Source organism: Notechis scutatus, chromosome 11 (assembly GCF_049901735.1).
Source record: "Notechis scutatus isolate UNSWTSFEM ecotype Mainland chromosome 11, rNotScu1.2, whole genome shotgun sequence".
Taxonomy (NCBI): Eukaryota; Metazoa; Chordata; class Lepidosauria; order Squamata; family Elapidae; genus Notechis; species Notechis scutatus.
In genome coordinates, this window is record NC_142019.1 from 103,288 (window position 1) to 210,000 (window position 106,713).

General features: G+C 43.3%; 7 protein-coding genes across 9 annotated transcripts; 3 read left to right on the plus strand and 4 right to left on the minus strand.

Annotated features, from left to right (window-relative positions):
- Positions 1-14,367: 14,367 nt before the first annotated feature.
- LOC113423641 (uncharacterized) lies at positions 14,368-20,553 on the minus strand. Its single transcript, XM_026685132.2, has 7 exons — positions 20,392-20,553; positions 19,143-19,484; positions 17,226-17,627; positions 16,100-16,213; positions 15,966-15,990; positions 15,851-15,879; positions 14,368-15,477 (listed from the first exon to the last, which is right to left on the minus strand). The coding sequence occupies exons 1-7, from the start codon at positions 20,459-20,461 to the stop codon at positions 15,260-15,262; spliced, it is 1,200 nt and encodes a 399-aa protein (XP_026540917.2). The 5' UTR covers positions 20,462-20,553; the 3' UTR covers positions 14,368-15,259.
- Positions 20,554-24,998: 4,445 nt separating this feature from the next.
- Positions 24,999-31,446, plus strand: SH2D7 (SH2 domain containing 7). Its single transcript, XM_087972860.1, has 6 exons — positions 24,999-25,137; positions 25,489-25,578; positions 26,919-27,084; positions 28,246-28,425; positions 29,510-30,442; positions 31,396-31,446. The coding sequence occupies exons 1-6, from the start codon at positions 25,034-25,036 to the stop codon at positions 31,444-31,446; spliced, it is 1,524 nt and encodes a 507-aa protein (XP_087828986.1). The 5' UTR covers positions 24,999-25,033.
- A 778-nt stretch (positions 31,447-32,224) lies between these two features.
- On the minus strand, positions 32,225-54,498 carry LOC113423643 (calcium and integrin-binding family member 2). The gene is made up of 6 exons (XM_087972421.1): positions 54,023-54,498; positions 48,832-48,866; positions 43,773-43,884; positions 39,831-39,978; positions 36,150-36,345; positions 32,225-33,573 (listed from the first exon to the last, which is right to left on the minus strand). The coding sequence occupies exons 1-6, from the start codon at positions 54,071-54,073 to the stop codon at positions 33,552-33,554; spliced, it is 564 nt and encodes a 187-aa protein (XP_087828547.1). The 5' UTR covers positions 54,074-54,498; the 3' UTR covers positions 32,225-33,551.
- Positions 54,499-57,633: 3,135 nt separating this feature from the next.
- On the plus strand, positions 57,634-66,175 carry IDH3A (isocitrate dehydrogenase (NAD(+)) 3 catalytic subunit alpha). The gene is made up of 11 exons (XM_026685140.2): positions 57,634-57,873; positions 59,907-59,969; positions 60,816-60,899; positions 61,088-61,202; positions 61,916-62,103; positions 62,276-62,409; positions 62,737-62,839; positions 62,932-62,996; positions 63,233-63,317; positions 63,751-63,903; positions 64,448-66,175. Exons 1-11 carry the CDS (start codon positions 57,847-57,849, stop codon positions 64,529-64,531), a joined length of 1,101 nt encoding a protein of 366 aa, XP_026540925.1. The 5' UTR covers positions 57,634-57,846; the 3' UTR covers positions 64,532-66,175.
- Positions 66,176-66,198: 23 nt separating this feature from the next.
- ACSBG1 (acyl-CoA synthetase bubblegum family member 1) lies at positions 66,199-80,017 on the minus strand. Of its 2 annotated transcripts, XM_026685139.2 has the most exons (14): positions 79,667-80,017; positions 78,947-79,008; positions 78,141-78,358; positions 77,395-77,483; positions 76,702-76,822; positions 76,420-76,500; positions 74,633-74,782; positions 72,505-72,681; positions 71,636-71,817; positions 70,367-70,597; positions 69,102-69,319; positions 68,184-68,323; positions 67,676-67,922; positions 66,199-67,058 (listed from the first exon to the last, which is right to left on the minus strand). In XM_026685139.2, exons 2-14 carry the CDS (start codon positions 78,966-78,968, stop codon positions 66,982-66,984), a joined length of 1,953 nt encoding a protein of 650 aa, XP_026540924.2. In that variant the 5' UTR covers positions 78,969-79,008; positions 79,667-80,017; the 3' UTR covers positions 66,199-66,981. The 2 variants fall into 2 exon arrangements, with proteins under 2 accessions (XP_026540924.2, XP_087828533.1); XM_087972407.1 differs by lacking the exon at positions 72,505-72,681.
- A 4,561-nt stretch (positions 80,018-84,578) lies between these two features.
- Positions 84,579-97,560, plus strand: DNAJA4 (DnaJ heat shock protein family (Hsp40) member A4). Of its 2 annotated transcripts, none has more exons than XM_026685137.2 (8): positions 84,579-84,631; positions 88,293-88,430; positions 90,664-90,844; positions 91,488-91,592; positions 93,178-93,405; positions 95,104-95,334; positions 95,427-95,527; positions 96,869-97,560. In XM_026685137.2, exons 2-8 carry the CDS (start codon positions 88,299-88,301, stop codon positions 97,082-97,084), a joined length of 1,194 nt encoding a protein of 397 aa, XP_026540922.2. In that variant the 5' UTR covers positions 84,579-84,631; positions 88,293-88,298; the 3' UTR covers positions 97,085-97,560. The 2 variants fall into 2 exon arrangements, with proteins under 2 accessions (XP_026540922.2, XP_087828543.1); XM_087972417.1 differs by lacking the exon at positions 84,579-84,631 and adding an exon at positions 87,820-88,161.
- An 812-nt stretch (positions 97,561-98,372) lies between these two features.
- SKIC8 (SKI8 subunit of superkiller complex) lies at positions 98,373-105,574 on the minus strand. Its single transcript, XM_087972420.1, has 10 exons — positions 105,479-105,574; positions 105,352-105,379; positions 104,263-104,368; positions 102,878-103,050; positions 102,121-102,269; positions 100,739-100,832; positions 100,497-100,590; positions 100,021-100,113; positions 98,740-98,818; positions 98,373-98,643 (listed from the first exon to the last, which is right to left on the minus strand). The coding sequence occupies exons 1-10, from the start codon at positions 105,488-105,490 to the stop codon at positions 98,554-98,556; spliced, it is 918 nt and encodes a 305-aa protein (XP_087828546.1). The 5' UTR covers positions 105,491-105,574; the 3' UTR covers positions 98,373-98,553.
- Between the last annotated feature and the right edge of the window lie 1,139 nt (positions 105,575-106,713).

A 106,713-nucleotide genomic window follows, 5' to 3' on the forward strand; every position in this document is an offset into this window, starting at 1 on the left:
CGCTCCTCCTCTCCTCCTGCTCCTGCTCCTTCTCTTTCTCCTCTCCCCTTCCTCTTTTCTTCCTCCTCCTCTCCCTCCTCCTCTTCCTCTCCTCCTCCTCGTCTCCTTTTCTTCCTCCTCCTCCTCCTCCTCCTCCTCTTCCTCCTCTCCCTCTTCCTCTTCCTCCTTCTCCTCCTCCCTCTCCCCTCTTCCTCTTCCTCCTCCTCCTCGTCTCCTCCTCTCCCTCCTCCTCTTTCTCCTCTCCTCTTCCTCTTTTCTTCCTCCCCTTTCTCCTTTCCTCCTCTTCCTCCTCTCGCTCCCCCTCCTCCTCTTCCTCCTGCTCCTCGTTTCCTCTTCTCCCTCCCATGAATTTGAACTTGGCCCTTTCAAAGCCATCCAAGCAGGAGATCACCTCTACTTCTGGTAGTAGTGAATTCTTCATCATGATCATGATGTAGATCAAGGGTCTTCAAACTTGGCAAGTTTAAGACTGGTGGACTTCAACTTCCAGAATTCCTGAGCTAACAGGACTGGAGGAGGAGGAGGAATTCTGGGAGCTGAAGTCCACCAGGCTTAAAGCTGTCAAGTTTGAAGACCCCCGATGTAGATGAATAATAATGCATAACAAATATGGGAAGAATACCTTATTTATCCTGGTCTGGTTTCAACTGTCAACTTGGATGTTCTAAGTTTGGGTCCGGTGGTCAAGGTGCTGGACCAGGAGCAAGGAAAGTTGAGTTCTACTTCTTCCTTGAGCACCAAAACACTTGAGTGACTTTGGGCCAGTCACTCACTCTCATCCCTAAGGAAGCCTGTATTGGGGAAAAAACTCTTCAGAAAATATAGCCAAAGCACCAGAAGTTGTGGGTACTCCAACACTGGAAGTTTTTAAAGAAGAGATTGGACAACCATTTGTCTGAAATGTTATAGGGGGTTGGACTAGAAGACCTCCAAGGTCCCTTCCAACTCTGTTATTCTATTATTTATTCTTGTCACCAGGCATCGGGATGACTCATTGACACAATAATAACAAATGCAGGTGGAATTTTTAAAAAAATGTTCAGAACTTTCTCCTTCTCTCAAGACCACGAATGGTTAACACCACTTATCATCTTCTCATTTGGGCCTTTCTATTTTGGGGCCCACAAAAGATTTTCAGGAGGGTCAGGACCGTCAAAACTTGGCTTTCTTCTTGCCCACCCGAACAAGCCGTCATCTGCCCTTCACCCTCAAAAAAGGGTCATCACCGCTGTCGTTCTGTGTCTCGAAAAAGAACATCTCCACCTCACGTCCCATTCAATAATCCAAAGAGATGGCTTCATTTATCCTTAAAATGTAGCTGGGCTTGGAGACCGTTTGGTGGGGGAGATGACTTCGGTGGGCAGGCATCAGAAAGCCTGCCGACCGACTGATTCCGAGGCATAGATCTTGCTTAAAGCAACTGTCAAGACCAGGTTGAGGAAGCGGGAGGAATCTTTTATTCATTCAAATTAGCATCTGTGGGATATTTCACAGTTCACTAAGCTGCAACATAGAGGAGAGCTATATTTCCAGCGAAACAATTAGGCTGTCATCTTTAAATCATAAATTCCAAGTAATTAGTGCTCAAAAACAAAGGGGAAAACTTGTGACTGTTGACTGAAGCTTTTCTTAAGGTGTTCGTTGGGTTAAGTAGCAGATAAAAGTCACATGGGAAAGGGAGGAAATCCATGTGCTAGCCACAGCTGGGTTCAGATTTTTGGATGTTCTTATTCTTCTCCTTCGGAGTTTCTTTGAAGCTTTCAAGAAGAGACTGGGCCTCCAGCATGAGCAGGGGGCTGGACTAGAAGACCTCCAAGGTCCCTTCCAGCTCTATTCTGTTGTAACTGATGGAAGGGAACATCTGCAGGATTGTGACTGTATGCATTGTGGCTTGTTCCCAGCTTCGAGACGGATTGATTGAGGCGCTTTGCTATCAGATGTGATGGTCACAGCTCCTTTGTCTGTGATTGGCTTAGCTGCTATGATGTCATGGAGGGATTTAAGTCTTGGGTGGAGCAACTGCCAAATTGGGACCAATGGAGCTCATTTATTAAAGCCAGACTTATAATGAAGTATTTACAGGTGTGATCTTCTCGGCAGACATAACAGATAACAGATAATCAGAGTTGGAAAGGACCTTTTAGGTCATCTAGTCCAACCCCCCACCCAAGCGGGAGACCCTACAGCATTTCTGACAGATGGCAGTCCAATCTCTTCTTGAAAGCCTCCAGTGATGGCGCTCCCACAACCCTCCGAGGGCAACTTCTGTTCCATGGGTTGATTGTTCTCACTGTCAGAAAGTTTCTCCTTATTTCCAGGTTCAATCTACATATGCAAGACAGCCTCCTAAATCTCGTCAGGATAATTTAGCCCTAGTAATTCAATGATGTTTCATGGATGCAAGTTGAGGTCATTCACACATCACCCAAACCCAAGCAGTTGGCTTAGTTTGGACTTAGTACATTGTGAGAACTTGTGTCTTTTGGTTCTAAGCCATGGTAAATTCATGCAATTTGTGAACTATGGCTTAGGACAGCAGTGGGCAATAGCACTCCATATAAAGACCTCTTAGAGCGCACATTGGCTTGTGTGGTGAGGATAATGGGTTGGAGATTCTCAATCATCCAGGTCATGGTTGTCTCAAAGGTGCTTTTTTTTTCAAGAGCCAACTGGACTTTCTTTACTTTTCCTTGCAGGTGTTTTGCCTCTCGTCCAAGAAGCTTCTTCAGTTCTGGATGAGAAGCAAAAAAGTATTCAAGGAAAAACAAAGAAAGTCCAGTTGCCTCTGGAAAAAGCACCTTTGGGACATCAATCTACATGTTAAATAAACTGTCAGTTGATGGAATCGTCAGTTTATTATGGGTTCCTCTAGTTTAGGTGGACATCTCCAAGAGGTTCTCCATTAAAGTGGTTGATCCAATTATTTCCAAGACTTCACGCACCAAGTGGAACATCTTTTCTTATAACTGGAGGAAACCAGACCTTCAGAAAAATATCTGTCCCTATCCTTCATCCAGGCCAAGAGTGATTTAAATATTAAACTTAATTTTATCTCTACTGCTCTCACAGTTGCATTTTAGATTCTATTTTAACCACCGTCTAAAAAATAAAAATGTATTATTCAGCCAAATCCTTTAGCTAAGGAGAAATCGCTCCTTCGGTGACAGCTCCAACTCTTGAAGGGCTCAAGGCTGTCACCGGATTATTTGAAAAGTGTACTGTAATTATTGTGGCCATTGCTCTGTGAGCAAAGACAGGCAGTCCTAAAATGGATAAGTAAATGAAATAAATAAAATCTGCCGAATTTTCAGGATTTGGGAATCCGTTCTCCTGTGTTTCTTTCCCCGAGTTATAGTTGGGGGGGGGTCTCTTTTTTTCTTTTCAAATCTGACTTTAGGATTTGTGCATTTTGCACAGATAGAAAAGACAGAGAGAAGAAACAGTAGAAGAATGTATACTTTGGAGCGGCAGGAAGCAAATAGTATTGTGTTGAATAATGCAGGAAAATAACTCCGACAATTTTTCCACTGTCATCTCAACTCTGAATAATAGAAAGCCGCAATGTACCTTTTAAAGGGGTATAAATTTTATACGTGGGGCTTCAGAGACATTTGTTTAAAAAAAAAAAAAGAAAGAAAGAGAAATCTAGGAGTCTATTATTAGAAGACTCAAGATTTATTAATATCGTTCAACAATCCATCGTATCTTTTTCCGCCCTCTTCTGAAAACTTCTGCCTGTTTTTCAGCTACATAATTTGAAAAAAATAATAACACTGCTTATTCACCCGTTTGCAAACAAACATACATAAAACAAAAATGAACAATTCACAACACGTGAAGGAAAAAAAAGGAGAAAAAAGCATAATGTAACAAATGAAAACATTGAAAAGATTGGGGGGGGTAAGTCTACACTTGGAAATATATTCCAAGTTCACCTGTTTAGGTAAGTTTTTAAAAAGAGAAGCTAAGCTTTCAATATTCACCAACTTGCCCAAGATTTCCCACCCCTCCCAGAAATACTGTGGCATTTTCTGATCGACAATAATTATCAAACATTCTCAAATATTGCTAAATCATACATTTAGAAAATCCAATCCTTTCTTCCTGGAATTACAGTGTTATTTGATGTGCATCATAACAAACAAAGCTTCCCCCTCACCATTGCAGCTGCCATCTTGACTTTTTTGACCCCTGTAGACACTTCAGCTTCATATTAAACCTTCAGACAGGTATCAGCTTTGAGCTAAAGATGTGTGTGAATCCAGCCAATGATCATTTCTAAATCCTCATTTTGTGACTTTGCAAGATAGGTGATTCTAGTCCATGGTAGTTTAGACAAATATACATGGCTGAAGCTAAAACTTGGATGACTTTAACTGCCTATTCATTCATTTTATTGATTATGAAATGAATATCTCCTCCTCCTCCTCCTCCTCCTCCTCCTCCTCCTCCTCCTCCTCCTCCTCCTCCTCCTCCTCCTCCTCCTCCTCCTCCTCCTCCTCCTCCTCCTCCTCCTCTTCTTCCTTCTCTCTTCTTCTTCTTCTTCTTCTTCTTCTTCTTCTTCTTCTTCTTCTTCTTCTTCTTCTTCTTCTTCTTCTTCTTCTTCTTCTTCTTCTTCTTCTTCTTCTTCTTCTTCCATATCCATCATTGGACATTGGCAATCATGTTGGCGATGCTATTTTTATTAACAGCCGCTGAGTTTTGCTCAACCGGTCCCTTAGATTTTGAAGCCATGTCACCTACACAGCTGTCCAAATGTAGCAGATCTCTAGATCATTGTAGGTTGGAGAACCTCTTTGCTTAGCCAACTTTGGGGGGGTGGGGTGTCTCATAGCCTGATCCTTGTAGCCCACCAACCTCTTCATTGCTTTGCCTTTTGTTGGGACTCTGGCATGGCTGGCAGCCTTGCTTCTGGCTCCCGTTGGGTGAAACTGGTCCCCACGATTTGCCAGTTACCATTTCTGAGCCAGCATTTGTAGTGAACACGTTCGGTTGCCGTTCTATCAACAGTATTCAACACAAATCAACCATGATTGAGTAAATAATGGATTACAATATTGTGTGAAGTTAATCCCTGTTCGTCAGACTTCCTACCTGCAGAATCAGCCTGCAGTTCTTGCTTGCAAAGCCCCCAGTCAAGCACGCTGAATCCAGTTCCCCTCACTGTTTTAGTAGCTTGGCAACTGGTTTCATTATCCAGGTGCCTGGCTCTCTGCCCAGCTCTTTCCAGACCCCAAACGAGCTCATCTTTATGCGGTTTCAATTAGGTGGTATTAATTAACTCGAGTCCTTGCCTGCAACGGAGAGAGCCCCATTCTGGCAGCCTTTATCCTCTCTGCTAATGGCCTCACCAGCTTGAACCTCCTCAATAGAAAGGAGAGAAAATGACCAAGCAGGGCAGCCTGACATGCCAAGATACAACTTTAATGTGGCAGCCACTGCCAAAGTCCCTTTTTGTCATCTCAGGGTTGCGAAACCAGCGCTAAAACCGGTGCTTCCCCAATCCCCAACCCCTCTCCGATCTTAAATACGAGATGCCATCGAGTGCACACTCAGCCAGGCGGGTGCACACCTGCATCAACATCTGCCAGGAAATGCATTAAATGTAAGCAGAGGGAGGCTAAGGGGGTCTGACAGATGAGCCAACTCCGCTCGCGATTGCGAGCAGCAACAGAAGGTTGGGAAGGTAAATCAAAAGGGCACGGTTCGGTTCGTTGGCAAGGTGGCGAAGAGAAGGCAAGGCTCACGGTCCCTGGCCTGGAGATATTTGAAAGGGTGTGTGTGTTTGTGTGGGTGTGTAAGAAATGAAAAGGCTCAGTGGAAGGGAGGAGAGTTGCAGGCAATCCTGGGTGGGTTGGAAAAAGATCTGACCCTGGAGAAAAACACTGTCATATGTTTGATGCTCCAATCTGCCTTTTGAATGACATTTCTCAGAAAGGTCTCTCCTTTTTTTTTTACAGAATAAGGAGGCTGTTCACAACACCAGCAGCCAAGAACAGATCTTCAAACAAACTAACTGAAGCACAAATGGCCAGAGTCAAATTATCCAACTTTGGGCAAGTTGTGTGAAGACTATAACTTTCTGGAGAAGGTGGAAGGAAAGAGGAGGAGGAGGAGGAGGAGGAGGAGGAGGAGGAGGAGGAGGAGGAGGAGGAGGAGGAGGAGGAGGAAGAAGAAGAAGAAGAAGAAGAAGAAGAAGAAGAAGAAGAAGAAGAAGAAGAAGAAGAAGAAGAAGAAGAAGAAGAAGAAGAAGAAGAAGAAGAAGAAGAAGAAGAAGAAGAAGAAGAAGAAGACAACCAACAGCAAGAAGGATGTCACAGTGGTTCTCAAAAGGATGTAGAGGACCAAGTTGGGAGAAGATCCCCCTGGAGAAGATCTATCTATGTGGTTGCTAAGAGTCAACAATGACTTGAAAGCAACTCATCGATCAACATGACATTGAAAAAGAGAAACCTTAACAACACAATTAAAAAATGAAAATTGGAACATAGAATATAGAATTATAGAATAGGAAGGGACTTTGGAGGTCTTCTAGTCCTTGGTTGAGCAGGAGATCCTATACATCTCAGAGAAATGGTTGTCTAGTCTCTTCTTGAAGACCGCCAGGGATGGAGCACCTGGAGGCAAGCTGTTCCACAGGTTAATTGTTCGTACCGTTAGGCAATTTCTCCCTTAGATTGGAGAACCTGTGAGTATAGAAACTCCTACAGTATGTATTCATAGCAGAGTCCAGCTAAATTCAAGCAGGAATAGTTTGACATAAATAATATATGACACAGCAAAGCACGCTACGACACTTAGAATATAGTTTGTGAAGAAAACATGATTTAAAAAAAAATTAAAATAATTTCAATAGAGATGAGTTATAATTGTAGATGCCCAAAGCATAGCATGAAAATCTTTAAGTAGCAATTAGCAATTGAAAAGAAGAGAATAAAAAAAAGAGAGAGGGGGGGATATAAGAGAACGTGTTTTTTTCTGTTATGTTCTTCCAATGTTTCTGATTTTGCCTTTGAAAAAATACATTTTTCTGCTTTGTCCCCCAGGAATTCGCTTCATCTCATCTCCAGCCCAGGAAAGAAACAAGCCAATTTTGCCTTTAGCTGAAATGATATGAAATTATTATTTTCCCCCTTATTCCAACCCAATTCAAGGAGAGTCTCAAAATTTGCCAAACTCGTTTGGCTTTGCCAGTTGGTTAGGTTGGAGGGAGATGACAGAGGGGGCAGAGACACAGGAGGGCCCATGACATGACGGTAGCATTCTTGGCCAACTCAAGGACAAAACCTTGAGACCCTTCGGTTCTGAGAAGGTCTTTTGAGCTACGGCTTGGTCAACGTGGCTTGTAAACCCCCGATGTGTGATTTATGCCGTTGCACAAACACAGCCACAAAACTCTTCTCCATTCCTCTTTGAATACCGGGGACAGCTCCTTTATTGATAGTCTATTGTTCTCATTGGAGCATGCTGCACGTTTGATCAAGGCAGCAGCCGGTCTTTTGAAGTTTGGAGGCCACATTTAATATCTTTTGCAGAGCCATATTGGGAGGGATGATGAAGAAGGCTGGCTAATCTCTTATTCCTGGGCCTTACTTTTCTTCCCTCCTTCTCAAAGGGGGGGGGCATTCGTGGCATTTTCTACAAGGGCTGAATCTGATCCAGATCCTGCGCTGTCTTTTTTGGGGTGCGTTTCTTGGGGAAGGACATTGGCCCCAAAGGGGGTCTTGTATTGGCAACATCTGGTGGCCTCTGGGGAAGGTTTGCAGAGTGGGGCAGTTGACAAGTTCCCTTTACCTTCTGGTCTGGAATGAAGACAGGTTTATGAATTGTCTCAATGCTAACTCATCTTTTTCATTTGTTGTAAGAAAAGGGGGGAATAGAGCAAACTAGAGTAGAGTAGAGTAGAGTAGAGTAGAGTAGAGTAGAGTAGAGTAGAGTAGAGTAGAATATAGAATAGAATGGAATGGAATGGAATGGAATGGAATGGAATAGAATAGAATAGAATAGAATAGAATAGAATAGAATAGAATAGAACAGAATATAGAATAGAATAGAATAGAATAGAATAGAATAGAATAGAATAGAATAGAATAGAATAGAATAGAATAGAATAGAATAGAATTCTTTTATTGGCCAAGTGTGATTGGACACACAAGGAATTTGTCTCTGGTGCACAGTGTACATAAAGAAAAAATAAAATACATTCATCAAGAATCATAAGATACAACATTTAGTGATAGTAATAGGAAGGAAGGAAAGAAAAAAACCAGGGAGGAAGGAAGGAAAGAAGGAAGAAAAGAAAGAAAACAGGGAGGGAGGGATGAAGGAAGGAAGGAAGTTCCTTAGCTCTGTTTCTTTTTCTTCTGATATCTTATCCCAAACTTACGTACTCAAACGTAAACCTAATTTTGTTCTGCAACTTCATTTAAAAAGGAAGAAGAATACTATGAAGCATAGTCTTGTGGACCAAGGAGAAAGGGTGTCTTTCACATAGAGAGCCAATACCTTTTCAAACATTTTCCCTCAAAGGGTCCACTGACAATTGCATCAGACCACATTTGTCCCGTTGGCCTGCATCCATGCCACAGAAGGAGGACAATCGGGGCTGGAGACAAGCCAGGAGTTTGGAACTACTGTGCTCTCTCCCAACTTTACCACGGCTTCGAATTTCATTGCCCACTTCGATCTCTCAGGGAAGTGTCACCCACACAGTGGCAGACTTTTCAATTAGTCTACAAGTCACAGATAACGGAGATGCTTTCCTTGTGAGTTATGGCCCCATATCTGTAATTGCCTTTTACTTCAGAACAATGTCCCTCCCCGATCAGCATTCTGCACACAAGAGTTCCAGGATGAGCTTCTGAATCTTTTGTTCTACAGCCAAGTTAGACTAGGAGCCTGAAACGTATTAACTTCTCTGCTGTCTTCCTTTGAAGTCAACGATATCCCCAGAACAATAGATGGCATCTGGAGAACCATAAATGGGAACCCTTGGAAAAACTCTCCAAAAGATTTAAGGAGTAGAAGACATCTAAACTCAAACTTGGTTGAGTTGCATTCAAATTAAGATTCATTAAAATAAAAATTATCAGATACTGTTAAATAATTAGCCACACATAATCATTTCTCCTTCTGTCCCATTAAGAGTACACTCTGGTGGCCATTTTTGGAACAGGTTGTGGGTCTCCAGGGCAGAACTATGTGGAGTTCTTTGACCCGTAGAGAAGACACCTAGGTAGTCAATGCCCCTTGAAGGATCTTGTTTATCATTGTAGGTCCTGGATGAACTGGTGGGTTTGGAAGCTAAGCAAAGCCAGACCTGGTTAATCCTTAAATGATGGTCTACTAGAAAATGGCCCATTTCTATGGAGATTCTCAGTCTTCCAGGTCATGGTTGTCCCAAAGGTGCTTTTTCAAGAGGCAACTGGACTTTCTTGGTTTTTCTTTTGAAGATGTTTCACTCCTCATCCAAGAAGCCTCTTCTTCGATGAGAAGTAAAAAGTCTTCAAAGAAAAAAACAGAAAGTCCAGCTACCTCTTGAAAAAGCATCTTTAGAGCCCACCATTTCTATACCTAGGAGTTTGAGCTTGACCTGAAGGAGAAGATATATTTTTGTGGTCAAAACTACAGCAGATAAGACATAGGCCAACCAATTCCAAACACAAAAAATGGACAATATAATCTCTTTTGGATATTTGGGACTAATCCCTGATCACCAGAGAGGCTTTCTAGACAAGAATTGTAATCCATCAACCATTCAGTTTTCTGATTTAAAATCAGGAGGAAAAGCTTCCTGATGGGTATTGTTCAATACTGGGACAAAACGTTCATCAGTGATAGGACTTTCCAGCTAAGTAGAACCTGGATATCAAATCAGAAGTTTATTATAGACCACCATATAAACTCAGTATCAAATCACATATGGGATATGAAGGAGGGCACAGTACTAGACTTCATATCACATTTCAGATCAAGGAAACACAATTGTGGATTTCTTGCATTGCTCAAGATGAACTAGGTGACCAGTCTTTCTGGTCTCCTTTGGGTTTTTACAGGAGAACGATCCTCAAGGAATATCCTTCAAATAAACATGGACAAGATTGTGCTTGTTTAATTCCTGCAAAGAATCCAGAAAGGCTTCCTGAATTCAGTGCTGCATCTATTCAATATGCAGTTAAACCCCTACAGAAAAAGGAAGCCGCTGTTGGAATGTTGGGCATAAAAATCATAGGGAATAAAGGATGAAACAATGACTGTCTCTCTGTCTCTGTGAGTTATACAGAGTTTATAGGTCATTGTATATTCTCCCCTTACTAGAGAGATTGCCAGGGAGAGCAGATCATTTGTATGTAGGCTTTCTCCTCCAGGACTCAAACCCAGCTATTACGCATGCAATGACAAAATTCTGTGTTGCTGCAATGTCTACAAGAAAATAATTGGTTACAGAATTATAGCTGTCAATTTGTGCCAATTTTTGGAGATAGAACCATCTTTGAAAAATGATATTTACACACACATTTATTGGCTCTCCACTCATATAAACCAGGGAGTGACCCTAACTGTTTGAGAACATGTATTTCTTAATAGAGATGTTTTTATCCACTATTAATGTATTATAATGTGTCAGCACTATTTTTTTATATATTGTAATAGTGATGTCTATTGCTGGTCTAAGACATTAATAAAGTTCTATTCTATTCTATTCTATTCTATTCTATTCTACTCTGTCTCTCCTCTGTGATCTACAGCCTGTTACAGCTGGCTTTTGGAGATCTCCATTTTTTTTAAAAAAATTGAAGTCCTCTCTGCTTAGTTACATATCCTTTTCATGCAGGTCCTCTCTGGTGCCTCTTGCAAGCAAACGGGGATCATGATCTCCAGAAATTTACAGCACCTTCCAAATCCAGTTCTGCTACCCCTTAATTCCTTGTGCAAAGCTCAAAATAAATTAAACGAAAGGCCAATCCTACTTAAAATTCAGGCTTCCTCCAGGGCTGCCAATTTACAAGTGAATTCAATAGTCGTTAAAACTCTAAGATAGCAAATATTAAAAGGGAATTAGCCTCCTTCGTCGAACACTTTTAGAAAAAAAAATCATTGCTAACTCCTAACTTAACAGTGTTTGACGCTGCTCTATGTTTGTTCTTCCTTAAGTCCTAAAATCATAGGCTAAGGATGTTTAACTCCAAATTCAAACGTTGTTTGTTTGGGGAAACTTGGGTGTTAGCTAGTCACTTCCTGTTCTGACAGGCCCTTTTCCGACAAATCAAACACAATCCAAAAGGAACAGAACCTTGTAATGCTTTTGCAAAATAATTAGCTGTGATAAGCACAAGCCTTGCCAAACTGTACGAGGCTTGCCAAAAGATAACAGACAAGAAATAATTTGCAATACGAGAATCTTCAAATACAAACTCAGGATACTGGAATGTCCACGAGGCTGGAGTCTCAAAACATCTTTGCCTTCTGCAAAGTACGTTTGTTTCACAGCTGGCTTTTATCTTCTTGAAGGGGGGGGCATTACCTTGCAGCCTTACTCCTGAGTCACCCACGCTGCTGTAGCTGCTCTCTTCTACGAGCAGTCCTGCGCGCATGAGCACTTGGCACAGGCTCCTTGGGAACCTCCTCATCGCTGCTGCCAGCCCCCACAATCTCTGAAGGCAGCAATCCACTCCCAAATGGTCCTGGCCCCTCATCTGAGTCCTCGCTCTCCTCAGCCATCCGCACCTGCTGCCGGCTAACCACAACACTTCCTCAAACTGCGGCCAAAGAATAAGCAGAAATTTGAAGCAACACAGTTCATGTTTCAGAAAGCAGAACTCTGCTTGATGGAAACTGCCCTCTTTTTCCTTAACCAGCACATTATTTTTATGGCCGACGCCTGAAAAATTGCTTCCCTACTAAAATTCTGTACGGCTGTACTTTATAGGAGAGACGTTTCCAGCTATCAAATTCTGAGTTCATGAACGCTTGGGCGTCTTCATGCAACATTTCAGTTGAAAAAGGGGCTATCAGACACCTGGTCTTTGACTAGGAATGATGCAGCTGAAACTAGTTGGCTTTCAATTCTTATTACTACGAGGGGTCAGGGAGCACCGGCGTGATATTTTCACATTTCAATCAAAGGGTTCTTACGAGCAAGCCTGTCCGTTGATTTCAAGTATTAAAAGTTCTTGCATGTTCTTGCACGTCAATAAACGGGTGTCTACATGTTGCAAAGGAGACTGTTTGGGGTTGCTCCTGTTTTCGTGGAGATGGTTGGTTCAATCACAATTGCAATTTTCCACATAGCAGGCTTAGCAAATTGCCATCAAAGGGTAGTAGTGGAAATTGCTGTAGATGTTTTCAGGCAAACCTTAAACGGGGATTAATTCAAGGACGAGGCTCAGCATAAATTTCAATTCAACTTTTAGTAAGGAAACGCATACAATGAGTTGCAAGCAACATGGGATTAAGGATCTCAGCTAGTTGAGAAGAGGATTAGAAGAATGGTCTTCCTGATTCCTGAGAAATTATGAAGCACACATCTGAAATTACTCTTGGAATAACAGAGTTGGAAGGGATGTTAGAAGACTTCTAGTCCAACTCCTGACTCAACAATCCTCTCAACAAATTGGCTGCAAACACTCAATACATCTAACGAAGGCAGCTTTAGCTTTTGCAACTTCCAAGAAAGAGTTCATGAGAAAGGATGCTACCAAATGCATCGAATGAGATCAACTTTATCTAACAGTAGTAATCTATCCAAATTTGCATTATCTACCTGGATTGCCTAAATTCTCCAGAAGGATTCTGGTATAGCATCCTTTCTCACTAACTCTCTCTTGGAAGTTGCAAAAGCTAAAGCTTCCTTCATTAGATGGGTTGAATGACTACACTAAAATAGGATTTACACTGGGATGAGTTGCTAAGTTAGGCATGTTCTGGATTGAATCTACATGTATTACACTCCAAGCACCTAACCTTACATTTATAAAAGCAACAATTTGTTTAGGAACACAAAATTTAAGATGTAAACCGTGAGCTCTTTCCTACAGTCAACACCCTCTCTCTTTTCCCACTCCAGTTAACTCCTAATCCTAACTCTTAGGATTTAAAGGGAATCATGGTGAGATAATTCCTCCAAAGGGTCTCTTTTTTTCAGTCCAAAAATGAAGACAGCCAATAAAATCCTAATGATTTATATGGAGCATTGAGACGGACCCTTTGGTTCAAGAATTGAACGTGACCTCAAGCAACACTCTTGACGTGCAAAATACATCTTCCTCGCCATTCTAAAAGTGAACTTGACATGGGTAATAAATCTCCTTTTTCTTCTTATTTAAGAATGACAAGTTTTGGAGATCAGGTGGAGAAAAAGCTACCTTTCTCTAGCTTGTTACAACTTCCCCCCTACCCAACCTTGGAAACCGACTCCATAAATAGCTACTGCAGATGAAGACCAACAGTGGTAATTTCAGATCTTAGTGCCTTCTGGCTAAAAGTCTGTCTCTCATAACAGACAAGGCTGCCATCTAATGGACCATCAATGAAAGGGGGAAAAAAAACACCCAACCGGCTTGCAAAGAATGTTTTAAACAGATGCTACACATGGAAATCCCATGTTTGGTTTGACTGCTTCAAAGAAGAATGAACTTGAAGATCTTAAGAGGTCTGAGTTGTCCTTGTAGGACATCGTAATACATCTTAACATATACACTGCATACTTGGGAAGCCTCCCTTAAAGGGATCCTTTCTATAACTATGTTCCTGAAAGACAATTTTGCACAAGATTCAAAAACAACAGAAACTTAAAACAGAAAAAGAGAGAGAAAGAAAAAGAAAGGAAAGAATAAAAGAAAAAGGCAAAAGAAAGATATCTAAAGAAGTGATTTTCAATCTTTTTTTTGCAGCGGTTACCAACATCAGAATTACTATCTCTACCTTCCCAAATGATATATCCTGATTGCCTTCTTCCCCTAAATGACCTCTTTTGAAGCAATGACTCCTATTCGTTTTTATCCATTGGCAGCAAAAAGTCCATAAAAGGTTTCCAATCATTCAATTATGGTTAAGACAAAAAGTCCATAAACGGTTTTCAATCATGAGGCATGAAGACCACTGGCAGTTAATGCTCCAAGCAGCAGGTGTCCCAAAGATGCTTTTGACAAAAGGCAACTGGGTTTTCTTCTTTTATTTTTCCCTTGAAAATGTTTCGCTTCTCATCCAAGAAGCTTCTTCAGTTCACCACTTGGATGAGAAGCAAAATGTTTTCAAAGAAAGAAAAACCAGAAAGTGCCTTTTGGAAAAAGCACCTTTGGGTCAACCATGAACTGGGTGATGGTGTGATGACCCGGAGTGTAACACAAACGTCACAAAATCCAAAACGTAAATAAATGTCCTTTAATGCCTCCAACTTGGCCCCACTGTTCAATAATGCTCAGCTGGAGATAAAACTTATTCAATAATAGTCTTCAAAAGAAAGCAATACAGTCTGAACTTAATGAGCAGATAGAGGCGAAATAAAAAAACACAAAACAAACTACAATGAAGGAAATGCCACAACGGACCAGGATACGGAATTACCAACTTCAAGGAGATAACAAGGCACAGTCTGTTGGAAGGACACCAACCAAGGTAACTTCAGCCCAAAATAACACACACTTTGCTTCTGGCAATGCTGTGTTGTAACCGTCTCTCTTATATACTATTCTCCCCAGCTGCAACCAATGAGGGGGATCATGGCCACTTCCTCTCTCGCAAGGTAACTTGTTTCCTTCTCCATTCCTCCCTGCATGTCCTAGGATGAAGAGGGGATGGGCCTGGTTCTTCCTCTGACTGCCCAGCCAGCCTCTGACCTTCCCCAGCCTCCTCCACAACCTCCGGAGCCACAGCTCCATTCCCTGTCAGCTGTTCCTCCTCTCCCTCAGAGTCCGACTCTAACAAGGGCATGACAGAGGGAGAATCTCCATAGACAAGCAGCAGCTGGGATTTTTAGCAATGGCACGGGTACAAAAATGAAAATGAAAATAAACAAAACATGGCCGCTCACATGGAAGTTGAAGGGAGGAGAAAAGAGCTGGGCAGATGTTCTGGAACCAGCTAATTCAAAAGTTTTTTTGGCGAAAGTCCTCTGAAGATGTTCTCCACCCGCTCAACTCCAGGAAGTTGTCCTAACATCTGCCATCCTCCAAACCATTTGACTTCACTTCCTGTTTTGGAGAATTGTCTATTTCCCCTGCTCAGTCATGCAAAGTTTTGGAAGGCAAAATCAGGCACTTCATACGCTGGAATTGGAGACCAAGGAGGGATCATTTTTATCCCTCAAAACTTTAGAATAAAGAGCTTCCACGTTTTCTCCTTGTTGCATGCTAGGAGCTGGCTTGCTCTGCTGTGAGAAACACACTGCAGAGGGGGCTTCCCCGGGACCTGTGGCTAGAGAATAAACCATGTCTTCTGCATTTAGGTCGTTGTGGCTGGAAACGGCGTACGGGGAACCTGGAAGCCAGTGGGAAGGAAGGACAAATATTTTTTCATTTTTATTTTTAATGTAAATTTGAGGCTGCAACCTGACTAGGTGAATGGAAGAACGAGCTGGTAAACCTGTATAAAACAGGTTAATGTATTTTCTGAACATTTTAATAACAAATTTTCTGAATTTGTATTAAAAGAAACCTTTTGCCTGTATGGTATTAGCCGATGCTTCAGGGAATTGTCAAAAGATAAATAGGCCTTGAATTCAGCACTGATTATATCCATTAAGTGGGCCTGTGAAATATCTCAGTATTTACATCCCAAATATTGAGGATATGATGTTCGTTTCAAAACCACCCTTTGAAATTAAATGTAATGGAAAGAAGAGTTGACTTACAATCTTCTGTTGCTACTGTAGTCTGGTCCCTAAATAAAACAGATTATTTTTAAATCATTTCAGGGTAAAGGGGGGAAAAATACAATTTCTATTCAACGGTGCGATAGGCAAATACCTTTGTTGATTTTCCAGTGGCTTTCCTGGAACGAAATATAATAAATATATATATAGTGAATTTTGTATATTTGAAATGCTTCTTCCCCAAACTGCAAGGTTTGACACCACCCTGGTCAAATCCTTCCTGGTTACCTTTTGCTTTTGTCTTGCGACACAAGAACAAAATTATCCCACCCATCAGAATCAAGGCTGCTGCGATGGCTGCTAGGCTGATTTTGAGGCCAACGTTTGAGCTTTGTAGCGATGCTTAAAAAAAAGAGAAATGAAAAATTCATACGAGATTAGTCTGAAAGGGGAAATGGACCCTTCAGGGCACGTTTTAGGAAGCATCGTTTCCAATCGCTGACATGGGAAAATATCTGAAGCAGAACGCCATAGAAGAAAAACAGTTATAACTCGGGGTTGAACTGGCGGGGTCCTTTGTGCTCTCTGAGCTTGGCTGTTTTCTTCTAGACATTTCATGACCCAACTAGGTAACATGATCAGTGCCAGAAGAGAGTGGAGCTGGTGAGGAGGAGGAGGAGGAGGGAGGAGGAGGAGGAGGAGGGAGGAGGAGGAGGAGGAGGAGGAGGAGGAGGAGGAGGAGGAGGAGGAGGAGGAGGAGGAGGAGGAGGAGGAGGAGGAGGAGGAGGAGGAGGGAGGAGGAGGAGGAGGAGGAGGAGGAGAACAACTACTGTGGGGTTCTTGCTGCTCTCTGAGCTTGGTTGTTTTCTTGCAGACATTTCATGACCCAACTAGGGAACACCATCATTGCTAGAAGGGAGTTGCAGGGGGAAGAGGAGGAGGAGGACTGTGGGGTCTTCAGTGCTCTCTGAGCTTGGTTTTGTTTGAGCTTGCAGATGTTTCATTACCCAACCAGGCAACATCACCAGTGTTAAAACGGAGTGCAATTTACTCTCACCAAAGCAAATGCAAAACACCTCCTTGCCCACAATCAATACCCAGATAAGCAGCGACCAACATCAAGGTTAAAAGTAGACCAAGAAGTCAACAACACCCCAGTGAAGGAAGTACCAACTCAGGACAACTAGCTAACAGTGAAGAAAAACATAAACAAGGAATCAGCAAGAAAACTGATACTGACAGGACAAGCCACTGTATAAAATAGAGAGCAAACCTCACTCTTTTCTAGCACTGATGATGTTACCCAGTTGGGTCATGAAATGTCTGCAAGGAAACAGCCAAGCTCAACGGAGCACCAATCAGCCCTCATAGTCAGAATTGGTGCGATGCTCAGTTCTCACCCTTTGTAACTCACCTTTCCTCACGTTCACAGATATCCTGCGTTCTATTGTCCATGTGTATCCTCGATTATAAGCGGCCACTACACAAAGGTAGTCTCCATTGTCGGCCATGGTGCTATTGGTGATTGTAACCACATAGGTCTGGTTTTGAGGTGAAATTGTGCTATTGATTCGTCGGCCTCTGAATGCATCATCAATACAGCAGTTGATATCGTAGAAGACGGTTAAGGCAGAGTAAGTGCCTTCATTTGAAGCCGAAAAGAGGCACTTGCTTGGTGTGGTTCCTTTAAACCAATACACAGCGAAAGTGGTTGTGTTCTTTCCCAGTTCAAACTCACAAGAGAGAGTAAAGTTTTGTTTTTCCTCAATGGAGACGTTTTCCTCTGCTTTCCTATGAATGTTTTCAGAACGCTGCTCTGCAGTGCAATTGACAAAAAAAAAGGTTGAGATTAGAGGCATGTTTTTGTTAAGTTATGGACCCACAACATTTTTGTCTTATTTGCTGTGGCCAGAGGTGGTATTCAGCCAGTTCTGACCGGTTCTTGAGAACCGGTAGCAGAAATTTTGGGTAATTTGGAGAACTGGCAAATACCACCTCTGACTGGCCCAGCCCCCATCTATTCTCTGCCTCCTGAATTTCAGTTGATAGGCTGGGCCTTCTTTGGTTGTCCTGCACAGGAGAACGGAGCTGGAAAGCAGGTCAGTGGGATGGGGAGCAGAGGTGGTTATTCAGCAAGTTCTGACCAATTCCGGAGAACCAGTAGTGGAAATTTTGAATAATTCGGAGAACCGGCCAATGCCACCTCTGACTGGCCCCGCCAACCCCATCTCTTCTCCGCCTCCCATTGAGTCCCAGCTGATTGGCTGGGTCTCCTTTGGTTGCCCTGCCCAGGAGAACGGAGCTGGAAAGCAGGTTAGTGGGGTGGGGAGGAAATGGGGATTTTGGAGTAACCTTCCCCTGCCACGCCCACCAAGCCACACCCACAGAACCAGTAGTAAAAAAAAATTGAATCCCACCACTGGCTGTGGCACTTTGCATCTTACCGTTGGGGTGCATTTTCTTCGATCCCAGGATCCATTTTTTTTTTCCATTGCTGTTTTGCAGGTTGGTGTAGTGCTTCGTCTTATAGCAGGGGTCCACAACCTTGGCACCTTTACGACGTGTGGACTTCAAGTCCCAGAATGCTGGCTGAGGAATTCTGGGAATTGAAGTCCACATGTTGTGGCCAAGGTGAGAGAACCTTGGTCTTATAGGATATCATTCTTCCTTTATGGTTGGCCTCTGTGTGCAAGTCTGATTTAACTTGTAAACTCTCTAGCTGTGGGGTCCTTGCTTCTCCTCTTCCTCCTCCTCCTCCTCCTCCTCCTCCTCCTCCTCCTCCTCCTCCTCCTCCTCCTCCTCCTCCCCCGTGACTTTCCTGCAAACATTCCCTGCAAATATTTCATTACCCAACTAGGAAACATCATCAGTATTGATGATTACCATCAAGGCACCTGTATATAAATAGAGAGCAAACTACACTTCCTTCTGACGATGTTCCCTAGTTGGGTAATAAAACATCTGCCTGAAAACCACGATGCCCAGAGAGCACCAAAAACTCTGCAGGTCAACCTTGAGCTACAAATTTTCTGTTAAAATCCTCTAGTTGGTTCCCAAAATGCACGCAACTAAATCTGGATCTCTAAACCAGACCTCTTCAGCAGATCTGCAGAGTCAAATAAATCAATACTTTTTAAAAAAATCCTCAGGTTTAATTTCTATTACAGCGAACATCAACACATATACCTTGCCTCCACCGTAGCTCTTCCGTCATTTCTAATTGCAACGGGGTGGGGGGGAGGCTCAGACTGAAACCTTTGAGGGTGGCTGATCTCAATCATCAAAATGACTTGGACTTCTTGCCAAAAAAAAATTTCAAAAAACTTCTCACCTTTTGGGCTCTTTATGATTGCAACAACGAAGAAATTGAAATCCGTGCAGTTCTCTTTTGAAGTAAATACAGGGTTTGCGTTTTGCGGGATCGGAGGGGTTTTGCACGCAAAAATTCCACCACGGTGGAAATTGCTCCAGGAAAGATTGTTGGGGCAGTTTTCGTGCTTATTTTTTGACGAGGAAGGACTGTGGCTCTCATTTTGATACCCGCACCACCTTTCGAATCTTTGCAGAGAGCTATTGTGCTGCCCGGCCCACCAAGCAACATCGCCTTGCCCAAAGGATGCATTGCAGTTTTGAGTCGTGGGTATAGTTTCATACTGGAGAAAGAAGGTGGCACCTGAGGGAGGAAAAACAGAGATGGACAGACAGAGCAAGCCTGAACTCCTGCCAGTCTCCAGTATATTCCCCCTTCCCCCCCCCCGCCCCTCCCTCCATGGATCAGTTCAATCACTCAGAATAGAGCTGCAAGGGACCTTAGAGGTCTTCTAGTCCAACCCCCTGCTCTAGGAGGAGACCCTATGCCATTTGAGACAGCTGGCTGTCCAGTCTCTTCTTAAAAGCCTCCAGTGATGGAGAACTTGCAACTTCTAGTTAATTGTCCTCACGGTGAGCAAGTTTCTCCTAAATTCCAGGTTGCTTCTCTCCTGGATGAGTTTCCATCTGTTGCTTCTTGTCCTGTTTTTAAGTGCTTTGGAGAATAATTTGACCCCCTTCCCCTTTCTGGCAGACCTTCAAATATTGGAAGACTGCTATCATGTCCTCCTTGGGCCTTCTTTTCTCTAGACTAGCCAGACCCAGTTCCTGCAACTGTTCTTCACATGTTTGAATCTTCAGGTCTTTAATCATCCTAGTTGCTCTTCCCTGCACTTTTTCCAAAGTCTCAACATCGTTTTTGGGGAGCGTGGTGACCAAAACTGGATGCAGCGTTCCAGGTGTGGCCTTACTAAGGCTTTATAGGGTGGTCTTAGTACCTCCCTTGATTGTATCCCTCTGTTAATGCAATTTAGGATTGCATTGGCTTTTTTGGCGGCAGCTGCACACGGCTGGCTCATTCCAAATAAAAATGCAGCAAGACCCCTTAAGGAGAGGCTGCGTCTTCCTCTTTGGCTCCAACTGCTTCCTGTAGATCCCACATCCTGAATTCCACTCCGTGACAAATTCCCAGTAGGAAAAAGAGACCTTCCCCACCCACCCACCCCACCCACCCAAGGAACCAAAGCAGGAGGTGGGATGAGAGCCCCTACCTTCAGCTTCTCTGAGCAACAACAGGAGAGGCAGGAGGCAGTGCGAGATCCTGGCTGCTAAACCAAACATCTCTTCGCTTCTCGTCTTCGTTCAGATCTCGAAAGCTTGCTTGAGTAAAGCAAGAAAAGGGGAAGTTGTGCCTTCACTGAAGGCCAGGAGGCCAAAAATAGGAGCAAAAGGAAGTGCACGAAAGCTCAAGAAACTGAAATGTTTATTCCGCTTTGAAAAAACGTCGAGGGGCTGGCATCATCACCACGCCCATGTTCTTTAGAAGAATGGAAGTCAGAACCATTGTCTGCTATGAGGAGGAGGAGGAGGAGGAGGAGGAGGAGGAGGAGGAGGAGGACTGTGGGGTCCTTAATGCTCTCTGAGCTGGATTGTTTTCTTGCAGATGTTTCATTACCCAACTAGATAACATCATCAGTGCTAGAAGGGAGTAGAGATTGCAGAGAAGAGGAGGAGGAGGAGGAAGAGGAAGAGGAGGAGAAGGAGGAGGAGGAGGAGGAGGAGGAGGAGGACTGTGGGGTCCTTATTGCTCTCTGAGCTGGATTGTTTTCTTGCAGATGTTTCATTACCCAACTAGATAACATCATCAGTGCTAGAAGGGAGTAGAGGTTGCAGAGAAGAGGAGGAGGAGGAGGAGGAGGAGGAGGAGGAGGAGGAGGAGGAGGAGGAGGAGGACTGTGGGGTCCTTAATGCTCTCTGAGCTGGATTGTTTTCTTGCAGATGTTTCATTACCCAACTAGATAACATCATCAGTGCTAGAAGGGAGTAGAGATTGCAGAGAAGAGGAGGAGGAGGAGGAGGAGGAGGAGGAGGAGGAGGAGGAGGAGGAGGAGGAGGAGGAGGAGGAGGAGGAGGAGGAGGACTGTGGGATCCTTAATGCTCTCTGAGCTGGATTGTTTTCTTGCAGATGTTTCATTACCCAACTAGATAACATCATCAATGCTAGAAGGGAGTAGAGATTGCAGAGAAGAGGAGGAGGAGGAGGAAGAGGAGGAAGAGGAGGAGGAGTCCTTAATGCTTTCCGAGCTCGTTTGTTTTCTTGCAGACATTTCATTACCCAACTAGGTAACATCATCAGTGCTAGAAAGGAGGGGATTTACCCTCTGTAGTTGGAGGGACCTTCCTGCTGGGATATAAGTTTACTTTGCAGTGTTTAGAATCCATAGAGACCAAATGCAGCTTATGACCATTCAAATGCCAAAGATGTTGCCTGGATCGGCCACTAGAGGGACACAGCAATATTTCTGCCCTTAACCTTGTAAAAGAATTTTGAGAATTGAAGTCAAGTCTTTCCATTAAATTAAGGAAATAGCAAATATTGTGTGCAGAAAATCCAGCCTGCATACAAACACCGGTTCAGAGGATTTTAAAGATTGATTTGACTGTTGAAATCAGAGGTTTTTCTTTTGGGGATTGAGGGACAAACTGCTGGAAAAAAAAAGCTACAGAATTTTCCCATTGTACATAACTGTGGAATGCATATATTGCACATTGTTTTAATGTACCAAGATGGGAACCCTGAGGGAGGAATGGTTGGTGAAGAGGATGGAACTTGCTGGAATGGCTACACTGACTTCCTCGATCAACAATAGAACAATATCTATTTTTTATCGGGACTAAGGGATTTTGGGGGGCAATATCTAATTTATGATTTATGGGGTTTTTTGTAATCAAAACTTTATTAAATTTCAAAAGACTATAAAATAGAAGACGCAAAGAAAAAGGATAACCGACAAATTAAGGAAGTGACAACAGCAACCAAAAAGCTACCAAAAAAGGGAAATTTTCTTTGATGATTTAAAAAAAAAGGTTTTAAAAAGTGAGTTGTAATCATAGAGTAAGAGATAAATTTATGCTTGTGCTTATAACTGTTGTAAAGAAGACTGAAAGCCACTTCTTGGCGCGTGTCTGTTCTTATATTTCTTTTACTTTTCCCCCCCTTTTGTTGCATTTTTAACTTTCTCTTTGATTGCTTTCTTTTCCTATATTTTCAAATAGCTTGTATCAGATATCTTTCTTTATTTAAAAAAACCTATTTAATCAAAATGAAATCCTGCCAGAGAGAAGCAGAAAAACCAACCTGCTCATTTCCTGTACCTCAGTGTCAACTGTGATGGTTTATCAGCTCGTTGTGGCTGATTTAAAAAAAAAGACATTAGGGCTTAGTGTGTTCTTGAATTTAACCCAGTATTTCTCAAGCTTGGCAACTTTAAGAGAAGAGAAAATAGAATAGAATAGAATAGAATAGAATAGAATAGAATAGAATAGAATAGAATAGAATAGAATAGAATAGGGACCTTGGAGGTCATCTAATCCAGCCTCCTGCTCAAGCAGGAGAACCTATACCATTTCAGATACGTGGACTTCTTTTTTTTTTTTTTTTGAAAATATTTTTTTATTTTATATTTTACAATAATTCCATATCATTTCAACCATGTGTCAACTGGATACCTATATCTTGTGCTTACAATTATATGAATACCTTTCTTATCCATGTAACAATAATCACATTTTCTTATAACTATTTTTAACAATCTTATCTTACTACTTTATACATTTTAATTTGTTTTATTTTCCAACCATTCATTAAATAAATCCCACACCGTATAATATTCCGTTACTTCTTTTTCTTTGATTACCAATGTTAACCTATTCATTTCTGCACATTCACGTATTTTCTCAGTTACTTTTCCCTCTATCGGTATCTTATTGCTTTTCCAATTCTGAGCAAATACAATTCTAGCTGCTGTTAATACATGTATGATTAAATATGTTTTTTTTCCTTTACTGTAACCTTTACTGTACCGTTCCTAATAATAATATTTCAGGTTTCAAATCTATGTGTTGTTTCATCATTTTTTTCCAACCATGTGTATATTTTTGGCCAGATAAGTGGACTTCAACTCCCAGAATTCCTCAACCAGTCAAGGAGTTGAAGTTTATACCTCTTAAAGTTGCCAAGCTGAAGAAACGTTGCTCTAGATCAGGGGTGTCCAACCTTGGCAACTTTAAGACTTGTGGACTTCAACTCCCAGAATTCCTCAGCCAGCAAGCTGGCTGAGGAATTCTGGGAGTTGAAGTCCACAAGTCTTAAAGTTGCCAAGGTTGGACACCCCTGATCTAGATTGTCCTAGAATTAAAAAATATTCAGTTTGAAAGCGAGTTCACAGCTCCTTCCATCTATAGGAACTGTGTGGAGTCTGCAACATTTACATATTTTCCACTTCTTTTTGTTTGACGTTTGGGTGACTTTGAATGTAAAATGATGCTGTTCACCTAACAGGCACACATTTGCATTTTCCCCTAGGACAATTCAGGCAGGAACAGGTGGGATTATTTGCATGGTTTTCCACTGCCCTGCCAGGTGAGGGAGGCGAGCAAGAGAGGGAACAAGACAGAGGGAATGAGGGGGGGGGTTCCCTTAATGAGAATTGGGATGGTTTTGATGGTAGGTGAGAATGACCTTGGAGACAGGAGGAAGAGCTGCAGACTAGGGAATGGATAGAGAAGAGGCAGCGGAGCCCACCGGAGGAAAAGGGGGTGTGGGAAGCATCTCAGAAGGGACCCTCCCTGGTTTCCCACAAAGCAAAAGGAAAAGAGAAGGAGAAATACTTGCAGAGTTGCAAGATTCGGTTAATGCAACCTGGCAATTAAGATCATTGGGCTTGGCCAGAAATTGTCAAGCATCTACTGTTGGTTCTCTTTAGCTTCCTGGTACAATGTGGAAGGGTCCAAGCCAAGCTCAAAGTGGCAATATGGTGTCCAGATGCCATACACACCTGGAGTTGACCAGGTACGTCTAGAAAAAGGAAGATGATGACCATCAGGCTGAGGATGAAGGACAGCTTAGTGCAGGATTTATCAACATTGCCTACTTGAAGATGCATGGACTTCAACTCCCAGAATTCCCCACCTTCCTCCCTCCCTCCCTCCCACCCTCCCTTCTTTCCTTCTTCCTTCCCTCCATCCTTCCTTTTCTTTTTTCTTTCTTTACTTATTTACTCCCTCCTTTCCTGCTTTCCTTCCTTCCACCCTCTTCCTCCCTCCCTCCCTCCCTTCATCCCTCTCTCCTTTCTTTTCCTTCCTTTCTTCCTCCCTCCCATCTTTCCTTCCTTCCTCCCTCCCTCCCTCCCTTTTCTTCCTTCTCCTTTTCTTTTCTTTCCCTCCTCCCTTCCTTCCCTTCTTTTCCCTTTCCAATATATCTACCTGATACATCGAACAAACCCATCCTATGGCTACCAGCCCGGGTTCTAACCAGGTTAAACCCTGTTCACGGCCATATCCATACACCCAAAGTAGAACTAACATGGTGCACAGCCTCTGATGGGGTTGGGAAAAAAGACACTTCCCTTTCTTAGAATTTGAGCTTCTCTCACCTGGTCCCAAGCCAAGTTGCCAACTCTGCAAATAAGGACATTTGAGGTGATGAACGGCTTCAGCCATCCAGAAAGGCCTCCGAAGCACAGTAAGCAAATGAGTGTTTTGGGAAGCTGTAAAAAAATAAATAAATAAATAAAAGGATATGCATATATATATTTGGCTCCCTGGGACATTCTGCATCTCTTTCGGGAAGGCCAGATGCAGAATCAGCCACTGGGAGCCCCCTCCTCAGGAAGGGAAGGGCAGCCTTCGGGGATGTTTAAAGACCTGATCCTAAGATGGTTTCTGGAAACCCAGATCGTTCTCCTGTTGCAAGATGGCAGATTGCCAGACTGGTTTCATGGATTCCTGAGCAGGCAGTAAGCTAGCAACCCTTTTCTGATCGTGAGAAAGCAGAATTTCAGTCCGTTGCATCTCTCTCTCTCCTGAAACAGGAGACGTGGCTTGGAAGCCACATCTATTTTAAGATTATGAAGGGTCTGCCCATTGTAGAATTAGTATATCATTGCCAGTCTGTCTGTCTATCTATCTATCTATCTATCTCTATCTATCTATCTATCTATCTATCTATCTATCTATCTATCTATCTATCTATCTATCTATCTATCTATCTATCTATCTATCTATCATCTATGTTGATCTTTAGAACTTCTTCATCACAGCTAGATTTAAAAAGCAAATCTTTGTCAAAATTCCTCTTTTTGTATCAGGGAAGCTGAGATGCTGCTGGAAAACGAAGAGTTTGGCTGCTTCCTCATCAGGCTGAATGAAAAAGCTTTTGGCTACATCCTTTCCTACCGGTAAGTCGCGGCATTTTTGGCTTCTCCCAGGGTGAGAAAAGCCAACATTCGTGGGTGCAAATCTCCCTGTTCCCGAATCCCTGTTGGGTCTGGTCTCTTTCTTCACATCCCGGGGCTCCGGCGACTCTGAATTCAATTCTTGAAAGGCTGTGGAGATGGACTGTTGGGCTTTCTCCAGGTCAGTCGTTCCGCCTTTGGCTCTTTGGCAAAGAATGCAAGCAAGGGTCTCAGCCAGGTGGACCTGAGGTTAAATGTGTTGAAGAAAGTAACCTGGGCTAGGCAGATTCCAGGTGATCTTTTCTAGACTGGAAGCAACAAAACTGCATGGGAATGAGGGTTTGTCTAATGGGCTGCAGGCAGGAAAGGAAAGGAGAGGAGAGGAGAGGAGAGGAGAGGAGAGGAAAGGAAAGGAAAGGAAAGGAAAGGAAAGGAAAGGAAAGGAAAGGAAAGGAAAGGAAAGGAAAGGAAAGGAAAGGAAAGGAAAGGAAAGCAAAGGAAAGCAAAGAAAGGAAAGGAAAGGAAAGGAAGGAAAGGAAAGGAAAGGAAAGGAAAGGAAGGAAAGGAAGGGAAAGGAAAGGGAAAGGAAAGGAAAGGAAAGGAAAGGAAAGGAAAGGAAAGGAAAGGAAAGGAAAGGAAAGGAAAGGAAAGGAAAGGAAAGGAAAGGAAAGGAAAGAGATTAGGGACTGATAGACAAATAAAATATTATGAGAGAGATCAAACTGCTAGTACAACTGAACAGAACCTATGATTCAAAGCAATATTTATAATAAAATACAGTATATTCCCAGTAGGAAACGTCTATTTCTGGCATCACTACATCTCTATAAGCCACAGGTTGGTGCCAAATCTAGCTTAGCGTAGCGAAAGTCAGCTTGTTTGTGTCATACTTCAGGGCAAAACCATGCAATGGCCTGAGGCTTTAAACTGTCCAGTTCAGGGGCTGAATTTGCAGGTGTGAGTTCAGGATAGCTGGGAGGGAGAGGAAAGGCAGGAGGAAGAGCCACTGGGCTGTTCTTTCTCTCTCCCTCCCCAAATATCTCCCCCCCTGAGACATCCATCCCATTCTCCTTCCTGGTCGGGCCAAATGGGGCTGGACTTGGCACCTGGGCAGGCAGGTGAGAGGCAAATGAAAGGCGGAACCTAGATAGCCCAGGTAAGAATGATAGCACCAACTGGGTGATTTGGAATCAGCTGGAAATTCAACTTGGCTTTCTTGGGAAGTCTACCTGACTTTGGTTTTTTCCCTTTGGGGGTTGGGGAGTCAAGAAGAGAACCAGGACAAGCTGCGTGTTGCCCACGGCGCCTGCTCAGGATCCCATGGCCTGCTTTTTGACTTGCAGAGGGAAAGATCGCTGCCGTCATTTTGTCATCAGCTGCCACCGCAGCGGGCAGTACGTTGTATCCGGAGACTCTCGGACGCACGCGCATTTGACTGAACTCATCAGCTACTACCAGAGGTCTGAAATCCAGCCTTTTGGAGAAAACCTCACCTCGGCCTGTCCCAAGGTGGGTTGGGCTGCTGAACCATATTGTAGCCTCTCCAACCCAATTAGGCGAACGTAAATGCTCATCCTGTGGTTTTGTTGCCTTGAAGAGCCTTGGTGGCACAGTGGTCAGAGTGCAGTACTGCAGGCGATTTCTGCTGGCTGACGGCAATTTGGCAGTTCGATTCTCACCAGGCTCCAGGTGGACTCGGCCTTCCGGCCTTCCGAGGAGGGTAAAATGAGGACCCAGACTGTTGGGGGCAAGAGGCTCACTCTGGAAACCGCTAACGGAGAGCTGTAAAAGCACTATGGAGTGGTGTAGAAGTCTAAGTGCTATTGCTATCTTCCTTCCTTCCTTCCTTCCTTCCTTCCTTCCTTCCTTCCTTCCTTCCTTCCTTCCTTCCTTCCTTGTGGTTAGAATGCAGCATGGCAGGCTAACTCACTGCCCACTGCCAGCAGTTCGATCCTGACTGGCTCAAGGTTGACTCAGCCTTCTGTCCTTCCAAGGTTGGTAAAATGAGGACCCAGATTGTTGGGGGCAAGAGGCTGACTCTGCAAACCACTTAGAGAGGGCTGGAAATCCCTATGAAATGGTATATAAGTCTAAGTATCATTGCTAGTGCTATTTAGCTAAGTGTCTGTGTCTTACCACCCAGTTGCAATCGGTAGAAGACTGTCGTTTGAGGCTTCCTAAGACAGCCAGAGATATCCTTCTTCATCCAAGAATTTCATTTTAGCGTCATGGGGTACAGTGGTACCTCAACACTTATTTTTAATTGGTTCTGGGAGACGTGATGAGCACCAAGCAATTTTTCCCATAAGGAGTAACATAGTGAGTCACAAGGCAGCCAACACAAGTTCTGTCTTGCGTGTTGAGTACCATACAAGCAATGAGTACCGGGACAAAATGTTCATGCCAAAAATGCATTGAATACCAAATTTGACGAGTTTCAAAGAAGTCGAGAACCAAAGTTCCATTTTAGTTTTCTCAGAGCTAAAATTCATACTTTTGAATTACTATTGATGTACTGTAGCTGTGGTTTTCGAGACCTTTCTTTTAAAAGTTTAGGATGGTATTTTGGGTCCATGGTCTCTGGGCTTCCCAAAGAATTTTCTATAATTCTAAATTAACGGTAATGGTCTAGCATGCTATATCTTCCTCCATGTTCTTCCATTTTCATAGCTGGAGGAGAAAAGCACATATGATGAAATATCTTCAGACAGAAGTCCCAGTGCAGATGCTCCAACGCTGAGCAGGAACCCATCAGCCGATTTGCTGGTTACCCGGAGTCATTTCACCAATCAGCCAGGACATCCAAGGATTCCACTTCAGGAAGAGCAGAAAGAACATCAAAATTCAAAGGTAGGTTTTGGAGAGTGATCTAAACCAGCTTCCTTCAACCCCATGTCCTTCAAAGTGGTGAGATCCCTGCTTTGTACACATGGAAACTGAAAGTTAGAAGGATCCGAGATCTGGATCCTAAATCTTCTTGGGCAGCTCAGTTTTGTATCATAGTTATCCTCACTATGTAACTCCTGGTGAGATCTTCAGAAGAAGCAGAGTTCTGTGGTGGCATTGATGGTTCAATGGTGGCATTTACTGTTGCAAGACGCAACGTTTTGGGGCACTGATTTAAAATATCCTCAGCCTACTTACTCCCCAGGAGCAATAGCAATTCATGGGTTGGTCTCATCTCAACAATATGGCAGCGTTGAGGAGGCTGCCAAGGGTTGGAGGAAACCATCTTCCGAAGAGGGAGGAATTGGTAACAATTAATGTTGACATCCCAGATGTTCCTCCTTGTTTGAGGAGCTTTCAAGACAGGTTGCTCGAACTCAGCAATGGGGAAAGTTTATATTCTAGAATAGAATGACAGAGTTGGAAGGGTCCTTGGAGGTCTTCTAGTCCAACCCCCTGCCTAGGCAGGAAACCCTACACCGCTTCAGACAAATGTTATCCAATATCTTTTTAAAAACTTCCAGTGTTGGAGCATTTATGACTTCTGGAGGCAAGTTGTTCCACTGATTAATTGTTCTAACTGTCAGGAAATTTCTCCTTAGTTCTAAGTTGCTTCTCACCCTGATCCGTTTCCATTTGTTGCTTCTTGTCCTACCCTTAAGTGCTTTGGAGAATAGCTTGACTCCCTCTTCTCTGGGGCAGCCCCTGAGATATTGGAAGACTGCTATCATGTCTCCCCTAGTCCTTCTTTTCATTAAACTAGACAAACCCAGTTTCTGCCACCGTTCTTCATATGTTCTAGCCTCCGGTCCCCTAATCATCTTGGTTGCTCTTCTCTGCCATCTTTCTGTTTCTTATCTTCTTTGCTCGCCTATCGTGGCAAGCAAGAGTCCACAGTCAGAAGGTACCTCTTGAGAAGTTCATCCAAAAAGGAGACGTTCTCCTCTGCAAACTGTCTATTTCCTTCCTTGCCTTTAATCAAACACAGGAGGATCCAGACGAAGCGCCACCTATACCAGACAGGTCCCTCTTGCTGGAGTCACTGTCCTTGGAGGAAGAGATGGGAGAGGAAGGAACCATTTATTCAGCCGTGAAGAAGCCTCCTTTAGATAAACGGAGCTTGGAGAAGTCAAAAGAGAGGGACAGAAATTTGGGGGGCCCTCAAGCAAAGGAACCTGTAGGGCCAGGCCAAGGTGTTTTCTTGCCTTGCCAAAGGAAGACAGGGACCATGTTTGGATTGGCCAAGCGATCAGACACACCATTCACCATAAAAGTGAATCCTGCAGAGAGATCTCAAACGATCACCATTTATCCCAGGATTGCCTTGGACCAACCCCAAAACTTTTGGATACCCGCTGAGCCCCCCAGTTACCAGTCCACCTTTCCATCGTCCAATAAACCAACCGTTCCTAATGACCCGCCTTCCAAATTATCTCCTACGCTGCCGAATAAATCCAAAGACTCAACGGCGTTCCACAACTCTCCTCTTGGGATCAAGGCGAGGTCGGTGGGCAACAAGGAACACGGCCAACTAAACCAACCCAAATCCTTGTTTGAACTCCCCAAGGAACGCATGGATGAGGAGAAGATCTTTCAGCTGAAAAACCAACCGTCTGCCTTACGGGTGGACTATACAACGAATACTCAGGAATCGTTCAGGTGGGCAAAAGGTATCTTCCATGGCTCGGAAAAGCCTCCCAAGGCTTCCTTGACCACGTCCAAAGGGACTTTCGATCAAATCTCCGCAAAGTTTGGTCATGTCTCCAAGATTCAGATCAACCCTGAGAGCCCATATGAAAAAATAACTGGTCCTTACTCTCAACGTTCCTCGGCTACAAGTCAAGCTGCATCTCTGGAGAATCCCTATGAGCAAATCCCCTACCTGCCGGGGAAAAGAATAGAAGGAAAAGTCACCCAAAAGGTACTGTCACCTTTAGTATTCACCCCACGTTAATCGGCAGGGTTTCAAAGGTGGTACGTAATAGAATAGAATAAGAGTTGGAAGGGACTTTGGAGGTCTTTTAGTCCAACCCCCTGCCTAGCCAGGAAACCCCACACCACTTCAGACAAATGGTTGTACAATCTCTCCTTAAAAACCTCCAGTGTTGGAGCATTTATAACTTCTGGTGGCAAACTGTTCCACGGATTAAATGTTCGAACAGTCAGGTAATGTCTCCTTAGTTCTAGGTTGCTTCTCTCCTTGATTAGTTTCCATCTGTTGCTTCTTTGTCCTGACGATGAGTCTTTGGTTTCAGAGAAGTCAGTGAGCAAAGCAGGGGATGGCAGGTCAATTCAAAGAAAGGGTTATCTAGGTTTAATATCCAAAATCCAGGGAGGGGAGGGGAGGATGTCGTGGAGGAAGGAAGAAAAGAAAGAAGGAAAGAAAGAGGAAAGAAGGAAGGAAGGAGAGGGAGAGAGAAGGGAAGGGAGATGGGTGAGTGGGTGGATGATAGATGGATGGATGGACCAATGGACAGAGAGATAAAATCTCCTGAATTTGAAAAAGGGAAAAAAACCGCACAGCATCCAAGCATATGGAAGAAAAGAAAGGAAGAAAAGAAAAGGAAGAAAGGAAAGAAGGAAAGAAAGAGGAAAGAAGGAAGGAAGGAGAGGGAGAGAGAAGGGAGGGGAGATGGGTGAGTGGGTGGATGATAGATGGATGGACGGACCAATGGACAGAGAGATAGAATCTCCTGAATTTGAAAAAGAAAAAAAAAACCATGCAGCATCCAAGCATACGGAGAGCCTTCCAGCCCCTCATGTTCCTGCTTTTCACCTTGCCAGGAATCTCCAGAACCGCATTTTGTGGGAAGGGTCTTTCCAAAAATGATCAACCTCTGATCAACCTCCCTCTGTTTTTTTTCCCCCCGGCAGAACGAGAAGCCCAGAAGGTTCCTCTTCACAGACAAGAAGGCTAAACCTTGAAGGAAACCGATTTGAAGGTGGCTCCCAACCCAAACTCTCTTCCCAGGGCCACCACTCAAGGACCCGAGGCAAAGTTGCGACGGAAAATAACCCGCCGGGATGTCTCAGACCCCCATTTTGGAACGAAAGCCATGCCTGGACTTTGGGTCACTTCTTCCTGCCTTCCAGGGGCTGCACACACCTTGGGGGTCTCGTTGAGCATAGATTGGGCAGAGAGGCAAAGACCGCGAAGAGGAGGATGGGTTGGATGAGGTCCCTAAGGGTTGTACAGGTGCTGTAGCTCTGGACTTACGACCACATTTCTGTGGCTGAGTGAGACATTCAGAGAGTTCTACTGTCAGGGCTCTAACCACAGGGCTCTTAAACAAATTGCTCTAGCTGTTAAGTGAATCAACTGTTCCATTAAGTGAGTCCATCTTCCCTTATTGAGTTATCAGAAGCCAGTTGGGAAGGTCACAAATCTGTCTTCATTTGATTTTTAGATCTTAACTTGGATAAACTTCTTTAAAAATTGGTTGTTCTATTGTCATTTGCTGCCTGATCCCATAAATAAATGGCAGTACCCAGAAATTTTGGGGAGACCACTGACACCCCATTTTTTTTATTTGTTTGGCCACAGATTTAGCCAATTTTGAAAAAATTGGGTGCATTGGAATGGCTGCTTTCCTTCAAAACCAAAAAAAAAGATCCCTATTGTCTTTTTTACACGGCTTGATCTGGGTTAAAAATCAGCGAATAACCATAATTACAATAATCACCACAAACAACAGGTTTTTTTCTCAGCTCCGCTTCTCTAATTTCTAACTCTTTTTAATCATGATTGTATCACCGTTTGAACCAACGATTGTCCTAATTTCTTTCCTGTTTCGACTGGCTTGCTGTACGCTGCCCGGAGTCCCTTTCCGTGTGAGACGGGCGGCCAAATAAATTGGATTAATAAAAATCAAATACAAACAACCAGAGCCTTTCATTTCAAAGGGGAGCCAAAAGAAAACCACCCAAAGGTCAGTAAAACCAGCCGACGTTTTTAATTCTGGATAATTTACAGAAGCCACACAATATGTAGCCGAGCCCTTCCAGGAAATTGTGTGAAACTTGTGGTGAGGATATGATTGTCATCATGCCTAGTCGATTAGCCAAGAACCCGAACCGAGGCTGGGGTTGGGGAGAGGGGGGAAATAAAAATAAAAATATGAAATGCAGCTGGTTTCGGAGAAAAGAGAGAAATCACGGCGGTCACGCATCCAACGAGGAAGATTGCCTCGGCTGGCTTCCCCCGGGGTTGTGCGTTGGCGAAAGGGGTAGGTTGTGTTTTGTGTTCCCTTTTGTTTTCGTCCTTGGCTTTCGCTCCTTTCGTTTATTTTTATTATTATTATTATTTTTTTGCAATCGGTCAGCTTTAATGCAATCAGGATATGAGGCAAAGCCTGAACGCCGACCCAGGTTTGTGTGTGGTTGTCTCCGTTTGGGAGAGGCATTGATTTGCTAATGCAAAATGTCTTTTGGGAGGCAGGAGAAAGGAGGAGGAAATATTTCAAGTTTCATTAAGGGGAAAAAAAACCTTCGCCCAATGTCCGGTGGATGAAGCGCCTCGGTTATGGGCACCGGCGTTTTTTATCTGCCGTGCGAATCCAGCGGGGGAGGGTCGCCTGGTTTTTAAATCAGGGGACCTCCTTCTCTTGGGAGTTCCAGTGCTTCGGTTTGATCGAGTCCTTTTTGGGGAGATTCAACATCTCCATGAAGTTGCCCTTGGGATTGTAGTCATCTTTTTGCTCTGAGGGCTAGTATAGACACGTATAAAAACGACAAGAGAGCCACATGGGACGATTCCGTGGCCCAGTTTTTAAAAAAGTAACAGTCCAGCAAGGTGGTGTCCCACGAGGTGACTGGCCCGTTGTGGGTTGTTGTTTTTATAAAAACAGAACAAAAACAAGTTAGTAATAATAATAATCCAGGGATATTCCAAAGATCTTGGGAAATAGTCCTGCATCTGCTGGGCTGGGGATTCAGCAAGTCCTTTGACTGCAGCATCCAGGAAAAAGGCGGAGAAGGAAGGCAGGAAGACGTCAGCCAGCCTGGTTTCCGGTGGCTCAGCCCCATGGGTTTTAGATTCGTATGTGGAAGGTGCTGTGAAGGAAACGGGAGGATAGGAAGGAAGCGGGAAGAGGGAGGGAGGGAAGGAGAAGGATGTCAAACAGGGAGGAAAAAAGGAAAAAGGGAGGGAGTGGAGAAAGGGAGGGAGGGAGGGAGGGAGGGAGGGGGAGGGAGGGAGTGGAGAAAGGGAGGGAGGAGGAAGGAAGGAAGGAAGGAAGGAAGGAAGGAAGGAAGGAAGGAAGGAAGGAAGGAAGGAAGGAAGGAAGGAAGGAAGGAAGGAAGGTGTCAAACAGGGAGAGAGGGAAGGAGAAGGATGTCAAACAGGGAGGAAAAAGGAAAAAGGGAGGGAGTGGAGAAAGGGATGGAGGGAGGGAGGGAGGGAGGGAGGGAGGGGGGAGGAGGGAAGGAAGGAAGGAAGGAAGGAAGGAAGATGTCAAACAGGGAGGGAGGGAGGGAAGGAGAAGGATGTCAAACAGGGAGGAAAGAAGGACAAAGGGAGTGGAGAAAGGAAGGAGAAGGAAGGAAGGAAGGAAGGAAGGAAGGAAGGAAGGAAGGAAGGAAGGAAGGAAGGAAGGAAGGAAGGAAGGAAGATGTCAAACAGGGAGGGAGGATGTCAAACAGGGAGGAAATGAAGGAAAAGGGGAGGGAGTGGAGAAAGGGAGGGAGGGAGGGAGGGAAGGAGGAAGGAAGGAAGGAAGGAAGGAAGGAAGATGTCAAACAGGGAGGGAGGGAAGGAGAAGGATGTCAAACAGGGAGGAAAGAAGGACAAAGGGAGGGAGTGGAGAAAGGAATGGAGGGAGAGGGGAGGGAGGGAGGGAGGGAGGGGAAGGAAGGAAGGAAGGAAGGAAGGAAGGAAGGAAGGAAGGAAGGAAGGAAGATGTCAAACAGGGAGGGAGGGAGGGAAGGAGAAGGATGTCAAACAGGGAGGAAAGAAGGACAAAGGGAGGGAGTGGAGAAAGGAGGGAAGGAAGGAAGGAAGGAAGGAAGGAAGGAAGGAAGGAAGGAAGGAAGGAAGGAAGGAAGGAAGGAAGGAAGGAAGATGTCAAACAGGGAGGGAGGGAGGATGTCAAACAGGGAGGAAATGAAGGAAAAGGGGAGGGAGTGGAGAAAGGGAGGGAGGGAGGGAGGGAGGGGGAGGGAGGGAGGGAGGGAAGGAAGGAAGGAAGGAAGGAAGGAAGGAAGGAAGGAAGGAAGGAAGGAAGGAAGGAAGATGTCAAACAGGAAGGGAGGGAGGGAGGAAAGAAAACAACAATATGAGAGCAAGCTAAGTTGAGATCCACACGTCTTAACGTTGCTAAAGATGAGAAACAAACCCTGGTCTGGACTGTCAAATTGCACTAAAACACAACATTTCATATCAAGCAAAGTTGGCCCCTTGCCCAAACACCGTTTCTTCAACCGACTTGAATGGGATGTGGAGTGAACTTACCTCTTTAGATGTTCCACTATCCTACAGACCTGTGTGTGTGTGTGTGTGTGTGTGTGTGTGTGTGTGTGTGTGAAAGTTTCAGCTTCCACAATGATTTATATAAAACCATTTCCTGCTAAAAGGTAGCCAGCCTTGTAGAACGGAACACTTAGCTCCTGCCAGCTGGGAGTGCTAATGGGGGCCATTAAAATGCCCAGGACTTCAAAATGATCCCTTTTTTTTAAAAAAAAAAAAAAAGAGAAACGATCCCTCAGGGATCACATTTTCAGAATCTGTAAGTGCTTCTGCCATTGCCTGGAAGTTTGGGCCTGTGAGATTTAGTACCGTTGGAAGATCGTTCGGTCAGATGTTGCTGGTTATTCTAAAAAAAAAAAAAAGTAACATTTCCTTTCCGATATCTATTTCCTTTCAAGTTGTCCTCGACTTGAGTCAAGGAAAGCTACCCAAGGAAAGGATCTCCTGGTTGGGCGCAGCTTTTCCAAGTCTACTTCTGACCATCTCTAACCTATTCAAATCTGACTGCAGACCTTTAAACCAGAGTTCTTCAACAAGATCTGTGGACTCCAAGTTCCAGAATTCCACCATCACCAACAACAACAACACTGGCTTGGGGAATTCTGGGAGTTCGGGCCCACACACTTTAAAGTTGCCAAGGTTGAGGATCCTTGATCAATGGTGGAAAGGCCCAGGTGGTATTCAGCTGGTTCTGACCAGTTCTGGAGAACCACTAGTGGAAATTTTGAATAGTTTGGAGAACCGGCCAATCCCACCTCTGACTGGCCCCGCCAACCTCATCTATTCTCTGCCTTCCATTGAGTCCCAGCTGGGTCTTCTTTGGTTGCCCTGCCCAGGAGAACGGAGCTGGAAAGCAGGTTAGTGGGGTGGGGAGGGAAGGGGGATTTTGGAGTAACCTTCCCCTGCCACGCCCACCAAGCCAAGCCACGCCCACAGAATGCCACACCTATCAAGCCACACCCACGGCTGATCAGCTGGGTCTTTTTGGGTTGCCCTGCCCAGGAGAACGGAGCTGGAAAGCAGGTTAGTGGGGTGGGGAGGGAAGGGGGATTTTGCAGTATATCCTTCTCCTGCCACGCCCACCAAACCACGCTCCACCAAGCCAGGCCCAGAGAACCGGTAGTTTAAAAAAAATTGAATCCCACCACTGTGGCAAGGCTTCTACCTGAGAAAATCTGGAGCTTTGGAAATCATGTTCTCGAAGTCTGAAAACCCCAGCTTCCCATCGCCGTCCATGTCCGCTTCTTCGATGACCTTCTCGCACACCAGGCTAACTTCCTCCTCGGTCAGCTCTTCCTTGGTCAACTTGTTCAGAGTTTGCTCCAGGTCGGATTTGCAAATGAAGTTGTCGGTGTTAAAATCTAGGCAGGCAACGACAGGAAAGAAAGGGGTGCTCAGAATGCCTCTTGGCTGCCCTCAACTGGGCTGGGACTACAGCTCCCATACCCTGCACCGTGGTCGATGGGATACGGAGTCACTTTTTTTTTTTTTTTTTTTAGGGCTTCCTATATAGCTGCACAGAAACGAATAGATGGGGTAGAATTTTTCTGCTGGGCCAAATATCCAGTATTTGAGGGGCTGCCCCAAATGAAGAGGGAGTCAAGCTATTCTCCAAAGCCCCTGAAGGCAGAAGAAGAAGCAACGGATGGAAACTCATCAAGGAGAGAAGCAACCTAGAACTAAGGAGGAATTTCCTGACAGGGAAGACAATGAACCAGTGGAAAAGCTTGATTCCAGAAGTTGTGGGTGCTTCAACCCTGGAAGTTTGAACAAACATTTGTCTAAACATTGTACAGGGTCTCTTGCTTATTTATTTATTTTATTTGGCAATTACTTACAAGATAATAGGTATAAGTATAAACATAGTTATGAATACATGGATATATATAAGAAAAATAAAAGAAATAGGACAGGGACGGTAGGCACGTTGGTGTGCTTATTCACGCCCCCTACAGGCCTCTTAGGAAAGGGGTGAGGTCAATAGTAGACAGTCTAAGGTTAAAGTTTTTGGGGTTTGGGGAAGAAACTACAGAGTCAGGTAGAGGATTCCAGACGTTGACCCCTCTGTTGCTGAAGTCGTATTTCCTGCAATCAAGTTTGGTGTGGTTTCCCTTGAGTTTGTATCAATTGTTTGCTCTTGTGTTGTTATGGTTGAAGCTGAAGTATTCATTGACAGGTAGCACATTGCAATGTATGATTTTATATACTATACTTAGATTGGACCGAAGGCGGCGTAATTCAAGGTTTAGTAGGTCTAGAATTTCAAGTCTGGTGGCATAAGGTATTCTACAACGAGTAGAGGAGTGAAATATTCTTGTGAAATATTTCTGGACTTTCTCAACTGTGCTAATATCAGATACGTAATGTGGGTTCCAGACTGATGAGCTGTATTCAAGTATTGGTCTAGCAAATGTTTTGTATGCTCTAGTTATTAGTGTAATATTACCAGAGAAAAAGCTACGTAGGATTAGGTTAACAACTCTTAACGCCTTTTTGGCTATGTAGTTGCAGTGGGCTCTAGCACTTAGGTCATTAGAGATGAGTGCTCTAAGGTCCTTGACAGAGTTTGGGTCATCAACAAGGTCTTGAGTATTCTGCTTGTATTTTATTTTCTGATTTTTTTTTGCCAATATGTAGGACAGAGCATTTATTTGTTGAGATTTGAAGTTGCCATTTGTTTGACCATTCTGATACATAGTCAAGATCTTTTTGTAGGGTAGCAGTATTGTCTGTGGTATTGAACAGCTTTACATCCTCAGCGAAGAGAACGCAGTTGCTCTTGATATGATTACAGAGGTCATTTATGTAGAGTATGAAGAGAGTTGGTCCTAGAACACTGCCTTGGGGGACACCACTGTTGACAGGTACAGAATTTGATAGGACTCTCCCAATTTTGACCATTTGTTGTCTGTTTGACAGGAATGCTTCTATCCAGTTATGCAGGTGTCCAGAGATACCATAGGATTTTATTTTTAGGAGTAGTTTGTCGTGTACCACTGAATCAAAAGCTTGAGCCAGAGGTTAGATTAAAAGAACTCCAAGGGTCCCTTCCAACTCGGTTATTCTGTTATTGATTGGTGTTTTCCAAGCTCCCAATAAATTTGATCGGTGGGGGAAAAAATGCATTGATTTATTTCACGTGGTTTGGACATCTTAAATTTCAACCAGCCCGTCAACCCTTCCGTTCCATTTCTCCTGGTTGGAATCTACCCAACATCTGGAGGTGGTGTGTGTTTCTTCCTCCACTTTCTATCTCTGAAGCTCAATCGTGAATCTACCAAGTGAACAATAGCCTGGTGATTAAAAGGCCAGCGCCCGAACATTGGTTTTATTGTGCTTCGCTCAATAAGCAGAATTACCACCGGTTCTATTTAATTACGAACCGGCAGAATGACATTTAGCAGGCTGCATATGGATGGTAAATCTGTCAAGACGGATTTATGGGGGAAAGGTCTGGCATCTGACAGGCCTTTCCTGCCAATGAAGGAAATAAATCACATCCTTCTTGTTTTTTTCTCCCCCCCTAAAGGCTTTTGGACCTGTAGCCCTCTAAGAACGGTGTGGTGAAAAGCAGATATTAAACATTAAATTGATGTTGAAGGATGGCTTTGCTGAAGGAGTTTGGCGGGAGGGTGAGTTGGTCGTACCCGGTAGCTACCAGAGACAATTAAGACAAAAAGTTTTCCACTTGTTCCATAAAATGCAAAATACTAGAGAGAGGTTCATAGAATCACCACACCTCCAAGAGGAAGACATGCACTGGGGACTGAGAATTTTTATCTGCTTATCATAAGGATGCTAGACTGAGTCTGGGGGATTCTGAGAGTTGAAGTCCATTCCTCTTGGAGTTGACCAAGTTTAAAGACCCCCTAACCTGCTATTTATTCCACTTCTTGGCATAAATCTTTAAAAGATTTTAAAGATCTTGCTGAGAATTAGCTGATTCTCATAAGGATACTGGGCCGTGTTTTAACCCAGAGTTTCCAACCTTGGCAACTTTAAAAAAGGTGGACTTCAACTCCCAGAATTCCCCAGCCAGCCTGCTTTAAGTTGGTGGACTTCAACTCCCAGAATTCCCCAGCCAGCCTGCTTTAAGTTGGTGGACTTCAACTCCCAGAATTCCCAGCCAGCCTGCTTTAAGTTGGTGGACTTCAACTCCCAGAATTCCCCAGCCAGCCTGCTTTAAGTTGGTGGACTTCAACTCCCAGAACTCTCCAGCCAGCCTGCTTTAAGTTGGTGGACTTCAACTCCCAGAATTCCCAGCCAGCCTGCTTTAAGTTGGTGGACTTCAACTCCCAGAATTCCCCAGCCAGCCTGCTTTAAGTTGGTGGACTTCAACTCCCAGAACTCCCCAGCCAGCCTGCTTTAAGTTGGTGGACTTCAACTCCCAGAATTCCCCAGCCAGCCTGCTTTAAGTTGGTGGACTTCAACTCCCAGAACTCCCCAGCCAGCCTGCTTTAAGTTGGTGGACTTCAACTCCCAGAATTCCCAGCCAGCCTGATTTAAGTTGGTGGACTTCAACTCCCAGAATTCCCAGCCAGCCTGCTTTAAGTTGGTGGACTTCAACTCCCAGAATTCCCCAGCCAGCCTGCTTTAAGTTGGTGGACTTCAACTCCCAGAACTCCCCAGCCAGCCTGCTTTAAGTTGGTGGACTTCAACTCCCAGAATTCCCCAGCCAGCCTGCTTTAAGTTGGTGGACTTCAACTCCCAGAACTCCCCAGCCAGCCTGCTTTAAGTTGGTGGACTTCAACTCCCAGAATTCCCCAGCCAGCCTGCTTTAAGTTGGTGGACTTCAACTCCCAGAACTCCCCAGCCAGCTGTTCTCCCACCCTGTTATTTTTCTTACCGTAAATCTTAAAGGCATAAATTGCTTTTAGTTCTCGGGGAGCCATTTCACTAAGTACAGAAAACATGTCGACAAAATCATTAAAGCTCAGATTTCCTTCTGGGTCTTCTGCGAAAGAATGGACAATTCTCTGCCTGAAGGGATTTTCCTGCAGAGAGAGGTAACATGTCAGCTCCCTCCATTTTTTAATTAAAAAAAAAACCTAACATAATAGAAATCAAGAGGTGTACATGCTTAAATTATTATTCAGAAGGCATTATTTAGAAGGCAAAGAAGCATGAGGCTTTTGAAAGAAGCCATGCCTGTTTTGTTTTTTAGGCTGTTGTTGCATGAAAGAAACTGAAGAAGAAATGAAGAAATGATGCGGAAATGATGCGGCTGCTTCTGAAGAAATGATGCGGCTGCTTCGATGAGTCCATTTGGGAAAGCAAATGCGTCTTTAATGTGACTCATCAAAGCAGCTGCATCGTTTTGCTCCAATATACCCAATCCTTTCCAAACGTTGCAGTGCCTTTGGTGAACAAGCACACAATCACACGTCTTTTTTTAAAAAAAAATATATTGTACGAGGGGAAACGGTGGGCTAAAATTACAAACACTTAAGAAAGGCCATTGCAAAAACAGTCCCTTAGATAGAAGGTCCCGTATCAAAAAAAAAACACCAAGCTGGGTGAATTTAAAAAAAAAAAACATAAAATAAAACAAAGTATGGGGTTAAACTAGAGAAATTCACCCAGTGCTTCCGACGGGAGGAAAGCAGGTGAATGGATTTCTGCAGACATTGTGTCTTCTCTCTGGTCATTCCCAAAGGAGAACACGAGAGAAGCGAAAGATATATCTGCCCAGACATATAACATCTCAGGAGCTGAAACAGTCTCTCCCATTTCTGGACTTCTCCAGTGCTACCCATCGGTGTCTCTTACAACAGACTGCATTACCACTGGATCCAGTTACTCGGATGGCAGTCTGCAGACGGATCCACTCAACACCTCTGGAAGCAGGGAATAGATCAAAAAGACCAAATCCCTGTGCTGGGAAAGGCAGACCCCCACAGGCATAAGCCATCTTTGGACTCAATTTGTATTGAATCTGCGACATCCTCTGTCCATTTCTAGCAGGTGGCAGTGGTAGAAATAAACTGGCCATCATGTCATCAGGAAGAGATGCGGAAGGCTTTTTCCCAAAGCTTTAGAATAGAGTAGAGTAGAGTAGAGTAGAGTAGAGTAGAGTAGAGTAGAGTAGAGTAGAGTAGAGTAGAGTAGAATAGAATAGAACAGAATGAATAGAATAGAATAGAATAGAATAGAATTAGAATAAGAATAAGAATAGAGTAGAGTAGAATAGAATGAGTAGAATAGAACAGAATGAATAGAATAGAATAGAATAGAATAGAATAGAATAGAATAGAATAGAATAAGAATAAGAATAGAGTAGAGTAGAGTAGAATAGAATGAATAGAATAGAATAGAATAGAATAGAATAGAATAGAACAGAACAGAACAGAACAGAACAGAACAGAATAGAATAGAACAGAATAGAATAGAAAATAGAATAGAATAGAATATAGAATAGAATATAGAATAGAATATAGAATAGAATAGAATAGAAAATAGAATAGAATAGAATAGAATAGAATAGAATAGAATAGAATAGAATAGAATAGAATAGAATAGAATAGAATAAAATTCTTTATTGGCCAAGTGTGATTGGCCACACAAGGAATTTTTCTTCGGTGCATAAACTCTCAGTGTACATAAAAACAATGCATTCAACAAGAAGCATAAGATACAACACAGTGATAGTTATAGGATACTAAATAAGCAATCAAATCATACTAGGAAACTAAATAAAACAATATAAATTGTACAGATACAAGCAACAAGGTTATAGTCATAAGCAGGAGAAGATAGATAATAGGAAGGATGAGAATAATAATAATTCAGGCTTAGTAAATGACTAAGTAAAGTAAATGACAGTAAATGTTTTTTTGTGATTGTGCTGCATGAAAAGTTGGTTTTCGCAACAGGAAACATTCTGGGAATCTGCTATGAATTCACTTTGTTTCCTGTTGGAGGTAAGAGTCGTTAAAATAGGGAAGATGCCTTTAATTAGCTCTGGAGAAGAATGATCTAGGGATCCAATTTGAGGTTGGCAGCTCCAGTTGGAGCTGTCCATGGCCCTACTTTAATCCTGAACTCCCCCCCCCCAGGGCTTCTCCAGAGTGGTGACCAAGCAGAGAAGGAGGCTCCCATCTTCACTAGAATTGCAAGAAGGTCCTGGGCAGGGTGGACGACTACGGCCTCTGTATGATGTGTGGAGTTCAACTCCCAGAATTCCTGAGCCAACATGGCTGGCTCAGGAATTCTGGAAGTCCAGAGGGCGTAAAGGGGCCAGTCTGAAACCCAGTCTCTCCATTAGCCCCTGGTGGTTATGGTCTCCACCCTACGTTCCAATTGGCTGAAATGAAGGCATGAAGTTTGCCAATCTGAGTTGGACTTTCAGGGATGGCTTCAAGGTGGGATGAAAACACATGACGGGGCATTCAAAACTCTGTTTTGTTTCAACGCCATCATTACGGGCCTCCTTTTTTTTCTGATAACAGCCTGGAGACACTCCTGCATTTTTCCAGGTGGAGACTCCGACTAGTGCAGTGAGCTCAATAGCTAAAACCAGCTTGTCCCAAACTTCCTATCCCTGTTGTATTCTTTTTGACTCATGGCTGGGGTCTTTCTTTTCAACGTTGGGAACTTTTAAGATGGATGGACTTCAACTCTCCTGCTGACCCGGGACTTCTCCTTCCCCTCCCCGATGTTTTCTAGAAGACATTAGTAATTACGTTAATTCTTCTGCTTTTTGAGGGCAACTCAATCCCAAGAATTGGCCTTCTGGTTTCCTGTTCCCTTCTGTTGATCTCCCTGTGAATATATGAGGTTACAAGGCTATAGATATAGTGTAAACCAATAGCCCTTCGGGTTGAAAACAGGTCAAAGTCACTAAGAAGCATGGCTGGATAGAAGCTAGGCCAAGGGCTATCTTGCACCAGGGTTCCTCCGGTGTGGAGGAAAAGAGGAAGTCAGAAAGGAGTGTCCCCAAGAGCAAAATAGTCAAATAAAGACCAATAACAACAAACAGGGAATTTGATTAGGGAAACTTTTGATGCTTTCTGAGCTTGGTTGTTTTCTTTCAGACATTTCACTACCCAACTAGGTAACATCATCTGTGCTAATGAATGTGAGGTTTGCTCCCTGTTTATATACAGTAATGTTCCCTGTCCATGCTGGTGGGATGTGGTTTTCCCCTTGGTAATTGATTAGGATACTGTTTTCTGCTCAATTATTTGTCTGGTGTTAATATCTGCTTATCTGGGCGCCGGTTACTGCAGACAATATATTCTGGCTTTCTCCCCCCCCCCCCTCCGCTTCTTAGCTGTTTTATTAGCTCTTTTCAATGGCATGTAAATGTGATTTATCTCTATGTGTTGATGGTTGATGGATCTTCTTCTATTGGGAGAATTCAATTAGCAAAAAAACAAAAACAAAAATCAATACTCTACTGAAAAAAGAGATATGCAACATTCTTGCCAGGCCATAAAAGCCAACAGTTTTTAGGGCAAAATGGTTTAGCATGAAATCTATTCATGTTTATTATTATGGTCTGTTCCCATCCGATTTGCTTTGCAAAGGCAGAGAAAGAATTTGAGCTTATCGTTACCACGGCCATCTGTATAAGAATGCTATCCATGCAGATGTTTAAGAGCCTGTCATCTCAATGCGGAAGTCTTTAACGAGAGAAACTTAAATCTTTAAAACAAGAGGCCGGACTTTTGTAGCCACATCTGTGAAATGTGCAAATTTTACAGCCTACTCTGCCTCCCACTCTCAAAGATTTTACAGGCTACGGAAAATACCAACAAAAATAAGGCTGAACTCGCCCTGCCATTACCTTTAATTCCGGCATGTTTTCTACCAGCTGCAGAGGGAGTTTAACATCTGGATTCTTGGTGTAATCCATGGGGACCATGTTTGGTGCCAGTTCGTGGTAGCGGCCATGCAACCTGTGGGGAAACAGACGCAGGTAAGGACCAAGAAGATGGTACTTAGGGAAGGTTTGGTTCCCAGCTTCAAGGAGAGGCTGATCGTTTTGCTCCTTCTGGCCACCAAAACTTTTGAGAACCGATGTGATTTCCCTCCAGGTTAACGAAGCTAAGTCTTGGATTCTTAATTTCAAATGGGAGAAGAACTTTTCTTGGAAACCAGGAAAATGAACACCAGTGGTACTGTCATGCCCCTGTCAGAGTCTGAATCCGAGGAGGAAGCTGGACAGCTGGCAGGGAATGGGAGTGTAGCTCCGTTGGCTGTGGAGAAGGCTGGGGAAGGGCAAAGTCCGGGTGGGCAGAGCAGGAGAGAGGTAGAACAAGGGAGGAGTTCAAAGGAAGACCCAGGCCCACCCTCTCTTCATCCTAGGGCACGCAGGGAGGAACAGAGAATGGAGTAACGTGAGTTGCGTGGCTTACGGGGGAGGAAAGGGCCCTGATTCCCTTCATTAGCCACAGCTGGGAAGAGTTGATAAGAAAGGCAGGCTGCGTGCAGCAGGCTGTTGGGAGCAAACGTGACTTTATCTCATGTTGTTGTGGCTTATCTGTGTTCCTGGCATCTTCCCAACCATGTGAGTTTTGCCGTACCTTCAAGTCTGAAATTCTTGCTCCTGCCCTGCCAAACTAATTACTTCAGTTTGGCTTGTTTGGACTTTAAGTTACAGTTTGTGTTGACCCTGTTTTGGACTTAATTTCCTGCAGCCAAAGGCTGCTCCTGGGAGAGTTTTTCTCCAGCCAGAAGCTAACCAGGACATTGGGGGAAAAGTTGGGAGATAATAAAGGGACTCTTATTGATTATCTGACTGTGTTGCCTTTGTGCCACGCCCCTTTGGGTCATCACAGGTACAGAAGTCACAACTCTGCCACCCCTACCCGATATGTGGGACCCTCTGTAGCTTGAGAGGCCAGAGAAAAAAGATGGCCCTACATTTGAGGGGAATTGATGACGATGAGACTTGAAGTCCAAGAAAAAAAGGAGAACGTCAGGTTGGAGACAAATCAACTCTCCTGGTGTAGGTTTCCGGTTTGTCGGCTTGAGCGGTAGGGATTCGCAAGCTGCGCGATCCCTGCCGCGCTAGCCGTTTGGGGCTTCGACCGGACGGGTGCGGAGCAAGGCTGCCCTGCAGGGGTAGCTGAAGGTAAGGGGATCCGGAGGAAGGGTTTGGGGTGTTGCAGACCCCCTCCTGGCCGGCAGAACCCCCTGTTACCAGGACGGTGCAGCGGCGGTCCGTAATGGCCGCCACAAAGAAGTTGACAGCCGGGCAAGTATGCGCAGGAGGAAGAAGAGAAAGTTATTGAAAGTAAAAGTTCTTCTTGGTCGACCCAGGGCTTTGAGATTTATTTAATTTAATTCCTGGAAAAGATGGTTTTCTGATGATTTCTTCCACAAGAGAAAAAAAAGCGGCTGTTTTGAGGTGCTGAAGGAAAGTTACTCTCCCTCCCGACGGAATTAAGCCGGAAGGGAGAGGATAAAGAAAATATATAAATTTGGATCTTGTTGGAGGAGATGCCTTGAAGACTTGAGGACAGAAATACAATCTTAATAAGGCTTTAAAATATAGACTTGGATTCTTTTTTTTTATTTGTTTGATACCACCCCTGGAAGAGGAAGGGGGAATTTTGGCTTGCTTGGATTTATTGAGGATTGTGGATTTTGGGATTGTTTTGCCTTTCTCTCGGAATATTTGGTTGGTGTAAGAAGAAAGAGGAATAAAGAAAAGAAAAGACTTATTTATAATGGCTTTCCTTTTGAAGACCTGAGGGATGAATATGAGCAAACAAAAGCAATCTGCAAAGATGGCATGGAAAAAGCTTTTCTATTTCTAGAAATGGCGCTGGTCAATTACCAACAGACAATGGAACAGATGGAAATGGAAGAAGAACAACAAGGAAGAGACGAAGACGCCATCTTCATTGAATTCCAAAACTTATCTAAGGAAGAAGGAAGGAAGAGAGCAAGGAAAATGAAGGACTTAAGATCTAAAAAAACATTTGAGAAAGAGAAAAATATGATGCAAAGTAAATATAATGATAACAAACAAGAGAAAAAGGGAATGCAACAGAGAAGGGATCCCAGCAAGGCAGAGGTTAGAAGAAGAAGGGGGTAGGAAGATTTGGTGGGGGAAGAAAGAAAGGGGAAAGGCGGAGAAAAGCCTCAAAGCTTTAAAATTGGATGGGAGAAGAGGGATTTTTTTAGAGATAAAGGATGAAATATAATTTTCTGTAAGAAAGATTCTGCTAAGGTACAGAAGATGGTATTGTAACATTTATATTTGAAATAGTAAATTAGAATGCTTTAAGATTTAATAAGAAATTAAAATGTTGAAGTTTTTATTAATGATTGATTTTTAAAATGTAATAAAATATCGAAGGAAAGGAGGATACAATGTATTTAAACATTTTTGGTGGATAGAATGTACCAAGCAGAACCAAATTGGGTATTTGTTATGTTGAATGTTAATTTTACTAACTTAGGGGAGGATAGAAAGGCATCATACTCTGATTAGTGATTTCAGGAGAAATTTTTTCTTTTATTATAAGAAGAGATAGAGGGATAAATGAATGGGCAAAAGATACAATTTAATGATTTATTAAGATGGATTAAATAAGATAGAAATGTGAAGAGTGATATGTGTTATTATTTTAGCCCATGCAAAGAGAGGTAACTGGGGCCAAGGTACTTTACTAAAAGATTTTTTTATGTTTGTTTGTGTTTGTTTGTGTTTTATGAGAATATTGGGGAAATTATTGTAGAAAAACAGGGAAAGATTCAATATGTAATGATTTGTTTGTTGTTGAAACTTTTAATAAAACTTGTTTTAAAAAAAAAAAAAAATAGGCATATGAAAAAAAAAAAATCAACTCTCCTGGTGTTGATGATTCCAAAGCTGGTCCAGGTTCAAGTTTTGACCAGGAGACATCATAAAAAAGTTGCTTTGATATGAAAAACCTGGGGAAGCATCCGCCTGCATTTCCCATCCCGCCTTCCGCTGACACATTTTGTTCTTTTTAAAAGTAACCCTCTTTGAAAGAACTCCGAGTCCTGCAGCCTTGGCTGGGCCAGAATAAATTATGGCCCTCCTCTCTGGTTTTACCTTTCAGGTACACTGCACACAGCAGGGACATCTCTGCTACGGTGAGGGGAGAGAGAGAGAAAAAAAAAACCCTCAGATTCCTAAAAAGAGGGCCTCCTCTGGACAACATGTGAGCAGAGTGTTCGTCCCACGAATTCAAATCAACACTAATGGATTACTGGCTTTGAGGTGAGGCGATGGGTTTGGAACAGGATAACGATCTTCTCAACAGAAATACAAAGAGTAGCTTCAGTTCCTTAAGGCTGGAGATTGTAGTTTTCTACCAAGTCAGACACACACACACACACACACACACACACACACAAACGACTCTAACAGATGATCAGAGTTGGAAGGGACCTTGTAGGTCATCTAGACCAACTCCCTGCCCAAGCAGGAGACCCTACACCATTTCTGACAGATGGGAGTCCAATCTCTTCTGGAAAGTCTCAAGGGATGAAGCTCCCACAACTTCTGAAGGCAACTTCTGTTCCATGGGTTGATTATTCTCACTGTCAGAAAGTTTCTCCTTATTTCCAGGTTGAATCTCTCCTTGATCAGTTCCCATCCATTATTCCTTGTTTAGTCTTTGGGTGCTTTGGAAAATAGCTTGACCCCTTCCTCCTCTCTGGGGAAGCCCCTCAAATACTGGAAGACAGGTTCTCCTATCTCCCCTGGTCCTTCTCTTCCCTAGACTAGCCAGGCCCAGTTCCTGCAACCGTTCATTGTATGTTTTAGCTTCCAGTCCCCTCATCCTCCTGGTTGCTCTTCTCTGCCCTCTTTCTAGAGTTTCAACATCTTTTTTACAGTGTGGGGACCAAAACTGGATGCAGGACTCTAGGTGAGGTCTTAGCTCTAGGAAGCAGGATAATTTTTGCAGCTGGATTGCAATAAGTCACAGTCTCACATGGAATTTACCAGAGGCATAAATATGGGAGAATGTATGGCAGGTTGAGAGATCAGGCGGTTTCTTGGTACTTGTTGCAGATATCGTTCCTTTTCCTCCTCTGTATGAAATCTGCACTTTAATGCAGACAGATTAGGGTTCGGAATGGGCAGATCTCATAAAAATAACCGTGACTGTTTTGGGAAATTGGAAGGAGGAGGAGGAGGAGGAGGGAGAGGAGGGAGGGGAAGGAGGAGGAGAGGAGGAGAAGAAGAAGAAGAAGAAGAAGAAGAGGAAGAAGGAGGAGGAAGAGAGGAGGAGGAGGAGGAGGAGGAGGAGGAGGAGGAGGAGGAGGAGGAGGAGGAGGAGGAGGAGGAGGAAGAAGAAGAAGAAGAAGAAGAAGAAGAAGAAGAAGAAGAAGAAGAAGAAGAAGAAGAAGAAGAAGAAGAAGAAGAAGAAGAAGAAGAAGAAGAAACAACCACCGTTTGTAGAGCAGGAAACTGGTCTTGTTGGGAAGCAGGTCACCTGAAACCAAGTAAGAAGACCCCCCCCCCCCCCAAAACCCCCCCCCCCCCCCAGGCATAATTTAGGTAAGATGAGCGCTGGAGAGACGCCTATGTTAGGACCACCAAGAAAACAAATGCCCATCATCATCATCATGGATAGTGAGGACATTGGTTGCTTTGTTTTTAATCCAAGGGCTTTTGTCCCAGATGGTTCCTTGAGTTTGCCAACACCTCCGGGCTGTGACCTTCTCAGAGCTTGGAGCTCCGAAACAGCCCCCTATTCATTTGGGGGTCTACATCTGGAAGAGCTACCCCCCCTTTACCCTCAAGGTATGCAGGCTCCTCTCGTTCTTTGCCCCCAAGGAAGGACTTGAGCGACAGCCGACGCCTCTTCCTGTGGACAAACCTGGAGGGTGGAAAACAAGGTGCGTATTCTGCTCACCTGAGGATCTCCTTTCGTGTGAAGAAGGTGCAGTCCTGTAGGAGAAAAAGAAAGAGAAACAAAAGGGAAGTGAGATTTCTCCATGGTGGGGGAATGATCTGCGAAGGAGGAGGAGACCTCTTCAGGTTCTGCAGAGGAGAAGGAGGTCTCTGGCCTAAAGTCTCCTGCCTGACCAAGGGGGTTGGACTAGAAGACCTTCTTGGGCACCCGTTATTAAGACTGCCTACGGAGTGGCTGATGGGCTCAATGGTCCCTCCACGTTCGGTGGGTCAGCTGAATAAAGTTACAGAGAATGCGGGGAGAGGGTTTCTCTCGTCCTTCCAGAGAGGAAAGACTGACAGAATAACAGAGTTGTGAGAGACCTTGGAGGTCTTCTAGTCCAACCCCCTATGCCATTCCAGACAAGGGGCTGTCCAACCTCTTCTTGAAAACCTCCAGCGGTGGAGCACCCACAAATTCTGGAGGAAGGTCCAGATAAATTGTCCTTGCTGTCAGGAAGTTTTCTCCTTAGTTCTCCTCCCCACCTCTTCTTTGTGACGACCCCTAAAATATTGGGACCCCACGAGAGAAACAAGCCAGGATCCTTCCCTGAATGTGCACATTCTTTACCGCTTAGGGAAGCGGGTGTGAGTGGCCCTTTGCAAAAGGCTGGCACAGGAAACAAAGAAATGCTGGTTAAACACCCTACACACACCCTATACACACACACACACACACAAAGGAGCTTTTTTTACCCTCTCGTGTAATTATATCAGCCAGGATCCGTAGCCAAGATCGTTACTTAACCAGAAGCGAAGACCGAGGCTGGGCCGGGCAAGGTAATCCAAACTTCCAAGGGAGAAAAAAAAAAACTCAGCCCTCCCACCCAGCGTCCTGTTTCCAAGCTCCATTAAGCTGAAAGCCTTTTCGGCTTTCCGGAGCCAAACTTTGGAGTCTGGCAAGCGTGTTCAGCAGCCTCCGCTGTGCTTGCACATGGAGGCTCTACTTTCAGCCCCACGTTTTGGCTGGGAAAGGTTTTTTTGAAAGCATCACCATTTATTGCAGGCTAATGGCTTCGGATCGACTTGTTCTGAGGGGAAATGCGGCTTGTGGAGTTCAGTTTGCTTTCAAGGCCAATTAGCATCATTATCCAAAGAGAGAGAGAGAGAGGGAGGGAGGGAGGAAGGGAGGGAGAAGGAGAGAGAGAGAGAGAATAAATAAACTAATAAACTAAACTAATAAAATAAAATAAAATACGTCAAAGGTTGGCAGAAAAGCTTTTTCAGAATTAAAATGAGCCACAGTATCTGCGATTTACAAATGCATCTGCTCGCCTCTATTCAACTGAGATGTGTATTATTATGATTATTATTTTACAGTAGGATCCTGGCTTTGTATAAATAGTCAACCAGAAAGGCCACAAACTGAGACCAGGAAAAAAAATGAATTATCCTCTTAAGAATACGCAAGTCTGATGAAATAGAAAGGATGCTTCTGAAAAATTTCTCTTCGGAAGACTTCCTCTCAAGATAGGGCTGTTGTTGTTAATTGTAATTGAAGACTACAAAATGGAAACACAAAACAATTTGTAAACCAACCGTCACACTGTATGTACACCTATGGAAGATGGCTTGATGTTTTTATGTTTTGTTTGTTTATGTTTGTTTTTAAAAACCAATACAATTAAAAAAAAAGATAGGGTTGTTGTTTTTTCCAATCGCGAGAATCTATTCCTTTCTTCTTTCCACTTGATTGAAATAGCCGTTTAAGCAAGATCCATTTCTAATTCTTACACGGCTTTCCCCCCCCCCCCTTTATCTATCTTTGTGTAAAGTTTTACTGAGTCTGACATGCTGCCCTTGGTAATAAAATAATTTCCGATGAGATCATGCAGGTTAAACGCCATACAGCTAAAATAATTATACAGCCCTTTTTGTCTCACTGAATTTGGAAGAGATAAAGACTCAACTTGGAATTTTGAAAGGTAGAAGGTTTAGGTCCCCTTTTTTTTAAAAAAAAAAAGTATTATTATTATGATTGATTGATTAGTCTATAGCCATATCAACGTACAAGGTTCAAACATGTATTACCAATAAAATCCTATACAAACAATTACCAATTTTTAGTGGTAATACGTGTTTGAACCTTGTACATTTATATGGCTATAGGCTAACCAATCACAAAATAATAATAATTAATACATATATACAACATATTATTTCTAGAATAAAAACACTGTCAGAGTGGAAGGTGTCTGTGAGGTCATCTGGTCTGACCCCCCCCCCCGATTAGATTTCCTGTAGAACATTCACACCCAAGTCAAAGGGTGAGTTTGCACAACACAAATATGCCACAAGTTAGCTTCACCGAGGTTCTTACGAACCAATCTTGGCAAGCTGTACAAATGCACCAGCTTGCTAGATTCCCCCCCACCCCCAGAGTTGGTTCAGCGTGTTCTGGGAATGCATCAAAATGAAGAAATCTGAAACTTCATTTGTAGAATCAAGAGCTGCAACAAAACGTTGGAGGAGCTTGCTCACCAGTCCTAGCCTTGGATGATGGGAATTGGGCTCCAAAATTTCTGATTATTATTATTATTATTATTATTATTATTATTATTATTATTATTATTATTATTATTATAAATTTTGTTGCAATTTTTCCCTAAGATGACACAACCGTGGAGGCTGTTTTGCTTTAAATTTGTGAATTTAAATTTGAATTGGCAAGGGTGTCGCTCGCCCTCCTTCTAAAACCTTCCAGATGGAAAGGAGTCAGTGCCAATTTCTCTTCCCTTAGGAAGGTTTCAAGTGCAAAAGGAAGAGAGGGAAGGTAATTATGCGGATGTCGCCCACGGCACAAAAGGGCCAGTTTCAATTTATTTATTTTTGCAATTGGCTAGCTGGAAAGGGAGGATGAAGCAGCCCAACACCAACACCCCCCCCCACCAGAACTTCCAATGGTTCTTTCCAATCCAGGCCAGCCTGAGTCTTTGGGTTGGAAAATAGGCTCCTATTTAACAGAGCAAATGATGGGAGGGGACTTTCCCACCCTCCAGTTTCCACTGGATCTCTTTCGATGGGAATGGACCGATCCTGAGATCTGGATGTTCCTGAGGATCACCGGAGCAAGGCATGGACCATTCTGAGGGCCATCAGGGCCAGGCAGGCAGCCCTATTCACACAAAAGGGATTTTTGCAGGATTTTGCTCTTGCAAGTTGGCTCATCCGTTTGAAAAGGGGCATTCTGAGGCCACGAAGCCCACCCAGGTGGTGTGTGGGCACTAGATTCCCCGGCATGGGGTATTACTTAAAGCAGGGGTGTCCAACCTTGAAGACTTGCGAATTCCCAGAATTCCCCAGCCAGCATAGCTTGAAGATTTATGGAGTTCAACACCAAGAATTCCCTGGGAGCCATCTGCCCCAACCTCTATCTATCTATCTATCTATCTATCTATCTATCTATCTATCTATCTATCTATCTATCTATCTATCTATCATCTATCTATCTATCTATCTATCTATCTATCTATCTATCTATCTATCTATCTATCTATCATCTATCTATCATCTATCTATCTATCTATCTATCTATCTATCTATCATCTATCTATCTATCTATCTATCTATCTCTATCTATCTATCTATCTATCTATCTATCTATCTATCTATCTATCTATCTATCATCTATCTATCTATCTATCTATCATCTATCTATCTATCTATCTCTACCTGACTATCTATCTATCTATCTATCTATCTATCTATCTATCTATCTATCTCTCATCTATCTATCTATCTATCTATCTATCTATCTATCTATCTATCTATCTATCTATCTATCTATCTATCTATCTATCTATCTATCTATCTATCTATCTCTCTATCTATCTATCTATCTATCTATCTATCTATCTATCTATCTATCTATCTATCTATCTATCTATCTATCTATCTATCTATCTATCTATCTATCTATCTATCTATCCCTATTCATCTATATCTATCTATCTATCTATCTATCTATCTATCTATCTATCTATCTATCTATCTATCTATCTATCTATCTATCTCTATCTATCTATCTATCTATCTATCTATCCATTCATCTATTCATCTATCTATCTATCTATCTATCTATCTATCTATCTATCTATCTATCTATCTATCTATCTATCTATCTATCTATCTATCTATCTATCTATCTATCTATCCATTAATATATCCATCTATCTATCTATCTATCTATCTATCTATCTATCTATCTATCTATCTATCTATCTATCTATCTATCTATCTATCTATCTATCTATCTATCTATCTCCTCCTCTCTCCCTCTCCGTCTCTCTCTTCCTCTCTCTACCTCCTTCTCTCTCTCCACCTCTTCTTCTCTCCTCTCTCTCTTCCCCTCTATCTCTCCTTCTCTCTCTCCATCTCTCCCTTCTTTCTCCCCTCTCTCTCTCTCCCCTCCTTTTCTCTTTCTCTCTCTCCCTTCTCTCTCTTCCTCTCCCTCTTTCTCCCTATCCCTTCTTACCCCATTCCCTATCTATCTCTCCCTCCCTCTATCTCTCCCTATCCTTTCTCTCCCTCTCCCTCTGTCTCCCTCTCTCTTTCCCCTCCTCTCTCTGTCTCTCCTTCTCTCTCTCCCTGTCTCTCTCCCCCTTTTCTCTTTCTCTCTCTCCCCGTCTCCCTCTCCCTTCTCTCTTTCCCCCTCTATCTCTCCTTCTCTCTCTCCATCTCTCCCTTCTTTCTCCCCCTCTCTCCCCTCCTTTTCTCTTTCTCTCTCTCCCTTCTCTCTCTTCCTCTCCCTCTTTCTCCCTATCCCTTCTTTCCCCATTCCCTATCTATCTCTCCCTCTCTCTCTCTCCCTCTCTCTTCTCTCTTTCCCCTCCTCCCTCCATCTCTCCTTCTCTCGCTCCTTCTCTCTGTCTCTCCCCCTTTTTCTTTCTCTCTCTCTCCTTCCCTCCCTCCCTCTCCCCCTCTCTCTCCCCATGCTGGAAAACTGCCTCTTAGCCCAGCCTGACCCCAAGGCCAGATGGAAGGAGCCCCCCCACCTTGCAAGGAAGTCTCCCAACCAAGCACTCAAGCTTAGAGAAAGGCGGCTTCCACCCCCAGGAAAGAGAAGATGCTGGGGGGGTGGGGTTGGGGAGACCCGCCAGCCTCCTGCCCACCCCCCACCCACTCCACCCTGAGCCCAGCCCAGCCCAGCTCACCTGATAGGCGTCTAATTGTTCATCCGTAAAGATGGTTTGCTTGTTCCCCATGGTCGAAGGAGGCGCCTTCCCACGTCCAGAGCCGTCCCATGCCAAGATTTAGGGCCTGGGGGTCCGGCGGGCATGGAGACCAAGCATGCAACGGGACCGGATCGAGGAGTGGGGGGGGGGGAAATTGGGGGAGGGAAAGGGGGAAAAAAACCCTCACACCTCCTGCATCAAAAGATTTGCAGCGTCCCTTCTTCTTCCTGCAGCGGAGGAGAGGGGGCTAAACTCCCCCCATGGAGCTCAGACCCAGAGGAGGCTGTCTGGGCTCCCTCTTTCGTCCCTGGCGGGGCAGCCGGAGGGCTCTGCCGGCGGGAGACAAGCGGAGACGCCCCCGAGGTCCGGAGACACCATCTCGGCTGCCTCAGGTCTCCAAGGCACGACGGCGAGGAAGCGAAGACGGTCCTCCTTTCGGCGGCTCCATCGTGCGCTGCGCCTCTCCGGCCACACGGGGGCAGCACACTTCGCCTCGTTTTTTTTTATTTATTTTATTTCATTTTATTTATTTATTTATTTTTGTCAATCGCTTGCAAGAGAATAGGTATAAGTGAAAAAAAAAACATAGTTATGAATACATGGATACATATAAGAAAAATTAAAATATATATATATATAAAAGAAACAATAGGAGAGGGACGGTAGGCACGTTGGTGTTTTTAAGGGCTGAAGCCGGCAAATATTTATTTATTTGATTGATTTGATTTGTCAGTGGCTTACAAGAGAATAGGTATAAGTAAAAACATAGTTATGAATACATGGATATATATAAGGAAAATAAAAAATAAAAATAAAAGAAACAATAGGACAGGGACGGTAGGCACGTTGGTGTTTTTAAGGGCTGAAGCCGGCAAATATTTATTTATTTGATTTATTTGATTTGTCAATGGCTTACAAGATAACAGGTATAAGTAAAAACATAGTTATGAATACATAGATACATATAAGAAAAATAAAAATAAAAAAAGAAACCATAGGACAGGGACGGTAGGCACGTTGGTGTTTTTAAGGGCTGAAGCCGACAAATATTTATTATATTTATTTGATTTGTCAATGGCTTACAAGAGAACAGGTATAAGTAAAAACATAGTTATGAATACATGGATACATATAAGAAAAATAAAAATATATATAAAAGAAACAATAGGAGAGGGACGGTAGGCACGTTGGTGTTTTTAAGGGCTGAAGCCGGCAAATATTTATTTATTTGATTGATTTGATTTGTCAATGGCTTACAAGAGAACAGGTATAAGTAAAAACATAGTTATGAATACATGGTTGTGGGGCGAGGGGGGCAAGTTCCCCCCCTCCACCCTTTCCCCCCTCCCCTCACTACCTCGTGTTGTTCGCAATGCAAGTGACACACGCCTTGGGGTTCCCGTGGGCCATGTGGACAATACAGCCTTGTGTTCCCACGCAGCCTGGATTAATTGCTTTGGGGATGACATTTCTCTGTGGACCACTAAAATTTTCTTGGGGACCACTGTTCTAGTCCAACCTTCTGCTCAAGCAGCAGACCCCATGCCACGCCACACAACTGGCTGTCCAATCTCTTCTTAAAAGCTTGCACAATGGAGCAACCACAATTTCTGGAGGCAAGTAGTTCCGCTGATGAATGGTTCTCTCTCTCAGGAAATCTCTCCTTAGCTCTAGGTTGCTTTTCTCTTTAGTTAAATTTTAACTAATTAAACTTTAGCAAGGCAATAGAAGCACCACTTGGGAATTCATTTACTTTGGGGATAACAGGCTTTGCTTTTCAACACACAAATTACATGATAGATCGGTGGCTATTTAATTCCTATGTAAGCATGAAATCATTTGTTACACTTTTGCTTCAAACCACACTGTGTATTTTCCAAAGCACCCGAAGGCAGACAAAGGAACGATGGATGGAAACTGATCAAGGAGAGATTCAACCTGGAAATAAGGAGAAACTTTCTGACAGGGAGAACAATCAACCCGCAGAACAGCTTGTGGGAGCTTCATCCCTGGTCAGAAATGGTGTAGGGTCTCTTGCTTGAGCACTGGGTTGGACAGATGACCTCCAGGGTCTGTTCTATTCTATTCTATTCTATTCTATTCTAATTCTATTCTTCTATATTCTTATTCTAAATTCTATTCTATTCCTATTCCATTCTAAATTCTATTTTATTCTGTTCTGTTCTATTCTATTCTTTCTCATTCTATTCTATTATTTCCTATTCTATTCTTTCTCATTCTATTCTATTTTCTAATTCTATTATTTCTTATTCTATTCTTTCAATATTCTATTCTATTCTATTTTCTATTCTATTCTATTATTTCTTATTCTATTCTTTCAATATTCTATTCTATTCTATTCTATTCTAATTCTATTCTTCTATATTCTTATTCTAAATTCTATTCTATTCCTATTCCATTCTAAATTCTATTCTATTCTATTCTTTCTCATTCTATTCTATTCTTTCTCAATCTATTCTATTATTTCCTATTCTATTCTTTCTCATTCTATTCTATTTTCTATTCTATTATTTCTTATTCTATTCTTTCAATATTCTATTCTATTCTATTCTATTTTCTATTCTATTATTTCAATATTCTATTCTATTCTATTCTAATTCTATTCTTCTATATTCTTATTCTAAATTCTATTCTATCCCTATTCCATTCTAAATTCTATTCTATTCTATTCTTTCTCATTCTATTCTATTCTTTCTCAATCTATTCTATTATTTCCTATTCTATTCTTTCTCATTCTATTCTATTTTCTATTCTATTATTTCTTATTCTATTCTTTCAATATTCTATTCTATTCTATTTTCTATTCTATTATTTCAATATTCTATTCTATTCTATTCTAATTCTATTCTTCTATATTCTTATTCTAAATTATATTCTATTCCTATTCTATTTAAATTCTATTCTATTCTAATTCTATTCTATTCTATTCTTCTATATTCTTATTCTAAATTATATTCTATCCCTATTCTATTCTATTTAAATTCTATTCTATTCTATTCCATTCTATTCTTATTCTATACTTGTTATTCTGTTCTGTTCTACTCTATTCTATTCTATTTATACTCTATTCTTATTCCTTATCTATTCTTATTATTCTATTCTATTCTATTCCTATTCTAATTCTATTCTTCTATATTCTTATTCTAAATTATATTCTATTCCTATTCTATTCTATTTAAATTCTATTTAAATTCTATTCTATTCTATTCTATATATTTTACATTCTATTCTATTCTGTTCCATTCTATTCTTATTCCTTATTCTATACTTGTTATTCTATTCTATTCTATTCTATTCTATTCTATTCTATTCTATTCTATTCTATTCTATTCTATTCTATTTCTTATTCTTTTCTATTCTAAATTCTATTCTATTCCTATTCTTCTATATTTTTATTCCATTCTATTCTTTCTAGAGTCTCTTCTCTTTCTTCTCCATTCGCACATAGACAATATGAATTCAGGTGAGGTCACGTGGCGAGACTTAGTACTTTGCATAGCCCCGCCCTCAACAGCTCTAGGTGCCGCACGGACCAATCAGGAAAGGCTCCTCCCTGGTCGTCGCGGAGGTGGGATGGGGCGTAGGCCTCCCCGCCTCCCACCAATCCGCTGCTAGGCCGTGGTAGTCGGCGGGCGCTGATTGGGCGGCGCATCCCCAGCGCAGCACCGGCGTGGAGGCCGCGGCCGATTCCTTCCCTTCGGACTCGCGGCGTGAGCGTCAAGCCGGCCCGAGCCGGCGGAGGAGGTGAAAGGGTCGCCGCTGCCGCTGCCGCTCCCTTCGCCATGGCTACGTCTTCATGGGTTCCGAAGGTGAGGCGGGCCCTGAGGTGACCTTGGCTTCTCCCTCAGGAGGACCCCCGGGTGGCCCTGTGGGAAGTCTCGCGAGAGTTGGATCGCCCCTCCCTTCCCGGCTTTGGGGGCGGGGGGGGGACATTCCGTGACTTTGACGGCTTCGCCCTTGGCGCCTCGCGGGGCCAGGAACCACAACTCCCGGCAGGCCCTTCCTTTGACAGGCGCGCGGGGGTTGCTGGGAGCTGCAGTCCGGCAACTGCCTCGACTCAATTGTGGTCCCCGGCTCTTCCGGGGGGAGCGAACCACAACTCCCGGCAGCCCCCGCGGGAGGCTAGGTGGGAGCCTCTGCCCTGCCTGCCTCTTATTGAGGCTGGTTCCCCACCACCACCGTCGCTGGCTGCGTCCTCACAACAACCCCGCGGGGTAGGCCAGGAAGAAGGGGAGGAGGAGGAGGACTGCTTGGAAGTCGTCGTCCTGTTTTCCCGCCCCCGGCCTGGCTGCATCGGGGTTGAGTGGCAGATGTGACCCCACACTTGGGAAAGGATTCCTGTTATTCACAGGCTCATCATTTGTCTGCTGGTTGCTATTATTTATCCTGACTTGTTTAATATTATCTATCATCTCTATCTATCTACATCTATCTGTCTATCTACCCATCCATCCATCCATCCCTGTTTATATCTATGTCTATATCTATCTCATCTGTTTATTTATCCATTTCTGTTTATCACTATCTACGTCTATCATCTGTCTGTCTGTCTATCAATCTATCTCTATGTCCATCCATCATTTATCAATTCTCTATCTAATCTATTATCTAATCTACCTACCTATCTACCTACCTCTATGTCCATCCGTCATTTATCAATTCTCTCTCTAATCTATCATCTATGTCTATTATCTATCTATCTATCTACCTACCTATCTATCTACCGACTTCTATGCCCATCCATCATTTATCAATTCTCTCTCTAATCTATCATCTATCTTATCTATATCTATCCATCTGTTTATGTCTACATCTATCATCTATCATCTATCTATCTCTATGTCCATCCATCATTTATCAATTCTCTAATCTATCATCTATGTCTGTCTGTCTGTCTGTCTGTCCATCCAACCAACCAAACAAACAAACAAACAACCAAACAACCAACCAAACAACCAACTGATAAATACTGATTGATCTTGGTGGGCGGAGGCGCTTTTTTTTTTCCTCCCCAAAAACTAAGCCCGACCACACAGTTTCGTAGCGAAGCACAGGTGTCGAGCTAGTATCTGATATTTCCCATACTACAAAGAAAAATAATAATAATGCAAGACAATTTCTGATAATAATGTAAAGCTGCAGAACAAGGGCTGCGGCTGAGTTTGGTATTCCCTTTATGGTGCCTTGGGATGCCCAAAGTTCCCTGCAAGTATATAAAATCATACATTGCAATGTCCTACCTGTCAATGAATACTTCAGCTTCAACCATAACAACACAAGAGCACACAATAGATACAAACTCAAAGTAAACCGCACCAAACTTGATTGCAGGAAATACGACTTCAGCAATAGAGTGGTCAATGTCTGGAATACTCTACCCGACTCTGTAGTTTCTTCCCCAAACCCCAAAAACTTTAACCTTAGACTGTCTACTATTGACCTCACCCCTTTCCTAAGAGGTCTGTAGGGGGCGTGCATAAGCGCACCAACGTGCCTACCGTCCCTGTCCTATTGTTTCTCTTATTCTTTTATTTTTCTTATATGTACCCATTTCATGTATTCACAACTATGTATACATTTATACTTATTATCTTGTAAACAATTGGCAAATCAAATAAATAAATAAATAAATAAAATAAGTGAGTGACAGGGAGGGGTATCTCTGCCCTCTTCAGTTTGATTGGTTTTCTGGCCACTGCTTGGTGCTGCTTCTCCTGAGCTGATTTGTTTCGTTACTTGTACTTACAATCGGTTTAAAATTCAGTGCTGATTTAATACAGAAGATGCTTTCCTGTTAGTCTGGCTGCTAAAATTAACTATATTCTTATTTTTGTTACTATAGGTCTTTCGTTTTCTTGGGGGTTTCAGAATTCAGAAACAGGTGACCCGAAATTTTGCTAATACTGTGAGTATACTAGTTTGTTTTTTTTTCCCCCTTCCTTTTAAAAGACACTTTACAAGAAGGTTGTAGAATACGAAAATAAGACCAAGCTGGCTGAGGGATTCAGGAAGTTAAAGTCCACATGTCTTAAAGTTGCCACGTTTGAAAAACACAGCTTTAAAGCAGCGGAGAGTAGAAGGAAAAGAGGTTAGTTCCTGTTTTCCGCACATTTTCCGTGTGGAAAATGTGTACAAAATAAATTCTCTTTAATGGGGAAGAGTGCTAGGAGCGTACAAAGCACTACAGGCATGAAGTTGCTAAAATGTTCTGTATGAATTGCAAAACATTGTTCCAAACTCCAAATGCTCGAAACCGTCCAGATCACGTTTGAGGCAGCTACTTGCCATTCGGGGTTTGGCACCCTCCACGTTAACAGCCAGGCAAGGGTCAACTTTTAGATGATGTGGGGAAATAGGGATTGGCTCTCGATGGTTCTCAGAGCAGTGGACTGGAACGGCTGGCATGAACAGATTTGTACCCTGAGTGTGTCACAAAACTTGCAAGGTTTACTTCATAATCAGATCAATCTTTTTATTTCATTGTTTACAGCAGGAGTGGGCAACCTTAGCCCCCCCCACACACACACACACACCTTTTAAAACAAAGAAAGCAAACTCCTTTACATAATAATAAGAACCATTTCACGTTGCAAGGATGATGTCTCAATTCTGTATCCAAAAAAAAGCTAGCGGGTCAGGGAAGCCCAAAAGAATAAAAGCTGCAATTGAGTAAAAAAAAAGGCATAGAAATCACAGGGCATCCTTTAAAGTCCAAATAATCTACAGGTGGTGTTTTTTTTTTCCCTTTTAGTCTCGTACGGTAACGTTGATCCCAGGAGATGGTATTGGGCCTGAAATCTCTGCTGCTGTGGTGGAGATTTTTGAAGCTGCTAAGGTAAACCTGGCCATGGATGCCTTCATGGGTTTGATTATCCCTACTGAATAAACAGTGGCTTTATTCCTTGATAGCGCTTTCTTGCTTGAGGCTCTGCCAATGCTTTTTAAAAAGTGTAACTTAATTATCTATCTCTGAGGACAAGCAATGAGGATGGTTGATAATGCCCCCCCAAAAAATGTTTTTAGGTCCCTGTTCAGTTTGAAGAAAGAATTGTGACTGCCATCCAAGGGCCAGGAGGGAAATGGATGATACCACAAGATGCCAAAGAGTCTATGGACAAGAACAAAATAGGATTAAAAGGTACTTGGCCAGAAAGGAAGAACTACCGTATTAAGTTTTGCTGCAGTTCTGGAAATAAGCCCATGCTTGAATTCCACTATATAACGGTTGGATATACACCAAGAAGGTTCCGTTTCTTGTTCCTTTTTAAATCACATTTTAGTGTGCGTGTGTCAGCCTTCAAGATCTTCTACTTCTGCTTTGCATCTTTCGGCTGCCATAAGTAACGGGGAGAGGAGGGGGGACAAATATGGGAAGCGAGCTGGAGGTGGTAAAACTTAGCATTGTATAAACTGAGGAGGGGGGAGAGTGCATTCTTGCTTAGGTTTCTTTTCTCTGCGCAGCTGCAAACCTTTATCAAAGTATGCCAAGGTCAACGGACAGAAACTTCATCACCACCTGAAGATGTCCACATGATGATATTCACAACTTTTAATTGGAAGAACCATTTGAACTATTGGGGGTGGGAACAATTCCATCACTTTGTATATGTGATTTACGCGCCTAATTCCTCAGATTCAGAATTCTACTGTAGCTACCACTTCATTTCCAGTTAAAAATATCTTTTCTCTAATTAAAAGAGTCTAAGTATTTCTTTTTTTGGATTTTGAATGGAGCACAGACTGACAGCGTGTAAAAAAAAAAAAAAGTGGCTTTGTTCACTGCCAGTTTCTAAATGTTGTGCTGCCAACGAGGACTTTCCCACATCTCTTGGGCCTCTGCTTGTCTTCCAGGCCCTTTGAAAACTCCCATAGCTGCTGGCCACCCGTCCATGAATTTGCTGCTCCGTAAAACATTTGACCTGTATGCCAACATCCGCCCTTGCGTGTCCATCGAGGGCTACAAGACCCCTTACACGGATGTGGACATCGTCACCATACGAGAGAACACGGAAGGCGAATACAGCGGCATCGAGCATGTGGTATGTGGTTCGAGTGGACGTTCACTCCAGCCATCTAGATGATGCAGGTTGCTTGGATTGAACCAAACACTTCAATGAAATGAACTTTTAACCGCCGCTTAACTTGGTTTTTCATTTTAAAAAAAAACCCCTTTTTTTTTCGCTACTTGCTTAACCTTTGTGTGTCTTTCAGATTGTGGATGGTGTTGTGCAGAGCATTAAACTCATCACCGAGGATGCAAGCAAGCGGATTGCTGATTTTGCTTTTGAATATGCCAGGAATAATCAGAGGAGCAAAGTTACGGCTGTGCACAAAGCTAACATTATGTAGGTGGTGATGAAATGACTCCAGGCCTTTCCAATTCTAATCCCAATTTTCAGAATCCTAACTGCTTTTTTTTTTTTTAACCACGCCATGTTTTCTGCGGCGACACATTGTCAGAGAAAGGAGAGGTGTTTTGGAGGCTTATTTTTGGCAGACAGGTATTATTCAATTTAAGACTCCATCCCTGTTCTCCGCTTTTCCAAATTAACTCGCTAAAAGAAAGCTTTTATGATTGCTTAGCTGCAGGTGATTGAAGACTACTGTTAAATAAATAAAAACCCGTGTGTACCCCTAGACCCACAATCCGTGTCGCTTTTCTTTGCGTGCAGGCGAATGTCTGATGGCCTGTTTCTGAGAAAATGCAGAGAAGTTGCAGAAAACTGTAAAGATATTAAGTTTAATGAAATGTACCTCGACACCGTGTGTCTGAATGTGAGTATGTAAAGTATATGAAGAGTCATTTAAGCAGCCACAGTTCCGGTTACGTTAAAAACAACTGTTACCTGTCTTTCTTTTTTCTTCAGATGGTGCAGGATCCATCTAAGTTTGATGTCCTCGTCATGCCAAATTTGTATGGGGACATCCTTAGGCAAGTAGCTTTTGAGTTGATTGTGATCCATCTAGGAGGGAAGTGGGAGATATGTCCACAGCTTCTACTTCCAAATGTTCTCTTCTGACGCGACCTGATTGTGCTTCCCTGCTACAAAGCTTGGGGTTCTCCATTGGGCTTCTCAAATATCTTCCACTGCAAAGGCTAATTGTCCTTTTCCCCCATCCTCTTCTTTGTGTGTGTGTGTGTGTGTGTGTTTTTTTTTTTCCTTTCAGCGATCTGTGCGCAGGCTTGATCGGGGGCCTTGGTGTGACTCCCAGCGGGAATATCGGTGCTAACGGAGTTGCAATCTTTGAATCGGTAAGGTTTTGATTGTGACATGGGCTTACCTTGTTAGTGTCAACTCAAAACTATTTCTCTTACCTTTTAGAGTTGTCAGCAGAAAGAGAGTAGGGGAAGTAATGCATACCTTAGATAATTGCTGGGCGGCCAAAGCTTCTGGCACGCAAAATTATTACTGGAGAGCATGATTGATGAATCTTGACTATGGATGTGTCCCATTGGAGAATATAAATCCAGGGGGCAGGGGGAAAGACCAGGGTCAAGGGTGAGATGAACGATGTGTCTCAGTGTCGGCTGCACCCACATAACACCGACATGTTTCACTCCTAATGATTTTTTTAAAAAAACTCTGAAAGGTGCAGCTAGATGATTTGAATGGGGGTGGATGGTCGGAGCCTAGACTGGAGTGGTAGCGATGGGTCAGTGGGATGAGGATGCTTTCTCTTCGCAGGTTCACGGAACGGCTCCGGATATTGCCGGGAAAGACTTGGCCAACCCAACGGCGCTTCTCTTGAGTGCAGTCATGATGCTGCGCCACATGGAAATGCAAGACTTCGCCATGAAAATAGAAACGGCCTGCTTCGAGACTATCAAAGACCAGAAGGTAGATTTGGCTAAGATTCCCCAAACTGAGGTGACTTTGGGAAGTCATCATGGGTTGGAATGCCTGTTTATTTAGGTTCAGGGCTTCCATGTGTGTAATCCACAGTACTTCCCCCAAAATTAGTTAGGCATTGACTAGGTCAGGAGTGGGTAGCAACTTTACGGCATGCTGGCTCAGGAATTCTGAGAGTTGAAATCCACCGGTTATGAAGTCACCATCGTTGCCCACCCCTGCATTTAGGTGATGATGGTTTTATCACCCTCTGCTGTTAACTACTGTATAAATGATGCTGTTAACACTATCAGTTATAAACGGCAGGTGACAAAAGATGCCAAAAGTTGCATCCCGTACCAGACTCAAAAGCAGAAACTCTGAATTTATTCTGCCTTTCAGTACAAATCTTCTAAAATGGAAGCTTTATTTATGTGTGGCCTATACATTTGATAGTAGAAAAATTAGATCGGGTAGCCTGTTCAGTTTTCCCATTCATAAATGATCTTAAGTTCCATGCACAACGAGCAAAATTTCCCTTTTCCAATTTTAGGTCTTGACCAAAGATTTGGGAGGCAACGCCAAATGTTCAGAATTCACCGCAGAGATCTGTCGTAGAGTGAGAGCCATGGAATAGAGGTCTTCTCCGTGTCGTCCTGGTTTCAATCCCTCCTAAAGGATGCTGTTATTTATTACATGTCACGTCCATTTTTTTTTCTTTTTCTAGAAATAAACTCCCATTTCCATTTTTGCTTGAAACAATAAAATGGTTAGCTACCCTTGCATTTCAGACTCTTCCACTTTCCAGAAACACTCCAAAACTTGAAGTTTTTTTTTTTCTTCTCCCTCACCCCAGCAGTAGAAGACACTCCTCAAGCTGTCCTTAAGCCGCTTCCTGGCCTTAAAATAGCACAAAATTTAAAAAAAAATTCCTTTGGAAATAGAATGATTTTTTCATTACTCACTCCTGGAGCCTGCCTTTCCAAAGCATAAAGACTTAAAACTGAGCATTTCAACTCATGTACATAAAATGTCAAATATCCAGATTTTAAGGGCAGAAGGAATATCATTCAGCGGTAAAAAACAACTATGTTATCCTGTTGCAGCTTCAGTATTTATTTTTTTTATACCTCATCTCTGGCTTGCTCTAGCATTTTCCAGCGCTGATCCATTATATCAATTGCCTTTGTCCGCTGCTGATTATGAAAAGAATGCTAATGCTTTTTTTAAAAAAAAATATTTATCTCGGTGAATATCAAATATATATTTTGGGGTTAGAATGTATCTGCAGGACGTTTGTATCGTGCTTGGGGTTTATACAGCTTTAGGTTATATTTCATTGCGCTGCTCTGCGGTGAACTGGGTTTCAAGGCACTATGGTTAAAAAAAAGAAATCAGAAATGTGTTCAGTGACATGGAGGATGTTGAGGGTCGCTTGATTTGTTTTTGTTCCAGGTGATGTGAACAGAAACACAAAATGCATGCTAAGGTTTGAGTTTTCTTGCACAAGGATCAACGAATGAATCTGACTTTGTCTCGTGGGAACAGATGTTGGTGGAAGAGAGAAATTGCAGAGATGCTGGTACGAAAGCATCAATACTTCTGCTGCCAAGGGCGCTTCCAATCCTCCTTAAAGGAAAGGTGGAATCTTTTCCTCTTTTTCTTGGAAGTTCTGTTGGCCTTTCTTGACGTAGAACACTACGATGCAAACCTTTAGAACGGGAGTGTCCAACCTTGGCATCCTTGAAGAATTGCAGACTTCAACTCCCAGATAGCCATGCTGGCTGGGGAATTCTGGGAATTGAAGTCTGCAAGTCTTAAAAAGGTGCCAAGATTGGACACCTCTATTTCAGAATGTCTTGCATTGATTTCCCTGCTTCTCTCTGTGGCACTTGTGGCACGTTCCCATTTGGTTTCCAAATTGGAGATACGAGCTACGGCAGGACCAACGATCTAACCAGGACTGCCAACTTCCAGCTTGGTGGGGGGGATTTTTGGGAGGGAGGTAGTCTTCATTCCTATTGAAATCACCCCGGCAAAACTGCTTGCATTGCTACCAAGAATTCGTTGGTCAGAAAAGTAGCCGTGAGGTAGCCAGCTATCCTGTGTGTGATTCTGCGCAGTGTTTAATGCAGTTACTTTCGTATCTTTGGTATGGGCTGAAAACCTGGGAAACTCTGACTGATCAGAATGTGAGTTTTTGCAGCTGTCTGTAATACATGAGGTGGGGGCCAGCCATTTGATGCATAACGAGAGGAAAATAAAAGACTTTACAACGAAATATCTTGCTTTTTTGTGTGTTCTTTTAATAAGAAGTGTCTCTTTAAATGCTCCACAATCAATTTTGCATCACCCTCTTCTATCTCTGCAAAATCTCATTCGAGAAAGAACATTAAGTCTAAGCAATGTATTTGGGTAACAAACAAGCTTTGTCATGAATCATAAAGGCTTCAAATTTCTCAGTGAAAACTAAGGCTGGAGAAAAAAATAATCTGGAATCAGGGAAAAGTGTTGTTTTGTTGAATAAAATAATCTTAGAGCCATGTGGAATATGGCAGTGTAAAAAGTTCGTAATAAACGCAACAGCACCATCTGAACCAATTATGGCTCATTGCAGAGAGTTTCATGGCTGCATTTTGGGGTAACCTCTAAAAGTTTTTAAGCAATGTTTGCTTTACAAAATACTTTTATCTTTTGTCGTATTTTTTCCCCCAGAGCTGGCTTAAAAATGACCTTTATGCATGCCACTGAATAGTTCCTGGGGAATTCAGAATAAGTCAAGACACAGTTTGATTTAAAAGTATTTTCAAGGGACAACTTAATTAATCCTTCCATCTCTAGCCCATATCACTGCAGTAGAATGAAAGCCTCTTAACTGGAATGTATTTGGGAGTTCTGATTCGGTCTTTTCCGGTCGCTAAATTGAAAGTAACACTGAGAAGTCATAAAGCAGAGTAGATGCCTTCTGCCCCAATTGCAAAAACTATTCATACCTTTTCCAGTGTAATGTTTGCATGGGAACAGTTAATGCTCTACAAAAGAAGCTGGCAGGATTTCTTCTCCTGACGGAGCTTAGGCGACTCGGCTTCAATCCTTGTAAAAAGCTTCGATTTCATTTTGGTATTTCTCGGCCACCGTTTGCCGCTTTAATTTCATCGATGGACCTAAAGGGTTAAAGAATTGGTCATTAGGAGGTATTCTTGCGGAAAGAATTGAAGATGGTAGGTGGGCTCAATTCAGGTAGCTGTCAACTCATAAAATATTTCTCTGGTCTTTTTTAAGAGTTGCCACCAGAAAGGGAGGAGGGGAAGTGGTGCATTCCTTAAATGTTTTCCTAGATAATTTCTAGGCACCAAAGTTTCTGGCAGTGCGAAATTCTAACTGAAGGGCATGATTGATGACTCTGGGCTATGGAGGTGTCCCATTGGAGAATATGAATTTTGATACACCCAGAGGGGTGGGGGGAAACCAGGGTCAAGAGTGAAATGAATGATGTGTCTCCGAGTCGACTGCACCCAGGCAGCACCGGTATGTTCACTCCTAATAAATCTTTAAGCTCTGAAAGATCCGGCTAGAGGCTCATGATTTAAATGGGGATGGATACTGGAGCCCTGACAGTAGCATATCACTTAGAGGTTCAACGCCCAACAGAAAGAGCTTAAATTTTGTGCAATTTTGATGAGTTTTATCCTCTTGCTTCACAAAGCCGTCGCCTTCCCAATAATCTACACCTCCAGCTCAGAATGGAAGTGCACCCCTACAAAACGCACCGTAAACTCACCAAATTCTCCCCCGGAAATGGAGAAATCTTTTCCTAAAATCGCCCACTTCTGAATGCGCTGAGGGTTACTGGCGGAGCGCCCATTGACGCGCTCGATGCCATCTTGCACAGCCCGGTAAACGGCGCGGTCCCTGCTTTGCACAATCTCGGACACCCGGGTGGCTTTGCTGCCGGCTTTTTGGCAAAAGTCTCTGGCTTCCTGGGTCAGGCAGTCGGTGGGTTCCGATGTATCAGGATCCACTGAGCACTAACAACAACAACAACAACAACAAAAATTACACACGACACTTTTAACCGTGTCAAAGGAAAATCGAGTGGTCGCATAAAACCTAAGCAGGGTGACCAGTTAGTCCAGTTGGCTGGGCTTGGATCCAAGACATTGTGTGACTCTGAAATGGGGTGAAATCAGTCATCCCATCCAGGCAGCCAGGGAACAGGGAAAGGCCCACATTTCAAATATGCAACTGAGAATCAATCGATTTTTAAAAAACCTATTTTCATCATGTACCTTTAAGGTCAACAGCATAGACAAGAACTTCTTCCGGTCGCCAATCAACACAGCGTTGCTAATAAGTGGCAGCTCCTTCCTGACAGCTTCTTCCAAGGGGATTGGGGGGATATTTTCACCCCCGGCGGTAATAATCAGCTCTAAGAAATACAGAACATCGAAGTTCAGCTCGAAAATGCATCTCGTCGTCATCCTAGGCTTCCATCTGTGACAGGGAAGATAGAGCAGCATCCTTGCCAATGCTTCTCTAGGGCCCCTTTGGCGTGTTCAGAAACACAAAGGACTCCATTTCATCCAGATTAAGACCCAAAAGATGTAAAGCAATTAAAAAAATATGTAAAATTAAATGCAGATGCTTCAACCTGGCTACTTTGGATGCCGCAGGCTTGTGCCCAGATAGAAATTGATCAGACATTGATCCATAACAAGGGTCCAGTTAATTGAAGGTTTGCTATGCTCTTGCCTGGCATCATGCAGAATCTCTTGGCCATCCTAAGTGCAAGAAACGGTTGAATCCAGGTCAACCCACATCGTCTGTTTCGGCAAATCCTGAACTTTAAGAAATATTATGTAGCTCTTGCTGTTCACTGTCTGATTTAGTAGAAACTTAAGCACTCCTGTCAAACAAGAACCTCTCCAAGAGATAAAGTGTGCAGGGATGCCAAGAGATTCTTGGGAAACTTCTACATGATGGCCGAAAAAGGGCAGCCTCCATCAATGATGGAGCTTGAATTTTGGTATTGAAGTACTGGGTAGAAGCACCTAAGTATTTAACAGCCTGGACAGCTGGAAGGAAATGAACTAGGGCAAGGCAATCTCCAGATGTTTGAGACTAACCACTCTGGCCAGTGGGAAAGTATGGCAGCTGTGGTCCAAAACATCTGGAGAACTTCAAAATACAGCAAAGGAAGGCACCACCTTTAATTCTTCCAGTGACGTAAACAAATCCATCCTGGTCCATCTTTCCAAGATCTCCAGAGTGCAGCCAGCCATCCTGGTCAATCACCTCCTTGGTCTTGTCTTCCATGTTCAAATAGCCCATGAAGACATTCCGTCCCCAAAAGCAAATCTCCCCGTGGCCGTCCTCGTCTTCGTTTACTATCTTAACATGGCAGCCTGGGACAACCTTGCCACAGCTGCAAGGAAAGGACAGACAGCAGAAACAAGAGTTCCAACACCACAATGAGAAGAGGTGAGTGCTGCCTTTTCCTGGAGTGGGCTGGTGGTGCCAGAAGGATGACCAGAAAAGACCAGACCCAGCCTTCTTTTTTCTTTTTTTAATTGCAGTTGTATATTAGCTTGATCTTTAAAATATTGGAGCTCTGGCGCTCAACGGCTTCCAGATATGTCATGAAAATGTCCCCAATACCCCTAAGGAGAAATGGTTCTAGAAATATGGGAAAGCAGATCTGCCTTTGGAGAAAATCCAAATCTTGTTTCAGAGCCCTGTTTCTCACCCTGGACAATTGGAAGAGGTGTGGGCTTCAACTGTGAGAAACAAAAATATAGGCTGTTAATCTATCGGATTTAATAAGGCCTTTGGATGATAGCAAGTCCCAGAATAAAGAGACATGAACCAAAGTTTTAGATAGGATGATTTCAAAATGGACCAGAACTATTTGTAATCCTTCTGAGCCGTTGCTAACTGTGAAACATGTTTTTGCAAAGTATGCACTTGTATTGGAAACATGGAAAACAGGAAGAATGAGACAGACAGCCACGGGAGTTGGAAGCCCAGACCTCTTTGAGTTGCCACAGTTGAGAAACCCTGCTCTTGCGTCTCCAAGGGAGTCCAAATAATGCATGGAATTCCATAGTAGGATTACTAAATCAAACCAATGCTTTTATTTGCCAGTATATTAACCACAAATGAGCTCCATCGTCACAAAAACTAAGCTTCACACGTTGCAAAAAGGCAGCCATGCGGTCTTTAACTGCAAGGAGTTGGATAGTAAAGGACCGCACTCGCACAGGGTGACCACAATTTTGTGTGAAGCTACATTTCACACTCAACACCCAGAGCGATTAGATGCCAGGGATGGCCAGGAAATCGCCACAAAATACCTTTCTTCATCCCTTATCTTTGCAAGATGGCCCCAGCCCAGTCTACTCTGACCACCTGCAAGCTAAGCATCCAAGTTTCTTTGGTGGGGGCTCCTAAGGAGAATAGACCGGATCTTTACCTGTGGAGTCGATATACGTGTGGCCCAGATATGCAAAAGGGACCGGAGGTTTCGCTCATCCCGTAACCTTCATAAATGGGGATGTTCAGGCCAAGGAAGAAGTGGGAGACTTCCGCGGGGAGAGGGGCCGCTCCGGAGAAATGCTTCTGGCACTGGGAAAGGCCCAGGGCCCACCGGATCTTCGACAGGAGCAAAGAGTCCACCAACCCCATCCAGAAGGGCTTTGAGTCCCTACCAAGATGGAAAAGAGGACAGACAAGGTGAGATTGGGAGGAGCCAAGGGACCCTTGTCAAGATTCAGGTGGGGAGGGGGGGGAAGAGACTGGTGAGACAATCTGACAATCTCAAACAGCGGTCCGAAACAAACCCATTCATGCCAATTTGGCGTTTCAGGAATACATTCACCACAGAGGTGGTATTCAGCAGGTTCTGACCAGTTCTGGAAAACCAGTAGCGGAAATTTTGAGTAGTTCTGGAAAACCAGTAGCAGAAATTTTGAGTAGTTCGGAGAACCGGTAGCGGAAATTTTGAGTAGTTCGGAGAACCGGTGGCGGAAATTTTGAGTAGTTCGGAGAACCGGTAGCGGAAATTTTGAGTAGTTCGGAGAACCGTTAGCGGAAATTTTGAGTAGTTCAGAGAACTGCCAAATTCCACCTCTGACTGGTCCTGTTCCCATCTATTCTCTGCCTCCCATTGAGTCCCAGCTCATCAGCTGGGTCTTCTTTGGTTGCCCTGCCCAGGAGAACGGAGCTGGAAAGCAGGTTAATGGGGTGGGGAGGGAACCTTCCCGTGCCATGCCCACCAAGCCATGCCACTCCCACCAAGTCACATCCACCGAACCGGTAGTAAAAAATTTTTTTGAATCCCACCACTGATTCACCAGCGAAACCACCGCTGTATTTTGCCTATCTGATCCTCCAAGACAAGGACGCAGAACGGGCCCGGGAAAACGAAGGCGTTTGCAAGAGGCTATTGGGGGGCCACGGAACTTTGCAAGTTATCCAGCACAAATTTTGGGAACTCCACAGATTTGCAGCTAGACCAGAAAAGTTTCAGAACATCTAATGAAGGTATTGCTTCAGTGAAGTCAAGTGTGTTAAGATGAATGAGCTTGGCTAGGCGGGGCCCTCTAAGAGCTGAAGACCTCTCATCTTAAAACAGCCGAGGTTGAGAATCACAGAATATGGGATATTGATTTGCTGTCTGTGCTCTGTAAATAGTTCAAACCTTTCTCCCCCCCCAAAAAAACAGGACTCTATGGGTACCCACCTATTTGAGCAGCTCAGGTTTTGTTCCAAAGTGGCAGACATGGCCCAGGACAGCATCTTCCTCTTCAGCAATCCGGTCTGAGAAGAAGCCTCTTTGATCTTCTCCATCATCTTCTCCCACACACGGGGTACTCCCATTTGTGAAGTGGGCAGTGCTTCCCTGAGGACCTCGACCAAGCCCCCCTGCGAAGGCCAAAGAAGGGGAGGTTGGGAGCGAAGAGAACAGGGATGCCCACGCCAGGCCAATCCCCTGGTCCACAGGGCAGACTAGAAGATCTTGCCTTCAGGGGGGAATGAGTCAAATTGCAGAAGTCTGATCTAAGTATAGTATATAAAATCATACATTGCAATGTCCTACCTGTCAATGAATACTTCAGCTTCAACCATAACAACACAAGAGCAAACAATAGATACACACTCAGGTTAACCGCACCAAACTCGATTGCAGGAAATACGACTTCAGCAACAGAGGGGTCAACCTCTGGGATACTTACCTGGCTCTGTGGTTTCTTCCCCAAACCCCCAAAACTTTACCCTTAGACTGTCTACTATTGACCTCAACCCTTTCCTAAGAGGTCTGTAGGGGGTATGCATAAGCGCACCAATCGTGCCTACCGTCCCTGTCCTATTGTTTCTTTTTATTTTTCTTATATGTATCCATTTCATGTATTCATAACTATGTTTATACTTATATTTATTATCTTGTAAGCGATTGACAAATCAAATCAAATAAAAAAATTAAAATTGCTGAAGGGATGTATGGGTTGTCCCCCTATATAAAGTGCGTCCACCCTATTTTCCCCTTTATTATTTCCCTAGAAGAGAGAGAGAGAGAGAGAGAGAGAGAGAGAGAGAGAGAGAGAGAGAGACCTTCAACGCATCCGGTTGTGCGAAATAAACTTCTTCACCCCACTTGATCCCAGTCCAGAGGTCATACATCTGACCGGCAATGTGGCTCAGGGGCAGGTAACTGACGATCTTTTCCTGTTGGATTTCAGCAGGTTGTACGTCTCCTGCTCGGCTGGCGTGGGCAGAGGTCCAGGTAATCTGCCCAGGTTTCGGAAAAGAAACGGCCAAGAATTAAAGATCCTGAGCCAAGGATCTTGGGGTTGGTTGTTTTCTTTTTGTTTTGCTGTGTCCCAAGGTCAACCTTCTAAGCAAAGGGGGGGGGAGCCAGGTTCACTTAACAACTGGGTTACTAACCTATCAAATGCAATGATTCACTTAACGACTGTTGCAAGAAAGTTCATCAAATGGGGCAAAGCTCATGAAACACATCTCACTGAACAACAGAAATGTGGGGCTCACAGATAACAGAGAATCAAGAGTTGGAAAGGGACCTTGTAGGTCATCTATTCCAACCCCCTGCCCAAGCAGGAGACCCTACACCATTTCTGACAGAGGGCAGTCCAATCTCTTCTTAAAAGTCTCAAGGGATGAAGCTGCAACAACTTCCGAGGGCTCAATTGTGTCGAGGACTACCTGCATTGGGTCATTTCTGTAACATCACCTGCATTTCTTGGTGTTCCTCCTCCTACTTGAGTTGTGAGACGTTGCCGTTGGAATTAGGAATAGTTTTGACATTGTTGGTGTGTTTACTGTGTAGATGCTGAGCGTGGCGAGATAGCAGTGGGAGAGAGATCCAATCAGTAAATAATACTCTCTCCGCCACGTCCTTATATGCTCTTCTGCGTCATCCAAGCAGCGTCAAGGTGGCTAAATCCTTGGGCAGAATTTGATCACCATTTAGAGCAGGTCATCTTTTAATAAAAGGGGCCTCGGTGCATAGGGAGGGCCAGCAAATGCTTTCCACAATGAGGGAGACAATAAAAATAGCCTTTCTGCACATGGAAATCAGGAATAGCCAGGCCCGAGCAAGCTAAAATTTACAGGGAGAAGACGGCATTACTGGTCTCCAACTTCAAACTCTGTTATCCATGAATGGGTTTCTTTGGACAAGATCAACTCAACAAGAATACAAATACAAATACTCTCTTCTATCAGTAAGATCAACTTTATTGGCCTCCGAACCTTCTCCAGAAGTTGTAGGTGCTCCATCAATGGATGTTTTAAGATGTGATTGGGTGGCCATTTGTCTGGAAAAGTATAGCATCTCCTGCTTGAGCAAGGGTTGGATTAGAAGACCTCTAAGGTCCCTCCCGACTCTGTTATTCTGGAAAACAGGCGTCCCCAACCTTGGCAATTTTAAGACCTGTGGACTTCAACTCCCAGAATCTTTCAGCCAGCGCATCTTTGTCATCTTAAAGTTGCCAAGGCTGGAGATCCTTGCTGTAAAAGACATTTCTTTCACGGGACACGACTAAGGAACCTCCCTCTGCTGCCAACCTGACGTGCTCTCCAGCCTTCCGGGACAAAGCCAAAAACTCTGTGGCATGATTTTCTCTGTGCCCAGGGCCAATCTCTCTCTCCTGCCACCGTTGTCCCCTGACCTGGGAATCCTTTGCAGTGTTGAAATAAAAGAGGAAACATGACTCATACCAGTTCAGAGTCATCTCTTTCACTCCCAAGCTGGCGAAAAGACCAGGCTGTTGGCAGGACACATTTCGACCCTGGCTAGGGACAAGTAGAAATATGGCCCTTTGATGTGTTACAGTCTCTCTCTTATACTAAAAAATGCCCTTTTTCTGTGTTATCCTGACAGCAAATCAATGGCCAGCACTTATTTCAATACCTACTTTGCATGAAGACAAAAACGACTTTTTCATTTCTCTACTATTTTTTGACTTCCAGAAGAAATAGGAACTTTGTTGTACATTTTTAAAGGTCTTTTTATTTTTTTTCACTGTAGATGACTTCATATATTTTAATCCCTGTATTTCAGAACTTGAGGGCATTATTAATAAATCTTCAATGCAAAATTAATCACATAACGCATTTATCATTGTATTATTGCATTCATTTTGGCACTGTCTATTTTTTTTGTTTCTAATTTGTTATCATTAGCATTTACAGATACGGACGCAGCTCAAATACCTACATTGTCTTGGCTCAACATGACCCCTTTGGGCTCCCCTGTCGTTCCAGAGGTGTAGATCAGGACACAACATTGGTTTGCTTCTTGGGAGTTGATGATTGCATCAAGTTGTCCATCAAGAATTTCATTTCCCAACTCCATGAATTCCTCCATCTACAGAACAGAGAGCAAAGTCCCAATGATGCCCATGGCTTCATCAAATTATATCTGTTCATCTTTCTGAATTCATTTTCCCCAGTCTTGGGTATCCTTGTATAGTGCATTCAAGGCTTTTGCAATACATTATTATGCTGGCTAGAGAATTCTGGGAGCTGAAGTCCACGAGTCTTAAAGCTGCCAAGTTTGGAGACCTCTGTGCTAAACTAATAACAATTGGAGGGAAAGTAGCACTAGATATCGTAGGAGGGGATTGTACTGTAAGTTCAATTTTTGTCTACCCACCTTCCTAATTTTGCATCCTGGTCTGCTAAGTGGACTTTTTGGCACTCAAAAAGGGTAGCTTTTGATTCCATAAATGTCCCCATTTTTACATACAAGGACGATTTTAAAAAAAAACCTGGACATCAAGAACATTAAGAGATAAAACAAGGATTCTTGACGGGTCTTCAAAGGACCGCTTCAATCCTTGAACAAACAAAGTGAGGCTAAATCCAAGGATGTTTTTACTGGTGTCATTGCTCAGACAAATGCACCAAGGGAGCAGCTACAGAACCTATAATTTCACACAGGACTTAGGAAGCATGTGAAGAAGGCTCCCGTGGGTGTCCTCCCATCGTTCTTTGGATCCAACCCCAGAGTTTTAGAAAGGAGAGTTAAAACGTCTCCAGAACTGGAAACCAGACACTGATGCATGAGCTGTCCAAGAAACAGCACCGGGGCAACTGAGAGCACATCCATTAACACTTCAAAGAAGGACGGTGTCCGTTCGGTCAGAATGACGAAGTGCGAAGTGTCAGCACATCTGTGGAGAAATCCTTTCTCCATTACTATGATACTCTCCCTTCCAGCGACCGCAAAGGGCAGGGAAGGACACCGTTACATGTTCGGAACAGACACCACAATTCCTTAGCCAACAAACTGCGCTTGAGGTTTAAGCATCTTCACGTTTCATAATTCACAAGAGTGGCTTTTGATGTCTTTTAGCAAAAGCTGAAAGCCTGTGGGATTAGTGAGTTGTTGAGTTAATTTTATGACTGTTTCTAAATTGGCCTCAAGTTTTAGCTGACTAATCTGGAAGTCGCACCTTTTTAAGTCTGCACTTTTGTTGACACATGTGGGAAAGCATTATTTTAAAGTTTGAGGATGCACAATATAGCACAGGTATCCTTGGCAACTATAAGACTTGTAGATTTCAGCTCCCAGAGTACCCCAGCCAAAATGGGGGATCCTGGAGTTGAAGTCCACATGTCTTAAAGTCGTCCTAGTTGAATACCCCTGATATATAGTGTTTCTTCTGTTTTTTTAGGATTCCAGATGTCTTTAATTATACCAATCAGGTTCATGCCATGCTTAATAAGATGTCTGAACCTATTTTCTAAAAGCAGGTTTTGAGCCTAGCGTTATGTCTGAACCTGCCAATTGTGGCTTATTTAACAAATTATGGCTAAGTACTTCAACCAGATACTCCCCAGATTTTTCCCTTTTCTGTCTTGCTGAAGTATTAATATTTCCTCTTCAAACTGTTTTCCACCATTTACAGAAATCCCAGCAATGGGGGTGGGAGAATGGAATTAAAACTAACGAGGCAACTAAAATGGACGAATTACTTGATTTATCATGAATTTACATACCGTATACAAATTGGGGTGTTTCTCAGACACACGATCTTTATACATCACCACAGCTTTTAAGTACGGTAAACGATCCCAGACCTGTGCAAAATTTGAAATTTTTTTTTTTAAAAAAGTCTTATTTGTATTGTGGATAATGCTATACTGGAACAAAAAAAAATTAACATTCCAACTCAACTTAAAAGAAATCAGACAGATGAATATTACCATATAAACCAAAACCATTAAAGTTAAACTGACATTCTCAAATAGGGGTGTGAATTCTAGCAGGAAGTTCCTTACCTGCATTATCTTGTCCAACTGCTTCTGGTTTTCCACCACCACAATATTAGCTCTGCAGTCATGAGCAATGTAACGACAAGCCTCTGGAGAACTGGTGGTGTAGATCCCAGACACAATGCCGCTGTTGTGAGTAGAAGGAAGATTTTCCTTTTAATGACAAGCATGTCATATCATACAAGCGAGTTAATATTTCCCAGCTTGAAACCAAGGGCTTATGACAATTATAGGAGTACACAGGGTTTTTAAAATTAGTGCAGGGCCCAAAAGCAGTACTGAAACTGGATAGTGTTTGGATGGGAAACTAACCAGGAATCTCAGACTATAATTTAAACCAGTGTTTGACAACCTTGGCTGCCTGAAGATGTGTAGACTTCAACTCCCAAAATTACCCAGATAGTTGACTGGGGAATTTGGGGAGTTGAAGTCCACACATCTTCAAATAGTCAAAAACTTGCAGATTTTTTCAACAATCCCTTGTATTCAATGCACTTTGCTTGGGATGAATACCCAACGGCTTGTAACTTGTTGACCTCTGGACCTGTTGACACCCCTCCAGCATTCCTCACCTGAACCTGGCCAAGAGGGGGACTCCAGCTAAACCATCAGCTACCTCAACCCATCTTCCCTGGCCTGGAGTTTATGTGGGTCACATTTTCCTCTGTAAATCCCTAATGAGGACATTTCCAACCTTACCCAGCAAATACAGCTCCTACAGCCGAAATGAACCACTCTGCAGAATTAAAACCCAGAATTGCAACACTGTGGAATCGTTCAAGGCCGAGCTTGGAAGGAAAAAAGGAACAATACAGTCAACATTGTTGAAAAGAAAGAGAAAGTCTTTTTTCCTCCCCACTGAAATGTGAACTTTGCTAATTTCTCCTCCCTCCCCTTTCCCATTTAGCTTGGCATGCATAATTTCTAGGTCATTTAGCACAGAATCTTTATCCCATGCCAACTTTCTGGCTGTTTCTCTGATTTCGGCTGCGGTTGTTCTTTTCTAAACACCATGCAATATCTTGCTGTTTGAACATTACTTGCCTTACTTAGTCAAAATAATAAGAAGAGCGTTGGCGGCTAGTCTTCACTTATCAAAACAGTTGTGGCTTCATGAGGACGAGGACCAAATTATCAGGGCTTGAATATCTTTGCAGTTGCTCAAAAGGCAGTCGGTCCACAATTTGCAAAACAAGAGGTGGAGGAAGAGGAGAAAAAGGAGAAAAGCAGGAAGGTGGTGTATGCCAAAAGTTTGTTAGGTGAGAGGTTGCCACAGGATTCCTGCTAAAGTAGTATCCTTTATAAGAAATATTGCAAAAATACAACGGTATAGATCCTTCTTAACATAAAGATAAAATTGCACACATACCTGCATTCACTTAAATAAAGTCTCAGTCATCCCAAAGACCACAATGTGGGTATTGGATATAAAACTCAAAGTTTACCTTCAGGAAACTCTTGGCTGCTTTCCGAGAAAGGCGGTAATACTCCGAAAAAGTAATTTTTTCCCATTTCCCCTCCTTTTTGCTGGCTAATGCATTGAGAGACGTGTATTTCTCTAGAGATTCTAGAAACATCTGGTGAATTGTTATCGGCGCTTGTGAGCAGGTGGGATCCCTTCGCAGCTTCACCTGCCCGTCCGCTGTTGTGGTCCAGAGAGGAGCTAGGGAAACAAGAGCAGATTATTCAGTAACATTTGGAGATGAAAAACCCTCTAAAATCCAGCTGTGTTAGCTCCTCTTTTTTCATTGGGACCAAATAGGTAATTTGCAAGGAAGATAAAAGAGGCAACAGCATTTTTCTGGGTTTCCTCTACAACTTGTTTTCTTTCATAAACAATCTTTCTATATTGTAAATCCTACAGTCAGGATGATTTTACTGATTTATAAAACAGAACAGGAACCAATAAAGGAGAATATTCATAGCTCAGGATCCCTGGGGATCCCTGAGCTTGGCTGTTTTCTTGTAGACGTTTCATTACCCAACTAAGTAACATAATCAGTGCTAGAAGGAAATGCAAGAACCTCATTCACTTCTGGCACTGATGATGTTACCTCATTTGGTAATGAAACGTCTGCAAGGAAAACAACCAAGTTCGAGAGTACCAAGGACTCCTCAGAGTGGGAACCTTTGCAAAATGCAAGATAGAAATACATGAATCATTGTCCCAGAAGTAGATTTAGTTCCGTCTTCAACCTACTTCAATGCATCATAAATAAACCAATTCGAATTCATCCTGATATTCATTTACCTGAATTTTTTTCCAGACTCATTCCAGAATCTTTTCAGATGCTCTGGACTTCTGACAAACTTCTGTGAAAGGAAGGAAAATTTAAAACTCCCTTTAAAACTCTGGTGGTTAGTAGTATACAGAGGATCATAGTCCTCAAAGGACAAATTGCAGCAGGCAATATTTTTTATCTAAAACAGTGTAGAAGCAGAGAACAATATTGTCCTGTTTGAGCAGGGGTTGGTTGGATCTTTTTCCACAAAGGAAATTATTCTTTGCAAACAAAAGAATACAAAAATATTTTTTTTCTCAATAACAAGTTTTACAACTCTGTATCTTTTTTGGAATGTCATGACTTATTCTCTATTTCAGAATTCATCTTCTCCTCCCTGTCCTGTTTCAGCCTACTTCTACCACTGTTATGAAAAACGCATTCATGCATTCCTATATTTTAGCCCATTTAATTATTTTATCTTGAATTTCTCAAAAGACAACTCAAAACATTGCCAAGAAGTTGCCATTCTGGAAAGACGAAATTTTCTTGCTGCCCAAGTTAAATTCAACCAAACAAGATGTGGGTCAAAACCTTTCCCCGAATCTTTTGAAATTATATTTTTTAAAAAGCTATTATCAGTTTGATGTGTCACAGTCCTGACATCCTTATTTCTAAAAAAGCATCTATATACAATGCAGCCTCCATCTTTTAAGAAAAAAAAGCAATTTCTCCAGGCATTATTTTACCTGATCGCTTTATTTCTGGTCCTCTTTTGTTCTGCTACGGTTCTTTCTTCAGAGAACCCAATCAAACTGACCCAATTCTTTAGAGACAAGCAGAGTCTATTAAACTCCGGAGTTATCAACTACTGATTTGATTTAAGAATCCCAACAGGCATCAACTTCACCAAACGTGCAGCGAGATAGATTGGGCAGCTCCAAAGCTCTTCCTGGTCAACTTCCTGAGAAACTCTTTCGTGTTCAGTGGGGACAAACTTTCCTTTCATTCGCTGTTTTTTTCCCCTTCTCCGTGAGAAGAATCTCAATGACGTTTGTGATCAGACATCCCTTGGCACAAAGGAGAATGGGAAGTGGCAGAGTCATGGATGTAGACCCTGGAAGAAGTTACATTTCTGGCAAGAACGGACGGTGTGGTTACTAAAGCATTTCGGCAACTATGGTCTATCAAACGCCAATGTAATTTATTATGAAATCAGGATTCAGCTTTTGATATTGTTATTTCCCCATCGCATAGATATTTCTTTCTTTGATTCATTCATTCAAACTTTAAACCATCCCATATCTGAAGCTCTCAGGTTGGTTTTCAATAAAGCACCGTAAGCAAAACGGTGGGAATGAAAATGCAGATAAAATGCAGAATGAAAACACCCTACAGATTCAGCAGTGACAAGGCAATACAAATAAAAAGCCAAATAAAATACAGGGGAAAATAAAGGGGCCTTTATCTGGGACCGAAATGGTGCTACAGTGGGAGGGGTGCCGTTGAGCCTTTCTGGGGAAGGATTTCTATCAATGAGGGGGCCACCACAGAAAAAGATCTTTCTCTTCTAGATCCAAACTCGGCTCCGTTGGTGGAGGGACCTGGAAGAGGTCCTCACTAGAAGCTCTTAAGGCCCAGGTAGGTACAGAAATCAAATCAAATTAAACAGCACGCAGGTAACCTGGTCCTATATCTTTCATTCTAGTTTCTGCTGCTGATTCTGTGAAAATCTCATTAAGTCGGTGTTGATTCCTAGGGACCACATATCTAGATTTTCTCCATGATGACCTGTCCCCAACTTGGTCTTCCAAGGGTGCCCCCATTCCCATTATAACTGAATCCCACCACCTTGCTTCTGGTTGCCTTCTTCTTCTCTTTCCTTCCATTTTTCCCAGCTTCAGAGCCTTTTCCAGAGAGCTGGGTCTTCACTTAATATGTTCAAAGCAGGATAATTTGAACCTGGCCATTTGATCCTTGAGTAAGAATTGACTGATTCAGTTGTTCTTTCTTGGTTGTCCATGGTATTCTCAAAAGTGGATGGAGATTGTCCATCATCCAGGTCAAGGTAGTCCCAAAGGTGCTTTTTCAAGTGGCAACTGGACTTTCTTTGTTTTTCCTTGAAGGCATTTCACTTCCAACTCTGTTGTTCTATTCCATTCCGTCCCGTCCCGTCCCATCCCATCCCATCCCATCCCATTCATCCAAGAAGCTTTTTTACATGCTTGTGAAGAAGGCACGGAAGAGGCTGCGCTTCCTGAGAATGCTCAGGAAGATAAAAATCTATCTCAGCATCTACTTCCGTCCTACTACCATAGCACCATTGAGAGTGTCCTGACATACGGCATTCTTGCATGGGATGGGAGCAGCTCTGTAGTGGACAAAAAAGCTCTACAGAGAATCATTAAAACTGCCCAAAATATCATTGGGCTCCAGCTACCAGCCTTGGACGACACTTTCGCCTCTTGCTGTTTGAGGAAGTCACACAACATTCTCAGAGACTCTTCCCATCCTGCTCACAATCTTTGTGAACTGTTGCCTTCTGGCAGAAGATGCAGAACAATTAAAACTCAGACCACACGTTTTCTGAACAGTTTGTATCCCAGAGCTATAATTGCAGTTAACAATGAACTTAAGGTCCACCATCAGTGAGCTGTTGGACAGGATTACTTGGTCTGTTGTGTGGATGCTTGTGTGTTTTTAGGGGATGGGGAATTTTGGTGGGTGGGGAGGTGTTTGGGGATTGTCATGTGTGTGTACATGTTGTATCTGGTCTCTGAGTGTTATGTGAATTTCATTTTATGTATACTGTGTATATACGTACAATGACAATAAAGAATTCAATTCAATTCTTCAGAACTGAGGAAGCTTCTTGAATAAGAAGTGAAACATCTTCATGGAAAAACAAAGAAAGCCCAGTTGCCTCTTGAAAAAGAACCTTTGGGATATTCTCAAAAGACTTCCTCAGCAGCAAAGTTCAAAGCATCAATTATCATTCTTCTCCATTTTAGAAACTAGTAAATTGTAATTATATACAAAAACAGAGTTCACTCTCCCAAAAACTGTATCTATCCCCTTCAGCCAATGTACAAATTATGATTTGATAAAACAAAGGATGACCTTCTTTTTAAAGGCTGGAGTCCACATCTAACTTTGGGGTGAGATTGAGGAAAGGGTTTGGGTGGCCCTACAATGTAAAAATGCTGCATTTTATTAAGCAGAAGAAAAAGAATAGGGTTTTTTTTTCCAATGTTTTTTTCCCTAGGGTTTACACAAACTGCCAAAATTATACTGGGTCGATCATTGTTGTAAAATTACTTGACAGTGGCATGGATTAAAAATGGATATTAAATTATTTTCGGGATTGTGCTAAGCCTCTTTTGAGGCGAACATTTCCAGTTCTGGATTATTCCAAAGGTGGAATGAAAGCACCAGGTCATTTCTGGCACGCAAAGGGAGTCTGAAGAATCCCAGAAGAATTTTTGGACTCTCTGAAGCTTGGAGTCCTCCTGAACTATCCAATGCTATGATGGAAGAAAGAGGAAAATGAGATCAGCAGGAAAAAAATGTAAGTGTTTCTAAGCAACAATAAAGACTAAGGATAGCAACATTCCATGAGTTCCATTTGACAGTTGGCTAGATAAAAAAATAGGTGGAAAATTCTCTGGTGGGCTACTTGGTGAAAGGATGAATCTTCCCAGCTTCTTTTCTGCTGAAACAACCTCACCACTGTTCCATCTTCTGCTTCCCAAGTTGGCCAAAATGTCTTCTAGCATTTAACTCCTTAGATGAATTGTCGCATTCAACACAGGTAAGTTCCTTACCAAAATGACAGGGTTTTTTAGAGTCGCCGCTCTACAAAAACTTAATTAAAATGGATTAAATCAAAAATACATTAACGGATGTCTACGGGGTGGGGTCAAAAAAAAAGTCAAGATGGTAACCATAGCTCCAAGCTCCGTCTTGCACATAAAAAACTGGAGCAGATTTTCACATGCCCCAAGGTAGCCGACATCTTGAGATCTTTGCCCTTCCTTTGTGAACAACCCTGAATCAACACAACCCTTTGCTTTGCTTCTGTCTTTTCTCCACTTCTACACATAAAAAAAAAGTCATGGAGTCCAAAGACGATAAAAGAAATCCTGGGCAGTCATCGTCGGAAGATAAAAAATCCAAAGATCAGTCCAATGAAGAGAAAAAAAATAAGGAGGCCAACACAGAAGACAAAAAACCTAGTGAGGGTCCCACGGAGAACGAGGAATCCAAAGAAGCTGACGGCCACGCAGTAAGGCAAAATTATCATTTGTTTTGTCCATTTTCCCTTTGAATTCCTCTATTTCCTTCCAGGGGTTATTTTTATAATTATCCAATTTTTCATAATTCCTGTTTCCTTCTAGGGGTCATTTTTATAACACTCCCATTTTTCATCAAAGCAATTGCAGATTAATTCTAGAATAAAAGCCGTGGGGCGAGGGGCTTGTGAGTTTTCTCCCAGTAGAAGAGTATTGGCAGCTCGAGGTTGAACCGTGGAGTTCTCGACGGCACTGAGGTTGGTGGTTGGCTTGTAGGCATCTCATTACCCAACTTGGCACCATCATCAGTGCCATCAGAGGTAAGGGGTGGGTGGGTTGGCTGCTGGTTTATTTGGAGCAGCTTGCCCTGCCAGGTTTGGTGGTCCTGGGGCTTGTACCCTCAAGGAGGAAACTAGAGCCCCAAATTAGATGTGTCCTGGATGAGGTTGGTCTAATATACAGACAGTCCTCGGTTTATGGCCATCCATTCAGGGATCGTTCCTTCCAGTGGCATTGAATTGAGGACTTAGATGGGTCCTTGGAATTGTGGCCGTTTGCAGTGGTTCTGCCATCACGCAGTTATGATCTTGCAAATCCTTACAAGCAAAGGCAATGGGTAAGCCAGCAGGAAGTCACAAGTCGCAGTCACATGAGATCCTCGCTTAACGACGGCAATCGCAGACTGCCAGAATTGCCATTGCATCCAGTGTTACATACAGAAGCGCCCCATGCAATTGGATCCAATTATTTTAAAAATATATCTCTTTGTTGGGAAAGGAGCTCCACACTATTGTTCTTATCATTTGGGGCTCTCTTTTTGGATTGCACTGAAGCGCTCCAAGCAGGCCGCTACTTTCGGTCAAGACAACCCTGCAAGGTGGGCCATGCTGAGTAAATTGGAATCGCCTGAGTCCCTCCTTCAGCCTTCCTCAGGCCATGGACCTGGGCAAGGATCACTCAGGGCTCAGAACCCGTCGGGACTGCCTGGGGGGAAAAAAATAAATCTGAAATTTAAAAGATTTCTTGAGGACAAGTCTTCCCCAAAAACCCTGAGGCAGCGCTACGCCACTAGCGTAACGAAGCGGCTTCTGAGCCGGCCGGTGCGCCATTTGCGTCCTCCTTTACGCCGGGCCGGCTTTTTTTCCTCGCGACCAGCGCGCGAAGAGTCGCCCAAGGGGGGACGCAGCCGCGTTTGGTCTCGGCCCCGCCTCCTTCCCCTCCCCCGCCGCGCGCTGATTGGTCGCCCTCCGCCGCCCGCCGAGGCTCCGTCCAGACGTTTCTAGAGGCTTGTCGTGACGTCACGGCGGCGGCATTCCAGAAAGTTCGCGGCGGCGCCTATAAAAGCGCCGCAGCCGGCGGGCGCCGCGCCAGTATCGGGAGCATTGGGGCGGGCGGAGGAGGTCCGGTGACCCGGCGGCCAAGGTGAGACTCGGGCTGCCCGCGACCGTTGACCGGGCAGGAGACGCTCCGGAGGGGGAAAACGGCATCGCCTCCATGGCGTCCTAACCTGGGATGGAACCTTGGACTACAAATCCCATCATCCGCCCGTCACCTGTTACGCTTTGTCCCGTTCGCCGCCCCTTCTCCCTTCGGGTTAGGCCGAGGGTGATGGGAGAGGAGGAGGAGGAGGAGGCGGTTGCACGTTGAACCGGATGGGCGAGCGGCCGTGGATGATGGGATTTGTAGATCCAAGGAGCTGGGGTGGAGGAGGAGGAAGAAGGGGAAACAGTGTTGGTTCTGGGCGAGGATCATGGGAATGGCAGCCCAAAAGGGGCAGAGGGGGGGCTTTGCACTGGGGGGTCATGGGCATTGTAGTCCAAACTTTTTTTTTTTTTGCTATTTTGGCTGGGGATCATGGGAGTTGTAAAGGGATGAGCAGGCAGAGTGGTCAGTTAGATTGATATAAATAGAAAGGGGGGGGGGTTAATTCCTTTTTTGCCCAGAATTGCAATTCCAGGTGTGGGAGAAATGAAGGGGGCTGCAGAGACGCCATAATTGGGTTGCCCCCCAGAATCCGAAAGACACCCCCAAAAAAAAACCTTGGAGACCTTCATTGGAAGGGCAACAATACGAGTAGGATCAGGCTGCAATATTAATAAATCCAGAATTGGGGAGAAACCCAAGAGATGAACAGGAGTCGGAAGGGACCTTGTAAGGTCATCTTGTCCAACCCCCACATGCACCCCATTTTTGACAGATGGCAGTCCAGTCTCCTCTTGAAAGCTTCCAGGGATGAAGCTCCCATGATATTTCCCCCCCCTATATATTTTTAATTGTTTACAACCATAAATACAAAACACAGCGCAGCCATTTTGGCATTCCTTTGCCAGACATACCAAAGGTGTCACCAAACCCGTTCACCTTTCTATTATTGGTACAATATTTACATTTGGCTTCCAATCCTAGCAGTTTTTGTTCCAACCTTCCCCTCTTTTTTTTTTTTTTTTTTTTGCAGCCACAGAGGGGGAAAAAAAACACTCCACAAGATTTTTGATAACATCCCAAAGGTGCAAATTTTTCAAGAGGCAAAAAGGGGAGGGATGGAAAAATTCCTTATCCTTCCTGGCGGCTCGTTGGACTTTTTAGCCTTTGGGATCAACTTTGGGTTTTTAGAAAGGAAAGGGAAAAGAAAAAGTGAAAGAGGCTCCCTGAAAAAGCAGATGGTTCATAATCTGTATTTATGCTTCCGGTGCAGCTCTTCATAGGATGGCTGGAAAGGAATTCCCCCTCCTTTCCCCAGCGCCTTTATTATGATTTATTACCCATCAAGGTATTCCCCTGATTTGGAATAAAGCGAGCGACGCGTATTGTGATAAAACTGTAGCTGGATCGAAAATAATCCAGATTATTATTATTTTCTTGGTTGTACAAATGTTGGTTTTTGAAGGATTTCTAGCAGGGCTACCGGATTCTGCAACAGGTAAACTTGCAAGATTTCGGGTTTTGTTTTTTTTCTTGCCATGTGCATGTTACATATCCGAACTAGGCTGTGTTATTACTTTGGGTCATAGACGAAGGGGTGTGTGCAATAATTTTGTACTTATTTTGTCATGCTTCTGCAGTGTATATTTAGAGGGTGACTCCTTGAAAGCTGCATGCCATGAAGTTTCAATTTCAATGTGTGCCGATTAGTATACAGTCAAAGGGACAATAAAGTCGTTCTAAGTTGGTGCGTAACTAGTTATTATAAGCTTGTGGCTGTTCGTCGGTCTGAAATGTTGTGCACCTGTCATTTTCCGTGGCCGTGAGTTGTGGTGGGGAAAATAGAAGTTATTGGGTGTCGTGAGTGATTTTTAAAAATAATAAGGGGAGGTATAAATCTTTTTTTTTCATTTTTTAAGCATAAACACAAACAAAACAACAAATAAAACCATCTTTCCACTGTACAGTGTGTCGTACAGTGTGTAACATACCTTCTGTGCACGATATCAACACTATTTTCCTTCTACATTTAAATTATAATTCATATTATATCAACTATGTCTATCATATTAAAACCTTATCAGACTTTAATTCTAAATTCACATCATTCTTTTTGAGCCAATCTCAACTATTACATGACCTAATACATAACAACATTTGTTTCATTATGATCAATTATATGATTACCTTATCTTGTCATTACTATTATATTTATATTATAATATATTTTATTTTATAATAATATTTTATAATATTTATCCTCTTGCTCTCTAATTGCTAATGTCATAAATGTCATAATCTTAGTGCGACGTGCAATGTATCCCAGAAGTGAGTACACCCCCCTCAGGTTTTGTCAATATTTAAGTCTTATCTTTTCATGTGACAATGCTGAAGAAATGACGGCTACAATGTAAAGTAGTGAGCATACAGCTTGTATAACAGTGTAAACGTGCTGTCCCCTCAAAATAACACAACAGCCATTCAGTCTGTTTTGTTACCGCTAGCAACAAAGGTGTGTAGTACACCCCCCTAAGGGACAATGTCCAAATTGAGCCCAAAGTGTCTGTATTTTGTGTGGCCGCTATTATTTTCCAGCGCTGCCTTAACCCTCTTGGGCACAGAGTTCATCAGAGCTTCACAGGTTGCCACTGGTGTCCTCTTCTACTCCTCCATGACGATGTCACGGAGCTGGTGGATGTTAGAGACCTTGCACACCTCCACCTTCCGTTTCAGGAGGCCCCACAGATGCTCCATAGGGTTTAGGTCTGCATCACCTTTACCCTCCGCTTCTTTTAGCAAGGCAGTGGTTGTTTTGGAGGTGTGTTTGGAGTTGTTATGTTGGAACACGGCCCAGTCTCCAAAGGGAAGGGATCATGCTCTGCTTCCATGTGTCACAGCACACCTTGGCACATTTACACTGTTACACAAGCTGTATATTCACTACTTTACATTGTAGCCGTCATTTCTTCAGCGTTGTCACATGACTAAAGATATACTTCAATATTTACAAAATGTGAGGGGGTGTACTCACTTCTGTGATATACTGTACATGCTGCCCTGGCTGGTTATATATTGTGTGATTTAGTTGGTGAGTCACGTTTAGGAAACAATTGAGCCATAAATGCAAGAACTGTCTCTGTCCACACGTTCCCCACGCCAAAAGCTGCTCTTTTTTGCTTGTAGGCACCCAGGTCAAGAATGATTCCAACAACACCACCCCCACACCCCCAATTTCAACAGAGATAAGCCTTTGAGATGAGCAAGGTTGGCTCCTTCCCTGGAACGATGCACAACGTGTTTCACAAGAAGGAAAAGAGGCCGCTCATTAAAGGAGGATTCATTATGCAAGGAATTGTTAACGTGTTGAAAGTTCTTTAAAGGAAATGCAAAAGGCAGGTTTTCCTGTGGGTGCCCAACCTTGGCAACTTGAAGACCTTGTGGACTTCCAACTCCCAGAATTCCCCAGCCAGCATGAAGTCCACAAGGTGTCAAAGTTGGATACCCCCTGATCTAGACCATCAACAGAAAAGGTAGAATTCTGTGTGTGTGAACAAAGGGGGAAAAATGCCCTGCCAGGAAACAAAAAGGATGTTGAATTTGAAATATTGCAGCTGAGGCATTGAGTGAATGGATGGTTTGTTTCTTTCTCTCGCCCTCCTAGGCAACCATGGTGAAGGAAACCGGCTATTACGACACTCTGGGAGTGAAACCCAATGCCACCTCGGATGAAATTAAGCGTGCCTACCGCAAGTTAGCATTGAAGTACCATCCTGACAAGAACCCCAGCGAGGGCGAGCGGGTATGAGCTGAAGTTAGATGGGGGAGGCACTTTGGGGTCAACTTTAGCGTCCGGGACCTCAGTGTGCTTTTGCCAATGGGTAATCTGTATAATCAACCGGCTGTATTTGTAATAATTGCACAGTTCACCCCCAAAAATTGCTACTCGTAGAAGAGAGTATTTGGAGCTCGGGGTTGAACTGTGGGATCCTTGGTGCTCACTGAGCTTGGCCGTTTTCTTGCAGACGTTTCATATCCCAACTAGATAACATTAGCAGTGCTGAGAGATCCTTGATTTAGACCTTGGAGAGCTTTCCTAAGACACCCTTACTGCCTGAAAAATAATCTTGTTCTATCATGCAATTATCCTTATCAGACTGTTGAGCTTTACATTTGACAGAAAAGCAGAGCGTAATTATTTTTAAATAATGAGTGTAGCTAGGCGTTACAATTTTATCTGGGAGATACCAGTAAGTTTAAAAAAAAGTATTTTCATTTGTTTCACTTGAGATGCTAAAGAGTCTGGTTTATATCTAAAAGGACTGGTGGAGAAGTAAGAAATATGAATCACATGTTTTCAAGCTTCATGGCAATGCACTGTAGAGGGGAAAAGTTAATCGATGAATGCACAGTTACGCATTAACTTTTTAATTTTCAGCTAGAAAGCGAGTTAACATGTTGATGTTGGGTCACAAAAGAATTTGGGGGGGTGCTTTTAGCAACAACATCTGCAACCTTTCTGTACGAGCAAAAAAAAAACCCGTTAATTTCAAATGAATAAAATTATCAAATTTGTCACATGTGCATATTTTCATTTCAGCATTAATTAAAACGGCCTTTCTGTCTGGAAAGGAGTGTTTGTACTTTGGCAGGGAACATTTAATTTTTCATATTATGGAAACATTTGGTTCTTTGCTCAAGTCCCAGACACAACATCCAGGGTTTTATTATTATTATTAATAATAATAATAATTAATAATTAATAATTAATAATTAATAATAATAATAATAATAATAATAATAATAATAATAATAATAATAATAATAATAATAATGGTTGACTGCAGTTCTGCTGTGCCATGGTGTATCATCCTTTGTGATCACAGCCTGCAGTGCCTGGCTGTGCCATGACACAAAGCTGCATTACCTGTCTGTCCTGAGGCTGCAATTTACATAATGTGTACATAACTTGGAAATAATCCCGCTAAATTCAGGATATTTTATATTTGAGCAAAAGTGCCTTGTGCAAAAGCATTGAATTCAGTCTTTTCCCAGGTGGACACGCCAAATTTGAAGGAAATGCCAACATGTTTATTATCTCCAAAGAACCCTAACAATGCACCGATGGAAACTTTGAAAAGGCAATCGTTGCTTTGAGGCTGGGAAGATGAAAGCTAATTCATGGAACTGCTTTAGCCAGTTCTTTTTACATTTTCTCATGCAGGATGTGTTTCCTATAATGCAAATCCCACTCAACATTGCATAAGAGTAGTAGATTAATAGTCTGGGATGATTTTTTTTTTTGTGTATACATTTAATTGCACACTTTTGAGGTGAGATCTGAAGGGTTGATAAAGGGCCAACTTGAAATGCTTCAAACATTTTTTTGTCCACATTTTTTTTAAAAGCATTGTATTATATAACCAGGGCATTGCATTAAGCAAATTGTAAATGATAATGAAATCCTAGCTTGATTACATCCACTGTTTCATTATATAGTATATCTATAGCTATAGCAGTAGTGAAATTTTCATAATAAAGAAATAGCAAGATAAATCATTCTTGCAGGCAACAAAAGGGAACCTCTTCCAAATTTGAAGTAAGTAGAATTTGATGCGTCCATTGACAGAAATGGCTAAAGTTGGTAGAACTGAATTTTCAATTTAAGATACAGGGACGGTTCAAACAGTAAGAAAAGTATTTTGGATTGAAAATTCAGTTCTGCCAATGTATTTTATATAACTGATGGCATTTGAGAAAATAAACTGCAATTTGGGATCTCCCAAGGCAAATTCTCTCCTAGCAAGTTTTTAGCGGACGTAGCTAGAGCACCGCAAAACAGGCACTTTAGGAAACATTCCAGGGAATGTATGACTGATCTGAAATCTATACTTTTTAAAAATCTGAAATGAGGACGGTGTGCTATTCTTGTGTATAGAGGTTTAGACTTTTTTTTAAAAAAAAGTGAGTTTTTTAAAAGTGCATTTTCCCTGTGTGCTAGCCAGTTATTCAGAGGATCTCTTTCTCTCTCTTAGTTTAAGCTCATTTCCCAGGCTTACGAGGTCCTGTCGGATCCGAAGAGGAGAGATCTCTATGACCAGGGTGGGGAGCAAGCCATTAAAGAAGGCAGCTTAAGTGGCGGAAATTTCTCTTCGCCCATGGACATCTTCGACATGTTCTTTGGTGGCGCTGGCCGGATGAATCGAGAAAGAAGAGGTAGGGGCTTGCGTTTGAAAAGTGGCCTCACTCCCGTTCAAGTATTGGAGGGAAACAAGAGGTTGTAACATGTTCTACGTCAAAGATCACACAGAAAAAAACTGATTATTTTTTTTTTTTAGAGCAAACGTTGATTGTGCTTCAATACAGGTGACTTATCGAGAGCCAAGTGGTTTGGAGGGGAGAGAATTGCAAAGCGAAATATTGTAATGCAGGGATCTCCCACCTTGGTACCTATATGACTTGTGGACTTGAATTCCCAGGATTCCTCAGCCAGCATGTCCACAAGTCCTAAAATTGCCAAGGGTTAGAGATCCCTGCTGTAATGAATTCATAGCAGTTTGGTTTTCTCTCAAGACATTGAAAATTCTGGGTATTTTTCCCTGTTAGTGAGTTCCTCTAGAAATTTGTGCAGGAAGAAGGAGTCAGACACGAGTTTTGCAGTTTCAGTTCTGCTTGAGAAATGGTAGACTTAGACGAGCGAATGTACTGCTTTGGAAAAATAATTAAATTTTATTGCAACATTAGTCATGGGGCAACAATTTTAATTGTCTTTTCTGCTTGTTAGGTGTGCCGGTAGCTGCCTAAAAATTCGAAATGCATCTTGGCTATTGTTAATTGTCTGCATTTATGTTTTAATCAGGTAAGAATGTTGTCCATCAGTTGAGCATCATACTGGAAGACTTGTACATGGGAGCCACCAGAAAACTAGCCCTTCAGAAGAATGTTATCTGTGACAAGTGCAAAGGTAATAATTCCTCGATTAGACGACTGCAAGCATGGGGTATAGAAAAGTTGGCCTCTTCTCAGGAATGTTAGGAACTGCTCTTGCCTTCTTGGCTGAAAATGCTGACCATTTCATACAGTATATTTTAAGACACCAGCTGTGTTTCAAGTAAAGCAGATTTTGTGGCGCTGTGACTCACCAGAAATGTTTAATCCAACCAAAGGAATAGATAGATCTCCAGTCTATATTTGTGTTGGATTCATCTTACCGATGTTGCCCTGAATTAACACGAATGAAATCTGGTGGGAGATTTATTTTTCTTCTGCCTCAATCCAGCTTTTTCAGAATGTTGCCATTAAAAAGAAGCATTAAGCAAAAATAAAACGAATCTGTTCAGAAAGTGGACTATAATCATCTTCTTGATAGCGCCTCCGATTTGTGAAATTTCACACCGTCCTCTCAACAAGAGGATTCCCACACACAGCTTTTCAGAACCATTTGCAAATATGAGAAATGGGAAGTAAATAAAATAAGTTTTGCTTACTATTTTGGTCGAGTGTCCTACACAAACGTGATAGGCCAAATAAGGCAATTTTCTTGGTGTTTTTTTTCCAGAATGCATAAAAAAATACCCCTAGTTTTTACGAAGAGGCAATAAACTGTGTATCGACTGAAACGCAGACAGTTGAAATGTAGTTCTGTCTTCCCTGAATTTTAGATATAATGCAGTCCCAATCCTGTTCTCACAGCGGGGTCTGCTGGAAGCCCTATCCATCACCATAGAGATCAGTCTTCAATTTGGAGAGCTGAAAAAAAAACCTGTGATGGCACAAAGGCAACACAGTCAAATAAGTAATAAGAGTCCCTTTATTATCTCCCAACTTTGCCCCCAATGTCCAAGTTACCTTCTGGCTGGAGAAAAACTCTCCCAGGAACAGCCTTTAAGTATAGAAAATTACATCCCAAAATGAGCAACACAAACTGTAACTTAAAGTCCAAACAAGCCAAACTGAAGTAATTAGTTTGGCAGGGCAGGAGCAAGAATATCAGACTTGAAGGCACGGGAAAAACTCACACAGTTGGGAAGATGCCAGGAACACAGAGAAGCCACTATGATACAAGATAAAGTCACATTTTCTCCCAACAGCCTGCCGCACGCAGCCTGCCTTTCTTATCAACTGTCTTCCCAGCTGTGGCTAATGAAGGGAATTGGGGCCCTTTCCTCCCCCGTAAGCCATGCAATCCACGTTGCTCTCTTCTCCGTCCCTCTGTGTGCCCTAGGATGAAGAGGGAGTCGGCTGGGGTCTTCATCTGAACTCTCCCTTGTTCTACCTCTCTCCTGCTCTGGACAGTCCCCTTCCCCAGCCTTCAAAGCCAAACCCTGTCAGCGGTCCGGCTTCCTCCTCAGATTCAGACTCTGACATGGGCATGACAAAACCCATTTGTGTACGTGTGGTTCGTGCGTCATTCATATTGTCAGGATTCCAGTTTGCAAGCTGGCGCACTGCTTACCCCCCCCCCCTTTTTTTTTTCTTTGTTGGCAACCATAGAAATATTTCATGAGTTGACCCATATATTTATGTGTGTGTCTGTTTCTTCTTCCCAGGTTACGGTGGGAAAAAGGGGGCCGTCGAAAAATGCCCCACCTGCAAGGGCCGAGGTGTCCAGGTGTTGGTCCAGCAGATCGGACCTGGCATGGTGCAGCAGATTCAGACCATGTGTCCGGACTGCAAAGGCCAAGGAGAACGGATCAACCCCAAGGACAGGTGTACCAACTGCAACGGCAACAAGGTGGTTAGAGAGAAAAAAATTATCGAAATCCACATCGATAAAGGTAAGAGTTGGAATGCTGCAAGTGGGCATGGGAGACGGCTGTGGAGCTCAGTTCTGCTAGAGAACCTCAGAAGCTAAAATCTTGGTCGTCTTAACTACCAGTGTCAGGGTTCCGGCAGTGACCCCAATGAAATCATGAGTCTCGAGCCAAACTTCCAAAACGATCCTTCCAAAAAGGATTTATTGGGAGTTAACATGTCCGGCACTGCCTGGGTGTAGCCAACTCTGAGGCACATCATTCATTGTCACTCTTGACCCTGGTTTCCCCTCCACCCCCTGGGTGTAACAATTCATATCCTCCAATGGGACACCTCCCTAGCCCAGAGTCATCAATCATGCTCTCCAGTTAGAATTTTGCATAGCGGAAACTTCAGTCACCTAGTTACTATCTTTGAAAAACTATTTATGGAATGCACTTTCAATTTCTTTCCAAGCTGCCCTTTCAAGCCCCTCCCCCCCCCCCCCCCCCATTGCCAACTCTAAAAAGACCCTAGAAATGTTTGATGAGTTGACACCAGGACTTTTCAAACCCAAGCAGACATTTTGGTACCGCTGCCCTGTGAGAAGTTAACCTTTCTAAGTGGCAAAGCTTTTCACCTCTTGTGGTAAAAGGCCGTTCTTGACATTCTTCGGAACTAAATTTTGGTTCCTTGTGATAATTTTTGCCGCATGCCAAGACAGGCTCCCCTCAACTCCTGTTCAGCCACAGGTTTCTGAAACGTAACTTTAGTATTAGAACTTGCAGGTGGGCAAACTTGCGGGTTCTTCTCTTCTTTTACATTCTCAGTTGCAAACACAGGCGAATGCATGAATCAAAGCATGAAGGTGTTCAGTTGCGATTTGCACCCAAAATCCCTGACCATTGGAAGAACATCACACAGAAATACCTTGCTGTGGTCAAGACATTCCCTCCCACCCTTTGTGGTAGGGAATCAGTTGATTCTAAGTGAATCTCTTGGTTGTTAGTCACGCATTTTCATGAGTCGGGACTCCTTTCCTGATTCAGTCTGATTTCTCCGGTGCTCTCCTCTGTTGTGATGACCCAAAGGGGCATGGCACAAAGGCAACACAGTCAAATAAGCAAGAAGAGTCCCATTATTATCTCCCAACTTTGCCCCCCAATGTCCAGAGAAAAAAAATTTCCCAGGAACCAGCCTTTAAGTGGAGGAAATTCAGTCCGAAAACGAAGTACATACAAACTGTAACTAAAAATCCACAGAAACCACGCTGCAGCAATTAACTGGACAGGGCAGGAAAAGAAATTGCAGACTTGAATGGTCAGCCAAACACACACAGTTGGGAAGACGCCAGGAACCCCCCAGATAAGCCTCACCATAAAAGATAACTCACGATTTGCTTCCAACAACTTGCTGTGCGCAGCTTCCCTTTTTAAACACTGTGTTCCCAGCTGCAGCTAATGAAGGGAATCAGGGCCCTTTCCTCCCCTGTAAGCCATGCAACCCACGTTGCTCCCTTCTCCGTTGCTCCCTGCGTGCCCTAGGTTGAAGAGGGGGTGGGCCTGGATCTTTCTCTGAATTCCATCTCCCTTGTTCTACCTCTCCCCTGCTCTGCCCAGCCGAACTTTGCCGTTCCCCAGTTTCCTCCACAGCCAACGGGAGTCACACTCCCACTCCCTGTCAGCTGCTCGGCCTCCCCTTCCGAATCAGATTCCGACAGGGGCATGACATCTGTTTTCTAGGTATGAAAGATGGCCAGAAGCTCGTCTTTCATGGAGAAGGCGATCAGGAACCTGACCTAGAACCAGGAGATGTCATTATCGTACTGGATCAGAAAGATCACTCTGTATTTCAGAGGCGAGGCAACGACTTAGTGATGAAAATGAAAATCCAGCTGACGGAGGCCTTGTGCGGCTTCAAGAAGACCATTGAGACACTGGATGACAGGGTCCTTTTAATAACCTCCAAACCAGGTGGGCTTGGCTCTTTTTTGGGGTGTCTTTGTGTGTAAATGTAGATCCATATTTACATTTTATACATGGTGTCACGATGGCTCTTCCAACAGGTGAAGTGATCAAGCACGGAGACATCAAATGCATCGTAAATGAAGGGATGCCGATTTATAAGTCTCCGTTGGAAAAAGGTTCCTTGATAATACAGTTTCTGGTAAGCCAACTTGGCAGTTGCTTTTTCTTTAAAGTTGATTTAATGCAGGCGTTGGAGGGTGAGCTGATATTAGCAATTAAAATTTGGGGTTTTGTGCCTTTAATTATCTGGGCCTGCTATAAACTCCTGTTGAACTCTGAATTGGTGAGGGAATGTGAGAGTTTTTGATAGCAGCACATGAAAACACTTTGCTGCATAAACACAAGCCACACTTTCACCAGATTTTATACATCATGGTGAATCTCCAAGCTGCTTGTTTGCGGGGCGTAGCCTGAATTCAGAATCAAAATAAGAGCTGGACGGTACCTTGGAGGTCTTCTAGACCAGGGATCCCCAACCTTTTCGACGCCCGCGCCCGGTTCCGACATCAGCTGGGCGCCATGACCGGTTCCGGCGTCAACTGGGCGCCGCCATCTTTTATGGCGAAAATCGCTTCCGGTGGCGTCACGGAGCGCTGTTTCGTCAAAAGATAGCGGCGCCAGCGCTTCTGGTGAGCTTTTTCGGGTAGAAATGGCTTTCTACCCGGAAAAGCTCACCAACGCTAGCGCCGCCATCTTTATGACGAAACAGCGCTTCCGATGAGCTTTTACCGGAAAAGCTCACCAGAAGCGCTTTACAAAAAAGATGGCGGCGCCCAGCAACCAGCGGCCCGGTAAGGCTTGTTCCGTGGCCCGGTACCGGTCCGCGGACCGGCGGTTGGGGACCCCTGTTCTAGACCAACCACCTGCTCAAGCAGGAAATCCTAAAGCCATGATGGCGAACCTATGGCATGCATGCCACAGGGGGCACGTAGAGCTATATTGTGCGGGCACGCAAGCCCCGGCCAAACGTAGCTGCACTGCACATGCGTGCACCTTCCAGCTGGTTTTCAGCCCGTTTGAGGCAGTTTTCGCCGCCCTGGAGACTTTAAGGGAAGCCTCCGGAGCCTTTGGAGGCCGAAAAATGAGCCTTCTGGGAATACCAGAAGTGCCGAAATGGGCCCATTTTTGCCCTCCCGAGGCTGCAGAGGCTTCCCTCGAGCCTCCAGGAGGGCAAAAACAGCCCAAAAATCAGCTGGGAGGCGTGTGCGTGCGCAGTGCAGATAAGGGGGTGGGGCGAGGGTGTTGCGCGGGGGGGGGCACATTGCATTGTGGATGCTGCATGCTTTCGGCACACCACCACAAAAAGGTTCGCCATCACCGCCCTAAACCATTTCAGACAAGTGAATCCACCCAGTTCAACGGTTCCTTCTTCAATAAAAACAAACCAATGACGGCGGAGCACGAGCGAGTCAGACTTGTGGCAATTCCTGACCTTGACTCGAGTTCAAATTCTCTCCCTCTCTCTCTCTCTCTCCCCCAGGTTGCCTTCCCCGAGCATCACTGGCTTTCCAACGATCAGCTCCCTCTCTTAGAAGCTCTGCTGCCTCCCCGGGAGGAAGTGATGGTTTCCGAAGAGATGGATCAAGTCGACCTGGTAGAATTCGATCCCAAAGAACGAACGTACCGAAACCACAGCGAAGCCTACGAAGAGGACGAGGAAGGCCCAAGGACGGGTGTCCAGTGCCAGACCTCGTGAACCGAGAGGACTCTGGGCGCGTGGAGAGTTCGTCAGAGCGCCAGGAACCGTGGCCGGGGAGGGCTCCGTTGGTCGACTTTGGCGCGGTGAATGGCTGTATATTAAGTTCTGTTTCATATTTATGTGTTCGTGTTGTAAAAAAAGGAAAGAAACGGATCCGTGTAACTTGGAACCCCAATGTGCAGCTGTTGGATATTAATAAGATTTTTTTTTCTTACTTACACTAAAGTAACCATCCCAAGCCTGTAGTTTTTCTGGCTGCCCGGGGGCTACGGAGAATGTTTGCTTGGGGTTATTAAACCAGAAGTGAGCGGGGGTTTTCTTTTTCTTTTCTTTTTTTTTGAGAAATGTGCCTGTAAAGGTTTCCCCAGCAGGAGTTAAAACTTCGAAATGTTGCCACTTCACCTTAAACAAGATTGTCTCCATATCCTGGATTATTGAATAGGTATTTTATCAAATAAAGTATCAGGACCACTTTCTGGCGTGGACCCTGAATGGTTGGTGGCTCTAGGTGGGAATTGTGCCACTACTAACAGGGAACCTGATGGAAAGAGTTTGGAGAGGGGTACCTCATCCACCAGATGTACAGGTAGTCCTTGACTATTACAACAGTTTGTTTAGCGACCGTTCAAAGTTACAATGGCACTGGGACTTGGGACAGATTTTCACACTTACAACTGTTGCAGCATCCCCATGGTTGCATGATCAAAATTAGGGCACCTGGGAATGGATTCATATTTATGACGGTCACATTGTCTGCAGTAATAATCTTGCGTGCCAACAGTTTCGGCTGCCAAGGCGATTATCTGAAGCATTTAAGGAATGTACTGCTTCCCCCCCCTCCCTTTCTGTTGGCAACTAAAAAGACCAAAGGAGTATTTTTTAGTTGACACAGGGAAGCTGTGGCTAACTGAATAACTGGCAAGAAAGGTCATAAAATGAGGCAAAATTCACTTAACTGTCTCGATCAGCCACAGAAATGTTGGGCTCCATTGCGGTTGTAAGTCATGGACTACCTGTATTCCAAATCGAAATCCATTACAGCAAAGAAACCAAAGAAAGGGTGCATTGTGTGGTTTTGTTTGGCAATAACACCACAAGGATTGTTGTGACTTGCCAAGGATTGTGGAGGCCACCCAGCCAACACTAAAGGGAACTTGAGCCCAATTCTGCAGCTACGGACAACCCTTCAGGCGGATCTGCACCACTATCGGAACGCGATATTGTGATTCTGCAACACCACCAGCAGCGCCGAGAGGAGAAAAACCGAATCGCTGCCCAGATTCCACACAGCAAGGTTTTTATTTAGCTTCAAAATAATTAAAAAATACAAAACAAAATAGCAAAATGCCCACCTAAATAATTTTCAGATTTCCATCTGTTAAGATTTTTCTTAATCCAGGAAAAAAATAAAAAGTATCAAAATACTTTCGGACACCTTGACACCGCAGCTGTCGCAAGCAGAAACCTTAGACGGGACAATCGTAAACGTGGATTTCTTGATCGTCCCCAACGGAGACAATTTTGGAGCCGTTCCCGTTGTACTGCACGCCCCAGACCTGGGGGGGAGAGAGAAGGGACCAGCCAGTTAGAAGGAAGGACAGCGGGGATGGGCTGCCCGAAGAAGAGCCTCTCCAGCTCTTGGATCTCCCTACCTGGTCTTGGTGGTCAAAGAAGGTATGGGCGCAGGTCCTGGAAGGCACGTCCCAGACTTTGACCGTTTTGTCTGATGAGCTGGAATTTTTTTTAAAAAAAAGGATCGGTTCACTTAATTCCAGCACTACTGCTACGGCTGCTTGTAAAGTTACGTGCTCTTAGGAAATTATTCATGGATTAGATTTCTAACCTGCCTTTTCTACAATTAAATTTTCATTGATTATTAGATTTGGATGATAAATCTAGCAAAGGCCAATTTTAGAGAGATCCCTCCCTCCCTGCCTGCATCTTCCTTCCCCCTCCTTTCTTCTCTCCATCCTCATTTTCTCTTTCCTTCTTCCTATTCCTTCCCTCCATCTTTCTTCTTTCTTTCCTCATCTTCCTACTTTCTCCCCCTTTTATTTCCTCTTTCCTTCTTACTCCTTCTTCTGTTCTTCCTTCCATCTTCCTACTTTCTCCCCTTTATTTTCTTTCCCTCCTATTCCTTCCTCCATCCTTCCTTTCATCTTCCTACTTTCTCCCCCTTTTATTTCCTCTTTCCCTCTTATTCCTCTCTCCGTCTTCCTTTCATCCTTTTTTTCCTCATCTTCCTTTTCCCTTCTGTGTCTCATTTTCTCTTTCCCTCCTTCCACTTCATCTGTCTTTGTACCTTCTGTTCCTTCTCCTTCCCCCTTCCTTCCCTCCATCTTTCTTTCCTTCCTTCCCTCCCTCCCTCCCTCCCTCCCTCCCCAAATATATATATATCCCGCGTAAAATTGGAAGTATCTAGGCGACGTTTCGATGAAGTCTCATTCATCATCTTCAGGCTTGTGTCTTCGGCTTTGTGCTTTTCAGAGTTCAGTCAGTTTACACGGGAGAAAACCCAAATAACCAAAGATCCACATACAAATACCCGCGAGAACCTCAGAAAACACACACGCACACACACATATATATATATCTCTGAGAAGCACAAAGCTGAAGACACAAGCCTGAAGATGATGAATGAGACTTCATCGAAACATCGCCTAGATACTTCCAATTTTACGCGGGAGAAAACCGGAATAAGATAGATAGATAGATAGATAGATAGATAGATAGATAGATAGATAGATAGATAGATAGATAGATGTTAGATAGATAGATAGATTGATTGATTGGTTGATAGATAGATAGATGTTAGATAGATAGATAGATAGATAGATAGATAGATAGATAGATAGATAGATAGATAGATAGATAGATAGATAGATATATATATATATATATAGAGTGATATATATATATATCACTCTACTCACCTGGAAACAAAATGGGTATCATCAGGGCAAAAGGCTACATTTAATACCCAAGATCCATGGCCGCTCAGAGTGCCCGCCAAGTTGGCATGCTGTCTGTTAATTTCAAACAAACAAACAGATTCTGGGTTAGAGAAAACAACTTAAAATGATTTTTCAGAATGCCTTGCACAGAACGCCTCCAAAATCCCAAGATACTTCTAATAAAAGAGGTAGGAACAGAGAGTCCAAACAGACAAGCGAGCCATGATAGCTTATAACTACAGGTAGACTTCTGAGATAGGAAAAAGAGGGAAGAGAAAAATTCTCACAAGATCTTCTTAACACTCCCATTTCAGGAGGGTTCATTCCTTGGATTCAGAAAATCCAGGAGTTGGATGTGGAAATTCAAAAGAGGCATGGGGAATAGAGCTGGTGGGAAGATGTATTGAGAAGGGAACCGAAACAGTAGACCGGGTTCAACAAAGGGCATCACTCACACATCGTATATCTTGATGTAGCCGTCATCTGATGCTGTAACAAGCAGCTGAGAGTCTGGAGAAAACGTCAGGGAACGGATAGGCATGGCGTGACCTGAAGCGGAAGAAAGAATCACACAAGTTGTATCTTTGGCAGCTGGAAATGTAATTCGCACCTTGCTCTATAAACCTGCTCCCAAGAATGTTTGCCAGGGGAAGATCCTGCTGGCAATATATAAGAAATGAGGAATTCCAGACCTCACCTTCCAGCGTGTGGAGAAGTTTCCCAGTTGCAATATCAAAAATATTGATAATCCCGTCGATAGCGCCGCTGGCTAGGTATTTTCCATCTGGACTCTAAAACAATTAGAAACCAGTATTGGTCCCTGCCCTCTTTCTCCTGTGCCACAAGAAGCCAAGATACTCACAACCACACGCTACGCTTCTTCACCTTTTTGCGTTTAAAATTTGGGGACTGTCCTTCATTCCATTTTGGTTTAGTAAGCTTGAAAAGCCAGACAGAATTATTTGCAGTTCCTATTGTTCGAGTGGCCGACATGGGTTAAGTCACAACCAATTAAGTGGGTTCCAGGAATGCACCTACCAGCTAGAATGCAGAAGAGAAATGAATCCCACCTAAACCTGGGATCATACAACTAACAGGGTGAGTATGGATGCTACCTATCTAATCAGCACATGGGACTTTAGGAAGGATTTCAGAATAGATAGAATTCCTTATTGGCCAAGTGTGATTGGACACACAAGGAATTTGTCTTGGTGCAAATGCTCTCAGTGGACATAAAAAGAAAAGATATATTTGTCAAGAGTCAGGAATCATAAGTTACAACACTTAATAATAGTCATAGGGTACAATAAGAATAGAATTAGAATTAGAATAGAATAATAGGATAGGATGGCATGGCATAGGATAGAATAGAATAGAATATTGAAAGAATAGAATAGAATAAACAATAGAACAGAACAGAATAGAATAGAATTCTTTTTATTGGCCAAGTGTGATTGGACACACAAGGAATTTGTCTTTGGTGCAAATGCTCTCAATGTCCATAAAAGAAAAGATATATTCATCAAGAGTCAAAAATCAGAAGGTCCAACGCTTAATAATAATCATAGGGTACAATCAAGCGAAATAAAAATCAGCTGCGGACCTATGGAAAGCCCAAAATGCACCAGTCCTGATGTAAGAGTGGAAGGCTACATCCAATGAGGAGGAACCAGTGAAGACACATTTGTACATCCGACTTAGGTGGGCTGGATTGACGATTGACAAAAATACATCGCCGCTGTGACATCAGCAGAATACCCTTTGAATGTTTCCGGATTCTAATGTAGATTTTTTTTTACCCTGGTTCCAAATACCCCCCCCACCTCAAAATGCATTATCAATTTCTTTATCTTTCTTTAAAAGGATGTGTTCTAATTGTGAAGGGAACAAGAGGGCAGGTTTATTTGGAAAATATTTTATGGCACTGACACCCTCACAGCAGTTCCTCTCTGTTCTCTCGCGCAGTGCTGATAAAACCATTATAATTCAGCGCGAAGTATCTGGGAGGATCTTGCAAAGTGGGAGTGATAATAACGGGTGACAATATATGCTTATTAAAAGACAAACCAGGCATCTTACATAAGCGATGCTCAGGATGAATTTCCCTCGAGTGTCCAAGGAATATTCCTTTTTTCCGGTCTCGACGCCAAATATGTTGACTTTCCCGATGTGGCTTCCGGTTGCCACATACTGGGAATCGGGAGAAAAAGCCAGCGACCAAGCGTCCACTACACGGAAGAAAAGAAGACAAAACTGTGAGATATCCAGTAAGGAGTACATTTATTTTGGTTGTGCAATATTTGAACACAAGTGTGGCCAGCAAGGAAATAATATTCTGAACAAGCAAACGGGAATTAGTAAAGCTATATTCAGGCCCAGCACCAATTAGTTAATTTTAACTGGTTCTGGGCTATGAGCTTATTGGTTCAATGTACACTGTGAATACATGCCCCAAAGATGCATTTATTTTTTTCTTCCTCCACCCGCAAAAAGGCAACTAGACTTCCTTGTTCTTTTTTTTCAGAACTGAAGAAACTTCTTGGATTAGAAGTGAAATATTTTCAAAGGAAAAAAAACAACAACAACCAAGAAAGTTCAGTTGCCTTTTTGGATAAAGCATCTTCGGGATAACCGTCACCTGGATGACTGAGAAATCTCCACAGAATATTCACTGTCCTCTTGACTGATTTACTTATAATTAAAAAATAAAACAACAAAACATTCACGGCAGTAATAAAGGCAGCCATCATCTTTCATCTACTTAAATTAATTAAAACGGATAGGCCACAAGTAATATAGACATTTGCTCAGTTTTCAGGGATGGGTTGAACATTACCTGGCCCGGCATCTATTGACTTGATCTGCTTGCCAGTGTCCAAGTCCCAAATGCGGATGTGAGCATCTAATGAGCTGGATGCAGCAACGGTGCCTGTATGACTAATGTCCACAGAAACGACACCCAGCTGATGTCCTTCTAAAGTCCACTTGAGGTCCAGCTTCTCCTCATTCCTTGGAGAAAGAAAAAGAAAGCATTTTCCCCACTAAAGAAGAATCAGTGGTACGCCATCAATCGTTTCAGCAATGCTTCCTGAAATTCCATTCCTGATACACACTTGTTCTGATCCAGGCTTCCTAAACCGTAATTATGCACTCTCTTATTTTAAAAACAATTATTTTATTGCAACGCTAGGAATTGTTTCCATTCCCAGACAGTAATGAATCTCAAACAGTTCCCCAAGATAAGCACCCACCTTTCAGTTCTGTGAAGTGCTGCCAAAAACAGAAGTAGCAAATGAACTAGAAAAGAAACCAACCGAAGAAAAAAGAGCTTCACGAATGAACCGATCGAACACCTTTGCTTCCTGCAAAGGTTTCGTCATCTTGGCCTGACTTTTATCCCTTATGGGAGGGGCAATCACCTCCCAGCCTTACTCTCAAGTCACCCCGTCTGCTTCAGCTGCTCTTCCCTTCTAGCAGCTCTGCGCACACGCGCACTGGGAACAGGCTCCCCTGGGTCCTCTGCCTCGCTGCTGCCAGACTCCGCAGCCTCCAGAGGCAGCACCCCACTCCGAGACGGTCCTGGCCCCATCTCTGCATCGGACGCAGGACCCTCATCCGAGTCCCCTCCAGACTCCCTGACTGATCCCCTTTCTTCCCCACTGTCCAATTCCACTGCCATTTGCACAGGCTGCCAGCGAACCACAATTCTTTTCCTGCCAATTCTGAACTAACAATCCAGGTAGTCTTCAGTTTATCACCATTATTGAATCCAGAATTACATTCGTAAGTTATGACAGTTGTTAAACAGGTCCCCACGTATATGCCCACCTGATTTTGACAGATGTTGTTAAGCGAATGCTGTAATCACTGAGCAAATAGTATGGTCATTAAATAAATATTTTCACCACTGGGTGCTTTTTGCCGGAAATTCGGGGGAGGAATGCCAAAAATCACAGCCCTGTAACTGCAGAATATTGAACAGCTGTAAACGAGAGCTGGTTGCCAAATATCCAAAGTGGAAACATAGGAGTGTGTGTGTGTAAGTGTTTGTGCGGCCATCACAACTTTGCAAACAGGCCATAAGTAGCCCTGGGGAGATCCATTCTAACTTCAAGCAGTCTCTAAGTGGCAGCTTGTTCGCTGAGAACTGTCCGCGTGTACTTCTCTTACTTGTTTCATGCTACACAGCATTTTGAAAAAAAAACAACTCCTGGAATTTACCATTTCCAGACTTTCACCAGATCATCCAGAGAGCCCGAGATTACGGTCTCCGAGCCGTCGTTTCTGTTTTTGCCCCAAGCAACCGACCAAATCGCATCGTCGTGCGCTGAGAGAGAGGGGGGAGTGATGATTCCGTTAGCCTCTTCCAAGAAACCAGTTACAGTGAGCAAAAAAAAACCAGCATGAAACCTGAAAAACCTTCCGCAAGGGAATTCCAGGCTTTGATGATTCCATGCTTTTGGGAATCCTGTCCCTTCCCAGCTAGTCTGATGGACCACACCTTCTACCTGTGAAAAGCAAAGCTGGCTTGATCTTCCCCACATGTCATGGGGCCCCTCTGTCAAGGAGGTCCTTCAGGAGGGACCAAGGGCGTTCCCCATGGTGGCTCCCTCCCTGTGGGGACATCATCCCCATGAAGACTGGGTCCCTCCTTGATAGGCTTTCCAAAGGCCCCGAGGACATAATTTGCCAGTTGGGTCTGGGGTGGGACCCTAGGGTGATATGGAGTCCATCCAGGGTTAGTTTGATTGTTGCCAGGGGAAGGGGGCCGCTATTGAGGTTTGTATTGGGGTTTTATTGCAGTTTTATCGCTGTAAACCAGGGGTGTCCAACCTTGGTAACGTTAAGCCTGGAGGACTTCAACTCCCAGAATTCCCCAGCCAGCTTTGCTGGCTGGGGAATTCTGGGAGTTGAAGTCCTCCAGGCTTAATGTTACCAAGGTTGGACACCCCTGCTGTAAACTGTCCAGACTCACCATAAGCAAGTTGGGCAGCCATATAAAAGTTTTTAACAAATAGAATACATACATACATACATACATACATACATACATACATACATACATACATATTCTTAACAGAATAAATATATATAAATGTTCTTAGTAAATAGAATAAATACATACCTTTTCAAAAACTAGGGATATCCTTGTTTCATCCATGACCTTTGGATTCCTGAACCTGCTCCCTTATTTATTTATTTTATTCATTTCATTGTTATTACATTTATTGGCCATGCTTCTTTACCACAGGGTAACTCCTTAAAAAGCAGACACACTGAACACGATTTAGAAAAGCAGAATTTCCTTACCTTGTTCTTGCTTGAAGAGAATGCTATACTGAAAGGGGGGGGAAAAACAGAGGAAGGAATCAGCCTCTCAGTCCTCTTTCTTATAACATGTGTGAAATAACGCAACTGGCTGACGGTGCCTCCTTACCTGAGTTGTCATTTTCTCTCTCTCTCTCTCTCTCTCTCTCTCTCTCTCTCACAAACCCACTATTTGCATCAAAGCTCTGGAAGAAGAGGAAAGCACTGAGGGGAAAACAAATATTTGATTTTATGTGTGTGTGTGTATAAAATATATGTATGTATGTGTGTATGTATGTATGTACACACACACACACACATATATATAAATATCCGGAACTAAAATTATATTTATTATACTTACTAAGCTTTCATCAGCCGCTGCTGACATCATCAGAGTATTAAGCTACCATTACAGAGATCTATGCCTTTATATATCATTAATCAATTTAGCCCTTGCATCCATAACAGGCCCTTCCAACCACCTCCCACCTGTAATTAACCCTGTTGTTTTTGTTTTTTTAACAGAGTTAATTACAGGTGGGAGGCAGTTGGAAGGGCCTATACAGTCATACTTACATACATACAATAAATTATAAAGTTATTTGTATACCTTTATATACCTGCTTATTTAAATAACTTTCTAATTTATCTTTTCCATGGTATGTTTAAAAATTGAATGGGAAAATTGATGGGAAAAATATATGTATCATATTTTCTAATGTGTCTTTTCCATGGTAAATTTAAAAATTGAATTGATGGGAGTATGTGTGTGTGTGTGTGTATACATGTATACATACATACATACATACATACATGTATACATACATACATACATGTATACATACATACATACATACATGTATACATACATACATACATACATACATACATACATACATACATGTATACATACATACATACATACATGTATACATACATACATACACACACACACACACAGTATATATGAATGATCAATTCCCCCATTCAATGTTTAAACTTGCCATGGAAAAGATACCTTAGAAAGTGAAAAGCGTGATTAAAAAGCCACGAGCCCAGATGTGGGGCGGGAGGGGGGGTTTGCAAGGCCGAGGAGCCCAGATGTGGGGGGAGGAAAGAAGGGGTTGCTATGGAAACCGACGCCCCATCCCCTCGCTCGGCTCCCCCAGCAACTCACCCGCCCGTCTGCCCGTCGCCGCGCAGCGTGGGGGGGGGCGCCCGCTGATGACGACACGCTTTCGCCACCGAGGCGGCGGCCAGAACGGCGCGCGGCGGCCACAGCCGCCAAAGCACTCTCTGCCGCCCCTGAGCGGCGCCAAAGGGAAAGCGCAAGGACCGCTCTCTTTGGCGCCTGGGATGGCG

What these genes read in the sequence shown, in the direction of transcription:
- LOC113423641 (XM_026685132.2), bottom strand. Translation starts at nt 20,461, where the DNA reads ATGTTTGGTTTAGCAGCCAGGATCTCGCACTGCCTCCTGCCTCTCCTG. An exon ending in GTTGCTCAGAGAAGCTGAAG is followed by an intron (nt 19,485 to 20,391) that starts GTAGGGGCTCTC and finishes TTCCTCCCTCAG; the next exon opens with GTGCCACCTTCTTTCTCCAG. An exon ending in TACAGTAGCAACAGAAGATT is followed by an intron (nt 15,478 to 15,850) that starts GTAAGTCAACTC and finishes ACTGGCTTCCAG; the next exon opens with GTTCCCCGTACGCCGTTTCC.
- SH2D7 (XM_087972860.1), top strand. Translation starts at nt 25,034, where the DNA reads ATGTTTAAAGACCTGATCCTAAGATGGTTTCTGGAAACCCAGATCGTT. An exon ending in GGCTACATCCTTTCCTACCG is followed by an intron (nt 25,579 to 26,918) that starts GTAAGTCGCGGC and finishes TTTGACTTGCAG; the next exon opens with AGGGAAAGATCGCTGCCGTC. An exon ending in AAGAACATCAAAATTCAAAG is followed by an intron (nt 28,426 to 29,509) that starts GTAGGTTTTGGA and finishes AATCAAACACAG; the next exon opens with GAGGATCCAGACGAAGCGCC.
- LOC113423643 (XM_087972421.1), bottom strand. Translation starts at nt 54,073, where the DNA reads ATGGGGAACAAGCAAACCATCTTTACGGATGAACAATTAGACGCCTAT. An exon ending in ACACGAAAGGAGATCCTCAG is followed by an intron (nt 43,885 to 48,831) that starts GTGAGCAGAATA and finishes GTTTCCCCACAG; the next exon opens with GTTGCATGGCCGCTACCACG. An exon ending in TTATGCCTTTAAGATTTACG is followed by an intron (nt 36,346 to 39,830) that starts GTAAGAAAAATA and finishes TTGCCTGCCTAG; the next exon opens with ATTTTAACACCGACAACTTC.
- IDH3A (XM_026685140.2), top strand. Translation starts at nt 57,847, where the DNA reads ATGGCTACGTCTTCATGGGTTCCGAAG. An exon ending in CGTCTTCATGGGTTCCGAAG is followed by an intron (nt 57,874 to 59,906) that starts GTGAGGCGGGCC and finishes TTGTTACTATAG; the next exon opens with GTCTTTCGTTTTCTTGGGGG. An exon ending in AGATTTTTGAAGCTGCTAAG is followed by an intron (nt 60,900 to 61,087) that starts GTAAACCTGGCC and finishes AAATGTTTTTAG; the next exon opens with GTCCCTGTTCAGTTTGAAGA.
- ACSBG1 (XM_026685139.2), bottom strand. Translation starts at nt 78,968, where the DNA reads ATGAGTCTGGAAAAAAATTCAG. An exon ending in AGTTGGACAAGATAATGCAG is followed by an intron (nt 76,501 to 76,701) that starts GTAAGGAACTTC and finishes AATTTTGCACAG; the next exon opens with GTCTGGGATCGTTTACCGTA. An exon ending in TCATGTTGAGCCAAGACAAT is followed by an intron (nt 72,682 to 74,632) that starts GTAGGTATTTGA and finishes AAACCTGGGCAG; the next exon opens with ATTACCTGGACCTCTGCCCA.
- DNAJA4 (XM_026685137.2), top strand. Translation starts at nt 88,299, where the DNA reads ATGGTGAAGGAAACCGGCTATTACGACACTCTGGGAGTGAAACCCAAT. An exon ending in ACCCCAGCGAGGGCGAGCGG is followed by an intron (nt 88,431 to 90,663) that starts GTATGAGCTGAA and finishes TCTCTCTCTTAG; the next exon opens with TTTAAGCTCATTTCCCAGGC. An exon ending in CGAAATCCACATCGATAAAG is followed by an intron (nt 93,406 to 95,103) that starts GTAAGAGTTGGA and finishes TCTGTTTTCTAG; the next exon opens with GTATGAAAGATGGCCAGAAG.
- SKIC8 (XM_087972420.1), bottom strand. An exon ending in TCTCTTCAAGCAAGAACAAG is followed by an intron (nt 104,369 to 105,351) that starts GTAAGGAAATTC and finishes CCTCTCTCTCAG; the next exon opens with CGCACGACGATGCGATTTGG. An exon ending in GTCAATAGATGCCGGGCCAG is followed by an intron (nt 102,270 to 102,877) that starts GTAATGTTCAAC and finishes TCTTCCGTGTAG; the next exon opens with TGGACGCTTGGTCGCTGGCT.